The sequence below is a fragment of the Colossoma macropomum genome, unplaced genomic scaffold, assembly GCF_904425465.1.
Source record: "Colossoma macropomum unplaced genomic scaffold, Colossoma_macropomum, whole genome shotgun sequence".
Taxonomy (NCBI): Eukaryota; Metazoa; Chordata; class Actinopteri; order Characiformes; family Serrasalmidae; genus Colossoma; species Colossoma macropomum.
In genome coordinates this window covers 7,453,689-7,585,325 of record NW_023494787.1, presented here as the reverse complement: position 1 = coordinate 7,585,325, position 131,637 = coordinate 7,453,689, and the positions used below count along the sequence as shown (strand labels likewise).

Here is a 131,637-nt window from a genome sequence, read left to right as displayed (position 1 = left end):
CTCTCTCTCTCCTCTAGCTGTTTATAGCTCTCTTTCTGTCTTGGTGGTCTCTCTCTCTCTCATGCTGGGGGTCTGACGAGTCTCTCTGTGTCTCCACAGCGGACGAGAAGGTGTTGCAGTTCGGTCGTGTGGATGAAGATCGCTTTGTGCTGGACTACAGCTTCCCCTTGTGCGCTCTGCAAGCCTTCGCCATCGCCCTGTCCTACTTCGACGAATGACCTCAATGCCACCTACACGCGTGCCGTCCACACCTCTCTCTCCCCATTACGTCTTCAGCCTTCAATAAAAACAATAAAACTAGAGAAGTGTATTTCCTGATGGATATGATGAGTGTGCAGCTTTAGCAAGTCCAGGGTGGTTTCTAGGGTGTTGTCAGATGGTTACCCCTATATTTTAGGTGGTTTCTAGGGTGTTGCTAAGAGGTTCCTATGTTATTGTAAGTGGTTGTTACTGTAGGTGGTTGCAGTGGTATCCAAGGTGATTGCTTGGTTTTCAGGCAGCGTTCACATGAAGCACAAGGTGGGTGTTTCCAACAAAGTGGCCATTTAGTGGAAGCACAAGGTGTTTCTAATATAGTGGATGGGTGGTGGAAGTATCAGCTTGGTGTTTCTAATAAAGTGGCCAGTTAGTGGAAGCACAAGGTAGGTGTTTCCAAAAAAGTGGCCAGTTAGTGAAAGTACAGTGTAGGTGTTTCTAATATAGTGGCTGGTTGGTGGCTAAGATGGTCCCTCACAGAAAGTTATTACTGAAATGGTTATGAATTCACTGCCTGATGATCCAGACGTTGTTTTATGATAGTTGGTCTTAAAATCCGTTCATGGTGGAGGGATGCATAATATGCAGGGTGTTATGAGGCAAAATAGTCCCCATAGAAAACTTCTTTTTTTCAGATTTTCCACTATTTTACCTTCATCGACATTCTACATAAAACTCAGAAGACACGTGTAGATTCACTGGTTGTTTTGGATAGTAAATAAAATGTCTATATTTGTGTTGTAGTCATGGCGACCGCTGGTTCCTATCACCACCACTGTAAAGAGCTCTGAACCATTTCACACCAAACCACTCTGAATGACTCTGTTTGCATCTCAAACACTGAATTATTTAGAAGTTTACAAAAAAGTAGAAAAATGTTGTATATCTATTTAATAATATTGTTAATATGACAGTTTTTAAAGAATAACAGCTGCAGTTGTGCTGTCTGCGCTCTCTGTGGTGCTGATTGTGCAGCCTGGATCTTCAGCTACATTCTTCAGACCAGAAGAGGAAACGTAAGTACAGCAGTTTTATTTTTGTTGTTGTTATTATTTTTTAATCATACAATGGCAATTATTATTAGACATTTAAATATAGAATGTACATACTACATATAATAAATTATTAAAAACTAATATTTAACATTATTCAATTAAAATATATTCTTTGTAAAATGTGTTAGAATGGTAAAAATATTTTGTCACATTAATTTATCACTATATACTGTAATAATTATAATAATTAATGATTATTATTAATAGTAGTAGTAGTAGTTTTAGTAGTAGTAGTAGAAGTTTTAGTAGTAGTAGTTGTAATAGTTTTAGTTATAGTAGTTTTAGTAGTAGTAGTAGTAGTAGTTTCAGAAGTAGTAGTAGTAGTAATAATAGCTTTAGTAGTAGTAGTAGTAGTAGTTTTAGTAGTAGTAGTAATAGTTTTAATAGTTGTAGTAGTAGTTTTAGTAGTAGTAGTAGTTTTAGTAGTAGTAGTATTGTGTAACATAATGGCACAATAATGACAATAATACTATATCAAATAGGCGATAATAATAATTATAATTACTATTATTGTCACTATTATTATTATTTAATTAATCATGACATTTAAAAATATAATGTATACATTGTTACTTACTTACATACATTAAATTATTAAATTAAAAGCAGAAGAACCTGCCCGTACAGCACAATCTCATCCTTCACAAAGCTCCCGACCAACTACGTGGCTACGATTTGGACATGGGGGAAAACATCCACTCATGGTGATACAGATGGTTCATGATAGACCACCTCTACTCAAAACAAACAAAAATTTACCAAAGACAGTTATCGAACCTTAAAAAAAGCCAAGGAGCACAAATTGTAAGCATAGCACAAGTCATATTATACAAACCTGGGTTCAGGCTAGCATTATCTAACCATGTTCATTTCCTATGTCTTTACAGTGGTGCTTTTCTCAAACCAGAGCAGGAGATAAAAAGCAGGAGACAGTTCACTGGTTGATAAATGAATGCATTAGATCATAACACACAACATGGTGTCTGTTTACAGGGAAAGTACTGTTTTTTTAACAAAAGAGTCAGTTGGCTTGTGGCTAAAGGAGCGGGAAACACCGTCTCTCACTGTGGAGATGCACAGTTGCCAAAAAAAAGACAAAACACATTTTGTGTGATATTTGACTCTTTCTTGTGATTTTTTTCTTGGTGTGTGATTTGTGATTTTACCAGTGGTTTCAAATAACTTTTTTTAACATTAAGAGCCCTGCAGTGCTGAACACTCTCCTGCCATGGTGAAAGCCTCATCCAGAGGTCCAGTCCATCATCACACCTCTCATTAACCTCTGATAAATATGTAGCTCCATTAACTGCCAATCCAGACACATCCTAACCAGCTTCCGGGTGGTGTAATCTGCCTTACAGTCGAACACACCTCATTAACCTCAGTCAATGACTTCTGAAGACAATAGTTAGATGGATCTTGTGAGGACGGTTAGAGTTGGAGATGAAGAGTACTGGAGAGTAGAACCCCAGGAACGAAAGAAGGTTATAAAAAGCCTTACAAAGACACACAGCTCATAACATTAGAGTATACACTGATCAGGCATAACATTATGACCACCTCCTTGTTTCTACACTCATTGTCCATTTTATCAGCTCCACTTACTATATAGGTGCACTTTGTAGTTCTACAGTTACAGACTGTAGTCCATCTGTTCCTCTGCATACTTTGTTAGCCCACTTTTACCCAGTTCTTCAGTAGTCAGGACCCCCATGGACCCTCACAGAGCAGGTATTATTTGGGTGGTGGATCATTCTCAGCACTGCAGTAACACTGACATAGGTGGTGGTGTGTTACTGTGTGTTGCGCTGGTCTGAGTGGATCAGACACAGCAGTGCTGCTGGAGTTTTAAACACCTCAGTGTCACTGCTGGACTGAGAATAGTCCACCAACCAAAAACATCCAGCCAGCAGCGTCCTGTGGGCAGCGTCCTTTGACCACTGATGAAGGACTAGAGGATGACCAACACAAACTGTGCAGCAGCAGATGAGCTATCTACAAGGTGGACTGACAAGGTAGGAGTGTCTAATAGAGTGGACACAGTGTTTAAAAACTCCAGCAGCACTGCTGTGTCTGATCCACTCATACCAGCACAACACACACCACCACCACATCAGTGTTACTGCAGTGCTGAGAATGATCCACCACCCAAATAGTACCTGCTCTGTGAGGGTCCATGGGGTCCTGACCATTGAAGAACAGGGTAAAAGGGGGCTAACAAAGTATCGAGGAGAAACAGATGGGCTACAGTCTGTAACTGTAGAACTACAAAGCGCACCTATATAGTAAGTGGAGCTGATAAAATAGACAATGAGCGTAGAAACAAGGAGGTGGTCATAATGTAATGCCTGATTGGTGTAAATACAAAGAAAAAAGCAACTGACCATTAAGACCAACAGAGCACTTTAACATACATATTTAATTAACACCACACTAGTTTCAAACAGTTGACAAAGACCGGAGTTTATAGTGAACAGTAATGCGACAAAAAGCAATCAATGTCTACAAGTCATACATACATAATATGGATGTATTACATATTATCTACATAATAATAAGAATAATAAGTACCAAATCATTTGCATCAACAAATTGTAAAAAATATTTTTATAAAAAAAGTGAAATGTAAACAAGACATAACAGTACATAAATATTCCAAATATTCCAAGCTGCTGCCTGCCCAGAGCTGTGTGTGGTGCTAGAAGGCACATGCAGCAGTTTGATCGGTGTGGTTTAGCCTTGCACAAGGTCAAGGACAACAGACCAGTAGCTTCTGCACCCTCATAAATAAAGTGCTTATTGTAGAATCCTGCAACAGTCCTGTATGCAGCAGCATCCAGCAACACTACAAACAAGTGTAATAAACATTTATAAAAACCTGGGGCTGCCACTAACTACTATTTTTCTATTGATTAATCTATCAACTATTTTACCAATTAGTCCATTAGTCTAAATGATTAAATTTACTCCAAAAAAATAAATTGACCATTTAATGACCATTTAAAGTTCCTCTTATTTTGACAACAAGAAACTGAATCCTTACACAAAGAAATGCTCTTAAAATAATAGCATAAATAAAATAATTAGTCAAGGTAAATGTCCTGTCAAGCCCGACGTGCACGAACACACACACTGGAACGTCAATCAACATAGACTAAGCCCAGATTCGAACCTAAATATTTTCTCAATCACTTATTCAGTGGAAATTCTAAGGTAGCAGGCAGACTAATTTATGGCTTTAATAATGAGTATGTTTAGCAGCTACACTGACAACTGATTTTAAAAAGCTCTCCATACTAATAGTAATTTAATAAACATGAAGAGACAACATTTATTGTGGTTTTGCCTTTTCGGTGTTGCACCTGATCCAGCTGTCCCTCAAATTCACATCCCCCTTCACAAATCAACTTCTCAGGGATGCACAGAAATCAACTGAACAGAAATCAACGCCAATGCAAATTTCAGTGCTGTATATTCACTGCATGTTTCAGTATTGAATAAATTGATGCAGACTGATTAGTAGACGGCAATATAACTGCAGCTGCTTTGTTTGGCCTCAAGATGGTGCAATATAAAATTGCCATTTACTGAAATCTTCAACCCTGGGGCTACTATTGCACTGCTCATTACAAATCTGTTATATAAATATACAACCCTGTTTCCAAAAAAGTTGGGACACTGTGCAAAATGCAAATTTATCATTTAAATTCTATATTGAATTGAAAATATGAAAAAGACTAAAATTATTTCATTAAAAATATTAAAAATGTTAAAAATATTAAATGTTGAAACAAAGACAATTTTATTGTTTTTTTATATATGCCCATTTTGAATTTGATGCCAACAACACATTTCAAAAAAGTTGGGACGGGGGCAACAAAAGGCTGGTAAAGTTGTTTAATGCGAAAAAAACGCCTGGTGGTTGATTGGCAACAGGTCAGTAGTATGTTTGGGTATAAAAACGCATCTCAGAGAGGCTGAGTCTTTCAGTAGAAAAGATGAGGAGGGGTTCACCACTCTGTGAAAGACTGCATGATCAAATAGTACAACAATTCAAGAATAACGTTTCTTAACATAAAATAGTAAAGAACTTTTGCTTTTCATCATCTACGGTACATAATATCATTAAAAGATTCAGAGAATCTGGAGAAATTTCTGTATGTAAGGGACAAGGCCAAAAAACAGTATTTGCTGGCCATGATCTTTGGGCCCTCAGGCAGCACTGCATTAAAAACAGACTGTAGATTCTGTAGACCACTCAGCTTTTTATTAATGCACAGTTCAAAAGCCTGTATTCATGATGGTATAGGGGGGCATTAGTGCACATGGCATAAGTGACGTGCACATCTGTGAAGGCACAATTAATGCTGAACGATATATACATGTTTTGGCAAAACATGCTGCCATCGAGATGACATCTTTTTTAGGGAAGGCCTTGATTAGTTGAGCAAGTCAATGCCAAACCACATTCTGCATGTATTACAACAGCATGGCTCTGTATTAAAAGAGTCTGGGCGCTAAACTGGCCTGCCTGTAGTCCAGACCTGTCACCACTGCTAGCATTTGGCACATTATAAAATGGAAAGTATGACAAAAGGAGACTCTGAACTGTTCAGCAGCTGAAATCCTGTATCAGTAAGAACAGGAAAACATCTAACTTTCAGAGCTACGGCAGTGTCTCCTCAATTCACAAAGGCTTACAGAGTGTTGTTAAAAGCAGAGGTGATGAAACACAGTGGTAAACATGCCTCCGTCCCAACTTTTTTGGAACGTGTTGTTGGCATCAAATTCAAAATGGGCATATATTTTTCAAAAAACAATAAAATTTCTCAGTTTCAACATTTGATATGTGGTCTTTGTACTATTTTCCTTTAAAAAATATGGTTTACATGATTTGCATATCATTGCATCCTATTTTTATTCACATTCTGCACAGCGTCACAATTTTTTTGAAAATGGGGTTGTATTACACATATCAATCTTTCCCTGAGGCAGAAATTTCCCTCCATGTATTTTTTTTTTTTTGCAGTTTTCATTGAACAATTCCTCAGGACATAACTCTTCTTCCAGACAGTAATGTTGGTTAATCATTTCCGTCTGTTGGGTCCAATGTGCACTTTCCTTGGCTGAACCATTGAACCTGACATTCTGCCAATTCATAAAGAGTGAAGGTTCTGTTGTTGTGACTCACTCACAGTTTGACCCAGACTAAATAAAATTTCAGCTGCACACCAGAACCAATAATAAGAGAATAATAAGAGAAACAAGACCAAGACATATTAAACACTGACTGGTAGCATATTATTTATAAAATAAACTCCCAAAAAAATAGATTGTTAAAAAGGCATCTACATCAACATAGCTTTGAAAAAAACATCATTAACATATCACTATAAAGGGATCCTACAGCATATTCCTGTTGTTCTATATAGCACCAAAAAGGGTTATGCTTTTGTTACAATGTCAAGCTCATAACAATAGAAGAACCTATTTTGGTGCTATGTAGGACCCTTTTTGAAAAGGTTCTATATAGAGGCGTCTACAATACATTCTCCATCAATCTGAAGAACCATTTCATGATGCAAAGAACCCTTTGATCATGCAAAGGGTTCTTTGAGTGTTCATGGTTTAATATAGAACCATTTTCTTTACTAAAGAACCCTTGAAGAACCATCTTTTTTAAGTGTGTAGGTCTTTGCTGTGTTCACATGTTTGCGTTGGCGGTATGAAGCCATGCACGTTGCCATGGTGACAGCACAACCGGCAAAAACAGATGATTATCAGAGGAGAGCTTTAGCCTTGTGGACTGTTTATTTAAGGTGGAAATGATGCTCTGCACTCTTTTTGTTTGCTGTGTGTAATACTGGGGTCATCTGGAGCTCAACAACACTACGTCTGGCATCCATCACTCACAAAAAATCAACATCCGGTTTATTCCACCACTGGAATAGAACTTTTCACGGATTGTTCTGCTCCCCGATGCAGTCTGCAGGCCTTCGCCGCTTGCGGCACAACTGAAAACAATGGAATATCCGGTTTGCTGTTGTACACGTACACGTGTGGACACAGCATTAGGCCTAATCTGGGTCTAGGAATCCAGCCGTACATGTTATAAAGTCTAAATTAGTAGTAGAAATTAGCAGCCATGTTTCTCATCCTCTTGTCAACGCCAGTCCTACGTCCTTCGTCAGCGGAATCTGTCTCAACCAAAACATTCGCTGCTGCACCTATACTGCATAACTTAGGCCGTGGTGTCTCGTCTCTGTCCCCAAATCTCAAACTCGGGCAGTTGGGATGGAAATTCCAGTAGTAAAGCAGCTTTAAGAGGAGTCCAGTGATGTAAAGTGCAGGCAATGCACCAATCAATATGTAGGGATTAACTGGCAGAGGATTCAGACGAGCCGATTCCACAGATCTTTTCCAAAACCATAAGCCCAAAAGCAGCCCAATGTCGGCCCCCATGCACACATGGTAGATGATGCTCTTGACTTTAGTCTTTCCCTTTGATACGTTAAACCAGCTGAAGTACCAGATGAGTCCTACAGTGGCCCGATAGAGCCATTCACCTCCTTCAGTGTCCATGAAGTCCGTCTTCTGCCTCCAGGCACAGAGAAACAGCAGCACCCACCAGGACAGGAAGTGAGCAGCGATGTAGCAGGGCAGGATGGAGGCAAAGAGGGCAACAGCAAGCACCCGAGGGGTAATCAGGAACAGGTTCCACAGGAAGAAAACTGCAGAGGAGGACCATCCCATCTTCTGATCTTCAGGAACAAAGTCACGCATGTCACGATGGTAAAACAACACACTGATGGCGATGGACACTAGTGAACCAGCTATTTTAAAGGCTGAAAAGGAAAAACAAGCAAACAAGTAAATGATTATTACCTTTACAGTGTTTATGTTTATTTTTATATAATCAAATGTTTAGTTTTTTTACAGGCAAAAACACATTTAGTGCCAAGATGTACTTTTGAACAGATTTCAAGGCTAAAACTTCTGCACAGTCCTTCCTGGAGTGAGGCAGGTAGTGAACGCAGTTCTAACATCTACCTCCACTCTAGTGCTCTCTGTGGTGTTTTAGATGAATAAATGGTGAACACATGAAAATGTCCTGAATTTTTCTTGATTCCCAAAATAAGAACTGTCCACAGATGCATTCTTTCATAGCTCCTGTTGAGACTAGACAAACTTTACATTGAAATGTTGACAAAAAATCCATTCTACGTAATGAGAAATTGTACTGAATGACATAGTTTTTTTTTATCTAAATTCCTAAATTTACAGTGTGGCATTTGTTTCAAACAATATGCATTCTGTATGGATGTGAGAGGATAAACTGGGTGGAGTTCTATGCTGGGTAATAGAAAAAAGAAGGAAAAAAACCTACTGTACTTCTTAATGTAAGTCAATTGAACTTTGGGACTTTTTTCCCGAGTCATTTTAGGTCATTTCTTTTGGTCCTTTCATCATGAAATTTACATGCAATATAAAGGGAAACAAGTACTTTCAAATTATGTTAAAAACTGACAAATGTTAAAAATAGAGATACGAGTTTTTGTTCCGACAACAGCGCCATGCTTTATGCTTGACTTTACTAATGTACCTCAAGGCAACATAGCGCTTGCTGTTTTCCCATTACATGAAGTATGAAGTATGAAGAGGAGAATGTTGGCAAAGTAATGTCAGCTATGTACAGTAGCTGATGGTATAGGCTGTGATGTCACATTGGCTAGCCAGCCAGCTGAAGCCAATCAATCAGATGTTTACCCCTAAAACCTCCAAAAACTACACCCAATCTATCCTAATGGTGTGAATATTCACTTGTAAACAAAAAGAAATATTATTTGGAATTAATAACTTGTTAATAATACACTCATTTTCACATTTTGTTGTGTGCTACAATTTCTCCTTAGGTTGACTGGGACAGGAGCACAGTCACCAAAACTATTACTATGAAAACTAGGAGTTAAAAAAAATAATTAAAAAAATTAAAACTGTAATGTCAACTACAACATGAAAAAACTAAACAGAATTACCAAAGGAAAAAAACCCACTCTAGTTTATGTATTTTCTGTGCATTAAGTACAGTTTAGAAGTACATCTTTGTGAAAATGTCCTGCCACGTTTGAACCGGTTTCTGACGAAGGCAGACGTGTGCCTGTGGGCAGTGATGGAAAAAGGGAAGGGAGTAACGTAAAAGTAATGCTACAAGCTAAAAAGCTAAATGCTATAATGAAAATTGAAAAAAGCAACACACTCCCTGCGTAGAATTCGAACACAGCAAACTGCCTTCCAGCTTCCAATTACGCAAAAGCAGGTGCTGTGTGAATAGCTACACCTGAACATCACAAAGATGAAGACAATCATAGACGTGCACACGTTCACAGAGATGAGGAGCATCATGACTGCTTAAGTCTATTGCTTTGATGCATTAAATGCTTGTCAGTGTATCCAGCATATAATTAGTGTTTTGCTCGTCAATACCTATGATCACAGCTTTTATCATGATGCTAAAAACTAAAATACTGAATAAAAAACTAAATAAAAAGTAAACTAAAACTAAAACCACTGGGATCAGCATTCTGTAAAGCGTTCTGCTAGAGAAAGACTGCGTGTATGGATGGAACATGGACGTGCGAGTTCTTTAACAGGGAGGAATTTTAGAAGTTGATCTGACCTGTAAAAAGCTGCAGCTCCTGCTCGTGCATGGTGAACGTGATCATCAGAACAAGCTGTGGGACGCTTTCAGAAAATGTCTCAAACAGCCGCAGCACGCTGAGGTCGTGCTTCAGAAACACAGCTACTCCTTCCTGGAAGCGGTCGCTTCTTTGTATAATTTTGCGGATGGAGATTTCTATTAAACTGGCAAACCTACATGGAAATGAATGAATGAATGACAGAATGAATAAAAAAGAGACATACAATTAATATATTATATATAAATATATATACATATACATATATATATATATATATATATATATATATATATATATATATATATTATTATATTATATTATATATTATAACTATCTTCACATTTCTGCTTAAAGAAAGCCTCCCAGAAGAGTGGAAGCTGTTATAGCTGCAAAGAGGGATCAACTCCATATTAATGCCTATGGATTTAGAATGGGATGTCATAAAAGCACATGCAGGAGTCATGTGTAGGTGTCCCAATACTTTTGTTCATAAAGTGTGTGTGTGTGTGTATGATGTGTTTTTTTTGTCTAAGTATATTATTTTGCCAAAAAAGCAATTTTATAAATACATGACAAATATATCAAATTATTCACTAATATTTCTTATGTGAATTTTCAGTGCATCCCTATAAATTTAATTTTAGTTTCTTTTTTGTCTTTAATTTGGAATTAGTCTGAAAAGTCAGGTGGCACAACCAGATAGGTCAAATGATGCAACCAGCTGGGTTTTGTCAGATATATATATATACATATATATGACTTTTTACACAGTTGTGTAATGTGTCTTTATACATGACTCTGGGCCGACCATTTCATTGTTTCAAGGTTTCAATTTCAAGGAACTGCTTCACCCGTTTTGCTGTGTAACAGGGGGCATTGTTCTGCATGAAAATTGCTGGCTGATTGAGTGATGAACACAAGGAACAAACCACGTGTTGTTGAAGAAGGTTCTGATACACACTTGCATTCACTCTGCCAACTCCTGCTGCCGAAAACATTCCCCAAACCATGACACTTCCTCCTCCACCTTTCACTGACTTCTTTACACACTTTGGGTTCAGTCTTTCCCCAGTTTGTCGATGAGCATAATGTTTCTCATCAGACCCAAATAAATTGAACTTGCTTTCATCACTAAAGTGAACTCTGGACCACTTCTCCTCTGACCACACAACATGCTCCTCAGCAAAGGCTAGTCTAGCCTTTTGATTCTTTCTGCCAATGACAGGTTTGGTCACTGCAGAGTGGGCTTTCAGTCCAAATGCTCTTAAACGTTGAGCCACTGTATGACGAGACGGTTCCTTACCCTGTTTAGTGCTGAACTGGCGAGGAATTCCAGCTGCAGTGTTGAACCTTTTTCAATTATCTCATTTAAGTTTTTTATACTGTGCTTTAGAATATATACAACTCATGAAATAAGCTACTATAGTATAGTACTATAGTAAGCAGTAATACTGCATACTGCTCTTTTACTCCTGTTAGGACAAATTCACATAGGACTACACAGTGACCTTGACATTTAGGAAATTGTGTGTTGTTCTCTAATTTTGATATCCAGTGTGTGTATATATATATACATCGATTTTTGACGTTGATTTTTGACATCGATTTTTGACGTTGAATGAATCGGTTCAGAAATGTATATATATATATATATACACTGGATACGTGACGTGAACATTTCTGAACCGATTCATTCAACGTCAAAAATCGATTTTCTAAATATTTAATTTATACCGTAATGTTGACAAAACGCAAAAGGCTGAACTGGCAGTGCGGAAGTGCAGCGCCCGGACAGTCTGTGGCGGCACATAACAAAAACACAGCTGGATGAGTGAGAAATCCGACCGGCTCCCTCTGCATTAAAGCCAAGTTAGATAAGGAGTCACAACACAAATGTTCAGAAGAGCCATTTTGCCTTTCAACGAAGTCAAACCACCTCGGGAGCCACAACATTTAATGCCCAGTATGTCTCAGTATGTGTTAATGTCGTAGTATGGGCTAAAAATATAAACGAGAGCGCAGATCTACTTTGCTCTGCTTTAAGCTTCGCCTACAGCCGCTTTCCTCCCATCTCCGCCAGAAGACTTTTCTTCAAAACTAGAAGAGTTTCTTGTAAAATGTCTCAGCGTCCGGCTGTGTTGCGAGGCTGAAGTCGCTTCTCATTCGCCAGCTTCTCGTTCTAATTTTCCCGTTCCACCTTAAATTCTGCCTTAGGCGCCGAATGTTAATGCGGCACCATTTAAGGTGGAACGGGAAAATATGAAAGAGAAGCGAGTTCATTTTCGCAACTTTTTAGAGAAAGACAGTCTCTCAGCAGATTTAACCAACCGCGCTGCTTATAAATGCTATCTGCTGTCTGTTTTCAGTCGTTGAGAACCAGGGCTTTCGCGCTATGCTGCACACTTTGGAGCCGAGATTCAGCGTCCAGTCTCGAAAATACCCCCTCTCTACAACGAGACCAATCGTCGAATTGAATCGTGAGGTGCCTAAAGATTCCCACCCCTAATATATATATATATATATATATATATATATATATATATATATATATATATATATATATATATATTAGGGGTGGGAATCTTTTTTTAAATAGTCGTGTGATGTGTATGTATATATATATATATATATATATATATATATATATATATGTATATATATACATACACATTACACGACTATTTAAAAAGTCCCTCCAGTCACATTTGTATATTCGGTGTATGTTTTAAAAATAGTTTACCCAATACCAAAATAATAAAATTAAATTAAGTTGTTGTAAAAATTGAAATTTCAGTGCATTTAAATGTTTCTTTTCAGACTTTAATTTTACCTTTCAGTTATCTTTTACTTGCTTTTCCTTGAAACTGGGACTAAATAACAATAAGGTATTTCTTGGATCTCCACAGTGAGTAAAAACACTTCTGCTCTCTGTTATTATCAATATCAGATGTGATCCCTGTATCAGCACAGCTTCAGATTCTTTACAGACCAAACCAGTTTTACAACATACAGTCTCTCAGGGGTGTGTTAGACTTTCTAGTAAATTAAGCTAGATCCATTCTTCAGTACAGTGAGTAATGGAACCCACCCAGCTGCCCGACAATAGACCTTTTATACTTTTCATAACTTTTTAACTTCCCCAAAGTCAGTTGCATTATTAGATTTGGATTCAGCCGGTTACAGAAAGCCATTCACTCCACAGTTCTGACTGTCTGACTGTAAAAACTGCACAGACTCCAGATTTATACAGAATTAAAATCACTTCACAGCGATTCTGCCAGACTGTGAAAACTACAGGAAGCTACAAAATCTGTCCATACCTGAGGAACAGTCCCAGCTGAAAGACGTGCAGTGGTCCTATTAAACCGTACTCCCTCGCAAATTTGTCGGTGCTGGTTTCAGGCTCCGAGTACCAGATCCAGCTGAAAACATGAACTAAGATAGAGGAGCAGAGCAGCAGAGCTATCAACACTCCCATATAAACATACTCCCCGTCCTGATACAGCGACACGATGGCCCACACGTCCAGCGCCACGTCCAACAGGAAAAGCAGTGTACTGAGCAGAGAGAGCAGGCTGGATGATAATGGAAAATGGAAAGGAAAGGTTTCCTCCATGGTGTGAGCTTGTTTGAGGTCTCTGGTCTTTGTCTGTAATCCAGTGCTGCACTGAACTAAATACTTTCAGCACAAAACTGAAAGTAAATGCCCTCCTTCACTTTAACACACTCAAACCCTCCCACACATTCCTCTGTTACATCATTCATCATACCTTACGCCCACACAATATCAGTGTAACTTAGTGTGTGTGACCGGGGATACCCATTTCATGAGGAACAATGACAAAGCAAATCAAAATGAAACTGATAAGATGCACAGTATACACTGATCAGGCATAACATTATGACCACCTCCTTGTTTCTACGCTCATTGTCCATTTTATCAGCTCCACTTACTATATAGGTGCACTTTGTAGTTCTACAATTACAGACTGTAGTCCATCTGTTTCTCTGCATACTTTGTTAGCCCCCTTTTACCCTGTTCTTCAGTGGTCAGGACCCCCATGGACCCTCACAGAGCAGGTACTATTTGGGTGGTGGATCATTCTCAGCACTGCAGTAACACTGACGTGGTGGTGGTTTGTTAGTGTGTGTTGTGCTGGTCTGAGTGGATCAGACACAGCAGTGCTGCTGGAGTTTTTAAACACCTCAGTGTCGCTGCTGGACTGAGAATAGTCCACCAACCAAAAACATCCAGCCAACAGCGTCCTGTGGGCAGCGTCCTGTGACCACTGATGAAGGACTAGAGGATGACCAACACAAACTGTGCAGCAGCAGATGAGCTATTGTCTCTGACTTTACATCTACAAGGTGGACTGACAAGGTAGGAGTGTCTAATAGAGTGGACAGTGAGTGGACACAGTGTTTAAAAACTCCAGCAGCACTGCTGTGTCTGATCCACTCGTACCAGCACAACACACACTAACACACCACCACCAATGGCAATGACAATGAGTGTAGAAACAAGGACATAACGTTATGCCTGATTGGTGTATGTTATTTGTGAGTTGTGTTGCTACTGTAGGAGGGAGAGAGAGAGATTTTCTGTTCTGCACTCATTACTCGTTTTTAAAACACAGTTTAATTTAAACCACCAAAATAGGAAGTTTAAATTTAATCCCTGAAGAAAGTTTAAATTGAATCTAGATTTACTATAAAAGTGATCCCAGATTAAAACGGTGGTTTAAATGTAACACTGCCTCACAGTGCTTCAAATATGCAGATGGAAAAATGTCAGTTTAACCAACCTCAGTACACATCTCTTTTCGGATGACGACCTGTTTTAATCTGTTGATATATCTCTGGGAAAAAAAAAAAACAGCGAGAATAACAACTAGTACAAATAAACGATTCCCCTCTGTAGCTGTAGCAGGAGAAGCGACCTTAACCGCTGACTCAGAATCAGGCTGATCCGTTAAGTTTCTGTTTAATTTTGAAATTGAGAAAAGCAGAAAACATATTTAACAAAGGATTACACAAAACTAATAAAGTGGCCAGTGAGTGGAAGTATGAGGTAGGTGTTTCTAATAAAGTGGCCAGTGAGCGAAAGTATGAGGTAGGTGTTTCTAATAAAGTGGCCAGTGAGCACAAGTACAAGGCAGGTGTTTCTAATAAAGTGGCCAGTGAGTGGAAGTGTGATTATTTCTGAGTTTTAATGTGTCCAGTCTTTACCTTTATTACATCTTCCATTTTTTTCAGGAGAAAGTGCTGAAGGGGCCAGTTCTGGTGGTCTACCAGGTCTTGCACGGTTGTTAGGAGTGATATGTTTTCTGTAGCTTTTAATTACTTTTTTGGAAACTCCTTAATAATAATGAACAACTTGTACTCAATGGATGTCTTGACTGGAAATGAAGTTTGCACAGTACAGTATATATTTTTTTTCTATTTTTTAACATTTACTGGACGCTACATCCAGATTCTTATTTTCTTGTATGTTTCCCAAACTAAACGTTGAGTGTGTCAGCTTAGTTTTTGAGCTGTGGTCAGAGATGACTGTGCTGTACTGTGATGTAACCGTCATGAGACTCCAGTAATAAAGGAGTCATGTGTAACTGCTCTGTGTGTGTGATGATGCAACACTTCAGTAAAAAGATCAATGTAGAGGAAATCCTGAACTAAACAACACAACAGCATTTACTGTAGAATTCAGCATAAATCTTCACAGACGTGGAGATTCCAGGCTCAATTATACAGCTCTAATCAACACCCCTGACATTTCAGCTACATCATGTAATATTCTGAATATTATCTTTGGAAATGTAACCATTTTTATTGTCAGAATACTTTAATCAGATGTCTAAAGTTATACGACAAAAAGTGACGTCTTTGATTTACATGGGGTTTATTTTCCACATTAGAAAAAGAACATACGAGCTGGCCACTCTTGATAATGACCACAGCCTCAAAACATTTCTGGTAGCCACCTTTCTGTGAGACCGTCTGCAGGGTTTCTTTTATCTTTAGCAGATTTCAGTTCCTTTCAAAGGTTTTAATCAGATTGAGATCTGGACTCACTGCTGGTCAAGATGGTTTAAAAAAATGGTTTAATTAAAATGGTTTGTTACAGCCATGTTTTCCGTTTTAATCATTCTTTTGTGCTTTCGGCTATATGTTTTGGGTCATTGTCCTGCCAGAGGACCCCGTCCTCGACCCTGACCAGCACATTTTGCTCTAAAATGTCCCAATAATCCTCTGATTTCATGATCCTCTTAGTGCATTCAAGGCTGCAGGAACATTATAGAATCCCAATCATATGGAACTGTAGGTAGGCTGTTCATTAACATCCATTAATGTACAGAATGTGGTTCTAATCAAATTAACCTCCAGAATAAATTTGAATAAAATGAACCTCCAGAATGAAATTCTAATACGATTAATATTCAGATCTAAGTTCTAACAAAACTAATGTCCAGAATGAAGTTAATAAAGTTACACATGAAGAAATAAAGTTAGAAATGTTTCCTCCAATTTTATTTACACAGACAGTCACAAATCAGGTTTCCACATTTCCAGGAGCAGATATTAAATAACAAACTGATAGTGACTGAAAAATTTGTAACAGAAACCAGTAAAAAAGAGATACAGATTCCATGCTGGGCGGCACCAACTGCTGAGATTTACAGGCAGACAAAGACATGCTGTAGGTCTCTCAGTCACACCTCTGAAATTTCACTTCTACTTTTAGATCAGTTTTTACAGGAAATCAGACCAGCACTGACAGGAATGCAGCTCAGCCTGGCTTATACACTCAGAAATGAGTGGATATACATCGTCACAAGGTTGACAAACATCACAAACTTGTTTTAAATAAAAGTTTACAATCATTCATCCACATCCATGAGACGGTCCAGTCCGCCATAATTAGTTATTATATCGCTGCTGTCAGAACAAAACGTTGTATCTCCAAAATGGTAACTTTACAGGAAAAGGAAAAAACCTTCTTTACTTTTAATGCAGGTCAATGGAACCAGAAGTTTTTCCAAGCAATTTTCAGACATTTCTTTTGGTCCATTGATCATGAAATGTACACACAATGTAAAGGCCAAAAGGTACTGTGAAATTATGTGAAAAACTGAAAAATGACAAAAACGGAGATACGAGGTTCTGTTCCGACAGCAGCGATACATACAAATGTAGTAAAATGAACGCATCAAACATACAGTCACAGGCAAAGGTTTAAATGCCCCTCAATCAAATTACATTTTGTTGAGGTTTTAAGAGAAAATAAGTTAAAACATCTTCTACAGAGACTTGGATACAATTTATTCTGCAAATTTTAGGGCATAATTTCTATCTACTAGCTGAGTATAACATATAATACATAAAATATAAAATATGCTACATGATTTTTTCCCCCCAATGTGTTAAATTCAACAAATGAACAGTAACTGTGTATTAAAGTGTGCTGAAGAGTGTTCTCTGTAGAGGATGTGTAACTTCGTTCACACAGCAGGTAAAAGTGGCCCAAATCTGATTTTCTCACCAAACCAGATTCTTTTGTTTGGCTGTTCACCTTGTCTTTTAAATGTGATCGGTATGTGACATCAGTCTGAACAGATCAGCTCCTAAACTGAGCCACATGCACAAAAGAACAGAGCTGAACTGTGTTAGTGCAATTAAACTGTGAATGACACATCCTTATAAGGCACAGATCCTGTTTGGCACTGTTTGTTTCGTGTTCTCTCTTTTATCTAGTGTTACGTCTTACACACTTGGAAAAAAAAAATAGTTCTCCAAGGGTTCTTTAGTAAAGAAAATGGTTCTATTTAGAACCAATGAACACTCAAAGAACACTTTGCATGATTAAAGCGTTCTTTAGATTGCAGATTGCAGTGCTGTCGATGGTTCTATGTAGAATCTTTTGGAAGTGGGTCAAGTCTGTAACAATAGAAGAACCCTTTTTGATGCTATATAGAACCCTTTCCAAAAAGGTGCAATACAGAACCATATACAACACATTCTCCATTGATCTGAAGAACGCTTTCACAATGCAAAGCACGCTTTAAGCATGCAAAGCGTTTTTTGAGTGTTCAAGGTTCTATATAGAACCATTTTCTTTACTAAAGAACCCTTGAAGAACCATCTTTTTAACAGTGTACGGCAAAAAGTCAAAAGCAAAAAAATGACCTAAACATCAACATGTATCACTTTTCAACTTTACAAATAACAATTTATATATAAAAAATACAAAACTGTAACAATATAAATTGAGCTAATTATTAACAGCATGAATATATTTAAATACTGATATAATTTAAACAAACAAGGTTTTGGCTTTCGCCTTTCTTTCCTGCAGAATCCCTTACAGAGGCAGTTACAATGATATAAAAAAGAGGAAGAAGACTCTCATTAAAAATAGACATACTGTATTATGAGTGGTAATGCTCATTAAATATTCAACAGGGAAGTAGTGCTTCCACAAGCACTTGACCGCAAAGCCAAAAGCTCAGACAGCCTTGATGCAAAGGCAACAATATTGCCTGGATGAAAAGAGCCAATTCTACAGTTTATAAGACTCTAATTCTAACTTAACTGACCTGTTCCAGCCACAAATGCAATATTTTAGCAACTGTTGTTTGGTTGGACAGCTGGTGAAATCCCTTTTAACAAACTGAATTTAGGTTGCAGTTTAGAGACACAATGTAATGTTTTCAATTAAATGCTGACGAGCTGGACTAATCTTCAGTTTCTCATTAAGCTGAATGAATAACTGGCTCTAAATGTAGGTATTGTGATATAAACTGAGTCCGTTCTACAGTTTCTCATTAGGCTGAATGAATAACTGACTCTAAATGTAGGTATTGTGATATAGACTGAGTCCGTTCTACAGTTTCTAATTAGGCTGAATGAATAACTGGCTCTAAATGTAGGTATTGTGATATAGACTGAGTCCGTTCTACAGTTTCTAATTAGGCTGAATGAATAACTGACTCTAAATGTAGGTATTGTGATATAAACTGAGTCCGTTCTACAGTTTCTCATTAGGCTGAATGAATAACTGGCTCTAAATGTAGGTATTGTGATATAGACTGAGTCCGTTCTACAGTTTCTAATTAGGCTGAATGAATAACTGGCTCTAAATGTAGGTATTGTGATGTAAACTGAGTCCATTCTACAGTTTCTCATTAGGTACTGTGATGTAAACCTAGTTGCAAGCTTTCTCTCTTCTGAATGGAAATGATACAAACGTTCTGTAAAGCCAACCAAGCAACACTTGCTATAAAAGTCATCAGTGGGCGGAGCATGGACACGTCAATCATCTTCAAGCGTGCCAAATAAGCAAAGTTTAGTGTCCTCTTCCTCTCTGTTTACACAACCAGTTGTACTGATTTCTCCTCTGTTGTACAATGAAATTGCAACAACACCAGCATGTGATGTGCACACAAGCACACTGAAGCCATTTGATTTCTTCATGGCTTATTGAGCTTCGTGAAGTCATGATAGTCTACATTACCTGATTCACAATAGTGTATCACGAAATTTTTGGTGTTTATATGAAGGTAGGGGGACCCAGATGAGGTATAGTGTGTTATGCATCAGAAAGCTCAATATACAATTAACGACAAGTACCATTTGAACCCACTACAAAATCAAAGCCATAAATATGTAACATTCAATCTTAAAAAAAGATGAAAAACTGTAAACACATTTTTCTTAACACCTCAGATATGAATAATTACCAGTTATCTGCCCAGTAACTGCTCTGACAAAATCAGTCAGAGTGGTTTGGTGTGAAATGCGCCTTTCTAGAGAAATTCACAGTCATAATTGTTCGCCATTATATTACTAGGAACCAGACGTCCGTATATCTACACTACAAATATCACCATTTTATCTGCTATTAAAAAATGACCAGTGAACTGTGTGCCTTATAACGTTTTATATGTCATGCTGACAATAGTAAAACAGTGCTAAATTCAAAAAAATACATTTTTGAGTATTATTTTTTCCTTACAACGCCCCGCATGTACCTCTCCACCCTGGACGTTTGTGTTGTTTGGGTTGATGGTGTTGCGTTGAACAGTCAGCGAAACTCAGAGCTTATGTGAGTAACGTTATTCATCAGAGGAGCTGATATAGATCACAGTTGTGTTACATCTGAATCAGTTCCCCCTCAAATTCACATTCGCTCTGGGATCTCGGGCACGCATTCACTGAACAACGCCAAGCAACAGTGGAACTACGGAAAGCGAAAAGCGTTTAGGTTAAATGGCCGCATGTTTTCACCCAATCCCCAATATAAATTCACTCAAGATAACACGGCATAACTGAGATTCCGTAATAAATATTATTCTCAGTTCGAGTAAACAGTAAAAATCGTGCTGATAAATACTTTTTGTACTGTTCGTCGACAATTACATGAATGCAGCTGCCATACAAAGCTTTTTTGAAGATTTTCACTTTCCGTAATTCCAGTGTTGCTTGGCATCGTTATCTGTTCAGTGAATGCGGCGTCTGAGGACCTGATTCGTGAAAGGGAACATGAATTTGAGGGGAAACTGAATCGGACACAACATCAGCGTTAGCCAGGTTAAACAGCTGTAGCTACAGGCTAATAGCTACAAAAGCATGTTAGCTTGATCTCAGTTGAGACTGCGATTTTGACAGGAAACACAGAAATAATCCTGGAATAGTATTTTTTACTAAAAATACATTTTAGGCCAAAACTTTATAACAAAACCATCACGAAACTATGCCTCAGGTATCAAGCAATGCATTTCTAATCATTTTGTGTAAGAATTTAACAGGATGTAGCTTTTAGAGTCATTAAACGTGTCATACCTCTGGTTCCTAGTACTATAATAGTGAACAATTTTGACCTGATAAATTTCTCTAGAAAGGCACATTTCACACCAAACCACTCTGAATGGTTTTGTTCACATCTAAACCATTGAATGATTGAGTAATTTTGCAAAATCGGTGGAGTTCTCCTTTAAGGGGAGCACTCCAGCATTTTACAACTTAAAGGAACAGTGTGGCGAAAATCAAATCTACACAAGTTTCCTCTTGTTTCAGATGAATTTAAAATCAGCCAAGACAATTTTTTTTATCCAAAATTTTGATTATTAAGTTTAGCGCTGGATCTAAGAGTTCAACATTGCTAACAAACAACAAGTCAACAGTCACCCAAATCTGTTTCCCCAAAACTTCTCTCAACTTGCTCAAACCACTTTCAGCTCTTCATTAGTCTTGCGCTGACTTGTCTGTGTGGTTTGAGACACAGCATGACTTCCTGTGATCTCTAAACACAAACAAAACTTCACTGTGTTGCTGAACGCGGCGAGCAGCCACTTCAGACAACACACACAACACGCATGCATATGGACGTTAGACTACATTTGCAATTTTTATTGTTTCTTTTTGTAAATAAAAACTGTTCATCTTGTAACTGAAGGTATGTTTATAAACAGAAATAACAGAAATCTAATCTAATCTAATCTAATCTAATCTAGCTTCCGCATGCCTGTCTGACCTGCGTTCACAGGAAGGGGAGTCGGATTCTCTGTGGGCGTCAGAATTCAACACAACACTTCTCGTCTAAAGTGTCTGTCAGCGTTCAGCTACACGGTGAAGGTTTGTTTATTTTTGTATAGATCACAGTAAGTCATTTAACTGCATCGACAAGTCTGTGTGACCTTAATGAAGACCTGGATGTGGTCTGCGCAGGTTGAGAGAAGTTTTGAGGATGTTTTTAGACAAAAGATTTGGGTGACTATTGATTCTAGTGTTCAGCAGCATTAGCTCGTAGCTCCACTGCTAAACTAAAGAAGCAAAATTTGGACAGCAAACGTGTCTTGGCTGATGAAACACATCCGGGATAAGTGGAAAATTAGGTGAATTCAATTTTTCGCCAAGCTGTTCCTTCAGTTTCTATCAGCTGCATCTGCAGTGCACTTTACTTTCTACAAACAATAGTTTTCATGAACTTGAAAAATAATTAAAAAACAGAAAAAACCCTTACGACTCAAAAACACACTTATACTGGATGTCAATGGGCAGAGCAAGTCAGATGGTGCACATAGAGATTATGTGGAAAAACAATGGAGTACTACAGCTGCAGAGTTTAGTGTTTACCCTTCACTCATAAAAGGCTTTCTAATTAATTAATGAGTTCAGGGTGGGCTGATAAAAAAAGGTGGATCTGCCCTGAGCTGGGTTTTGGCAGCAGTGATTTACAATTATATGGAGGGAATTATCATTAACAATGCCATTTACTACAAAACTAGACTACAAAAGGATGGTCAGCTGTGTGAAACCCAGCCTGAGGGTCAGTATTCCAGATAATGATCATTCCTAGTCTTGGACTAAAAGACACTGCCAGGATGGACTTTTCAGTTGATCTATCAAACATGCTCTTTTGTAGCTTCTGTTGCTGGACAAGCAGAACGTTGGCAATTTTCCCATTCAATCTAATGAGAAACTGCAGCACTCAACTTTGTACTTAAATGTATAGTGCATTATTTAATTTTTCTTTTGTAGACAAGCAAAAAGGTCACAAGATTAGTGCAGTTTTTCCTGTTTTTGTACAGTCGACCTAATGATGCACTTTAGGTTTGTGCAGTAACTTTGGTATTAGGGACAGAGAAATTTCAGCCACCTAAAATTTTAGTCAAAAATGACACTTTTGGTACCCCAAAAACTCGAAGACTCAACAGGACCACTAAGTATTAAAATGGGACAAATACAAATAATTTTTTCGTAACAAAAATAAAAAAAAATGAAATATAGTGATTAATGGAGTGATTTTTATTCCTGTGCCTCACTATTTGGTGTATTTATAAATACACCGATCAGGCATAACATTATGACATTATCTGTTTCTCTGCATACTTTGTTAGCCCCCTTTGTTAGCCCACTTTTACCCAGTTCTTCAGTGGTCAGGACCCCCATGGACCCTCACAGAGCAGGTACTATTTGGGTGGTGGATCATTCTCAGCACTGCAGTAACACTGACGTGGTGGTGGTGTTTTAGTGTGTGTTGCGCTGGTCTGAGTGGATCAGACACAGCAGTAGTACAGACGGACTACAGTCTGTAATTGTAGAGCTACAAAGTGCACCTATATAGTAAGTGGAGCTGATAAAATGGACAATGAGAGGAGAAACAAGGAGGTGGTCATAATGTTAAGCCTGATCGGTGTATTTATACCAAATATGAGAGCAAAAATGCTTTAGCTTGTGGTGTAAGTGACTATGTTAACTTAGCAAGCTAGCAGTGCTGAATCTGGTGAGGTTTCTTTGCCTATCAATGAGATGTTCATTCATAAAAATATGATTTCACAACGAAAAACACACCCTGTCTATCCTAACAGTGCGACATTTCATACATACAAATATTTAATTAATAACACCCTCTAAATTAAGGTATTTCATTATCTCATTATGTTGAATGGGATTTTAGCCAGCTCTCTGAAAAGCTTGTGTAAGTCTAAGATGATAAGAGTGCAAATTTCAAATCGCAAGAGCTGCAAGTTTTATTATAGCCTGTATTTCAGCTTGTCAACTGACTGTAGATCAGTTAGACCAATCAAAAGCAGCCAGCCAATCAGAATACCCATGAGCTGTGACATCATAAACACAACTAACTGGCAATCTGGCACACTACATTCAGCCAGGAACTGTGGATATTTCTGGTCATCTCAGTCAAAAAACAGGCCTTAATTTATAGATAATAATCACAATTTAAATTGCAGTCACAATATTGGTCAGAAAAATGTGACCATGTCGTTCAGCCCTAGTGGAGCATGGATAGATCAAATGAAATACTATGTTTTAGTCAAGAATTAGACACAATCTGGATTAATTAACCTTGACTGTGGTTGACCTAATTTCGCTTTTCTCTCATCCTTAAACAACCCTGTTTTCTCCTTATCCATTCGTTTTAGTTGTAGGTAGAGTCCTTGTGCTGTAAAAGTTACTGACGTGTTTGGCCATTCTCTTGTTTACAAACTCCGGGACGGAAGAAACCGCTTGAACAAAAGCCGCATCTCCATCCGGCACATCGTCTGGAGCTTTGCCCGAGTCCACCGGCTGCCACAGCGTTGGATGAAAGCAGCAGTAATAAAGCGTTTTGACCAGGAGGCCCATGACATAAGACAGCGGAACGAGAATGAGAACTAACAGGGTGTACGACTGGGTTGTTTCCAGATCCCTGAGCCACCACCACGAGAAAAGCAAAACTCCACTGTCTGTTAAAGCAAAAGTGTGATAAATGATGCTCCTCCCTCTCGTCTTACCTTCTGCCACGTTAAACCAGCTGAAGTACCATATAAGCCCTATGGTGGCCCTGTAGAGCCACTCTCCTGCAGGACTGTCCATGAAGTTAGTGCCCTGCAGCCAGGCCCAGAGGACAAAGGCAAGCCAAAGGCACAGGAAGTGAGCAGCGATGTAGCAGGGCAGGACGGAGGTAAACAGAGCCACAGTGACCACTCTCGGGGCGATCAGGAGGAGGTTCCACAGGAAGTAAACCGCAGAAGAGAGCCATCCCTGTTTGCTCTTGTCCGGCAGGAAGGAGCGCAGTGAGCGGTGGTAGTCCACCACCATCCACGCTATTGACGTCGTGGAGGCTATCGCGCTCACGTCTGCAAGCAGAACACAACAGTTTCACTTTATACTCTCACGTCTGTTTGACACGGGCAGCCTCTACCTGCACTGAGTGATGCGGAAACTCTCGCTTCTCATTTCGCCATCCACGTTTACGGGGCTGCAACCAATATTTAATAATATTTGACAAATACAAATTAAAGTAGTGGGAGTAAGGCCAAATGACTGACAGTTTCTGTGTGTGTATATATATATATATATATATATATATATATATATATATATATATATATACACACACACACACACACACACACTAATGTAAATCAATGGAACCTTTTTTTGCAATTATTTGAAAATGCTTGCAAAAAAAGTCTGGTTCCACTGATTTACATTAAAAGTAAAGTATGTTTTTTCCTTCTCCTGTAAAGTTACCATTTTGGAGATACGAGGTTTTCTTCCGACAACAGCGATATGCATATACTTCTTATAAAATCATTTTATATACTGAACGAAATGTTTTTGCAGGTTAACAATGTTTTATTATTCTTGGATGTTTCTTTTTAAAAATAATAAAAAAAAAATAAAAAAAAACCATCTTTAACAATCAAAAAAAATCTGAAATATTTTTGTTGCACAATATAGTAAAAACAAAACTGAACAATTTCTATAAACCTATGTCAATATTGCTTTCTGCCAAAAAAGGTGCTGGCTGAACTTGGCTTCTTCTTGGCAGCTCTTTGTTTGAATTTTCCTATTTAACCTGGAACAGCAGTTGCATTCTTGCAGCTGTACAGGCTCCTAAATGTAAATGCAGCACCATTTCAGGCAGAACTAGAAATTCAAATAAGTTCAAATCAGTTTTTTCAGGTCATTTGTCTTGTGTGTGCATCCTACACTTGGCCACCCCGACTGTCAGACACTGCTGGAAATTGGAAAATATTACATTCACGCTTCAGTTGCATGATTTGCACTGTTTGTATGTCACGCTATCTGTGCTTATTTGTGGAGTACCGGTATAACAGGTATGACGAAACTCATACCTGAGGAAGAATTTCAACTGGTATACCACCCACTGCCAAATAAAAATATTAAAATAAATGACACACTCACCACTTCTATAAACCCACAATGTTTTCTGGCAGTGTCAGCCCTGCACACCTGACTCACTGGAAATTGTGGTTGGGCACAGCTTGCCAAAGTCGGGGCGACAGCATCAGTTTTACCTCTGTAGTTTCCTACTGCTCCAGATCATTGGCATGGTTTCTGTTGTACTTACTACTAAGAATGAATGAGAGAATACTGGCTAGCTAGCTGTCCAGAGCTGTAGGTAACTTATTCAGACTACACCAGGCAATGAAACTGATGGACAGTTTAGCCCGAGATCCAGTATAAAGCGGCTTTGTGGGGCTTAAAAACCTCAATCGCTGCCCTGTTCGCTGACAACAGTTCACTAAAAAGTTATTTTCTTTTTTACGCCGTTTCCTCTGTTCAGGTTGCTGCTGTTCTAAGCCAGCAACCTGTGAATTTTCAAATATTCAAGATAACATTTGATAGAATATTAAAAAACATTTAATAGTCACAGCCCTACAAAATACAAAATATTCTACAATTCATGGCCGTTACCAAACAAAATGATGGCCCAATAGTAGAGAAACTGCTAAGAATAAACAAATGCAAGGCACTCTTTTATTAAACAGCTGATTAGACTATTTATCCATTTGGAAAAATGATGTCTGTATATCGTGGTAAGAAGCTGGTGTTAGTCTGCTTTACAGTTCCGCACACAAATGCATGTATGAATGACCAGCGCTGCCACATCATTCAGCACACAGAGGCATGTGTGAAAGAGGTCTCACATATACACAGAGATATATATATATATATATATATATATATATATATATATATATATATATATATATATATATATATATATATGGTAAGTGTTGTTATGTACGGATCTACAGTTACAGATTGTATCTCATCTATATACATTGTGTATATACTGTATATTGTGTATATACTGTATGTATTTCGCTGTTGTCGGAAAACCTTGTATCTCCAAAATGGTACCTTTACAGGAGAAGGAAGAAACCTACCTTACTGTCAATGAGACCAGACTTTTTTCACAAGTCATTCTGGGCTGTTTCTTTTGGTCCATTCATCATAAAATTTAGACACAATGTAAAGGACAACAAGCTGTTTCAAATGATGTCAAAAACTGAAAAATGACGAAAATGGAGACTTTTCTTCTGACAGCAGTGATATACATGTGGCTATATACAGTGTAAAGTTAATATATACTGTTTAAAAATTGCTGTGCATCAAAAACATGGTCTGAAAACAACATATCCTCTTATTTGTAAGTTGTGTTGTCATTTTGGCCCCAAAGACAAAACATTTGGGCACCACTATTCTAAAGTCTCATTCTGAGCCCCACTGAAGCATATGGAGTTTTTTTGTCCCTGATTTACTTTAGAAAGATACATTTCAGTAAAGAAAAACAGTAATTTCTGTTAAGTATTGCATATTACATATTTGTTTGGACCTCTCCATTAATAACCCATCCAAAGAATATCTGGTCAGCACTGGTCCTTTGGTGGTCCCTTTCCATTGATGGATGAGTTAAAGGGGGGCTGATAAATTGCACAGCAACAGATGGGCTACAGACTGTAACCAAAACAGACTGTCGCCAAAAAGTCTACGTACAATAACCAGCATCTCTATGTAGGTGTACAGATGTTTGTGTCCAGTTTGTTTACAAACTGTTCATCACAATCTTGCCAATTAACTGTCCTCAACTCAAGCTCCTCAGTTGATGTTCCTCATATGAGCAACTTCTGATATTGGCTAACAACTTCCACACAGCACTACTGAAGCACCCCTCCTAAAGAGACCTTTCATATGATAAGTGAGCAGCTACTTGGTCTTAACCTCTTCAACTCCTTGAAACCACCAGTGGTTCCAAAACGCACTTCGTCATATTCTTCATAACCTTCATATTTCATAAGCTACATTCAAAAGGTGGGGGTCGTATGAGAGCTGTAACCGTCCTCTTACCAGTCAAACAGATGGGTGATGTAATTTTAAACCCTTATAATAAAAGAAGCTGAATTCACAATTTTTTTTCTACTGCAAGTCGACCCATTTTTCCACAAATCTGGGCTATAAACTATAAACAGGTGGCGTCTCTTCAGTGATCTGCTCTGTAAAAATTATTTTTATAAAATAATACAAAGAGCGTCTAAGATTTTTGGCTTTCAGCAGTAAATCGTAAGCATATAGCAATATGTGTGATCATAAAACACATGCTCTGTTAATTTGAGGGGAGCTTTTACAAAAAAAAATAAATAAAATAAAAATGTACATTTATTTCATGCAGCTACTGAATAATTTGCCTTATGATTTGGTCATATAAATTCAGATGGACAAACCAAAATATACCCTGGTCAATAAGAGGTGTTAAGTAACGATGTTCACACAAGCTGTCGTCCCTGAATTTCATCATTACATAATGCTTCCAAAGGACGTTTGACCACGTCACTAAGGAGCCCCATCCTTCTGAAAGACTGAAGGCAGAAGTGGTTACCCACACTGGATCGTCCGGGCCTGGCTGTTGTGGAGCATGATGTAGATCATGAGGGACAGCTGAGGAGCGCTCTCGCAGAACGTTTCGATGAGTCGCAGCATGCTCAGATCATGGGTCAGATACACCGCATACTCTGACCCCTTCTCTCCTCTCCACCACACGCAGAAGCCCAGCCAGACGGCTGATATGTGCCTGCGAATGAATAACAGAGCATGACCGCTCAGTTAACCTCCAATCACAAACACAAACAAATATTCTTTGGATAAAAGGTCATGCCATCAGTGAACAGTCCTAAATAAGTCAAAGTAATAGTCCCACACATTTCCTCAAAAATATTTCTTTTCAGTTTTCAGCATTTTTTAACAATTTGAGTGAAATGTGTACTTCAAAGGTGAGATATGGCATATTATACAACAGTTAGCTCCGGCCACGCCAGCTGATTTGTTGAGAGGCGTTCTAACTGTGCTGTTTTCGCCATAACATCACAGGTTTTTCACAAACACTATATCAGTCCGCTGAGACGCCGTTGCTAAGCAACAACTTTGACAGATGTAGGAGACGCTCAAGCCATTTGATCCTTATTTTCCCACAAACAGAAAATGGACACTTTTAAGATCACATTTGACCGACAGCCGATTTGGTCAGACTCTGAAGATGAGACGACACTAAATTCCCAAACTGTCATCACCACTGAGCAGCTGTTCAGTCGGCAGCTGTGACAGAAGAACAGCTAAACAACCTGGAATCAGCCAGAAATGAACCCAACACCATTCGCCAAACTAAATGGGCTGTAAGATGCTTTACAGACTGGCTGGAACAAAACAACATTAATACTGATCTGGCAAAAAATGACAAAACTGAGCTAAACTTGATATTGTGGCTTTATAGTAGTGATTTATGGCTCAGTCTGATTTGGTCAGACTCTGAAGATCAGACTACACGTTTAGCGAATGGTATTGGGTTTATTTCTGGCTGATTCCAGGCTGTTTAGCTGTTCTTCTGTCACAGCTGTCAGTGGTGATGACAGTTTGGGAATTTAGTGTAAGGAGCTGGAGAACGAACTGCCGGCTGTGCAGCGAGTGGGCGGAGTTCGTTACTCTGACGTAGCAACAAGCTGCTTGTTAAGGAACTATAATTAGGCAGAAGGAACTGCGAACATTAAAACATATTAAATCACAGCCGTGACGTTATTTCACGAAAAGACACTCCCTCTCGTCTTCTATTGCTTAAAAATAACTAGTGATGCATCAGTGCCGTTTTTTCAGACTGTGTATGAATACACTTTTCAGTACTCGCCAATACCAAATCTGATACCATAACCTACTTAGAATTAAGCAGTTGTAGGTGTAAATAAGCGTAATGCACCTTAACAGTTATTCATTCATTCTTGAAATCCAGCTGATTTTAAATGACGTACATTAGATAGGTATTTTATATTAGTTACGGGTCATTTTACAGAAACGTCCATTTTTGTGTCCCTGGCGTTTACAGATACATTACACATGAAAAACATGTTAGAGTTACAATTTATTTATATTTTACAATAAAACAAGTAGTTATTTTAATAATTACACCTTCTTGAGCCTCAATTCAGCAATATTGGTTTTTAAATCAATCATATAGAATTCCAGGCACCACAGAAGGGCTCGTCCTCACAGTCATGTGTGAAGGGTGAGGCCATATTTTGAGGTAAAAAACAAATTTTTCTGCAATTTTAACTACAATAATCTATACATGACTATGAAATATATATATTAAATGACAAAGAAAATAAATGCCAAATAAATATTATAAAATATATAATGAAAGTTCCCCAGGAGTCATGCCACTGGTGTTACTGCGTAACAAAAAAAACTCTTATTTTGAAATAAAAGTCACACTGATGACATCACTTGACTTCCTTTTACCTGTTTTCTGAGGATCTATGAAGAAAAGCACATGGTGAGTCCACTGTGTCTTTCAGTTATCAGAGATTTTCTCATTCAGCTCATGATTTCATATGAAGCTTTTAGCTGAAGTCACTGGAGTGACCAACTTTATTCTGAGGTCATTGTGAATAAATAGAATACAAAAGGATTAAACTGCATATTTTAGTGGATATTCCATGATTGACAACCTGTGGTTTGATGCTCTGTAGCAGTTATTTTGTAAAATGCATTTTTCATTAAAATGTCTCTGGTGTTATCTTTCTTATGTGAAACACCAATGACGATCAGTCACACCAGTGACTCCTATGGACAGATAAAGTGGACGTTTCTGTAGAATGACCCTTACCTTGAATTGAGTAGCGCTGCTGAAGAGCGGGTTTTGTCAGAAGCATTTCTGTACATCTGTAAGTAAAGTACGTTTCATAGTTTTGGTCCTCATCTGTCTCTTTCAACAACAGTCTCTGTAGCGCAGCGAGAGCAGGAATCATACCTGAGGCTAACGCATCAGAGGAGCTCACTTCAGGAGTTTTATGTTTGCAGGACAAAGCTTATGTGCTATGTGAAATACAGCCTCTACAGAGAGCTCTGTCTGAAAACAATTTTAAATAAAGCTTCACTCAAAATAACACGCTGCGCACCGAGTACTGAGCAAACACTCTGAGAAACTGAGCAGCGCTGCTAACACTGTGCACTGGAGCTAAAACCAGGGGATGATTTACACAGGTAAGAAATAAAACAGGCCTCTCTACGGCCTGTTTTATTTTAAAAAATAATAATAATTAAAAAAAATCACTGTAGTAATCTTTAGCCTATACCTCCCAATTCCACTCAGTCAAACAGAGTAAAGTCAGCATAGACCAGGGGTGTCAAACTCAACCACTAAAAGGGCCATATTAAAAAATCTCAGCAAAACTGAGCGCCAGCTGTGTTTTTATTTCATTTTTACTTACACTTAAAATTTTTCCATGACCTGAATGGGCCACTGTTTATTCAAAATATGCCAAAACTGCAACAGCAAAATAGACCTTGAATACTTATTCAAAAATAATTCTAAACAAAAATAAATTTTAACAATATTTTTTAAAATTTTTTATAATGGTGTATGCATGGTGTATGTGCACCATTCAGAAGAGGACAGAGTAATGCTGCTCCGTACAGCTTATAGGATTACACGTTCTGTTCTTTATCAGCTCTCGCTGTGGGACAAAGATGGTAGCACAGCTGTCATTAGCAGTGCATTAATGTTTCTATATTAGTACTACACAAAGTGGGCCTGTTTGATTTGGCTGCCAGAGAAGTTCCTCTAGCCCCATCCCCTCTCACCCAATGACAGAACAAACATATCTCTGGCGTTGGAAGAAAACCTTGTATCTCCATTTTTGTAAGTATAGTATGTTTTTTTCTTTTCCTGTAAAGGAAATACAAGGTTTTGTTCCAACAACAGCAATAAATATAAGTATACAACTGCTCCCCGGGTGCTGTGGATAGGGCTGCCCACCGCTCCAGGCAAGTGTGCTCACTGCCCCCTAGTGTGTGTGTTCACTAGTGTGTATGTGATGTTTCACTGAACAGATGGGTTAAATGTAGAGGTGAAATTTCCCTGTTGTGGGACTAATAAGGGTCGCTTAATCTTAATATACCCACCCATGCTTTAAACCAGCACCAACCTCGAAATCGCTGTCTCTTTAAAGGGGAATTCCATGAATGTTTTCAAATTTCCTGAATAATTCAGTCCTTAAGATGTAAATAGAGTCATTCAGAGTGGTTTGGTGTGAAATGGTTCAGATGTCTTTACAGTGGTGGTGATAGGAACCAGGGGTCATGACTACAACACAAATATAGACATTTTGTTGTCTATCAAAAACCACCAGTGACTCTACACGAGTCTTCTGAGTTTTTAAATGTAAAATAGTCATAAATCTGAAAATAAAATAAGTTTTTATCAGGGCTATTTTGCCTCACAACACCCTGCATGTATCCCTCCGCCATGAATGGAGCCAAAAACTATCACAGAACAATGTCTGTCATCAGTGCAGTGAATTCATAACCACTTCCATGTTAATAGTTTTCTGTGAGGGAGCTTTTAAAGGTGGACGTCTGGTTCCTATCAACACCTATTCTGACTTGGTAAGTTTCTCCATCTAGAACAGAGCGTTTCACACCAAACCACTCTGAATGACTTTACATCTCAACCATCTGAGTATCTGTGAAGTTCCCCTTCTAAGTGTGTGATTACCTGAGTAAGAAACCAAGCTGGCAGATATGAAGGAAGCCGGTGAGTCTGACCCGTTTGGGGCTCCCAAACAGGATGACTCTCCTGCATGCTGTCTCGAAGTCGTAGTTTTCCAGCTGGCTGTCGTACTGGATCCAGAACCAGCTGAACATCTGAACCACCGCGGAGGAAACCAGCATGAAGCCGAGCAGCGCCGCGAACCAGAAGAACTCTCCGTGCTGGTAGAACTCCTTGGCCAGCCACACGTCCGAACCAATGTCGAACAAAAACGTACAAACTCCGATTACAGCGAAGAGGAAATCCAGCCAGGAATATCTGGAAAAACACCCGAACGCCGGGTTCTCCATTTTCTACACTCCCCGCCACATTTTCATAAAGTTAAGCTAGCAAACAGGCTACGACACCAAACACAGCGGGAGGGGCAGCTACGAGCTAGTTTAGCGCTGTAAACAGGGTCGGTACGGTCATATTAACGGTCAGAAAAACCTCAAAATGAATAAACTGCACATTTTCACGCGTACTTGACATAACTTAACGGCCCAGGAACGTTATTTCCTAACCAAGAGCCCTAACTTGTTCCTCACTAGCACGACAAAGGCTGCGTCTCAAATGGCTCCCTACTACACTTATAGCGGGCTATCTGAGTGCGGAAGCCTACGTTGCGTGACCCCTGTAGGGCAGTACGGAGGGAGTGGGTGGCCATTTGGGACGCGGCCAAAACAGCAACGCTCCTCCCTCCCCACTCAAACTTCAGGAAAGTCAAATAAAACGGTTTGGGTGTTTATCTGATATAAAAACACCCCGTTTAAAGGTGTTTTATGAATATTTAAAAAAAAAACAAGAACAAGCCAAAACTAAACTCTTAAAAAGAAGGTTCTTTAAGGGTTCTTCAGTAAAGACAGTGATCATGAACCATGAGCACTCAAAGAACAATTTGCATATAGAACCTTTATTAAAATAGTTCAGCGTATAGCAACAAAAAGGGTTCTGCTATAGTTATGATGTCAAGCTTGTAACAACAGAGGAACCCTTTGTGGTGCTATATAGAACCGTGAGCACTCAAAGAACCATTCACATGCTTAAATGGTTCTTTGTACGGTAAAATGGTTCTTCAGTTTGATAAAAATGTGTGGTATATGGTTCTATGTAGCACCAAAAAGCGTTCTTCTATAGTTACATTCTCAAGCTTGTAACAAAAGAAGATACATTTTTGGTTCTATATAGAACCCTTTTCTAAAAGGTTCTATTTAGAACCATATACAACACATTCTCCTTCAATCTGAAGAGCCGTTTCACCATGCAAAGAACGTTTTAAGCATGTAAATGGTTCTTTGAGCGTTCATGGTTCTAAATAGATCTGCTGACAAATAATGAACGATTACATTAGAAGCAAATTGGTTCTCAATAAAAACACTATTTGGAACAATCTGGATCAGTGTCATTTGTTGTCCAGATTAATCTGATGGTTGAATACTGTATAATTTTCAGCAGAAATGTTCTCTCTACTACAGTAGCACACAGATTTTGGGAATCAAGTACAGCTATCTGTCCAAAAACGTGTCAGCTTCAAAAACTTTTCACTATAGAACATATTAATAGAATATTATTTGTACTGTGTAACAATATAAACAATGTAAATGTTCTCTCAACGGAACAACAGTGGTTTTAAGGTCCAATTGTGAACCTTAAATAGGCTTTTCCAGGTGAAAAGTACAGATTTGTAGCTTATAATAACCTAATATTTTAAAACAGAACAATAAAATAAAAGCCTGGAGACGAGATGGGGTGTGTGGAGTCAGTACAGCTTAGAACATATCATTTCAGTGGATTATGGTACAGTTATGTTCCCTGACTAAAGGTACTGAGATGTACCCTTGAGGGTACCACTCCAGTGACAAGAGGGGCACTGCCCCAGTGACAGTTTAGTACCTTTATTTCTAAGAGTGTAAGAAAGTGTCATACACTGTCCGTGGTAATGTGTTCCCTGACAAACTGTTGATTAACTTTTATCAATAATGCAAATAAATCAAGGATGTCACCATGCTCGTGCCTACACTGTTAGAAATGAAGGTTCTGTTCAGGTACATTTTCGTTCATCAAGGTACAAACAATGTGAATGTTCCCTCAAAGGTACAACAGTGGTTTTAAGGTCCAGTTGTTTGCCTTAAATGTTTTAACCAGGTGAAAAGTACATATTTGTACCTTTTCATAACTGAATGTTTTAAAACAGAACAATAAAATAAAAAGCCTGGAGACGAGACGGGGTGTGTGGAGTGAACACAACTTAGAACACATCATTTCAGTGGATTATGGTTCAGTTATGTTCCCTGACTAATGGTACTGAGATGTACCCTTGAGGGTACCACCCCAGTGATAACAGTGACCGTTTACTACCTTTATTTCTGAGAGTTTACATTTGTAGTGTTTCAGTAATTTAAAAGGGAATTCCACTGATTTAAACAGTCATTCAGAGTGTTCTGATTTGAAATAGTTAATCGTATTGATTTCTTTACAGTGGTGGTGATAGGAACCAGGGGTCACCATGCCTACAACACAAATATAGCTGTCGTAGCATTAGGCTGAGAAAGAGTCAGTGAAGGCTGTAATTTCTGTTCCAATTGTGCTCTTTTATTAAAGAACAAGGCAGAAAAACACTGCCTACAGCAAAACTCACAGGAGAGGTCACCCAAAGCCATTGGCTCTCACCTCACAGTGACCTCTCCCTCACATAAAACAACACACACCCCAGTTCCCCATCACACACGGAACACACACACACACACATGAACCACAGGCCAGACAACAACACTAATGTCCCATTCACAGGCTGCCTTGCACCTCCCATGAGATTCTTCCCTCTGTAGGGCCGCACCTGCAGCGCAGCCAGCATTTTATTTGCTATCCAAAATGAGCAGCGTGTCTTCTGAGCTTCAATGTGTGAAGGAATGTACTGCAAAAAATATGGTTCTTCAAGGGTGCTTTAGTAAAGAAAATGGTTCTATATAGAACCATAAACACTCAAAGAACCCTTTGCATTGTTAAATGGTTCTTTGCATGGTGAAATGGTTCTTCTGATTGATGAAAAATATGTTGTATATGGTTCTATTTAAAACCTTTTCCAAAAGCATTCTATTTTTTTAGGATTTTGTTCTGTTGTTACATTGCTTGACAACAACACCAGAACCATTTTTGGTGCTCTATGGAGCCTTTTTCAAAAAGGTTCTATATAGAACCATCTACAGCACTCTGAGGTCTGCAGTTTGAAGAATGCTTTCATGATGCAAAGAACCCTTTAATCATGCAAAGGGTTCTTTAAGCGTAAATGGTTCTATTTTAATTTAATTGAATTCAGAACCATTGGCCAACTGTGTTTGCAGACAGAGGAATTAGACCTCCGCATTTAACCCGTCTGTGCAGTGAAACACCCACATACATGCACACTAATGAACACACAAACTAGGGGGCAGTGAGCACACTTGCCTGAAGCGGTGGGCAGTGCTATCCACGGCGCCAGGGGAGCAGCTGGGGGTTAGGTGCCTTGCTCAAGGGCACTTCAGTCACATACTGTTAGCTGAGTGGATCGAACCGGCGACCTTCCGATCACAAGGCTGGTTCCCTAACCTCCAATTAAAGAACCACAGAAGAACCATTTTTACGTGTGTAGTGCTGTGTTATATGCTATTACATTCAATATTGTGTGTTGTGTCGTGTATGTGATGTGATTTTACCTAGAATATTCAGTTCCTGCCTATTTTTGTCTGTCTCCACATTGTCACATTGTCATATAGGCTGGGCCTAATTTTGGTATTAGTCCAGCCTATATAATAGTGACCGTCCATTGTTTAACGGGCTGGCTAAATGTCTGGGTTTTTGTACACAAGAAATAAAACTCAGATTCCCATACATAAGTCTGCTCCTGGTTTGGTGAGGGTTTGGATTCTTCATGTGTGATGCTGATAGTGGTAAACTAGTGATACATCTGAAAAAATTCATTTTCTTTGGGGACTACTTTGCTTCACGGCTCCTCGTATGTTACCCTCGGCCATGAATGGATTAAAAAATCCATCGTGAAACTGTTGTAAAACATATCTCAGGCATCAGGCAGCGTGTTCATAACCATTTCCTGTAATATCATACTGAAGGGAGCTTTTAGAGGCATTGAAAAAACATCCTCTAGGACGTCTGGTTCCTATCACCGCCACTGTGAGCGTTTCTGACTCAGTGGGTTTCCCAAGAGCAGAGAATTTCACAGCAACGAAATGTAAATTACTTCGTTTACATCTTACTTTTCTAATTACTGAAATTTTAAAAATCAGTGAGATTCTCCTTTAAGTCATCTAGATTTTATGGGACAGAACTGCATTTCAGTCCTTTCGGCCAGCAGAGGGCAGCACTAGCACACATAAACGTTCTCAATAGAGTATAGTAATGGATTGTCCTTTGGTTCTAACCAATTATGAAGGCCACAGAAAAACATACTGAATCCTCATGTCTTACAGCAGTGAGCTTTTCGAATGAAAAGACTGTAAAAGTCTGTAGCCAAGATTCACTTTGTGGACAATCTGTAATATTTATTGTACCTTGAATTGATTTGGGCAGATTATGTGATGCTTGTGGAGACTGGCATTGCTCGATTTGCTGCATTCAAATTGAATTTGGCTTGTAAAATATCCTCAACAAGAGCTCAAATTCAGGATTGTCTTCAGACTATAAGACTGTCCAGCCACAAATAGAGTAATTACTAGATAACATGTTCTTTGATCAGTTAAAATCCACTACATTTAATTTGTTTATTACTTCTCAATGTCTAGAATGTGTTAGTAGAACTTCACATGTCCTTTGAGCTGGGGTGGGCAATATGACAATATTGTATTGTTATCATGATAATTTATGTCACAATACACTTTTCTGAGCATATCATGGATATCGTCTGTACTGACTGACTACATGTTTCATTACAAAGTGAGCATAATTAGGCCTCTTTACTTGGATTTAGTGCAGTGCAGTTTGTAAAACGTTGAATAAAATTGTTGTAATTTAAATTTTATTTAATTATAAATTAATTTATAAATTAATTTAAACTTGTTCGTCTTATCTAAAATGTTATTTCAACTTATGTAAATTAGTCTTATTATTATAGTGTTTTTTGTGTGTGGCACTACAGCTTCTATTTTGATTGTTCCAACTTCTTAAATCTCAGAAAAACTAAATATTGTGATGCATATTGTGTATCGTGACAGTGTCCTGAAGTATCATGATAAAATTTTGTTGCCATATTACCCACACCTTCGATTCTATTATTATGACTAGCTCACAAAGCGATGCTCGTCATGATTACATTATCACCACTAGTTCACAACACATTAAATCATGATTGTCATGAGTTTAGTATTATTATTTTTTTTTAACATGTGGCTTTTTTTATTAAATCTCAGAAAAACTAAATATTGTGATGCATATCGTGTATCGTGAGAATTTATCGTGATATATATTTTTTTGCCGTCTCGCTCACCCCCACTTTTTGGTGTGGCTTCGACTATGCAATGATATCGCGAGATTCAGTGCTGGCGCTATTCACGAAATCCGCCCTACGCTTGTGTTTCCGTCAATGAATTTCGGAATTACGCTGAGTGCGTAGCGTAAGGGCCGTGGCGGAGCTGTTACCGAGAGATCGGACACGGAGACAGAATGGGTGAGTTTTACAGATTAAAACTCGTCGTTTACGCTTGAAGCATATCTTATAGCTCTAATATAGCCCTAAATTAGATGTCTGGTGTCTTTTTCATCGGTTATGTACGTCCAAAAAGATACCGTGTGGCTTAAAATTGAGCAAAGATGTGGGTTTCCTGTGCGGGTGTGTTTTTTTTCCTATCAAAGCTCGCTAATGCTAGTTAACGCAAGCTTAAATTCGTTAACTTCAAGCCTACTGAACTGGATTTAACGTTGAATTGTACGGAATTAATCGGGATTTAACTAAACTGGGCTGTATTTTCCTTGTCGGGCTTCCCAGCTGAACTAGTGCAACAGCTGCTGTATAGACTGCGCTATCGTAGCTAGTTGGCTAGGTTAACTTTGCTTGTTAATAACGTTAACGGAGCTGCATTTTTCAAATGTTTACATTTTTACTTTCGTCTTTTCTACTTCTTCAGCATGTTAGCACCTATAATCAAGTCGTCCTTTTTATTCTGAAGCTGTCAAAGACGAAACCTGAAGTTGGCTTTCTGTTCGCCAGCTTCTTGTTCGAATTTTCCCGTTCCACCTTAAATAGCGCAGCGGTCAGTGTTACATTCCGGCGCCCGAACGCAACTGCTGCGCCATTTAAGGTGGAACGGGAAAATACGAACAGCCGTCTGACTTAAGACTCTTCAGAGTGGCTTTAGGCTAGAACTAAGTTAGTCCAAGCAGAGACGACACTACGTGACTTAAGCTGTTTGAGGTTGATGATGATGAAACCACCCAGACAAAAAAAACAGGGATAGTTTGGTTTCATTAGTGTAGTTATTGATGAATCACGTATAGGACAAACTAGAGGTTCATCTCAGCCACTCAATCTTCGCCTTTTAACAGGAGCTCTGGATCAGTTAAGTCATCTGTCCCAACCTGTTAACCCAGATTGACTAAATGCCGACTGTCACAGAGCTGGGCTGTAAATACGGTTCACTCAGATTGAGCTTTAAGACAGAAGAAGTGCTGTACATTTTGTTCAAAACAGCCTTTTGCTTATTAAGGCTTGTATTAGCAGGTTGCATATCTGAATGAACTGCACTGGTGATGGTTAAAGGTGGAACATCACTGATCTTGTGTTGTACCAGTTTTTCATAGTTGAATAGCTAAGATATAAGCAAAGTCGTTCAGAGTGGTTTGATGTGACATATGCTGGTAAATGTGAGAATTGGTCACAGTGGTGGTGATAGGAACCAGATGTCTGAAGAGAGGAATGCCTCTAAAAACATTGTTGTACAGTGGGTTTGGCCTAAAATGTATTTTTTTAAGACCTGTTTTTGGCGGAAAGGTGAAAGGCAAAGCAATATTATTTAAGATTTACCACTGTTTCTCAGCACTTACATATTAAAAAAAACTCAGAAGACTTGTAGGTTCACTGGTGGTTTCACATAGTAAATAAAATGGCTATATTTGTGTTGTAGACATTGTGACACCTGGTTCCTATCACCACCACTGTAAACCACCACCATTTCACAGGAAGCCATTCTGAATGACTTGACAATGTTTTACATCTCAACGACTTGTGGCGATATTTTCAGTAACTAATTGTTCTCTCATTGGGCGGGCAGTGCTTATTCCTTTATGTAAAGAGTGTTTTGTTAAAGTAGCCTTTACGTGCATTTCTGTAAATTAGTTTATACTTACAAAGCAAGTACTGTAACAATAGATGCAACTCACTGTGGTGTGAAGGATCCTTTACATTCAGAAAACTGAGATCTAGTTGCTTGTAGCAGCTTGTTTTTGTATCTTTAGTATCTTTAACACAAGATATTTTGTGGTAATCATTATTCCAGTATTCGGCCTGTGCTGTACTGATATCGCAGAAAGCTGCAACAGATGTCTAACTGTCTAACACTTTTTCCAACTTCATTCGCTGTGAACTTCCTGACCGATGTGAGGTGCTACACGTACGTTTCTGTGAGTTTTTGGATGAATCGGTTCATTTACGTTATCCAACATTCATTATTATGGTCAAAATAATGTAGGTCAGTCAATCGGTAATCATTTCATGTTGTTATTCAACAGCGCGTTTAATATATTGCTGGGTATATGTAGCAATATTATCATAATATGGGATATTTGTCCATGTTATGCAGTAGGCGTGGGAAATATGACAATGTATTAGTTGCGATACATAGAAATTTTAGTCATCAAAACATGTGGGCTTAAATGGGCAGAAGTGTCATTTTCGGTTTTTGGCCGAAAGGGCGAAAAGGACAAAACGTTTGGCTGAAAAATGCAAACGATTTAAAAGGATTACTGCAAAATGTCAATATAAATATTGAATGATAAGGAAAATAAAAATTGTGGCTCCATATTTCCACAACAAAGACACACCGCTATTTCGTATAACAGAATGGATAAAGTCCCTTTATCTGTTAATACAGTTAAAACTAGAAATCAGTATTGTTTGGCCGAGTACCAAATGCTCCAGACACCAGCGCTGCACACTTTAGTGTGTTATGTTCTCTTATGGACCAGATTGAGATCAGCTGTTTCAGTTAAATTAGGTTGGTGCAAAGAGGTGCTAAACATGGTGCCGTACCCTGCATGACCAGGTTTGAGAAACAGCTGTAGGTTAATTAATTCAAATAAATTTTAATTTTCAAATCGCAAGAGCTACAGTTTTTTAAATTATAGTCTACATCAGAGGTCTTTAATTAAAATACAATAAGGTCCAGTTAAAGAAAATTTCCTCAAGCAAAGGTCCAGAACATCATGTCTAACTTGCATCATGACTCAGTGCCATATACTGTAAACTGAAGTAGCCTAGAAGGTAAATCAGCATCTTATGTAGTCGACAACTGAATGTCAGATCAAATCAGTGATATTTCAACAACATTTATTGTCAGTTTTCTCTTTTTAGAGTACACCATGTAAGATAATCTGGCTCACTTACTTCTCCAACTGCCTGTCTCGCCTCGTGCACATCGTAATGCACAGGTCTGGTTGGCTGAGTAGCGTCACGTGTGATATTTACAACGCATGCGATTGGTCTATGAGTCTTCCGGTCCGCCTGTTAGTGACCTCTGGTCTACATTCTCAACGACATATCTTAAGTTTGAAATGGGGAATGTTAACATACGAACACCAAGCTTTTGAGCTTCATGTCGATGAGTTAGACCAATCGGAGGCAACCAAACCTCCATGTGTTGTGACATTACAACCACATCTTGCTGGCAGTCTGGCACACTACAAGCAGGGCTCAAGCCCCAAGCTAGAAAAGTGGATATTCTGGTCTTCCTGGCCAAAAAAACAGGCCTGGACCTGGATTTATAGAAAATAATCATAACTTTAATTGCAGTCACAGTATTAGTCATAAAAATCGCAATTAGATATTTTTCCCAAATCGTTCAGCCCTAAGTTAATCACATTACAGTGCAGGGCACTGCTGGACAGGCCAGACATCACAGTTCACTAGATAGAAAGCAGGAATAGCCAATTCAGTCCATTTCAGTTGTGAGTGCCAAACAAAATGCGTGGTTATATTGCAGTGCAAACCTTTTTGCGGTTCTGTCATTTTATTACAGTTCTGTTGTTTTACAGCAGTGTGGGAAAAAGAAACAGACAGAAATCCTGTTTTATAACTATATCTTTGTTTGATATGACACTTGGTAACTGTGCACTGCTGCATGGTACACTAGAGTTAAATAAAACTTCTAGAGAAATTTTCCTGAGCACTGGTTTCACTTTCAAGCACACTGGGCTATCTGGGCTTGTAGTATTGTCTCACTGTCATATGAAAACTTTTTTTGATTTACTTATTTTTACTGACAATTAAATACAACTTGCAAATGTCGGCTCCCCTCTATACTGTCTGAATTTCATGATAAACCCATAGATCGTCATGATGGACCGATAGAAATGACCCAAAATGGCTTATTCATACTACAGATGCAAGCTCACTACATTACTGTGCATTAGTTAAGCCAAGAACTGCTATAACTCCATTTCCAAGAAACACGGCTTTGCTATGACAGTGATAAACTGTTTTTTGGAGCATTAGACAAATTGTGCGTCAAGGCAATCTGTAAGGAACTCATCTGCCTAATTGGGACAGTGCTTATGCAAGCCACTTTATATTTTTAATTATTTGAATCTCTTATCTCCTGATTAGAAGCTGACCCCTGGTCCCTGTTTTGGATGTTGGACAGCTCCCCTGCTGGGAGTGTATGTGAGCTGTTGTAGGAGTTTGTGTTTTTGACCCTGAGCTCCTCTCATTAAATGAAATTGGCGTTTTGTGATTTTAGCAGCGGTCTTAAACGGCACTAAACATCTTCCTGTCTCCAGTTTCTGCTCCTGCGGAATTCGAGTGATGAATTTGATTAAGTTGAGTCCCGTTCCAGCTGAAGAAGCAGATAGGACTGCAGTGAACTGCTTGTGGTTTAAACACAATTATATAATGTCCTGAACGCAAAGAGATTGTGTTTACAATGAAAACGAAATAGATGGTTTAAGCAAGATTTGACGTATTGAATTTAAAGGGTTTATATACTGCAAATTCTTGCATTTTATTTTTCCCCCGTGAAGCCCACTCATGACATTTATCTGGGTTTATGAATTGTAAACAGTCTTAATTCATTTTTGCATTTTGTTTTTACATTTTATTTACATTTTACATTTACTGCATTTGTCTTATCCAGAGCAACTTAAATTTGATCATTTTACACAGGTAGGCGAAGGCAGTGTTAGGAGTCTTGCCCAAGGACTCTTATTGGTATAGTATAGGGTTCTTACCCAGGCAGGGATTGAACCCCAGTCTACAGCGTGGAGCTAGAGGTGTTACCCACTACACTATACCAACCAACACTTTATCACTTTATTCTTTAAAACCAGGCTTTTTTGTTATTGTGCCTTTAGATGCAAAACAAGCATCCGACCGCTCCAAACTGTTAGCTAGCTAGCTGGATGTATTTCCAAGAAAGGGTGGAAGTGGTCTGGGTAGCACGCTGTTGGACAGCAGGAATTTGCAGGTGACTTTAAGATCAGTACTGTTGGATTTAGCATGTGCTCTGGTACAAAGCTTTAACATGTTGTTTTTATGTAATAGAATAACCCATCAGACAGTATTTAGTTTAACCGGCTAATCAAACTTTGCAGTCACCATCATTATACCTGTCACAATCATGAAATTTTAGCTATTGATTAGTTTTGCATAAATAATTGCAATTACCAGTTAAATTGTCTTCTTTTTTTGTTCGTTGTATACAACTAGTACAAGCCTGAAGTGGCAAAATTGTCTGATTGTCTAAACTAGCTGCCTTTGTCTAAGGCTGCGTTCACACAGCAGGTAAATCTGGCCCAAATCTGATTTTATCACCGAATCTGACTTTTTTTTTTGTTTGGCTGTTCACAAAATCTTTTGAATGTGATCTGTATGAGATATCAGTCTGAACAGATCAGCTCCTAAACTGACCCACATGCGCAAAAGAACAGAGCGTCACGCTGCTTCACGCGGCTCATCCAGAGGTAAACAATCACGACTGCCAACGAACACCAGTCGCTCCTGAAGGTTCAGCTTCATCTTCACCAGCATCACAGGAGCCGTCACGAAGCTTCCCTGACTGACAGCTGGGCTCATCACCCAGAATGTGTTCGAGCTCACCGTAAAAAGGGCACGTTATTCAGCCACGGTGACTTCTTTGGTTCGCGTCCTCGGATTCTTTAAACTTTGAACTTTAAACCTCGCTCTCCTACAGCCGCATTCGGTCATTTCTTTCGAAATCTCTTTGATAATAGAATTAAACACACTGAAAAGGCCGTGTAGTTCTGCGTTCATATGTTTGCATTAAAAAAGGTCGTTCTGCACCTCATAGCAGGACGTGACCAACGGCGTAAAAAATTAAACAAGCATTGGCATGGTGGGAGCGTTACTGGAGAAAATAGATGATTCTCAGAGAAGAGCTTTAGCAGTGTAGATTTTTTATTTAAGGGGCAGAAAGGCAAGAGGATGCTCTGTAGTCTTTTCCTTGTATATAGCTGTGTTCGTCTAGGATTCACCAATGGGACGTTTGGCATCCATGGCTCCCGCCCCCAAAAACAATCGGCATCAGTTTTTCATCCGGCCCCTTTTGGAAAACAAAGGATCCGTCATCCGTCTACTGCAAAGATGTAAACACAGCGTAAGGATTGAGCACCGTAAGCTATCAGTTTAAATGAAGTGTATATTTAATATGTGTCTTTTATCGTACGGTTTAACAGTAGAAGCAGTATCACCCACGATGGTTTATGTATTTTATTTACCACAGTCTGTCAGAAAACGTGAACCATATGAACATTCTGGAGTTATTTCTTAAGTAAGTGACCAATATGACGATATTAATGGTTGTCGTGATAATTTATAATAGATGTGGTCAGTATTTAAAGAACACTAACCAACTGGAGGTTTAATTACAAAGAGCACCTGTTGAATTAGATTTTCTGTAGTTCAGCATGAGAAGTGTTAAACAAAAATAGGTATAGTTCATAGTTATGAATGGTTGTGTATAGAAATAGTTATGTTCATAGTTGTTGATAGTACAGGGTGTCCCAAAAAATTTACATCATTTGAGATGTGAATATCTACATATCTGAGTAACTACATGTCCTGGCAAACGAAATTAAATAGGCTTCATGTTGAACAACACAAAGTTTATTTATCAAAATTCGAACAAGAAAGAGGGATGTAGATTTTATAACCGATTTCACAAAGCTTCACGAATGTAATATCTTCCGATACTGCTGGTTGTCCAGGTCCCTTCGCCCTGCACAGACAGCCTTCCCCTTTGAATTTTTTGTGCCGTGTCCAAATCTGCTTTCCAGTTGGTGCATTTTTTATTGAATTTTCTGGAAAATGCCGCTGCACACTCTTGTTTGACTGCGTTCGAGCATGTTCTAACACACAAAATGCCTTTTAATTTCTAGTGAACGCCATTCTTCAACCTGAAAAAAAACATTAAAAATTAAACTTGGTTAGTTTTTACACATTTTCTTAAAATTTGAGATCATTTGAGGGAGATTTGGCTGTTATTAGACTACAGAATGATGTCAATTTTTTTGGGACACCCTGTATTTATTTTTTTTTTTTTAAATGTGGCACTGCTGGTTCTGTTTGTCTTTTCCACCTTATGAACCCTCAAAACCTAAATATTGTGATGCATGTTGTATGTAATGAAAATGTCTCAAAGTATCCTAATGCCACATTTTCCACCATTAATGTTAACGATTAAGATCTACATTGACGTTTTCAGTGCCTAATCACTGCAGCCCTATTCAGAAGAGATGAAAAGGGAGTTTTGTTTAGTATAGTAATGTTTCTAAAGTGAGGAGGGCAGCTCTGCGGTGTCTCGGGCTGGACTCGCCACTAAAGTGTGCAATTTCTGTATTTTCTGGCTTAGCGGTTTTGCTGCAGTGCTCTGAGCTGAGGTCATGGGAAGGGTCATCTTCTCCAGCCAGAAATGTGGCGAAGAGCGCTGTCCAAAAATGTGTCACTGCTGGAAGCTGGAAGATGAATGTTGTCTCTTATTTTGATTCTTTCATACTCAACATCTTGTTTTCCGGCTATCTTTCTGTAGATTATTACAGTCTGTCAGAATGACTGTGTGGATTATATGAACATTATAGAGGCTTTTTAAATGAAACAGTAGAAGCCATATCGCCCCCTACACTTCCTGTAGTGTATTACAGTCTGTCAGAATGACTGTGTGGATCATGTGAACGTTATAGAGGCTTTTTAAATGAAACAGTAGAAGCCATATCGCCCCCTACACTTCCTGTAGTGTATTACAGTCTGTCAGAATGACTGTGTGGATCATATAAACATTATAGAGGCTTTTTAAATGAAACAGTAGAAGCCATATCGCCCCCTACACTTCCTGTAGTGTATTACAGTCTGTCAGAATGACTGTGTGGATCATATGAACATTATAGAGGCTTTTTAAATGAAACAGTAGAAGCCATATCGCCCCCTACACTTCCTGTAGCATATTACAGTGTGTCAGAATGACTGTGTGGATCATATGAACATTATAGAGCACTTTTTAAATGAAACTATAGAAGCCATATCGCCCCCTACACTTCCTGTAGTGTATTACAGTCTGTCAGAATGACCGTGTGGCTCATATGAACATTATAGAGGCTTTTTAAATGAAATAAGTAAAACGATATAAGTACTTAAATGACACTGACCAACTGCATGTTTTATTACAAATATGGAATAATTAGTCCTGTTTATTTAGATGTGGTGCAGCACCGTTTGAGAAATGCTGAATGAAACATTACTTAGTATTTATTAGTATTTAGTTAGTCTCTCTTTTGCCCTCGCTCTAACCACACACACGCGCACACACACACACACACACACACTCAGACACCTCTTTTCCGGCTGTTAAGCCACACAAAAAAACAAGCCCTTCCATCCGTACAGCTCTCTGTAGTCTGAACTGCTTCGTGGTCAGGTGAACTAGGTTTAAGGGCCTAAATGAAAGCTTCTCTCTGAAGTGGTGAAGTGATGATCTCTAGCTTAGATGAGGTTTTATCTTAACCTCGGCTGCATGATGTGGGTCAAATTCTGTATTGTGATTACTTTGCTACATATCACGACAACAATATGACTTATTAAAGTATGTTAAACCCACATTAGAGAACAAATGATGTTTAAAATTGGGCTGTTTTCATTCATCAACATGCCCCCCGAAACTCATCTGGATCTGTGCACACAGCACAAGAAAACTTTAAGGATTGGGTAAAAGGCTTATTTGTGTATTTTATGCTTCTTAAGTACATATCATTACGATATGTTGTCAGACAAAATGAAGAAAAGCCTCCACTTTTGCTATAAAACTCAGCCCTGATCCTGAATCAGTGGGTATTCCCCCCACCCCTGAGTGTGAAGATGAGACGCAGGTGTTTGACTCACTCTAACCTACTAACCCTGAAAAACCTTTGATGGTGGTTTGTCTACTAGCTTCACACACGGTGGACGATTTGTCGAAAAAGTAATGACACTTGAAGACATTTTCACAAGACGCACTGTGTATCATGATGTTTAGTTTTTCTGAGGTTCGAATGGACAAAATGCAACAGCAGAACCACATTTTAAAAAGGCTCTGAAAGTGCACCAGTAGAATGGGACACTCTGCAGCAGCTGCTAAGGTCACCATGTCCAATGTCAAGTGTAGGTTGGAGGGGTATAAAGCCCCCCAGCAATGGGCTGTGGAGCAGTGGAACTGTGTTCTCTGGAGTGATGGAGCTCAATCCAATACATTTGGGATGAGTTTGTAATCCAGAACTGATCATCCAGCATCTTTACCTCACCTCACTAATGCTCTTATGATTGACTGCAGTCAAATCTTCACAGCAATGTTCCAACAGAAGATTATTTTTTTAACCAATTTTTGTTAACCAATACATTTCATTTCCGCATATTCACCTTTCTCTCATCAATAGCTTTTGAACAGTGGACCAAAATGGTTAATACTGTGTGAATTAATGTTGTTGGCAACCAAGACAAGCAGCTTGATATCATCGGCATCTAAAATTCATGTGGAACGTGTCGATTTCTGTGGACTGATGCCGCTGTGAGAGCTTTTCTCTTGCTCTTGAGTTTTCACGTCTGACATCTAGTGTAGGAAAATGATGTGTAGCAGCCAGATTGAGTCACAGGGTCAGTCTTGATTTGTTTTAGGCTCTGCCGGATCAGCACAGGATGCTTACTGAAAACTGAAGTGAGGAGCTTGATGAACTGTTTTTCTTCCAGTTTCTTTCACTCAAGAGTGACAGGAGGAGCTGACTCATGCATGTCCAATGCAAAGCTGATTTTGTTTTTAGCCGGGAAGTTTGAGACACTAAATCTGTGTTTAATTATGCAAAACAGTTTCTCCTTTCTGAGCATTTTGTCTTTGTACTAGGAACGTTGAGTGCACTCTCTGTATTTGGCTCCCCCCTGTGTGTGTGTGTGTGTGTGTGTGTGTGTGTGTGTGTGTGTGTGTGTGTGTGTGTGTGTGTGTGTGTGTGCACGTGGGTGGATGCTTACACTTGCATGCTCTTTCACACCTGTCCTTTAGAGGAGCAGCCAGGTAGATTTATGTAAGATTGACCTTCTTGATTATTTGGCAGTCATTAGGATAGTTTGCATGTCCTGACTACAGTGTTTTTATTTGTTTACACAACCTCATTTCCAAAAAAGTTGGGACGCTGTGCAGAATGTCAATAAAAATAGGATGGAATGATGTGCAAATCATGTAAACCATATTTTTAAAGGACAGTACTACAAAGACTACATCAGATGTTGAAAAATATGTGCCCATTTTGAATTTAATGCCAACAACGTGTTCCAAAAAAGTTGGGACGGGTCATGTTTACCACTGAGTTTCATCACCTCTTCTTTTTATCAACACTCTGTAAGCGTTTGGGAACTGAGGAGACACTGCTGTAGTTTTGAAAGTGAAATGTTTTCCATTCTTGTTTGATACAGGATTTCAGCTGCTCATCAGTTCAGGGTCTCCTTTGTCGTATTTTTCATTTTATGATGCACCAAATGTTTTCAGTGGTGACAGGTCTGGACTGCAGGCAGGCCAGTTTAGCACCCGGACTCTTTTAATACGGAGCAATGCTGCTGTAATACATGCAGAATGTGGTTTGGCATTGACTTGCAGAACATAGCAAGGCTTTCCCTGAAAAAGACGTCGTCTGGATGGCTGCATGTTTTGCCAAAACATGTATATATCGTTCGGCACCCCTATACCATCATGAATACTGGCTTTTGAACTGTGCACTGGACACGGGACGCAGTGTTGAAGATTTCCAAAAAGACTTTCAAATGTTGATTCGTCAGACCAAAGGACACTTTTCCACTTCTCCTCAGTCCATTTTAAATGAGCTCAGGCCCAGAGAAGGTGGCAGTGTTTCTAGATCCTGTTTATGTACAGTTTATTATTTTCGTATTTGTGGATGCAGTGATGAACTGTTTTCACAGACAGTGGTGTTTCTGAGCCCATGCAGTGATTTCCACTACAGAATCATGTCTGTTTTTAATGCAGTGCACGATCACGACCGGCGAATACTGGTTTTCAGCTGTGTCCCTTGCATACAGAGATTTCTCCAGATTCTCTGAGTCTTTTAATGATATTATACACCGTAAATGATGAAAAGCAAAAGTTGCTATTTTATGTTGAGAAACGTTATTCTTGAATTGTTGCACTATTTGATCGTGTGGTCTTTCACAGAGTGATGAACCCTCCTCCTCTTTACTTCTGAAAGACTCAGCCTCTATGACAGACTCTCTTTTTTTTATATTTATTTATATATTTATTTATTTATTTTAAGCATTACACAATTTTTCCAGCCTTTTGTTGCTCTCGTTTCAACTTTTTTGGAACATGTTGTCAAACTGGGCGAACATTTTTCAAAAAAACAATAACATTTCTCAGTTTCACCATTTAATATGTTGTCTTTATACTACTTTCAATTTTTAATTGATTTGCACATCATTGCATTTTATTTTTATTTACATTTTGCACAATGTGCCAACTTTTTTGGAAATGGGATTGTATTATATAAAAGCTTTTAAAGGCTTAATAGTATATCTTTTTCATATTAATTTTTTTTGGAATCTTTGAAAGGCTCTGCATAACTTTTTATTGTTCGGTTACATGTATTTCTATTGTTTGCTCGTCTTGAAAACTCTTGTGATTAATTGTCAAAATAATTCATATTTATTTAGATATTTGAACATTAAGTGCACTCTCCTCCTCACTCTGTATTAGGCTTCACCCTGCGGGAGTGTATATGTGCTTACGCTCACATTCTCTTTCGCACCTGTCCTTCAGAGGAGCAACCAGATCGATAACATGGGCAGGAAGTGGTGCACTATCTGCAACAGACTTTCGTTTAGTTGCTGTATTTGGGCCTGTCTGTCTGTCTCTCTGTCTGTCTCTCTGTCTGTCTCTCTGTCTGTCTCTCTGTCTCTCTGTCTGTCTGTCTGCCTGTCTGTCTGTCTGTCTGTCTGTGGAAGTTTCGATTAAAAAATGTTCAAATGAAACCTCAGTGCGTGCATCTCTACCCTAAAGAGAATCAGCCTTTTTCTATTTTGATTATGTTGTCTTTCTGTGTAGACTGCACACTATAATAAACTATGGCTTACAGTGTGGCTCAGTCAATCAGGTTTCAGATCAGCCGTATTTCAGAAAGGTCTGAAATCTTTCATGTTTAGTCACCATGAAAACTTAAGACTAATATAAAGCTACTACAGGATAAAAGTTTCTGATCTTATCCTAAGTCCAGATAAGTGTTACAGAAACATCATAACTAGACAAAATTTCCTACATACTGTCCTTACTTAAGGACAACCAGAGCCCCGCGCTGCAGACACAATCTTCACCGTCCCCTCTTATTGCCTTCGTGTGTTAATGTTGATGAAAACTCGTTAGGTAAAATATTACAGTGATGGTGGTAAATAATGAGGAGACAGAGCTGAGCGAGTGTCTGTTTATAACGTTAGCGCGCTTGGCTAAATGTTTGGGAAATGGAAACTGAAACTGGGGGTGGCGACGCTTTGATAAACAGCAGGGGGCGCTCTCACAGATTATTGCACTTTAGTTTTGCTTTGACCTTTATTACGTCAGTAACGGCAGCTGTAACATTTTTTTCAACATTATTTTGATTTCAGCTGTGTGTGTATCTCTGGTTGCTAGATAACAGACATAACAGTTGATTGTCGACGTCTAAGTAGTTTAGGTTTATCTAACTTGAGAAAAGATCAGATAAATTCCTAAATTGAGACGTTTTGCTTCTGTAATACATATTTGCGAAAAATCTTATCTTGACGTCATGAGATCTTAACCTGGGACAAAATATGGGAAGTTTCTGCAGTTCGGCCCCAGAACTGTCCTCTTTTATAACATTGGTTTGATCATCATATTGAAATAACTACTTTTAGTCCCCCACTTCCCCATCTCTCTCTTTCTCTCTCCACTGGCTGAATTTTTTAGCATGTTTTCTTAGTCAAATTAGTCAGAGCTGCTTCTCAGAAATCACCTTTAACTGATGTGCCCTTTCAGCAGATGTGGATGTTATTCAAGGAAAAGCCTGCTGGTGCATTTTGTGGGCTGGATTTTAAAGTTGTGAGTTTGCTGGAACACGCAGTGCTGAGGGCAGAAGTTATGTTTTCTGCAGCCTCTCCAAAAAAAAGTCTTTCTGTGTGAGCAGAAATGATGAGTTTATTCAGTTAGGGTTGTAATGTTGGTCAACTAAACATGATTTTTAAAAAGTTCTTCTTGATGAATTGGCAGTCATAAGGATAGTTGGTAGTCTGCATGGTATTGGTTCATATTTTTGGTTCTCCTACCAATCTCTCCTAAACGTCACACTAACCATGTTTACCTTCAGCCTGATAACCCAATAATAATCCGACTAATAGCTCAGTTGGAATAGAGTACATCCATGTAAACACCTCAGTCAGAATAGACTAGTCTGATTGAGGCCATTTGGAATACAATTTCTATCCGACTGAGCGAGGTGGGTAATCCTGTAAATAATGTGTTAAATAGAAGAATAATAGCCGTGTAAACACCTGTATCCGATTACATTCCCAATCAGAAAGTTTAAGGCTACCTTTACACAGCAAGTAAAAGTGGCCCAAACCCGATCTTTTTCTTCATATGTGACACAGATGTGTCTCTGTTTGTCAGTGTGAACAGCAAAAACACGCTTTCATATGCGGTACTCAAATCCATATCCGATATGCGGCAGTTAGATTCGATTCTATAAAAGCCAGATCGAAATTCATGCAATTTTTACATCAATCCAACCCGACATTCATCATAATTTCGCACTGCTGAGACCTCAGACATTTAGGCTGATGTTTCTGTTCTGGAAAATTAGAAGAGACATCTCCAAAACCCTCAAAGAGATTTTGAGTGTTCAAAGAGATTTTGAAAGAAATGGCTGAACGAGGCTGCAGCTTCAAGAAAAAGTCTGAAAGCAAAGTTTAAAGAATCCGAGGACGCGAACCAAACCAACTGACCGTGTCTGAATAACGTGCCCTTTTTATGGCGAGCTCGAACACAATCTGGGTGATGAGCCCAGCTGTCAGTCAGGGAAGCTCCATGACTCCGGGAGCGACTGGTGTTCGTTGTCAGTCGTGATTGTTTACCTCTGGATGAGCCGCGAGAAGCAACGTGATGCACTGTTCTGTGGTGCATGTGGGTCAGTTTAGGAGCTGATCTGTTCAGACTGATGTCGCATACAGATCACATTTAAAAGATAATGTGAATAGCCAAACACAAAAATCGAATTTGGTGAGAAAATCAGATTTGGGCCTCTTTTACCTGCTGTGTGAACGTAGCCTAAGTATGTTCTGATCATGTGCATCGCATCATAGTGAAGGTTTGTAACGTTCAACATGGCGGAGCAGAAACTGGTCTGCAGAGGAGACGAAGTTTATGCTCTGATCTTTAAAAGACGGCGGTGGGACGGACGTCCAGCTTATGTGTCTCAGAACACGACGTCTTCCTCTCGGCCTTCTTTAATAAGGACACGTGAAGGACGTTTTCCTGAGTCTGACATCATTTTAAAGTAATTAAAAACACAAGCACTGCTCACTGCTGCGCGTCTCACTCTGACTGGACTCACGTGATGCTTGTTGTCATGGTAACATCTACACTAAGTGGTTCTCTACGTATGCTCGTAATTTTGAATCGGATTACTTGTAGTGAGCATGTAAACTGAGATTTCCATCAGATTGTTGAGTAGATGTAATTTGATTGGCAAAAATCTTTGCATGTAAACTCAGCCAGATTTTATTTTTATCACAGTGTTTTTATTTGTTCATTTAATTTATGAAATCTTTTAAAAGGCTTAATAGCTTATATTTTTCTGTTTAAGTGGTTTGCAGTCTTTGAACGGCTCCATATAGCTTGTTTTATTCAGTTAAATCCATTTTTGTTTCATATTCTTTAAAACTCTTTGCAGTTATTTGTCAAAATAATCCTTAGATTATTTGATTAATATCTCTAGAGTAAATATTACAGGTTGTTTTAGAGGACAGCATGATAGACAATACATACGTACATCTTACATTAGTTTTTAAAAGGTGTCTGAGTTGTATTGTCATGGTTTATGGTCAGAGAGGATGTCTAGCTAATTGGTTAGATCCTCTCTTTTGTACTTGGCACTGTTTTACTTTAGTGTAATATTCTTCGGGTCATGTTCTCACAGCTTTAATCAGATCATCAAACAAGCATTAAACAGTCAGTCTGGAGTGCGGCTGTAAGCAGGATGTTTTCTCACAGTTTGTGAATCAGCCTTAAAAGGCAGTGCAGCTCAGTTTCACATCACTCTGCAAAAGTAGGCTTTTGCTGTTTGTAATACTTTGAAATTCCTTCTAGCAGTTAATCATACAACAGTTAACTGTTAACAGCCCTTCATCATCAGACAGTGGTTTGGTCAGCTAAGAACTTCAGTTTCTTTTCTACTGCTCTCAACCAGTGTAAATTAAAACCAGTGTTAACTATGCAAGTTAAGACCAGGCCAAAAATTTTGAACCTAAAATGATATCAAAAAACAATTTCCTTGCCATGTTTGCCCCACCACAGCGCTAAATTTTCCAGGAGAAACTGACTATAACCTGACTGAATTCTGTCTGAATCTGACTGTAGCCTGACTGAATTCTGTCTGAATCTGACTGTAGCCTGACTGAATTCTGTCTGAACCTGACTGTAGCCCGACTGAGTTCTGTCCAAGTCCGACTGTAGCCCGACTGAATTCTGTGAGTTTTTGAGACCTGCTACGCCTCTGTATTTTTAGAGTCTTGAATGTGTGCAACACTGTCAACAGCAGCATTTTGTCATGAGTTTGGTTGACGTTGGAGGATGAGCTGTCAGCCTCAGGCATGACTAATCTCTCACAGAGCAACTGCCAAGACTCAAAAGCTTAATGCTTAATGTCTCTCTCTCTCTCTCTCTCTCTCTCTCGACTGGATCCTGGACTTTCGTCACTCTGTTCCTGCGTGTCCCTCTGCCATCCATCTGTGGAATAATGGTATCCTGATGATCTCCAAAGTAGCAGTAAGTATGAGGCTGAGGCCTGAGCTTTTTCAGCTTGTCATGCTGTCTTAACCCATACATCTGGTATTTTTACATAAATTGTTATGGCTGTATTGACTTAAGAAAAATAATGTGTTTGGTCAACCCGACCCCCTGGGTAACAAAACATCAACACCACACAAGGTTTAAAATGTTATCATCTGCATCTGAAGAACAATTGCACTCAACTTCATACATGTTGCGAAATACAGCAGTGATGAAATTACTGACTGTACTGCGCAACACCTGTTCAGCAAAGGTGTAAATTTCTTACCTCTGCTATTCAGTTAGGATTCTTTTAGGAAATTATGTAACCTCTTCTTCACCAGGGTATATTTCGGTTTGTCCATCTGAATTTACATGACCAAATCATAAGGAAACTCCCCTCAAATTAACAGAACATGTGTTTTATGATCACACATATTGCTATATGCTTACAATTTACTGTTGAAAGCTAAAAATCTTAGACGCTCTTTGTATAATTTTATAAAAATAATTTTTACAAAGCTGATCACTGAAGAGACGCCATCTGTTTATAGTTTATAGCCCAGATTTGTGGAAAAATGGGTCGACTTTCAGTAGAAAAAAAATTGTGAGTTCAGCTTTTTTTATTATAAGGGTTTAAAATTACATCACCCATCTATTTGACTGGAAAGAGGACAGTTACAGCTCTCATACGACCCCCACCTTTTGAATGTAGCTTATGAAATATGAAAGTTCTTAAAAATATGACGAAGTGTGTTTTGGAACCACCAGTGGTCTCAAGGAGATGAAAAGGTTAATGCGTTATGAAATGTAAAATGTCACCACGATTCAGTGCCAGTATTTTGGTACGATTTAGTCTTTCTTCAGCACAAATATCACTCACTTTAAAATTATTACAGTGAAACGAGTTAATTTTGGGATAAATATAATAGAAATCAATGTTATGTTATTACTTCATGTGGGTGATCATATATAGTTATGATTCTTTGGGATACAACTCTTAAATTTTCAGATTCAGTTTGATTTGTGCGATTTAGAATTATTTTTAATACAATAAATACACAAATGTGAATGAAGGAGCTATTATAGTCAACAGAACAGTCTACAGCTTTTTCAAAAATTAAAAGCCTGAGAATTTTATTTTGAACACAAAATGAGCACATCTTATGAAATACATATATAATTCATAATATAATCGATTGTAAAATTGCAAAACTGATGCAGTTGAATTACCACGTACATTTTAGCGCCTCTGCTGTTTAGAAACAAAGCCTCAACTGCCAAGCTCTTAAGTGTTTGAGTGTTTTTGGTTGACTCTGGAGCTCCAGTCGGGGGCCCTCAAGGGCAGCACTCTCATGTCATTTATAGCACTTTGTCAAACAGACCAGGCAGTTGCTAAAACCGTCGGCTGTGTTTGGTTTTGGTCCACAGCAACAGAAGAACCTGGAAGGATATGTGGGCTTCGCGAATCTCCCCAACCAAGTTTACAGAAAGTCTGTGAAGCGAGGCTTTGAGTTCACGCTCATGGTTGTGGGTGAGTGAATTGTCACTTTGAAAGTTACGTTATGTTTAGCGCACACACACACACACGCACTTACTGTGCACAAACCTTGTCTGGCTGCTGCTGAAGAAAAACAGCACCATTAATCTGTGAAACATCACTGGATCCTGAAGTAGCTCTAAAGAATTTTTCATTAAAGAAATTGAGCCACATCTGAAGAGACTAACCCTGAGGGTGGAATACAAAGCTGGAATCTCCGCCAGTTCATTTATTTAATCTTAGATAGTCTTGGTTCAGAAGAGTGTACAGTTTCCTCATTTACCCTCAGTCTCTTCAATCAGCCAAGACATGTTTGGTTCTGAAGTTTGCTTCTTTAGTTTAACTCTGGAGCTGTGAGACTCATGTAGTAAATAATACATCAACTAGCGTCATGCAAACTACCTGCCTGAATCATCACATACTCACCTCAAACTGTGGAGGTGTTCGGTATCTCTAATGGACTTGATCATGTGGTTTCTGACACCGTATGACACTGGCTGTGTTTACATGCAAAGATTTTTGCCGATCAGATTGAACACATTCCGATTACTGGTTAAGACTGAGGTGTTTATGCTCACTCTACTCAACACTCTGGAAAATCTTCATTTGTTTTAGCACACTTCTTTCTGAGCCCCTCTCTCCGTCCGCCTCCACACTACAAGTGATCAGATCCAAAATTACACACGCGTGTAGAGAACCACTTATTGTAGACGTTACCATGGCAACCAGCATCACGTGAGTCCAGTCAGAGTGAGATGAGCAGCAGTGAGCAGTGCTTGTGTTTTTAATTGCTTTAAAATGATGTCAGACTCAGGAAAACGTCCTTCACATGTCCTTATTAAAGAAGGCCGAGAGGAAGACGTCGCGTTCTGAGACACATAAACTGGACATCCGTCCCACCGCCGTCTTTTAAAGATCAGAGCATAAACTTCGTCTCCTCTGCAGACCAGTTTCTGCTCCGCCATGTTGAACGGTATAAACTTTCTCTATGACGCGACGAACATGCAGAACGGACTTAAACTTTCCGATTGGGAATGTAATCAGATACAGACGTTTACACGGATATTATTCTTCTATTTAATGGATTATTTACAGGATTACCCACCTCGATCAATCTGATAGAAATTGTATTCCGAATGGCCTCAATCGGACTAGACTATTCCAACTGAGGTGTACCCATGGTGGTATTCTAATCTGATTGAGCTATTATTTGGATTATTAACAGATTATTAGGCTGCATGTAAACGTGGCTACTGTTATCTAAAAAACATGGACAAAAGTACATAACAGCTAAAACAGTAGTAGTGACCTTGAAGTCTGAGTTTTGTCTGTTCTTTTTGCCTATTTTAATAGATAAAACTCGTAATGTCAGAAATTAATTGGTTTGAGGCAGTTTGCATGGTGCTTATTGGTTGTGTATAAGCTTTCATTGCATGTTAGCTACTTTAGCCTTGTACATTCAGTGCAAAACTAGAAGCAAACTTTAATTACCCAACATATATATGAGATTTTATTTTCCATCTTTTTTCTTATATGATGCTTGTTTGGATTTATATAGCAGAAACTACATTTGTTGTTACAATTTTTAACCTTTTTTATGCCTCAGAACTGCTGTAGGCTGATATCTAAAGGTCTAACATCACCAAAACCACACAGAGATTCAAATCGGCCTGATTTTTGCAGCTTAGCTAACTTTTTTGGACTATTTTAAAAACATACCAACACTTACATACTACATCAAAACCTTTTGTTTTCAAAAAGTGAGGGAATTTCAGGTTTTGATGATGTGGGCCTTTTAACTTTGTTGCTCAACGCTGTATCAAAGCTAGTGAGCTAGCTTCATAAATAAGAGTTTACAAGCTGAACAGATGCAACAGCAGCATTTTATTGTATCTGTAAACTCAAAAGCAGCAGAACCTGCTGTTGAAACATCTGCCCGAAAGCCTGTATGCAGGAGCCCCCACCGTCCGAGCTCATGTGTCCATCAGGAATCGCTTTCATGCAGGAGTTCGACGCCGCCGCGCCGGCAGCTGCTCGCTGAAACGCATTAGCGATGGTTTTCACAGAGGCGGATGGAGAGAGGGGCTCAGAGAGAAGTGTGCTAAAACAAATGTGCTTCTCATCCTGTACCACAGCCAGGGCTTTTCCCCCTTTCAGGAATGTGTGTCTGTAGTGGCTTGTGGGTGGGTAGTTTCCTGTAATTCCATTCATTCAGCCAGCACTGGAGGAGCAGCAGCTGAAAAGCCGTAGCTCATATCCATAGACACACCCTGTTCTACAGTGTGTTAAAATGTGTTACACCACTTTAAAGGCGTAGTTTGGCTTGAAATCAAATTTACATATTTACATATGTACTCCAGATGTAGCCAGGCAGGAAGAACATGCTTGTTTAATGAAGTTTGCTTCTTTAGTTTGTGCTGGAGCTGTGAGGCTAATGCAGCAATGGACGCTTGCTTGCTAGCACCAAACTGCATGCCTAATGCTGTGTTTACACCGAAGGTAAAAGTGGCCCAGATCCGATCTTTTTCTTCTTATCTGACAGATGTGTGTCTGTGTGTCAGTGTGAACAGTAAAACACACTGAATCTGATATTTTCAGATACGTATCCAATCCGTGGCAGTGCAACTCAGTCTGAGCAGCCACATCGGAATTCATGCGACTTTTACATCAATCCAGCTCCGCATGTGTCATAATTTCTCGCTGCTGAGACTCATAAACATTTAGGCTGATATTTCTGTACAAAAAATTATAAGGCTCTTATCCCAGCTGCTCCGTGTTTGAAGAGATTCTGAAAGAAATGTCTGAATGCGGCCGTAGGAGAGCGAGGCTGCAGTGTCAAAGAACAGTTTAAAAAGTCTGAAAGCAAAGTTAAAAGCATCCAGACATGAAGAAAGAAGAAGTGACCGCGCCCTTTTTTATGGTGAGCTCGATCACAGTCTGAGTGATGAGCCCAGCTGTCAGTCAGTGAAGTTTCATGATGGCTCCTGTGATGCTGGTGAAGTTGAAGCTGATCCTCCGGGAGTGACTGGCGTTCGTTGGCAGTCGTGATTGTTTACCTCTGGATGAGCCGTGAAGCAACGTGAAGCTCTGTTCTTTTGCGCATGTGGCTCAGTTTAGGAGCTGATCTGTTCAGACTGATATCGCGTACAGATCACATTTAAATATATTGTGAACAGCCAAACAAAAGAATCTGATTTGGTGAGAAAATCGAATTTGGGCCACTTTTACCTGCTGTGTGAACGTAGCCTAAATTATCCAACATTTGCCTCAAATTGTGGTGAGTTGTTAAGTAATCATAAAGAGACTTGATTGTGATTTCTGAAACTGAGTGCAGTCAAATAGGATGAGAAATAGACTTGTAATTGACTTGTAATTGACTTGTAAGATGGTAATCAAAAAGGTACAGAGGCCAGTTCTGACGCATGTTTGTGTAGGATCTCTTTCATCATAAGCCAGAGAGACTGGCTCTGCTGAAAACTTAGTAGTGAAAGTAAAAGCTTGTACTTGGTGCAGGTGGTTGCAATAGCTGTGCAGCAGTTTCACCCTAAATATTAGGTATTTTTTATCTTGCTATACAACGTTCGGAGTGTTAACTTTCAGAAAACGTTTGCCCTCTCAAGCAATTATTGCTTATTTCACATGAGAACGTGTTGTTGCCCATTAGCGTTATTCAGTTTATAAAGTATATCACCTCATTCAGAAAGACCAAGCTGCTAAAAACCTGTCTGATGTCTGCAGATATTCCTGTAGTATTTTAAAGTCCCATACAATTCTTATTAAAGTCAAAACAAATAGGTGTTGTGTTTGTTTATGGTCAGCAATAGCATGTTCTTTCCTCTGTTTGGCAGTCATCGTTTGGGATAATGTTAGTAACTAACTGGCCTGGAACATATAAGAGCTGCAGCAGAGGCTTTCATCATTTGAGTGGACGTTGTCTGCATTCTATTGTGCTTTTTATTTTCTTTGAATTCAGTTTTTCAAATTATTTTGACAACCCTCTATGAGATTGTATTTTTAATAAACATGGACCAAAGTGTAGACACGATTGTATTTGGCAAGTCTATAACAGTACGACATACTTAAGCAATAGAACACAAGAGGAAGTGTGTTCTATTGCTTTTATACAACAGTTAAATAAATAAAGTAATAAATAAATAAACTGGGTCGTGAACGCGGCGTTTAATATGTTTTAATGTTTGCAGTTCCTTCCGCCAAATTATAGTTCCTTAACAAGCGGCTCGTTGCCTCGCCTTTTGAAGTAAAAACTGAGCCATAAAACTGCCACAAAGTTTAGCTCAGTTTTGTTATTTTTTGCCAGATCAGTATTAATGTTGTTTTGTTCCAGCCAGTCTGTAAAGCATCTTACAGCCCATTTAGTTTGGCGAATGGTGTTGGGTTCATTTCTGGCTGATTCCAGGTTGTTTAGCTGTTCTTCTGTCACAGCTGCCGACTGAAAAGCTGCTCAGTGGTGATGACAGTTTGGGAATTTAGTGTCGTCTCATCTTCAGAGTCTGACGGTCAAATGTGATCTCAAAAGTGTCCATTTTCTGTTTGTGGCAAAGTAAGAAGTAAAAAACCTTCAAACGGCTTGAGCGTCTCCTACAGCGGTCAAAGTCGTTGCTCAGCAACGGTGTCTCAGTGGAGTGATATAGTGTTTGTGAAAAAATGCCATAACAGCACAGTTAGAACACTTCTCAACCAATCAGCTTGCGTGGCCGGAACTAACTGTTGTATACAGTGTCAGAAAGCACATAAGTAACGTTTCTAGAAAGCCTCTGTGTTGGGTTGGTAGGCTGCACCTGTTTAAGGTAGTTTTTCAGAGCAGTTAATTTAGTTCATTACTTTTGTTTTTTGCTTATTGTAAGTATAAAGAGAAATGTGGGTTTAGTGTAGTAAGAGCTACAGACACTTGCTGCTTTTTGGCTCACATTTGTAGACATTCTACTGCTGGAGAAAGTCAGAAGGACTAAAACAAACCATCACTGCGCAGTGACTCACTGGTTCTGCTGCTTAGCAGAGTTCAACACTGTATGACATTGTTATCTATAAACGTGGACAAAAGTACAGACCAAATTCAGGCTTTAAAAAATGGTTTGGTGACAAAAAGGCAATTTTTAACAGTTTTCCTCTGACCCCAGATGAAGTCGATCAGCCACAGCATGTTTGATGTCCACATTTTGCTTCTTTATGTTTAGCGCAGAAACTAAGAGGCTAACGTTGCTAATAAACACTAGAAGTCAATAGTCACCCAATTTTTTTCTGTAAATACATCCCCAGAACTTCTCTTAACCTGTTTACACCACATCCAGCTCCTCATGAAGGTCGCTCACACTTGTTGATGCGATTAATAGCACAGAATGACTTTCTGTGAACTATAAAATTAACAAAGCTCCAGCATGAAGCTGAACACTGCGACATTCACCACAGGGTCCAACTCCCCTTAACATGTCCGTATGTCACTCAGGCACATGGGCACTAAGTCACAGAAGTCCTAGACCATATCGACAAGTCTGCACTTTAGGTCATTGTCCGTCTCTCCTGCTCTCTGTGTAACCGTGCACTTAATCCGCTTGCGGGTTTGGGAATGTGTGGAATTTTAGTACTCCTGAATTCCAGAGCAGGGAGAGAGGAAAGCTCATGTGGTTATAGAAAACAACTGTTAGATGACAACTCAGTTTACAGAACATCATGAGAAAGTGGAGCCTGTCAGCGCGCTCTCTCTCTCTCTCTCTCTCTCTCTCTCTCTCTCTCTCTCTCTCAAGGGTGTAATGATTCAGGCATGCAGTGCTAACTGGTGGGATATAAGGTTCCATTACTTGTTAGCTACATTAGCCTCATAGCTCCAGTAGTAAGACTAAAGAAGCAGACTTTCTTGTACTGTAACAGTATAATGTATCGTATTGCTGTGTCATGGCTTGTGCATTAGCTTGAGGCTAACATATTAGCTCATGGCTGGTATGTTAGATTAGGACACTGTAAAACACAGCTCTTGTTTAGTGTTTATGTTGAGTAACCAGTCTTATTCCTGCACCTGATGATGCTTTGAGTGACTCATGGACCTCTGTTCTGCATAAACAGACAATGTTTAATCGATCAGTCGACCGACACTTTAACCTGCGTAAGAGAAACAGATCCTATTTGTAGCCTATACCAAATACTCCCGCTAATAAAGTTCTTTCATTCGAGGTTAAATACAGGTATTTTGAGCTTGTAACAGATATGCAAGTCATACTCTTTACTTTGTATGTCTCCATTAGACAAGTCCTTCTTTGAAGGCTTGAACTTGAAGTCTGTCTTTTGTTATTGTAGTCTTAGCCTGTTGGCTGGTTAGCTTTCTGTTGATCTGCTCTAGTGATGGCACAATATAACGAGTTATAAAGAGAATATAAAGTAGTGGTGGTTGCAAACTGTACATTGTCCCAGAAACATTTCAGAGGCATTTAATGGGACAAAATGACAACCTATAAGTAAGCATGCTAAAAATAGTAATAAACGTTATTTAACTTTGTTCCCTAACCAGATATTTCAGCCATAATCTTGAAGCACAGTGGTCACCTGGAAAATAAAGTGAATAGACATTTAACCAAACACAATTTTAAGTATAACAAATATTGTGGTGATAAATATTTGCAAATATAAATCATATGTATTTTAAGCTGATTGATTTTTCTGGCAAAATGATACAATGCTGGCTAGTTATGCTTATACCTTCAGTGCATCACTGTAAAATGAGGTATGCAATTTATCTTAAATCATAAATATGTAGTAACATATTATCATAAATATGTAGTAAAATCAGCGAAACAGCCACTGTATCTCAAACTGAGGAAACCAAAAATTAACCGAAACGTTGAAAATACAGCAGTGAGTGGCTTGTGCTGGACTTCTCGTGTGAGAACTGAAAAAGAGTAACTATCACTCTGTGCTATATGCTCAGAGGTTTTTTTCAAAAGAAGCTTTGAGGCCAAATAATTTACACCATCACCAAATAATTTACAGAATAAACATGGTGACATCAGCCTGACATCCAGCACTCGGTAGCTGCCTAACATCATCTGTCTCATTAACTGAATCACGAAAGAAAACAATCAGATTGGTTAAATCATCATCTGGGCCGCAGAAGCTTTTGTGGTCATCATGTTGGCCACAAGTTTCAAAATTTAGGAAAACCTCTGTTCTCATCAACTGAAAATGAGCAAGCATATTAACACAAGGAACATTTTTAGCCACTGTTTATGAATTTTGTGAATTGTTATGCCTCTACAAACGTCAGACGCCAAATATTTCTTGGCTACATTTTGGGAAATTATTTAAATTTGAGTTTTTGCCAAACTGTTTCTTTAAGACCTGCCTGCTGACTTGCAGGTTAACATGGGGAAAAGTAGTTTGACTGCAAGAAATGTCAATATTTGTGGCTAATTAACAGGTTTGCCAAAGCTTATGAGGATTGACCTTTTATTTTGTGCAGCTTTGCTGCAGCCCCGCCTGGTTTTCAGAGGGGTTTTAATGCGGTTGGGGTTTAGTATAACTTGCAGCGTTAAGGATTAGTAGCAGCTTTGTTTGTGTTGGCTTCGAGGAAGCTTTCCTGAGGCTTATTTTTCTTTGATTGCTGTAGGATGATGAATGGATCTGACTTATAAACCTTATAAATAGCCTCTGCTTTGCTTTGCTCTGGAGCATAATATTGGTCTTTTTTTTTTGGTGTAGATTTGCATGTAGAGGCTGAAATCCATCTTATAGTTTGTGTGAAACAATATGAATGGCAAAAAAAAAACAAAAAAAAAACATCCAGACTTTCTCTTTTCTCTAACAGGACCAGTTTCCATTCCAGCTGCTCGCTCTGCTCTCCCCTGTATCCGTGGAAGCAGCGCCAAATTAATTAGCAGAAATATCTCTCTCTCTCTCTCTCTCTCTCTCTCTCTCTCTCTCTGCCTCTGTCCCACTGCAGGCCCAAACTTTTCCCTCTTCCTGCCCCCCTCCCCACTTCTGTCATGCGATGGGGAGTTCCTCTAGCAGAAGCCTCTGCGGTTTACACAGCTGTGGGATATTTCCTTTAAAGGAAGTAAGCTGGACCTTCCCCTGCCAGCCACCATTGGTCAGTGCTGGACGCTGAAGCTAGGCATGACCTACATGATGAATAAAAGCCTGACAGGTTTAGAAAGTGTTGCAAGAATTAGATCCTTTTCTTCTGAATTCCCATCCAGCGTTTTCTGCTGATCAGCCCAATATTGATGAGCATTGATAATTTTACACCGTCTTTATTTAACATCAGTTATTATTTTAAAACAGTTTTTTTGCGCGCTAGTAGGGCTGCAGTGATATTTCATAATAGCCATCTGTTTGTCATCAACGACGTTAATTATGGAAAAAAGGTGACATGTTTAGTTAAACACCAACACTTTGTAATGCTTTGTTCGTTTCATATGATATGTGGTCATTGTGACCGATTGCTGTGCACTACTAGAAGATCAGGGCTGGTTATCAAAATGCAGTGCTTTTATTACTTAAATGCTACAAATGACTTCAGTACTATACTCACAAATACTACAGAGTATTGAAAAATGTCATCAATCATTACCAAATTTCAACACCAGAGTAGTCCACCCTTTTACCATCTGTGAGCCAATAAGCACGTCTGTTCCAACAACTGGAATGCTGATCTGACTGGCTGTCTGATGGAACAGATATAGTTCCAGTTTCATCTGTGTTTCTTTGAAATGAATAGAGAAACTAATACTGACAAAATGAATGAGTACTTGAGTATTCAAAGTATTCTTGCTTACTAAATTGTAGTACTATAATTAAGACTGGGCAGTGTGACCGTGTTTATCATTATCATGATTAATTACTTCACAACATGTCACATTTCTGAGCATATTGTGTGTCACCAGTACATAAACACTTCCCAACTACAGAACATAATTAGGCCCAATCCCATTTCTTCTTTTTACCCCTACCCCTTGTTTTCAAGTGTCACCCTAACTCCTTGGAACTGAGTTACAAGGGGTAGTGGTTGAAATCTTCCCCTGTGAATTGAGACCCTCAAATAAAAAAAGAGCATTGCTTCATTAACAGCTACTAGCGCTGCTCTGTAGGCGACCCTGCCAGTCTGCAGTGACCGCAGAGGAGGGTAAAGTTCAGCTCCTCACTGCTGGGCTTTAGATACATTTAGGCTTCTTGTTCGAATTTTCCCGTTCCACCTTAAATGGTGCAGCAGTTGCATTCTGGCGCTTCAGTCATCAATACTGCTGGACTATTTAAGGTGGAACGGGAAAGTTAGCTAGCTACCTACCGAGACATCGGCATGCTTTTAGTGATTTTTGGCTTGTTATGAAAAAAAGGACCGTAATACATTAAAATGACAAACTAAGATAAAACAATGGTTATCGTAACTTTTTAACAGAGATATGCTCACTTTTGTGGGTTTCTTTGGTCTTTTGTTCAGCCTTCTTGCCGGTTTTTCTTTTTTCCTCATAACACTCTGTCTGGAGTGCCTCTGAAAAACCTCCTTTTGGAGGGCCATGTAGCCCCAACGCTTCACCCTACCCCTCTATCTTAACAAAAATTGGAACACCCTACCCCATGACGTGAACGTGCCAAACAGAGGGCTACGGGCTAAGTGGTAGGGGCGAGGGGTGAAATGGGGTTGGGCCTTAGTCCTGGTTAATTAGATTTAGTGTAATGGGTATACAATTAATCAGATTCATAGTTTTTGATAGTTTATAATGTGGCACTACTTTGTCTGTTACAGCTTCCCAGACGTCAGAAAAAAAATACCATGACGTGGTGTATTGTGAAAACTTCTTGAATTATTGCGATGTTACATCTTTACTATATTGCTCAGTTCTAATTATAATATGATTTTACTTAGAACTGGGCGATATAGCAGAAATATTGTGTGGCTACATGTATGATCATTTCAATACAATATTGGAAAAGTGGAAAAATTAACATTCAGAACAGCTTTTAAAAACAAGCCTGTATGGTTGATACATCTTCGCTCTGTTCTCTAATATATCGTCTTTCGTGGTGTCCACTGTCAGTGATCAGAACGAGTCTGTGTGCCGCCTATCAGAGTGAAGTGGGCGAGGAGGAGGCGGGACTTACAGTATGCTATAGACACACCTTTACCCAAATGACTGGTCTTTATTCTGAACTCAGTTATGAATTGTAGGACATTTTTTGGGTTTATTTAAATGTGATGTCGAACATGATAATATGTATTTATCTCAGGATGAAGCCGTTTCAGTGGAGTCACATTCCTGTAGTGAGTGTTAGTCGAGCTGAAGCAGCCTGGTTTAGAGCTGTAATTCAGCGTTATGGCTGTGGGCTCTTTACTGCTGTCTGCTCTCCCTGTTCGGCTGGGTCAGTTCTGGCAGACGCTGAATAAGTTCATCCCACTGTGTCTGCCACTCACGCAGACTTTATTGTCCCACCAATTCAGAATGGCATTTTTAAGACAACTGTGTTTCACACGCCGCTTTCAGACCACATTCAGCGAGCAAAATAAATCCTCAAAGTCTTTTTTTTGTTTTTGTTTTAAGAAAGGAGCAAGTCTCTTTTTCAATTCTTCATTCTTTCCGTGAACAACTGAAAAGATTTCTGTGGAATGAGTGTGTGAGGTCAGCGTTGCTCTGCCCTTCGGAAAAATATTTATGATTTCAAGAAGTGGGAGAGTGTTTCTTTGTCTTGTGTGTGTGTGTGTGTGTGTGTGTGTGTGTGTGTGTGTGTGTGTGTGTGTGTGTCTCTCTCTGGTTGGTTGGCAGTGTGTTTATCTGTGCCGTGTTGGGCACTTGGTAAAGGTCAGTAGAGGGAGCAGATTGCTGTGCCAGTTTGTGCTTGTTCTCCTCACACTAGATTCTTTGTTTTAGCTCTGCAGAACCCGTACGACTGTGTAGTTCTGCACTGCTGGTGCATTTCATGTCTTTCACACATGGGCAGAGTGGAAATGTGTGGAAATCAACCAGTAGCCAAGCTGTTACAGTGCGAAGTGACAATATTTCTGTATTACATTTTATATATTTTACTGTTTGATATAGGCCTAGAATCCAATTCACACAATCAGTATGAACAATAATAAGGGAAGAAAAACATCTTTGCGTAGTTTCAGTTCAAGTTTGTGAAAATTTTTTTTTCAGTCTATTGCCATTTTATCGATCCACCTGTGTCTTTTTCCATGTGCTCTCTTACTGTGAGCCACTAAACACCTTGAAGTCAAGCTAAAATCAGAAAGGGCCTTTGTTGGCTCCTGTTCGTAGTCATAGTGAGCCTGTTTACACCTTTAAATTTTGGCCGGATTTCTTTCACACTTTTCGCTAAAATGTGTTAAGTGTGACCAGGTGAGATCTGATTTTACTTTCGCTTTATAAAGGCACATCAGCTCTTGGCATTTCTGTTTTACTTTGTTTACAATTTCTTCTATTACGATACGAGTCTCCAAGCTCAGCTCGGACACTTCCATTGGCTCAGAGTGCAAGAAGACTCTTCGTTTGAGGAGCTCCAACCTCGTGTGTCCTCCATCTTTTGGTTCACTGTTTATTCCCTCGCTTTAAGGATGCATTTCTGTTCATTAATGTGGTCAAGATCCATCTCTGACCACCTCCGAATGTGATTGAAGTGGTCCATAATCTGTTCAGTGCATCCTGTGAATGTTTACATTCGACTTACTATGTGCTCAGGTGTAATCTGAACGTGATCACCAAGGTGTAAACAGACATATTCAGAGTGATTCATCAAATCATGTAATTCAAGACTAAATTGTTTTTTTTGTTTTTTTTTCCTCCAGAATCTTACATCATAATGTTTAAGCAATAGAACGCGAGAGGTCATGTGTTATTGCGAAATAACATCACAGCTGTGATGTTATTCATGATAACAAATGACCTCTTGTGTTCTATTGCTTTTATACAACAGTTAAATAAATAAAATAAGAAATTATTAAATTGGGCCGTGAATGTGGCGTTTAATGTTTTATAATATGTCACTCACCGGCAGTTCGTTCTCCAGCTCCTTACACTAAATTCCCAAACGGTCATCACCACTGAGCAGCTTTTCAGTCGGCAGCTGTGACAGAAGAACACAAACAACCTGGAATAAGCCAGAAATGAACCCAACACCATTCGCCAAACTAAATGGGCTGTAAGATGCTTTACAGACTGGCTGGAACAAAACAACATTAATACTGATCTGGCAAAAACTGACAAAACTGAGCTAAACTTGATATTGTGGCAGTTTTATGGCTCAGTCTGATTTGGTCAGACTCTGAAGATCAGACTACACGTTTGGCGAATGGTGTTGGGTTAATTTCTGGCTTATTCCAGGTTGTTTAGCTGTTCTTCTGTCACAGCTGCCGACTGAAAAGCTGCTCAGTGGTGATGACAGTTTGGGAATTTAGTGTCGTCTCATCTTCAGAGTCTGACCAAATCAGCTGTCGGTCAAATGTGATCTTAAAAGTATTAATTTTCTGCTTGTGGCAAAGTAAGAAGTAAAAACGTTCAATTGAGCGTCTCCTACATCTGTCAAAGTTGTTGCTTAGCAACGGCATCTCAGCGGCGTGATTTATAGTGTTTGTGAAAAAAAACGTGATGTTATGGTGAAATATCCGCTTCTCAACCAATCCGCTTGCGTGGCCGGAGCTAACTGTTATATAAAATGACTTATCCAAATCTACCACGTCTTCTGATTTTTTATGATGTCATTGTGCACCAGAGGACGGGAAAAAATAATATTAACGAACTATAACATCTCCCCCTCCCACAACACCCACCTACCGTGGAGAGAAACACTCAGCTTGCTCAGAGACCCTCCCTGATCCTGTGCTTCACTCACCAGAACATCACAGTACAGAAACAGAATTATGATTATAAGTTATAGTTTCCTGTTTGCTTTGGCTTCAAGGTCTGACACCAGAAGTGAGAATGTTCCTGAGTTAAGAAAAAGCACACAGGTGGCAGCCTCCTTTAATTCTGGTTGAGGGAATGACCTTCTTTAATGTCACACTGTCATAAGGTATAGCAATATAATTGCAGCCCTGCTGTATATAGATAAGATGATTTTCTGAGGAAAATGGAGGGAAACATATTGAGAATTCCAGGCATTGTTCAATTTGCCTTGCTGGCCTAAATTGCTATGTATCTCTTGTTGGCATCAGGAACAACAAGACCAAACAGATAAAAGAACAAGCTTATCAAGGAGGAGCTCTAAGTGTCTCTCTCTATCTCTGTATTCTAGGTGAATCGGGCCTGGGGAAGTCTACACTCATCAACTCCCTATTCCTCACAGACCTGTATTCTTCAGAGTACCCTGGACCTTCTCACAGAATTAAGAAGACTGTGCAGGTAAGACCACGGTGTCCATATAAGACAGTCTTCTCAACCAGGGGCTTGACTGATATATCGTCAGTACTTTAAAACCACTCACCAACTGCATGTTTGATCAAAGAGAGATCATAATTAGTCCTGTTTAATTGGACTTAGTGTGATTAGATAAGTAATTAGATTCATAGGTTTTGCTCTGTCTCTTCTAACTTATCAGATCTTCAGAAAATGTCATGACATACACCGATCAGGCATAACATTATGACCACCTCCTTGTTTCTACGCTCATTGTCCATTTTATCAGCTCCACTTACTATATAGGTGCACTTTGTAGTTCTACAGTTACAGACTGTAGTCCATCTGTTTCTCTGATACTTTGTTACCCCCTTTTACCCTGTTCTTCAGTGGTCAGGACCCCCATGGACCCTCACAGAGCAGGTACTATTTGGGTGGTGGATCATTCTCAGCACTGCAGTAACACTGACGTGGTGGTGGTGTGTTAGTCTGTGTTGTGCTGGTCTGAGTGGATCAGACACAGCAGTGCTGCTGGAGTTTTTAAACACCTCAATGTCACTGCTGGACTGAGAATAGTCCTGTGGGCAGCGTCCTGTGACCACTGATGACGGACTGGAGGATAAGCCTGCTTAATAATATTTAGCACAATATTGAAAAATAAGTAAATATGAATATTTTGATAATTTATTTTAAACTTTAATAATCTGACAAAACTAGGCATGCAGCTGTAGCCCATCAGAGAAAACTAGACGCTTGGGAGTAGAGCTGATCAATTTGGGGAACATAAATTTGTTTTGTCAGACCACTGTTTAAATTATTTTCACTAAGTTAAGGTTCAGGCCAGTTTATTTGGTCAGGTACATCAAAATGTCCACATTTCTGACTTGAAAGTAGTGCACATAGTGGTTTATGTTATATGTGCCCTCAGTCAAATGGCTGGGCTTTTTTCCCCCAAAGGTCACTTAGAAATTAAAGGGGCTGTGGGTTTTGGGGTTTAGTTTACAAAAAATCGAACTGAATACTGAACTCAGAATTAAAAGCAGCATTGAACCTGAAAAAGAGTGTGTCGTTACAGCCCATAAGTGGTGTTAAACACAGGATGAAATTCTTTAACTGCAGTATTTTGTTAGAGGGACAAACTTCTGTTTGATATGCTCTAAATGGAAAAGCTTTCACTGAGTTTTAAGAGTTTCAAGACATAAAACGTCAAAAATCCTGCCCGCCAGAATCAAAAATCACATTAAACCCTAAAATATGTGTATTTTTACACCTCTGTCATTTAATATGTCGGTTGATATTTTCAGTTACTGCAATTTTTAGCTTGTTAAAGTATCTGTGACGTTTCCGTGATGGTCAGACATGTTTCCCCTCTTCAGACTTCAGCAGTTCCTTTTTCTTTTGGAAGTCGTCCAGTCTTTCACCAAAAAAAATACTTCTTGTATTTTTAAAAAATGTAAAAATGTTTCTTTCCTCTTTCTCGCTTTAGGCTGTTGTGGGTTGGATACTGTCTCCCTTTTCTGGCAGTTTAAAATTGTAGATTGGATTATAAACATTTCTTTCTGGCTCTTGTTATTCCTCTTTCACGCCAAGTCTGTGGTTTTGCAGTATTGAGCTGATATAAAACGGTTTATTCGGGAGTCCAATAAAATTCCCTCTCTGTTTCATGCTTAAGGTGTCCCTCGAGCTAGAGTGAATGCTTGCTTGGAGCCGGCCTCGCTGTTGAAATAACATTAACACTGACATTGGCTCACATGACTTTTATTGTGCAGTGCAGGTGTGGACCAGCTTCTGTTTCCAACATCGTGACCTGACCTGAAATGCTGTAATAGGCGTTTAAGTGTGCCTGAGGTAACCCTGTAACCCCTGGTTGTGCCTGACAGACATATGTAGTATAGATCATATGTGGGGCTCAATTCATCCATTTACCTCCATTTTAAAAACTTTGACTCAAAGTTTCCTTTTCAGTGAAACTGCAGTGATGCATGATGATGCACAAAACAGCCTGATGGACATGTGCTTTTATATTTTATGCTACGTAGTGTTTTAATATTTTTATATGGTACATCTGCTAAGAATTAAGTCAGGACAGTAGACATTTGTTGTAAACACATACAAGCATCCATATGTGCAAATACAGGGTGTTAATTCAATCAGCTATAAAATTCAATAATTCAAGAAACCCCTACAGTCAGTTTTGAGGTAGACATCTCCTAGCCGTGTGATCAGTCATGGATGAGCTCTGCAATATCAACTAAGGAAAAGTAGAATAGAAAAGAAAAATAACTAAAACTAAAGAAAATAAAATAAACCACTACAGCTGACAACCGTAGAAAAGAATTGTAGACGTCGCAAGTAATTGCACTCGTCTTAAATAATGGACCTTTTTCACAGTCACAGCATCGTCACATCCGGCTGTAAATGCTAGCGCTATCGAACTTCCGCCTGCACCGTTTAACAGAGCGGCCATAGAGGGTCTCCGGTTTTCAGCATCCCTCAAAAATCGTCACCCTCAGCGCGGTTAATAGAAGAGCAGTTTGCATGTCTGGTAGTTCACCACATCACACATCCCTAAACAGGTTTGCACTCACTGCGCTTTATTTTGGAGGCAAAAAACTGCATCAGGTTTAGTTTTTACTACTCAGTCCAGGTAAACATCAGCAACGTTAGCAAGTGCCCTGAACACCATAACCAGCACAGAGACATGGCGTCGTATTTCTACAGTTACAGTTACTAATCACCAAGTCACAGTGGAGAAGAGTCAGTTTCTCAAAGTTTTTAGTCAAACCTCTGTGACGACCATCTCCAGGATTTTAAACACACCAGTGAATGAATGTTTGTCTTCATATGTGAGTAAATCTGTCCTGCTGTATAGTCCGTATTCACTCTACAGCTGTTTTACTGTTTTTTTTTTTTGTTTTTTGTTTTTTTTGATCAGCTACCTCGTTAAATGTGACACATGATGAGCGGAGCTTTTCAGCTGAAGTTGAACATTGTTAAACTTAATCGAGTAGAAACTCAAGTGAGGCTGTTTAGTTGTATTACTGGTGCATTAGGAACGCAGCAATGATTTCTGGCAGTATCAGCCATTGTGTACAGTACGACCGGAAGCAGTTTAACGCTACTATTTACTCTTCCAACAAACTTCCAACAAACACGGAAGTGTGAAAATGGTCTATTGTGACCAGGTGATTATGTAAGAATTGTGACAGGCCTAACTGTCCATGCTTATAGAGTACTGAACAGCTGCATGTTTTATTACGAAGAGAATATGTAGTCATATTTAATAGGAATTAGTGCCCAACAGTGTGTGAAACATCGGGAAAAAAATCATTGTATTCGTAATTTTTAATAGACTGAATGTTGTATTCAAAAAAACACTATCATTCAGCCTACGTCCATGATCAGAACACATGCAGCAGTAGCATGTAGGTTAGGCTAGCACGCCCCCTCTTTCCAACTTCAACAATCAGTGCAGCCCACTATTAAAAATAGTTTACAGAAAATAGTGCAGTCCAACTTAGAAAACTCTACCTAATGTATGTGCAGCACAGAAACTAGAGCACGCGTCAGGCTCCAGTCCTTGCAGGTCACAACACTGCAGAATTCAGCTTACTGCCTCATTAAACACTCCAAATCAGCTCATCAGCTAATTAGAAATGCTTTCACGCACTGAATTCAGAGCGTTAGATGAGGGTAAATGTTGATCTTCGCAGTACTTTGGCCTGGAAGTTCCCCCTTTTTCATGGCTGCACTGGAGGAATCCATCTGTTCTGTGTGGTCATCCTTTAATGAGAATTAACCTTCCTGAGTGATGTCAGTCATGGGGTTGACCATTCCACTGCTGTAAACTGATTTTATTATACACTTACTCATGTTTGAATCCAGCCCAGCTCATTCCTCATGTCTGCTCTAATTGCTCCTGACATGAAGCACTTGGCCTCCTGGCTGCTGTAGTTTTTTTAACCTCCCTCCGGTAACTAATTGCACCTGACCGCAGCATGACCCGCTGCTGTTCAGCTATACCTCCAGCAACAGGATGTCATTTATCAAACCTAGAGTTTCGCCCTCCTGAAGTTTCTGAGCTCATTTATGTGCCCAGACATCAGCACAGCTGAGTTCACTCCAAACATATTAATGTGACTGGGGCTGCAAAAAACGACTGTTGTGATATTCAATCATTCATGTGAATTAATTGAATAATAATCAGTTAGTTGGCTTGTGACAGCATGAGCTGCCAAATATTCAGTAGATCTTTAGAGTAACTGCTAAAAACTTCCCATTAAGAGAAACTGATACGGCTTATAATATTCCAGTAACTAAAGCAAGTAAAATGACAAGATGAACTTTAGTGATGTTTGTAAGGGAAAGTTGGCTCTTTCTTGCAAAACACAGTCTGGTGCAGACTGTGCATCGAGAGGGAGTAGTTTGGTTTGTCAGAACCAGGGTTAGCATGTAACAAAGTATGAATATTGGGAATAAGTTTTCAGAATGCAAAAATATCTGCATTCAGTCCAAGTTGCATTTTGTAACTGGAGTATTCAGAATACAGTTACTTTTTACATTTTTAGGAGAATAACTTTAGAATACTTACCCACTGAATGTTAAAAAAATATACAATATTACAAAAAAAAACACTGTCAGTGTTTGATTATGAATTATTTTAGTATGACCGCACATGTAGCAAACATGTTTGTTAGAGGAATTCTAAAGAGAATCTCAATTAACAACCTGTTTACAAACACTGATGTTCCTGCTAAAGCCTGAGTAGACTGATAAATCAATGTGATCAGTTATTAATCTCAGTGTTACTGAGCTCTGCTAAAGCCTGAGTAGACTGATAAATCAATGTGATCAGTTATTAATCTCAGTGTTACTGAGCTCTGCTAAAGCCTGAGTAGACTGATAAATCAGTGTGATGATCAGTAATTAATAATGAATGAGCCCATTCACAGCCCATCCTCCCCTACTCAACCTGCTGCCTACTTCGGGTTAAACTGTTGACTGTAGGTTGAACTTAACAACGGAAGTATTTGTTGATTTTTGTTTATTTATTTAGTTTTTTATTGTCAGCTTTTATTGATAATGTCAAATAATTGTTTCAGCCCTAAATGTTAAAAGGTTGGCCTGCTTTGTTTTTTTGACCAAAATAATTGAATTTTGTTGGATTGCATGAACACTTTGGCTCATCAAAGCACTCACAGAATCACTAAGATCAATCAGGATACTCATTTGCTTATTGTGACCTTCTGTGATATCAGAATTGCAAGGCATATATTATGCAACCCTGGCTAAACGCATTAAAATGCTTTCGCTTCTGTGTATTGCTGATGCTAATGCTTTTCTGTTAGTGCCGCTGGCTGTGGTGTTATTGATTAGTGAAATATCTGGATTGCTTTAGCACAGATATACTAATGGGAACGTCCTATTGATGAAATACTGTCAGATCAGCAAGATGTACTGGCTGTGTTATTTGAAGCAGGTACTTGATGAGCTTGATATACAGAGACTAAACGATGTGTCTGCACAGGTTTTACAGATTGATCAGTCCGTGTGATTGTCTTCATGCCACTGCAACAGCTTCAGTGGAAAAAGTCAGAGAAGCTCTGAGATGGAGAATACAAACTGTTTGTAATACAGCTGAAAGAGCTTGAATCCACAGAATGAACCCCAGAAGCTCTTACAGGCCCATCACAGTGATTGATCTGTAAATAATTCATGATTGCTGGGCTCCTCTGGTGAACATAAAGCTTAAATGTTTTCAAACCACCAGTTTAGAGCGCCTCATCATCGTAACCTCTCAACTCCCTAATGCACCTACGCTTTTAAGTAGGGCTGGTCCAAATTAACCTTTTAGACCCCAAAAGAATTCTAGAGCACTCATGAAATTCACGTGAAGCCCAGCAAGTTATGAGACACTTGTTTGGCCACCACAGAGCTGAAAAACTGAGATCAACAGAGATAGCGTGCCTGTTAGTCAGTTTAGCTGATTCCTATGAAATATAAGCGACTATATGTACACATGTAGTAAAAAAACTGAATTAACTTGCCGAGTCATTAATCCTGTATGAAGTGTGTTCAACTATTATTGTACCTTTCATATTCACCTGTTATTTCACTCATGAGGGGATTGAACTTTCACTCGTTATCCCATGTGATTGATAAGGTGTTGCTATGGCATCTTATGTGGCTGATAAGGTGTTGCTATGGCATCCTATGTGGGTTGTTAAGGTGTTGCTATGGCATCCCACGTGGTTGATAAGGTGTTGCTATGGCATCTTATGTGGGTTGATAAGGTGTTGCTATGGCATCCTAGGTGGGTTGTTAAGGTGTTGCTATGGCATCTTATGTGGGTTGATAAGGTGTTGCTATGGCATCCTATGTGGGTTGTTAAGGTGTTGCTATGGCATCCCATGTGGTTGATAAGGTGTTGCTATGGCATCCTATGTGGGTTGTTAAGGTGTTGCTATGGCATCCCATGTGGTTGATAAGGTGTTGCTATGGCATCTTATGTGGGTTGCTAAGGTGTTGCTATGGCATCTTATGTGGCTGATAAGGTGTTGCTATGGCATCCTATGTGGGTTGTTAAGGTGTTGCTATGGCATCCCATGTGGTTGATAAGGTGTTGCTATGGCATCCTATGTGGGTTGTTAAGGTGTTGCTATGGCATCCCATGTGGTTGCTAAGGTGTTGCTATGGCATCTTATGTGGGTTGCTAAGGTGTTGCTATGGCATATTATGTGGCTGATAAGGTGTTGCTATGGCATCATACGTGGTTGATAAGATGTTGCTATGGCATCTTATGTGGGTTGATAAGGTGTTGCTATGGCATCCTATGTGGGTTGTTAAGGTGTTGCTATGGCATCCCACATGGTTGATAAGGTGTTACTATGGCATCTTATGTGGGTTGCTAAAGTGTTGCTATGGCATCTTATGTGGCTGATAAGGTGTTGCTATGGCATCTTATGTGGGTTGATAAGGTGTTACTATGGCGTCATACGTGGTTGATACGTGCTAATATGTGTGTGTGAGTATGTATGTCAGTCTGTATGTAATGTCTATGAGGGATGGTGTGTGAGTCCTTTGTGACTTATTTTTTGTGGCCATTCGCTCCACCATTCATTTCCTATGGAGAAAGAAATGGTCTAAACAAAGGCTGTACAGTTTGTCAAGCCAACTTAATTTTTTTAATAGTAGTGTTGAGAACAAGCATTCAAGTTTAAAGAGTATTCGAAGCACGTAAGCATGCAGTTCAGCCCAGCCCTTTTTTTTAAGTAGTGTATTTATTAGGAAAACTTCCGCAGTGAAGAGAAGATGGTCGCTTTAAGACCTCAGTGTTGGAGTATGTGGGATATTTGCATTGTCTGATTCTATGCCAGTTGATGCAGATCCATCCCCTGTAGTGTGCTAGAGCTGAAGGCTTTCGGCAGGCTGTGTGGAGGTGGTGGTATGGGAGAGAAGCGTGGTGGGAATGGCATTCACTCACCGCCCACACTGCGGCCTGGCACCAGTACACACTCCAGCAGGCAGGACTATTTCAGGACTTTAGCTGTGTGTGCGCAGTGGCATGCCTGTCTTTGTGCTCATTGAGAGCAGTAATTATGCTGTTTATGTGAGTCATTTAAAGGATTGGCACCTACTCTGATTGAAGCTGTGGGTGAATGAGTTGATGATGAAACTGGAAGAGAGATATGTTTGGAGTGGTAGTGAGTCACTTAATATCAACCTGAAACCAAAACAGACCTTGTTTATTCTTTTTTAGTTCATGTTTCTGGTCATGTGAAAAACTTCCGTCAAAATGTAATGACTTTCGCCCCACCTCTAAATAGGGATGGGCGATTAATCGAAAAGTAATCGAAACAGACATTCAGAACCTCTAACTGATGTAATCTCGCCCATGTCGGTTAGTTCAATGTTTTTTAAAATTCTGTTTATCCTTTCCCCCCTCTGTGTTCATGTACTGTCCCCTTAAAAACTTACTACCGCACGTGTCGTCATGTGACTCCGCCACGTCCACTCTGCGACATGGAAGCTAAGGCTACATTCACACAGCACGTAAAAGTGGCCCAAATCTGATTTTTGTCTGTTCACATTATATTTTAAATGTGATCTGTATGCGACATCAGTCTGAACAGATCAGCTCCTAAACTGACCCCACATGCGCAAAAGAACAATAATTCACGTGGCTCATCCTGAGGTAAACAGTCATTAGTATGAACGAACGCCAGTCGCTCCCAGAGTTTTCAGTGTCATCTTCGCCAGCATCACAGCAGCCATCATGCAGCTTCACTGACTGACAGCTGGGCTCCTCACCCAGAATGTGTTTGAGCCGTAAAAAGCACACGGCCACTTCTTTGGTTCGCGTCCTCGGATTCTTTAAACTTTGCTTTCAGACTTTTACCTGTTCTTTGACGCTGCAGCCTCATTCTCCTACGGCCGCGTTCGGTCATTTCTTTCAAAATCTCTTCAAACACGGAGGGTTTTAGATGAGTCTCTTATTTTTTTTTGTATAGAAACATCAGTCTAAATGTTTGTGAGGTCTCAGCAGCGCAAAATTATGACGGATGTGGAGTTGGATTGACGTTAAATTTGTGTGAATTCCGATCTAGCTGTTGAGACGATTTACATTAAGATATGCAGAGCATATTTACAGTACAAATCTTGTCAACTAATCTTGTGAACTAATGAAGGCAAAAAAACAAAAACAAAATAATCGTTCATTAATTGTATTTGAGGTAAAACATTCAATTAATCGTGATACCGATTTGAGGTCATATTGCCCAGCACTACCACTAAACGTCTCCTGGTAGTTGATCCTGTCATTGTACAGCGGACAGGGAAAAAATAATATTAACCAATAATATCAGCTAGCTGTGTATCTGTCAGGAAACCCTCACTGAGAAAAGGAGACGGACACATCAAACAAAGAAGCGGAACAATGGACTGACCACCCCAGAGTCCAGACCTCAACACCACTGAATGTGGCTGGGATTGCTTGGATCGTGAGAAGCAGAGTGACTGAACTGTTTTGTTTTCAGTTTTGTTTTCCTGATGCTGAAACATGAAAAACTTGCTGTTTTGACTGGAAGTTAAGTAAATGAATGGCGTTCTCTGACTCTGCAAAGTCCTGTTCATGTGTCAGGTATTTTAAAGTGACTTCACATGCGGCTCAGCCAGTGAGATTGAAGAACCAGAGCTCAGCCAAGGATGAGAAGTTTTTCATCACTGTTGTGACACACTGCACTGCAGCAGCCTGCAAAACATTGTGTGATACTACAGCACATTTATATAAAGGGAGTTCCTAAAAACATTGAGTTCAGAGATATACTGCCACAGAGCGCATTGTGGGATTGCTTTGTTTTCGCCAGTGTGTTGTTGAGAGAGAGAGAGAGAGAGAGAGAGAGAGAGAGAAAGAAAAAGAAACGTGCTTTATGGTTGTGTTGACAGCTGAGGGTTTGGCAGTCCAGTGACGGAGCCAAGTTTCATCAGAAGCCTCATGCCTTCAGGCAGACCGAAAAGTGCCAGGCTCTGCATGCAGAGAGTGGGATGGGATGATGTTTGTGGAGGATAATAAATGGAGAACGGAGCATTTTTTTTTTATCTTGCTGTCTAGATTAGCACCAGCTGTTAAGGATCTAATTAAATTGAATTATACTAAAAAAAAGTGTTCATAAGAGCTAATAAATTGATATTGGCTTAACCGCACAGAAGGTTCAAAAGGCTGTGGTGGCTGATGCTTGTTAGAATTACATTACAACTGTCTCATAATCACGATTACTACATCATGACTAACTCCCAGTACAATACGCATCACAATTACATGGGGGAGGGAAATATGACTGTTTTATTGTTAGTGTGATTATATCATAATACACTTTTCAGAGTGCATCATTGATATCGTCAGTACTTAAAGACACTGACGGGCTACTTTCATTAAAAACTGAGCATAATTATTGTTGGTAGTTTAACTGGATATTAACGCACTGTGGGTTGTGAAACACTGAATAAAAATAGGTTGTTGCTCTCGCTGTTTCTGCCCTGTAGGTTCTATTTTGTCTATTCCACTTTATGGAAGTCTGGAGGGGGCATGAGCTGTTGCTATAGTTTTCTGGTTTGTTATCTTGAGATAACGAGATGAGTAACTTGCTATTTCAAGATAAAAATTTTATCTCGAGATACGTAACTCGTTGTTGAACTTTATTTTGAAATAACTATCTTGAAAATACAAGATAAATAGCTTGCTATTTCAAGATAAAAATTTTATTTCAAGATAAGTAACTCATTGAACTTTATCTTGAAATAACAAGATAAATAACTCGTTATCTTGATTGCAACTTTGTTTTCTTATCGTCACAAGATAATTAACTCATTATCTCAAGATAACAACTGTGTTTTCTTGTCATCAAGATAATTAACTCGCTATTTTAAGATAACAAGGTAAGTAAATTATTTCAAGATAACTGTTTTAATAAAAAAAAAAGAATTCCGGTACCAACTTCCTAAAATTCAGAAAAACTAAATATTGTTGTATATCATGTATTGTGAAAATGCCTTGAAGTATTTTAATATTTTTGCCTTATCTCCCACACCTATGATTATATTATCATGACTAGCTCACGATACGATACTCTAGCTATAGATAAGTAAATATTAGAGATAAATAAACGTCAAAGCAAGAGTTCAAAGTAACAAAATTATGAAAAATAATCGTGATGCCATGATTAGCTGTAGTATCCGTAAAGCTGTCATTGAAATATTATGCACATACACTCACTGAGCTGCGTCCGGCCCCAGTGTTTGAGCCAAGTGGCTGAAGTGTTCAGGGATTCCCAGACAGATTAATTGAACTGAAGCTAATGAGCCTGTACTTTCTGCATGGCTACAGTTGCCTGTGTGAGTTTACTGACCAGAATGGGATGCCTGAGCGCTTCAGTTGGTCTTTTCAGGCTCTGGTCTGATGACTGAGGTTTTGGCCTCCTCCCTTTACTGTGGCATGGAGAGAGCAACAGACAGCCCGAGGAGTGCGTGTGTGTGTGTGCGCCTGCGGACTGGGCGTGTGTTGAGCCTCGAACACATAGTTTCCTGGCCCGATCAAGAAGGGGATAAAGAATCAGAGACTTCTCATGCTTCTCATATCAGCACCAGCATGGGCTTGGGATGTAAGGAAGTGATTCAGTGCCTCATAAAGTCTCAAATTATACCATAATTTGGTCTGATTATTTTGGTACAATTCATAAAAATACACAATGCACAGCTGTAGTTTACACAGCAGTGAAATATAGAAAATAAAAACAGTATAATACTCTCAAATTATTAACCGCTCACTTTGTATTAACTGCTTTTAATGCAGTTAGCATTAAAAGTAACACTTGTCTGTGCAATCATTTACTGTCTTTAAACCCTATATTTCATTGAAAACAGTACAAAGACAACATATCAAATGTTGAAACTTTTATTGTTTTTTGAAAAATATCTGCCCATTTTGAATTTGATGCCAACAGCACATTCTGAAAAAATTGGGATGGGGGCAACAAAAGGCTGATAAAGTCATGTAATGCTAAAAAAAAAAAACGTCTGGTGGTTAATTGGCAACAGGTCAGTAAAATGATTGGGTATAAAAAAGCATCTCAGAGAGGCTTTTCAGAGTCTTTCAGAAGTAAAGATGAGGAGGGTTCACCACTCTGTGAAAGACTGCACGATCAAATAGTGCAACAATTTAAGAATAGCGTTTCTCAACATAAAATAGCAAAAAACTTTTGCTTTTCATCATCTACGATATATAATAACATTAAAAGATTCAGAGAATCTGGAGAAATCTCTGTATATAAGGGACAAGGTCAAAAACCAGTATTTGCTGGCCGTGATCTTTGGGCCCTCAGGCAGCACTGCATTAAAAACATGATTCTGTAGTGGAAATCACTGCATGGGCTCGGAAACACTTCTGAAAACCACTGTCTTTGAAAACAGTTCGGTGCTGCATAAATAAATGCAAGTTAAAACACAAAGAAGAAACCATCTATAAACAGGATCCAGAAATGCTGCCACCTTCTCTGGGCCCGAGCTCATTTAAAATGGACTGAGATTAAGTGGAAAAGTGTCCTGTGGTCCGACAAATCAACATTTGAAATTCTTTGGAAATCATGGACACTGTGTCCTCCGGACTAAAGACCACTCAGCTTGTTATCAGTGCACAGTTCAAAAGCCAGTATTCATGATGGTGTAGGGGTGCATTAGTGCACATGGCATGGGTGACTGGCACATCTGTGAAGGCACAATTATTGCTGAACGATAGATACATGTTTTGGCAACATACGCTGCCATTCAGATGACGTCTTTTTCAGGGAAGGCCTTGATTATTTCAGCAAGACAATGATAAACCACACTCTGCATGTATTATAACAGCATTGCTCTGTAGTAAAAGAATCTAGGTGCTAAACCTGCCTACGGTCCAGACCTGTCACCACTGCTAGCATTTGGCACATTATAAAATGGAAAGTATGACAAAAGGAGACTCTGAACTGTTCAGCAGCTGAAATCCTGTATCAGTAAGAACAGGAAAACATTTAACTTTCAGAGCTACGGCAGTGTCTCCTCAATTCACAAAGGCTTACAGAGTGTTGTTAAAAGCAGAGGTGATGAAACACAGTGGTAAACATGCCCCCGTCCCAACTTTTTTGGAACGTGTTGTTGGCATCAAATTCAAAATGCGCATATATTTTTTTCAGAAAAACAATAAAATTTCTCAGTTTCAACATTTGATATGTTGCCTTTGTAGTATTTTCATTTAAAATATGGTTTACGTGATTTGCACATCGTTGCATCCTATTTTTATTTACATTCTGCACAGCGTCCCAACTTTTCTGGAAATGGGGTCGTAGTATAATAGACCATGAGTTTCTGATATTCTAAAATGGATACAGTAGAATCACCACCTTCATTTCAAAGCGTCATGATGCATTCTTTCACGCCTTTCGTGAGTTGTCCTCAGTTTTGTGGCGGTGTTATTGCATGTGTACATTTTTCTCTTGCACAGTTTATGTTGGCCGAGATGGGAGCTCAGTTACACAGTGACGAGAGTGGAATTATCGGTGTGATTATCATCATTATGTCATTGTGCAGACATTCCTATGTGAGAGAGTCATGTAGGCAGTGTGTGTGAGGCAATTTATGGGTTTGGTCACACACCCTCACTCCGCTATGCTGCAGAGTCAGTGAGTCACTGCACAGCGATGGTTCGTTTTTGGTCTTGTTGACTGACTTCAGCAGTAGAATGTCTACAGGTGTCTGCAGGTGTCTACAGGAAAAGCAGCAGGTGTCTTTAACTCTTACTCCACCAACCCTGCATTTCTCTCAACGCTCACAAAAAGAGGGGAAAAACTGACGAGCTAAATGAACTACGCTAAAAATGGATTTTGATGGGCTCAAATAGGTGCAGCCTATCAGCCCAACACAGGCACTTTAGAAGTGTTACTTACATGCCTCCTGACACTATATGGTATACTGTCATAGACATGTTCCCTAAGGAGGTGAATTTTGTCAAGTGAATTTCTTCAATGATTAATTTCGCCTGTACTTTTGTCCATTTTCATATATTTCGCAGTCTTTCATACAGTATCAGAAATAGGGTCGAAATGTTCAAGTTTTCCAAAAATTAGGAAAGTTTGACAAAAATTTTCTAGTAAATTGGAATTTTTGATAACCAATTTAGCTTCTATCTAATGTTTTACATCAGGGGTGTCCAGTCTTATCTGCAAAGGGCCGGTGTGGCTGCAGGTTTTCATTCTAAACAAGCTGAAGCTCACCTGATTCTACTTGCTTTAATCAGTTGGTCTTAGTCTTCAAACATTTCATCAGGTGACCTCCTGCTTTGTCACCTGCAGCCACTCCGGCCCTTTGCGGATAAGACTGGCTACCCGTTTTACATTGTCATGTTGAAGAACCATGATATGTCTGAACTCTGTCAGAGTTTATAACCTGTTTAAAAAATGAAGCATTGCGGAAATGGCAGGGTCAAGCTAATTGTACACTCGTGTAGAGTTAATGGAATAAAAATGTCAGCATCATTTATTGAATAGACCACTGTAGTCGTGTCGTCATTTTGTAGTCGGCGCCATGCTCTTATGGCCTTATTAGGAGCTCCGGGTCTAAGCCTGATTTCTCTATGGTTAGAATGAATAGGGTTTTTGACAAATCGCCTCTTTTGCACCCTGTGTTAAATAAAAAATGTTCAGAACCCGGTAAGTTTTGTCTTGTGTACATTCTTCTCTCGAATACTGGATCGTCTGAATTACGAGGTTGTTAAAGAGTTAAAATATGAATAGTGCTACATGTGAGCTAAAGCTACTGCGCACTTCACGTCATTAGACTGGCAGCCTCTCTAAGCAGGTTTTGTCAGTGTACATTTCCATGTACAGACTGAGGGCAGATGAAAAGAAGTCAGAACAAAACAAGCAGGTTTCCCTGCAGTTCTCTGTTCTTCATCTGATGCTCACTGAAACACGATAGATCTTTCCGTTCTGTTCATAGCCTGTACCTGCACTCAGGCTAATCCAGTACAGACTCAGGTTAATATTACTGCTGACCCCCAGATCAGCTGATCTAGGCTATCAGAATATCCCGCTTTTAGTTCGACTTTTTCTGTTCCACCTTAAATGGTGTGATAGTTACATTCTGAACTGCTGCACCATTTATGGTGGGACGGGGAAATTCGAACAAGCAGCCGGCGAAAAAGAAGCTGACTTCAGCTCCATGGAGGGTTTGAAAAGTTAGCACAGCTCGTCAGAGCACCGCCACAGCCCGCCTTAGTTTTGTGTATCTTAGTGACTTCAAATTGATGCGCAGTAGGTACAAACATGTACTTTTCACCTGGGAAAACTTATTTAAGGTGCACAATTGGACCTTAAAACCACTGTTGTACCTTTGAGGGAACGTTTACATTGTTTGTACCTTGATGAATGAAAAATGTACCTGCAGAGAACCTTTATTTCTAACAGTGTAGCATGTTTGGAGACTTTCCATCAAGTTGGAATTAACAAAATGCGGAAACCATTTTTAAAAAATAAATAAATAAAATTCTGTGTTTGCAAAAATCAGCAATTTAAAAAGGACCAGGTATGAAAATCAAACAGTTGGGAAAAAAAAAATCCATTCATATAATAAGGTAGCACAACTCATCAGAGCACCGGCATAGCCCACCTTAGTTTCATGTAGCTTAGTGACTTCAAATTGATGCACAGTAGCTTTAGCTTGCATGTAGCAATATTGGTATTATAGCTCTTTAACGACCTCGTAATTCGGAGGATCCAGTGGTATTTGGGAGAAAAGTATACACAGAACAGAACATATCGGGTTCTGACCATTTTTATTTAACACAGGGTGCGATAGAGGCGATTTTTCGAAAACCCTATTCATTCTGGCCATAGAGAAATGTAGCTCAGACACGGAGTTCCTAATATGGGCATAACGAGGACTACAGAATGGCGCACGACTACAGTGGTCTATTAATCATGTTTGGTATCTGCTAACTGACTCTTCAGCTCTCCAGCTAAAGGGTTCGAGGAGAAATAAGTTACGATGCGACTAGGATAGTAACATCAGCTGAGGTGAAGAGGACCTCATTTGTCTGTTTATGACTTTGGAGTAACACTTTTTCTGTATAATTCTCAAGTAAGATGTCATCTGTTTGTGGTCTGGATTCAATGTACTACAGTAATCCAGAGCAAACTCACTGCACCAAACAGTTGTTCTATAGATGCGTAGGCCATATAGAATCAAACAGAACATTGTTCAGAAAAAGCCCGCACACTTTAAAACAAAAAAAATAAAAAAATAGTTTGAGCACAATCTTTAATAGAGAAAAAATGATACAGAAATAATATACACAATTTTTGTAAATGTTTTGGTTGCAAAAAGAACTTCAGTATAAGCATCTTTAATATCGTACAGTAATGGTAAGTTGTGGAGTGGTGCTTTTTGTCGGACGCTGCAGCTTCACACTCTCAGTTCGGGGTTCGTTCACGCCAGTGGATAGTTTAAGTGCACAGTGGAAGTGCGAGGAGGAAGTTGTACTGTGTGTGCCCGTCCTGCGGTTTCAAGTGAAGTTGTGTTCTGACAGAACCTGGTAAACAGTGAGAGTGACTTTCTGCTTTATTTATAAGCTTTTCCAGCACGTCCAGTCTAGAGCGGTCACAGTCTCTTATATTAGTAAGTGAGTAATCAACTTCAAGCATGAATGATAAGACAGAAGTATAACATCATGATACTTCAATACAGTTTTACAAAACACTGTCAGAAATAAAGGTACTAAACTGTCACTGGGGCAGTGCCCCTCTTGTCACTGGGGTGGAACCCTCAAGGGTACATCTCAGTACCTTTAGTCAGGGAACATAACTGTACCATAATCCACTGAAATGATATTTTCTGAGGTGTACTGACTCCACACACCCCGTCTCGTCTCCAAGCTTTTATTTTTATTCTGTTTTAAAACATTCGGTTATGAAAAGGTGCAAATATGTACTTTTCCCCTGGAAAAAAAAAGTTTAACGTTCACAATTTGACCTAAAAAAACACTGTTGTACCTTTGAGGGAACATTTACATTGTTTGTACCTTGATGAACAAAAAATGTACCTGAACAGAACCTGTATTTCTAACAGTGTAGCATGTTTGAAGACTTTCCAGCAAGTTGGAATGAACAAAATGCAGAAACACATTTTTAAAAATGAATAAATAAATTTGGTGTTGGCAAAAATTTATTATATAAATGATTTATTAAAAAGTTACAGAAGTGTCTATTAGGTGGACACCAAATGAAAAAATTAAGCACGTCTAATTAAATGATCATGTTTTATTTGAGTAAACATAACATTCGTAATTCGGTCTGTAGGTGTCATGGAGCCAAAGTGTATAGAGAAAACTGCTCTTCTGGTTTCCCAACATAGTTTGCTAATAGTACAGCCTGCTGAGCTGCGTGCCTACACATGCAGTTTCTCTCCACACCTTGGTATGATGTAGAAACACAACCATATTTTGCTCAGCAGCTCCTCTTGGACTGTCCTCGGTGTGATTCTTGAAATGTCCTTCCAGTGTGTAAAAAGAAAGAACGAGCTTTAGTAATACCAGAATTTCCTAACTTAATGACACTCTGACTTATCTTCTCTTAGATTCCTTCATTTTGCTGAATGAGACTGGTTTGTTCAGTGGTTAAACAGAGGTTTTTGCTGTGTACACAGTCAGAAGTTTTATATGTCTTGCAATCTCTTGTAATTTTACTTTTCCCAGTTAGTTTTTTGATCAAGTTAGAAAAAAATCGAAGTTTAGTGATCATAAAGCAGCTCTGTGCTCCTGCTTTGTGAATATATATCTTCAACACTCAGCTTCATTTTCATCAAAGTGTCTTCCTTGGTATGAAGTAAAGAGCAGCTTTTCCATAACTAATGATTTGAAAGTTTTCTTTTCCAAACTTTTGCTAAAAGCACATATTCGCTGTGTTCCTGAAGCTCGGCTGCAGATGAGTGAGGCGGGTCCTCGGTAACACTGTCCTCTAAAGGCTCCTTGTTTGTATAACACTATCTGAAATGGAGCAGTCTACCCAGACCGCTCTGACACGTCAATGGAAAGGACTTGCTGAAAAAAATTTTGATTGGTGCTTTTGTAATTGAATTTTTTTTAACTATTTGCTGAAAGCAAAGGTTAGTTTTCCGTTGACACAGCGAAAATCCAAACAACATGCACTGTTTTAATAATTTAGGCTACGTTCACATTACAAGCCTCCTTGCTCAAATCTGATTTTTTGCTAAAATCCAATCTCTCTGACATGATGATTCACACTCGTTTAGGCACCTGATTTAAATCTGTCGTTTATGTGAACGAACTGCTGTCCTGAAATGACCCGCATGCATGCATACTACTCAGTAACGTCACGTGAATGAATCACGTGCATCATCAGCACAAACTAACGAGCAGAACGAGCTTCGCTGAGAAGATAATTAACTCTGATCAGCTCTCAGCTTCATTATTAGAGCGAGACGAAGGAGAAAAAGGTGAGATGAGCTGCTTTTCCACCGTTTACAGGCTTTAACTTCTGTTTGGCACTGCTGCCATGGTAACACTGAATGATAGCGCAGTGGAAAAAAGCACATGAATTCTGATCTGAGCGTCACATTAAGGTCACATGGCCACGAATCGGATACGTATCCACATGTGAAAGTGTGTCAGGTCGGATTTGAAAAGATCAGATTTGCGTGTCCACACAGCCCTGAAAACATCAGATCTGAGTCACATTAGGGCAAAAAATCAGATTTGTGCCACTTCAGTCTGGTAATGTGAACATAGCCTCCGTTTTCTGTTTTTTGTCAGGGACCATGCACAAAGTACAATAATCTCAAGAGATTTTCTGCACCAGAGTGAGCTAATAAGCTAATTTCCAGCCACAGTCCTAGTCCCATTCCCTAAATACTAATTTATCGCTTCTGACAGTCATTGTGATATCCAAACATTTTTGGATAGTGCCCACAAACCTTGGCAGGCAGTGTATGTGCTGTTGGGCCTTGTGGTGCTGCAGAATGTGGCTTACAGATGAGCTCATGATAAAGAAACGCTTTGTGCCTGAGTAGTGTGTGGCATGCTGGGAGTCATTGTTACACATGCACACTCCTCTCCCTCCCCATTTCCTGCCTGTGACTGTGATTCCTCTCCACGCTGAGAAATCTCCTCTAATCCTCTAAGTGCACAGTATGCCTCTGTTTTCATCCAACCACAATTTGTTACAAGCCCCCCCCCACCCCCTTAAAGTGGTTTACCTGCACATTAGGCATCTTAAGTCCTCAGTAAAAGTTTAAATGAGATTAGAGGTGTAGAGCTCCCCCCTCTGAAGTGTTTATGTCTGTTTACTGGGACTCAGGAAAGAAATGTCTGTTTTTGATAGATTCCAGATAAAGTCTGTTTGAAGCTGCTTTCAGGAGAAGTGATAATTTGGTGAAAACTACGACGTACTGCTAACTTTAAAGATGGATGAAGTGGCATGGAGCAGATTCCACCAATTTTTGGAAATGTCTGCAGAATGAGATTTAAGAAAAGTCGTCCGGAGTGGTTTGAAGTGAAATGGTTCATAGTAGAAAAACCTACAGGCTTACAGGTTTCACAGTGGTTTTGATAGGAACCCAGACCAGACTATCCAGACCACCAGTGAACTTACATGCATCTTCTGAGTTTTTGTATGTGATGATGATGATGGTAAAACAGTGGAAAATCTTATAAAAATAAGGCTTCTTTGCAGACTGTTTTGCCTCACAGTGCCCTGCAGGTACCTTTTCGCTCTGAATGGCTTTCGAAAAATACATTTTAGTCCAGAATCTTCTCAAAACTATCGTTTTAGCTCCAGTAAGAAATTAAGGATGCAAATTAAACTTTTCTTGGGAGATCGACTGCATTTGGGGAGATTTGCGTGGATTTAATTTTTTTTTTTTGCTTTAGTTAGCTGAATGTTTATCCTAGAGATGGAAAGAAGAACTGCCCTTTCTCAGTTTCACAGAGACCCAAATCTAATTAGATCTCAAATTATTGAGGACACGCTGGTGTCAAAGTTTCTGGGGTGAAAAAAAAAAGGTGACAAAGCGTAGCGGTATGAACTGAAACTAATGAGAACCAGCAAGTTCCACACACAGTAGAGCAATAGCAGCAGATGCGTTATGGAGACACCACATGGGCTAAATAAATTATTTCTGAAATGGGTTAATCTGATGACTAACTATTCTGCCTTCTTTGGTTCCTGTCTGTATGCCATCGCATCACTTTTTAATCTGTGAAACAAGCGGTTTCGTCTTTTATGGTGCAACAAAACAATAAAAGCCATATCATCCCCTGAACTTCCTGTGGTGTACAACAGTATGTCAGAGTGGCTGTATGTTTTGTATGAACATAACAGGGCAGTTTTGTTTTGTTATAAATTCCTTAAATAACCAGGATCCACCAAGATATTTGGTAAAAATCAATTCTGGCATTTCGGCCTGCAGCTAGAGTTTGTTATTCTTCATTTATACAACAGTTAGTTCCGGCTGCACAAGCTGATTGGTTGAGAAGTGTTCTAACCGTGCTGTTATTTCGCCATAACAACACTGTATCACTCCGCTGAGACGCCGTTGCTAAGCAACGACTTTGACAGCTGTAGGCCATTTGAACGTTTTTACTTCTTACTTTGCCACAAGCAGAAAATTAATACTTTTAAGATCACATTTGACCGACAGCCGATTTGGTCAGACTCTGAAGATGAGACGACACTAAATTCCCAAACTGTCATCACCACTGAGCAGCTTTTCAGTCGGCAGCTGTGACAGAAGAACAGCTAAACAACCTGGAATCAGCCAGAAATGAACCCAACACCATTCACCAAACTAAACGGGCTGTAAGATGCTTTACAGACTGGCTGGAACAAAACAACATTAATACTGATCTGGCAAAAAATGACAAAACTGAGCTAAACTTGATGTTGCGGCAGTTTTATGACTCATGAGCAGCGAGTGGGCGGAGTTCGTTACTCTGACGTAGCAACGAGCTGCTTGTTAAGGAACTATAATTTGGTAAAGGAACTGCAAACATTAAAACATATTAAACGCCGCCTTCACGGCCCAGTTTATTAATTTCTTACTTTATTTATTTAACTGTAGTATAAAAGCAATAGAACACTCGAGGTTGTGTGTTATCGCTGTAACGTCACGGCTGTGATGATCTACGGCGACCAAATCACAGCCGTGATGTTATTTCACGATGACACACTCCCTCTCGTCTTCTCTTGCTTAAATAGAATACAATAGAATAGAATTTGGAACCATTGGCCAACTGTGCTTTGCACACAGAGGAATTTGACCTCCGCAAGCCGTCCGTGCAGTGAAACACCCACATACATGCGCACTAGTGAACACACACACTTCACTCATGTCCTGTTGGCTCAGGGGACCTTCACAAGGCAGGTTCCCTAACCTCCAGCCCACGACTGCCCCGAACAGTTGTCAGAAATGTTATATATAGTGCAATATCAGTAGCACAGCGCTGTAGCTGTCAGTTTCATTAGTTTGACAGAGTTTACGATTTTGTATTGTTTTATATCGTTATATATTGCCAAGCTGCTGAGCTATAGGCTAATCAATACAAACAAACTAGCGCTAGAGTAGGTCTTAACAAACTGAGGTAAGGTACCAAGATACCTAGCTACTTTGCTAAATTAAACTTGTTCTCCTCATCTTCTGAGTCATTTCTGTCGTTTGAGTAATCCATTCTTGCCTTTGTGGTGAGGACTTGAAGGCAGATGCTACAGTTCTACCGCTGCAACCATTTATTCGGCTTTCTGGCAGTGTTAGCTTTCTGGCTTCCTGCTACGTTCACCAGCTAGTGGGGGGGAAAAAAAACAAAACAGTCGGCCCCAGAAATCTACCTAAAGTTCCTACAGTCTTCAAAATGCATCATCAGAAGGGGATTTTCTTAATTTTTCACCCTGAAAACCTCACGTTGAGACTCCACCGGTTCCACTGTTTACAACAGATATAGCAATGGTAAAGGTTTTTCATTGTGAAGAGAATGTGGTAAGTCTGGGAAATTAAGGGATTAAGTAAACATGTAGACCAAAGAAAAATCCACGCCTTTTTTTTTTTTTTTCTCATAATCAGCGTCATCAGCTTTGTCAGCTAATCATTTAGGTGTGTTTAGGTGTTAAACCACACTATTTGCTCTAACATGGTCTTCGGCTCTTGCAAAAATAAAGCCGCATGGTGTTAGTCAGCCCTTAAAAGCCACAGGACATTATAGTGTGGTTTTACCTCCACCAAAGCTTCGATGCCTGCACCTTACAAAAGTGTCTTAGTATCTGGGAGAGGCTGATTATCATTAAAACACGGTCTGAGAGTCACTCCTTTAGTTTCTGGACATGTAAATCCGGTCCCATGAAATTCAACCATGATGATTCAAAGTCAAAGCGATAGTTTGATGCAAATGAAGTTACGTATAATACATAAATGATACGTCACAGTAACACCTGATCGATCATAAACAATGAATGATATGTATTCAATATTTCACACACTGTGCTGCACTAAATCCAATAAAACAAGACTAATGACGCTCCCTTTGTAATCAAACATGCGGCTAGGAGGTGTTTTAAGTACTGATGATACCCGCAGTAAACTTAGAAAGCATACTGTGATACTAAGATATAATTTATCACGATAATAATATACATAAAATGAAAAAAAGGCTGGTCTCTGACTTCTTTTGTTGAGCTCCCACTTGCTGACCCCTACAGAAATGGTGTCAGATGAGTTTAGGTTTGGAAGTCTGAAGGGTCAGAGCAGTAGCTTGTGTCAGAGGTCGGTGATCTTCAAAGTGATGTATACAGAGTGATGTATGTCGTGAAATGCTGGTGAAGGTCACAGAAGTAATGTGAGAAATGCAGAATGGACGTTTGGCTATGATGGATTCAGGGTCACCTGCATTGGTCAAGCACGCACACATGCCTCAGCAGATCCTGCTGGCTGTCAGCACCAGGTGTGAGGCAGCATGTGTATGTCATCACACTGGCCTACAAAAGGATTCCTGCACTCGCTCCTGTCTGATTGAGCAATCCATATATTCACCACCTGGTTAGTTTTGTTTTTGCGCTCCTGCTCAGCCGTGTTTTTTTTTTTTTGGTTTTTTTTTTGGGAGCTGTGCTGTTGCTCTGTGCACTAGGCTCGGCCCCTTTCTGCAGGGCCTGGTGGAATAGGCTGGAGGCTGGAATAAGTTGGGAAAAAACGCCTTGTCGGGAAAGGAAAGCATGGCAACGTTGTTGTTGTCTCACATTACATCTCCGCTTCTCAACACTGTGCTCCATTGTGTAGTCACACGCTTTGAAGGGCCGGGTCTGTGATCAGCCCACAGGTTGTTTTTGGCTTGTGTTGTCCTGTAAGTAACAGCAGACATTATTTTTTTCTTCTGTGCGTGCTGCAGTTTTGCAATTGTACCCTTCAGTGAGGAAACCTCAGCTGTCTGCCGTGCAGTTCAGCCTAGAGCTCGCTAAATAAAACCTTTTGCTTCATACACACTTTACACCGATCAGGCATAACACTATGACCACCTCCTTGTTTCTACGCTCATTGTCCATTTTATCAGCTCCACTTACTATATAGGTGCACTTTGTAGTTCTACAGTTACAGACTGTAGTCCATCTGTTTCTCTGCATACTTTGTTAGCCCCCTTTTACCCTGTTCTTCAGTGGTCAGGACCCCCATGGACCCTCACAGAGCAGGTACTATTTGGGTGGTGGATCATTCTCAGCACAGCAGTAACACTGATGTGGTGGTGGTGTGTTAGTCTGTGTTGTGCTGGTCTGAGTGGATCAGACACAGCAGTGCTGCTGGAGTTTTTAAACACCTCAGTGTCCACTCACTGTCCACTCTATTAGACACTCCTTGTCAGTCCACCTTGTAGATGAAGGCAGAGACGTTAGCTCATCTGCTGCTGCACAGTTTGTGTTGGTCATCCTCTAGTCCTTCATCAGTGCCCACAGGACGCTGTTGGCTGGATATTTTTGGTTGGTGGACTATTCTCAGTCCAGCAGTGACACTGAGGTGTTTAAAAACTCCAGCAGCACTGCTGTGTCTGATCCACTCATAGCAGCGCAACACACACTAACACACCACCACCACGTCAGTGTTACTGCAGTGATGAAAATGATTCTTCTGCACAGGGTGTAGCTCCATCAGGCTGGGAAGAGCCCAGAGCCTCCGGTCATCTGTCTCCATGCATGTTTTAGCTGAGGTTAAACTCAAATGTGGCCTGACTGCAGATGCTGATCTCAGAGTATCTGAATATGTTGAGCGTTGAGCCTCATTTAAAGCTTATCCTTTCAAGAGCTTCAGCATTTTAGAAAGTTATTGTTACCGAAGAAGCTTATTTATAACTTAATAATTGAAACTCCTTAAGCTGAGTTCAGTATTTGCTCCTTAGATAGAGTTAAATTCCAATCTGGAATATTGTATATGGGTCCCTCCAACCATAAAGGTTGCAGGGCTTCAAAGGATGCTTAAAATATTAGGCACAGCTCCAGACGTCGGTACATACATTTACACTGTTGACCTAAGATTAAATAACACTTTTCCCTTATGATTATCTGATTTTTCTTTTTTTATGTTTCATAGTTGCTCTGCACCTGTAAAACAGCTCATCACAAAACCAGTTTTCAACATTTCAGAAATCATTTTTAATATAAAATGTTGACCGCATTCTCTCTGTGTGAGGTCAAAGGCAGGAATCAGAGGAAGAGGGCAGCTTCACTTCCACTCTTTACCCCTCACTTTTTTTCCTTTTGCTTTCAGGTTTTTATGTTTTCTCCAACATCCCAGTGCCAGTCTGGTTCGCTCATTTTACACTGCTGGCTTTCCTGTTGCATTTATTATTCATAGGATTGGTCGAAATGCCCAAAACTCTTATCACAATGTCTACATGCATCCTAATACAGTACCGGACAAATGTTATATGATGAGATAATGCTTAGTATCTGATTTCTCAAAAATAATTTTGCGCTCTAAGCCATTCAGTTGTACATGCAATGCAGATAAAGTGCAAAACATGATAATAAAAACATCACAAAGTTCATCCATTTGTTCTACATGGTTTCAAATACAAAATCAAAGGATTTGTGGCTCCTGTGCCACAATATTTTCTTCAGAGACATTTTCCATTTTCACTCTGTTATTTCCACAGTGAAAAAATTGTGTAGTTCTCATAACTCCTAATATTTTACTAAAAATACTTCAAACATGTTTTTCGATTTCACTAATTTTCTTTACCGTTTCTGCTGTTACCATATTATTTTACCGTTTTCTAATTGCCATCTTATTGTCCCATTTGGATAAAACATCTTAAATATGTATTTTATCTTAAGGCATACATTTAAAGTTAAAATTTGTCCAAATTTAAATTTGTCTGTTTGACTGTCAAACACTTCAGTGCTAGAACTCGATTTACAATCACACTTTTTGTTAATTACACTTTTTATTTTGTAAACTTCCCACTAAAACATTTCTCTGAAGATATTATATCTCAGGTAAGGTAAATGGGTATTTAAGTGAAAACCTGAGGCTAAAATCTCACCTCAGATATTTTATACAAGCACCAACAGGCCTTTAAGCTGGCAAAGTGTCTGTGGATTTTTTTCTAATCAGAGTTTTTTCTTGTCCTCCGATCAGGTTGAGCAGTCGAAGGTGTTGGTAAAAGAGGGCGGAGTGCAGCTGCTGCTGACCATCGTGGACACACCGGGGTTTGGAGATGCTGTAGACAACAGTAACTGGTAAGCAGTCAGCTTGCTGTATTGATGCTGTTCAGTAGAAACGGATTGTGGACCACAAACGGGCTAAATGTGTTCCGGAAACTAAACTGATGTCGATTTTTGTTGCAGCTGGCAGCCGGTGATCGATCACATCGACAGTAAGTTTGAGGATTATCTCAACGCAGAGTCGCGCGTCAACAGACGGCAGATGCCCGACAATAGAGTTCACTGCTGCTTGTACTTCATCGCCCCCTCTGGACACGGGTGGGTACTACACCTTTAGTCCACGTACGCACGCTCACAGTCACATACAGGGGTTTAAACGCCCCCTGGTTAAATTACATGGGTTTTGTGTTTTCTAAGTGAAGTTAAAACATCCTCTACAGTAAACATAGTTAAATTTGGCAGTTTAATTGGGGGGGGGTTTATTAGGGGGGGGATAAAACATACAAAAAATGAAACACAGTGTAAAATGTGCCAGAACTTTTACACAGGCTATGTTTTATGTTTTTTCCCAATATGTTAAATTCAGTAAATAAACAGAAGTGAGTTCTCTATAGACGGTGTATTAAATTATTTTCCACTTAGAAAATCAAGAGAAGCGTGGAATTTGACCAGAAGCATAGAAACGTTTGCATACACCTGTATACGCTGCAAGTCTAAAGTTTGCGGATACCTAACTTTTCATTTTCTTTGTTGATTTGCCACGAGTTAGCATGTTAAAGTTGCATTTTTAGCCAAAGTGATTCTAACTCAACTAAAACAAAGGGGAATTGCACAGATTTTTCAGAGTTTCCTCAAACTTAATCGTTCAGATGTAAACGCACTCATGTAGTTTGATATGAAAGGGGTAAACGCAAATATAGCTTTTTTATTTATTATGGAACACCACCAGTGAACCCACACATGTCATCTGAGGTTTTAGATGTGATATTCAATCTGAAAACATTTTTTTAAATACCTTCCATGTTCCTCTCCACTGTGAACAAATTAAAACTATCATAAAACAACGTCTCAGACATCAGGCTTCGTATTCATAACCATTTCATGTAATAGCTTTCTGTGAGGGAGCTTTTGGAGGTGGACATCTGGTTCCTATCACCACCATTGTGAACAGCTCGGTAAGAGAGTGGCTTTTTGTTTAAGTCTAAACAATTATGGTGAATTTTCTGTGTAAGAGATTAGATCAAAACACCTTGAGTTTTCCAAATTGTATTTTTTTTTAGTACTTTTCCACTTTTTAAGTCAGAACCGTAGTTTTTAGAGCACAGGACAGATTGTGGGCCGAGTCTGAAAGCTGAAGTTAAAGCACTTTGTCTTTGCTGAATGTCCTGCTTCAACCCCTCCAGGCCTCCCTGCTGTCTTCACTTGGCATCTGAGATAAACGTGAGACTGTGAATTATCCGATTTTAGACATCAGTCTAAATCTAAACCCCTGCGTGTGCCTAACAAGCCAAAACGCACCAGCTGAACCTCTTAAATCTGCAGCGCGCCTCCCTCACACAGACGCAGCAGAGGGGTTTACGAGCTTCAGGCCTCCACCCACACCCACCCCTCCCTCTGCTGGAAGACAGCTCAGTGTCTGTGTGCTCAGGGAGGGGCTCAGAGAAAGAGGAAAAACATTAGTGTAATCGTTCCGTTCTGCGTACGTGTGTGTGTGGGTCGAGAGGGGCTCAGGGAAGCAGGAAAAACATTAGTGTGTTTGTTCCGTTCTCTGTGCCATTCTGGCTTGTGTTGAGTGCTGGCTCAGTGCATCTCATTTCAGCTGGACACACAAACAGCTGGACACACACTGACCTCCTCTGTGCCCAGAGCAGATTTCGCCTGTGATTGGTGGAAAGACTCTGTATGTCTCCATTCACAGTACACTGTCAGAAATAAGGGTTCTGTGCTGGTACATCTGTCCAAAATGAGCTTGAAGCAGCTTCATAAGGTGATTTTTGGTGTGCAGTTTGATGCTGTTTGGTGGGTTAGAAGATTCCATTATTTATTAGCCTCTTAGCTCCAGTGCAGAACTAAAGAAGCAAACTTTAGACACCAAACATGTCACGACTGATCCACTACATTCAGGGTAACGTTTTAGCTTTTGGCTGAACCGTCTTTTTAATTAAAAACTCTTTCTCTGTCTCCCTCTTGCTGTCCTCCTCCTGCTCCCTCTTTAAAATTGTTTTAGGTGACTATTTTAAGTCGTCCTTTTAGATGAAACAAACACTTAAATGAGTGTCAGTAACACATCAGAAACATATGAGGGTTAGGGTTAGGATTAGGTTTTGGGTTGTGGTTAAGGTTAGGGTTAGGATTAGGGCCAGGGTAATGGTTAGGAGTGGGTTTTGGGTTGAGGTTAAGGTTAGGATTAGGGTCAGGGTGAGGGTTAGGTTTTGGGTGAGGTTGGTAAGGTTAGGTTTTGCGTAATGGAAGTAACGTATTAACAGAACATCTACAAGATATTAGTGTATTCAGATGCTTCACTACTGCTACTGCACTGATATGTTGATGTGTTACTGATAATCTGATGAGTTTATTAATCATCTACAAAGGACCACTCAGAATAAAGTGGGATTTTTTTTTCTTTCAGACTGAAGCCACTGGATATCGAGTTCATGAAACGGTTACATGAAAAAGTGAACATCATCCCTCTCATCGCCAAAGCCGACACACTGACTCCAGAGGAATGCCAACAGTTCAAGAAGCAGGTCTGAGTCTTTGTTCAATCTAAATTGAGGTTTTTCAGCAGGTCTGTAAGAAATGTCACAGTTTGCTGTAGCTAACCGAAGGCGCTCATTGCTCCACATTTGCTAAGTTTACTTCTCTGAACCAGAGTGTAATGTAATATTATATTATGTTAAGTCCAATAGAGCACAATGAGAGGAGGTCTGTTCCCCATCACAGATTAATAATGGGGGTATTTAAACCTGTTCCATACGTTTTAAGCTCTCAGCATTGTTCAAGTAGTGTAAAGTTAAGAGCTTGGACAATATAGGAAAATGTGATTGCTGAATTAAACATCCTCTGTGACTGATGGGAGGAATAAGCAAAAATAGGGAATAAAACAAGTTCATGTTAAGTTTATGTCCAGAGGTTTTTCTGATCTGGTGCACCAGTGCTTCTTGTCAAAAAGCTTAGTGAAACACTGGTTTGATTAAAACTATTTGAAAATAAAATTAAAATGTAAAACATAAAATTAAGATAAAATTATATCAGCCGTTATCAACCACAAGATGTTCGTATTGGTGCTGTCCGGTGCTAGTCTGCAAAGCTTTTGTGCAAACATAATTAAAGTCAGGTTGTTGTGTTGTAGTGGTCGTCAATGCTTGGAAGTGTTTGTGTGTGACTAAGCGCCCGATTTCCTCTCGGTGTGATATTGACTGGCCCGTTTGAGAGAGTGAGATTTGCCCTATATAAGAGTTCAAAATGGGACACTGAACCAAACAGAAAATCAGCTGGCGCACAAAATCATTACCAGCGTTTTTATGAATTGCCTTCAGCTCATGTTTGGTCTTTTGAAGTGTTTAGGACGAGTCAAATCTGCGATTTGTGTATTTAGAGGCAGCACTGCTGGAGTTGAAACTGATAACTTCACCGTTAACCTCTATTCCAAAGGAGAGATGTATCTGCAAGCTCACATAGTTTGGGTTAGTCTGTATGAAGCAACTGTGCTTTGAACTGTAGCCTAAAGTAGAAATTTACGTTCCATTGCAAAATAATCATAGCAAACCAAGAAGGTTATGCAGCAGTTTTTCCAAATAAGATAATCATCACAAGTATTTCCAGATTTCCATTTCTGCAGTATCTCATGCATTTTCTCTCGTTTTTAAGTCTTTCTCTTTGTGCTACCTCTGAAGTTTTCTACTGCTCTCCACAGATAATGCGAGAAATCCAGGAGCATAAAATAAAAATCTATGAATTTCCAGAAACGGACGATGAGGAGGAGAACAAGCTAGTGAAGAAGATTAAGGTTTGTATGTTCTCACTATAAAGGCTTTTACATACCAAGTGTGAATCATGAACAACATTAAATGAATTGGAGTGTTGGGTTTTGTGTTCTGGTTTTGGTAGCACGAAAATGGCACACTTCCAAAAAATCCCTTCACGTCTGTATAGATTTAATTGGGAAAAAAAAGCCTGGCCAACAATTTTGCTTTTTCATGTTGTTTATTTGTGTCTGGTTCTGCTTGCAACAACATTTAGGCCACATGGTATGGCAAATGTGTATCACAACACATCGTCATTTTCACAGTAAATGATATCTATCACAATATTTAGACAGAATTTTGACAGAGTGATTAAAAAAGATTCATAGAGGCCATATTTTTATAACTATGAGGCGCCTAGGAACCAATCACACACCAACTGAAAGAGGGGGACATAGAGTTTCTGACCGTCAGTGGAAGATGCCTCCCTTCAGTCTGAGAGGAGATGAGACCCCTGAGCAGAAAGCGTTCTGTGTTCACCACTCACTCAATAAGAGTGAATCCGTCATAATTGTGCAGCGTGATTTTCATCAGCAGTGAACCTCCAGCAGCTCAGAGCGTTCGTCGTTGGTTCCACAACACTGGATGACTGGATTCTCCGAAATCGCATTGAAAGAGCCATGAGTGCAGCGACACCCGACACGCTCAATCCAGTATGGGATGAATTTGACTATGGCGTTAATGTTGTCCGTAAAGCTGAAGGAGGTTCATATTGAACACTTGTAAAATTACATAATAAACTTCATGCTCATTTAAACCATTTACAGTTTACTGCATTGTTCTGTAATGATTTACAAGGGAAATAAATCATTTTAAAATCAGATTAATCTTTTTGAATCACCCTGTATATCAACAAAACTGTAGAGCCATGAACTCCTTTTTTTCACAACATTTGTAAAAGTAACTTATTTCGTAACAAACAGAAGGAAAAAGCCATTAATTGTTGAATTAACTTAGTAAGTACGTCTGTCAAACTATTGAAGCAATTAATTGCAATTAATCACAAATGTACATAGTTTATGTGGTCAATTAATCCTATTTGTATTATTTGCTCAACTGTGACCCTAAAGAAACCTCCCTCCATTTTAAAATCTGTGCATGTTGTTAGTTATAAGTGGACAAAATAAGTTTCATCACATGGTATTTTTTACTGTCAGTAATTCAGTAACATTATTTTTGTTGCGTGAACGCAGAACCTAAACAGGAAAGTCACTTCTACAGAGTTTCCAATTTTCATCACCGACATCCAGTGAGAGCAGCAGTGTTCCAATGAATGTATATATCATCTATACCCCATTTACGGTCAGTGGTTCATACAACTCGTGGATTCTTCCAACAGTGGAGGCTGTTGAAGGAAACTGGAGCTCCGCCAAGCTGTTAATCAATGGTTTGCTGCTTGTTGATTTTTCCATCGTTCTTCCGTGAGCACTGTCCAGTGTAGTCTGCTTAAGGTGCTGAAGGTTTTACTTTAAAAGCCATTTTAAAGATGCATTTGAGCAAGAGGTCTACAATCACAGGTTCTATCAGAGCAACAGACAGTGCCCTGCAGCTGAGCTTCAGCTTGGGCTACTACGGATGGGCTGAAGGGTCAAACTAAGAAAATGGTGAAATATTGCTGTTAATAATTTGTTGCAGGATTTGACAGCTCTAATAAAATAACGGCAGAATGGGCTGCAATATAATTTATCAGGTACTGTACACTGGTTATCGTTGTTTACAGACTCTAGAATTGATCTAAATCTCACTTTAAATCTGGCTTTACGCTAAATAAAGTAAGTGTGGCACTGCTTAAATCGATTTGTTCATTTCTGACCGCTGAAACGTGAAACGTGATTTGTCCTGTTTTAACTAAGCACAGGAAGCAGGCAATCGATGATGGTTCCCTTTAGTAACGCTTTGGAGAAGTAGGTCAAATAGACACTCTCCCTCTCGCTCAAACACCCACACATGTAGTACATATAGTATTTTAAAAGAGGACACACTGCATTTTGCGCTGTTATTTTGATATGAAGTAAGAAAATCCCAGTAAACACTCTGCATCATGTTAATCAAAGCGTCTCTCTTTGTACGAAGAGCAGGTTTTACATAATGTTTTCTTTTCCAAACTGTTGTTAAAAGCTTATAATGAAACTCTTTTGGCTTGAAGGTGGTTTAAACACCTGAAAAGTTTGACTGCTGATGAGCTCTGATATCACAGCCAGGGGATTGAATGTGTGGACATTGGCTTTATGCCTAAGCTACAACTTTGACAGCCGTTCCTTCAGTTTCGTGAAGAAAATTGGCAAATTCTCAACACATTTATTCAATGTGTTAAAGTCAACATGAAATCAAAATTCAGAATGTAATGACTTGTGTCACTGTGCACCAGTAAGCTGGGAAAAATATACACCTCCCACCCCCACTTATCATGGAGAGAAAAAGCTCAGCTAGCTCAGAGACTCTCCTGGATATCAGGATTCACTCACAAATAATTATAGTACAGAAGGAAGGTATTGACCATGAGTTAAGGGTGGGCGATATTGTGGTCGATATTGGGTGTGTGTGTGTGTGTGTGTGTGTGTGTGTGTATGTATGTATATATATGTAAAATATAATGATACTTAGACATTTTTATGAGACACAATGCATGTCAGAATATTTTGACACACAGACCAAATGTACCTACAGTGCCACATTTAAAAAATCAATCAAAAAAGTATAATCAGTTTTATTTGCTGTTTCACATAATTGCACTGCCCTAAATCCAGTTAAACGGGCTAAACTAATGATGCTGTCCTTGTAAGAACACATGCAGATGGTCAGTGTTCTTTTTTCAACCCCTTTCTGCAGGTTTCCTTGCGGCTTTTCTGCCAGCAGAATAGAAATCAACTCAGCTAATGTTTTTATCAATATAATCAAAATTATGGAACTAAATATAATTTGTGTTTTAAACATTTCTAATTTAATACAAAAAAAAAAATTAGAAAGCTGAGCTGAGGGCCCTCCGAAACAGGCTGAAATTGAATTTTATGGCAGCTGTAAAAAGGGATTAAGTATGATACCAATGACTATATCAATGATGTCAATAAAAACATGGTCATTTTGTCCAGCTCTACCATGAAGGTAGGTGCTTGTATAGATGTCTGAGTTTATATGGCTGAGCTTATTTTGGTGTTTATGAAAGTTTGTTTCTCTGCAGGATCGGCTGCCTCTGGCGGTTGTTGGCAGTAACACCATCATAGAGGTGAATGGGAAGCGTGTGAGAGGGAGGCAGTACCCCTGGGGCGTGGCTGAAGGTAACAGACCAAAAAGAGTCGCCTGTTTAAATATATCACAGTAATACAGGTTGGACCTAAATCATGCCAAATGTGTCCAAACCCAGCATATACCATGAGATTAATATGATAACGTAAAGAAAACTGTTTCTATGAGGAGAACTGATGCTCCACCCCCAGTTCTACAATGTTTATATTCTTTCAGCCTCTAAGTTTGTGTTTGTCTGTTCGAGTTTTTGAAGTGTGACAACTGATGGCTGACAGTCTGTCAATTAGTAAAGCACTGGTTAAAACTGTAAATATAAAAAATCTAAAATACAGATAGTAACATTTGTCGGCTGTGATTGGTCAGTGGGATTTTTAGTCTCTTAAAATTGGTATCAGTCACAGTATTTATACTGGTCAGGCCCTATTTTGTTTATTGTTAGATACTTGTTATGAGTGATCTTTCCGTTCCTGTTGATAACAACAGTGTAGTTTTGGCACACTTCCGCAGCAAAACGTAGCATTAGTGATATTACTGGACATTCACAACATTGGACACAGTCCAAAATGTTAACATTAGACAGGGGAAATTGGACACAGTACAGAATGTTAACATTAGACGGGGGAAATGGTTAAACTGTAAAGTCAAACCACATAATATGACCAAAAGACAGTGACGTATAACTGACCGTTAACTTTATCCCCACCCGCACTACACTGACTACGTTCTAGTAAACATTAGACAGCTAATTTGTCTGAGATCCTTAGCTTGCCTTCATAGTCATGCAGGTAACTGTCAAAGAAAAGGAAAATGCCATAAGAATGTAAAACTAGGCGAGTCGTCGTCATCAGAGGGATTATAAAAGAGAACTTTGTCTACATTCTCATTTGAAAATGCTGCCACTGCTGTAATGTTTTCCCTACTATGATGACGTCAGATACGGAAGTGTGAAAAGGGTTTATTGAAGCTTATTTGAGCAGTTAATCGGGCGTTGCTTCCTCCTCACACCGCACGTCAAACGATGACCAGCGAAGCTGAAATTTTGCCCCGTCCTGCTGAAATTCACTCATCTGCTACCAAATGGGGCTTAGAAGCAGGTTAAAATCGCGCAGTGTGTGCCTGGTTTTATGCACACTAATAAAGAGGAGAACTAGAAGGCATAATAGGAAGTGTAGCTTGTGATACAGAGCCTGAGATGCGGTGTTGAGTCAGTGTAAGGTGGGAGGATGCAGGCCGGTAGTGAAAATGAACAGAATCACACAGCAGGCAGGAAGTGAGAGTCTTCATATACTTCAGACAGGAAGCTCCTGTAGTTGTCACCTCACACGTTACTGGTCAATGACACTAACATATTGTATGAAGTATGCTTGACTGCGGTTGTAACCTTTGGAGACATTATGAATTGTCAGTCTAGTTTTATGTAATAGCGTGAGGGAGAAAACGTACAGAGCAATACTTTGAAAGGATTTTGATGTTAGAATGTTCAAGATAAAATTGCATATACTTGTATTTGGCAGCTCGTCCGTCTTCAACAAATTCCAAAATGTATTTTTCTTCCACTTATTTGCAGTACTGTGCAGAGTCATGAGAGAAAATGATCCATCCATTTATCTCAGCAGTAAGCATTTATTTGTTTGAAAAAGCACTAAAAATAAATACAAGTAAAACAAATAAACGATCCTCTGGGCTGATGATGGAGTTGAACAAATCCATGTGATGTGTGGAGAGCAGCGAGAAGTCAGGAACCAGACCTGTGTTCTTCTAACTGTATTCTTACCTACATACTCATAACGTCACTAAAAAAAAACTTAGGTTTTAATGTATTTTTATTTTATTTGTATTTGTTCCAATGTTACATTGAAAGAGGCCCTGAATATTCTGCTGTAACTCCCGTTAGGATGAAGCAATCTGAGCCTAAAAAATCTGCTACATACCTTGTTGTATGTGTAATCGATTGCATTACATGCAATGCTGGAAGTGATCTCCGTTTTCTGCCAGACACATGAAGGCGTACAGGGGTATGCACCTGGAAGTTGGAAATGGAGGTTAAATGTCGTGATGGCTGTCCGACGCCTACCTCATGGCTCGAACGCAGGAACATCCCGGCTTATTCGAAGCTCCATATACTGAGGAGCTCATTGCATGTTGTTTCGTTCAGATTGCTTCACCCCAGCGAGAGTTACTACAGAATATTCGGGGCCTCTTTCGAGTGAATCTCCCTGTATTTTTACAGGCAGGAACACAGTTGTCGCCGGACAGGTTTTAGACATTTTTCTTGGCTGCCTTTGACTTTTGCACAGTATTGTGTGTGTATGTTCTTATCCATATATGTATGGACACTGTCTAGACCTTTGCTGCAGTAACAGTCTCTACTCTGCAGGGAAGACGAGTAGAGACTGCACTCTTCTGCTCTAGAGGTTGCAACTTTGTTGTGAGGATTTGATTGCATTCAGCCAGTGAGGTCAGTTACTGACATCTGATGGATCACAGCTCATTCCAAAGGTACTGGATTGAGCTCCATCACTCCAGAGAATGCAGTTCCACTGCTCCACAGCCCAAAGCTGGGGGGCTTTATGGCCCTCTAGAGCACGCTTGGCATTGGGCAGCTTTTCCAAAGCGTCCCATTCTATTGGTCAGTGCTTTTCTTTGAAGATTATTTAAGCGGACTAAGATAAATCGCGCTCAAGTTTTTTGTTTTTTTTTAGTTTTTTCTAATGAAAGTGACAGTCTATTCTCAGATTGTGTCAGGCCTTTCTGTGATCATTTTGGATGAAGCGACTCTGTCAGAGTAAATGTCAGGGTGGGTTTTCCCCTCCTTTTCTTTCCCCCAATGACCCAGACTGAAATCTGAAGAGCTTCAGCTACGTCTTCTCAGCAACTTGAACTGATATCAGTGCTAATGCTCTGGAGTTCATTCTTCCAGAGGCTCGAGAAAAGCTGTTTAGATAAGAAAAGTGGGTCAAGATCATCACATGGCGTTGAAACTCTGCCTGCGAGAAATAGCTTGGCTCTATTAGTAAACAGTGGTCTGTGTTCTGTCACTGATACTGCTTCAGTGTGTGTTCATGTGGGTGTGTAAGTGGGTTTATGTGTCCAGTGCACCCTCAGAGCCAATACAGGCATTTCTGCAGCGATACTGATGCGTCCTCAGAAGGGGTTTCGAATGACTGAGATAGTTTTGACAGGCGGCATGTAAGCTTAAAATGGCATGTGGTCGTGAGGGGGAAGGTTTTGGCCGTCCATCAGCATTCACACAGTCAGCTGGCGCATTGAGATTATGGGGATTTCATACGCCATCTGCTGGATGTGTAGTGTATTACAGTAAAGTACTTATTGTGTGTGGTCGTAAATTATGTTTTTAATTCTGTCCTGTATTGTTCATAAATGGCAACCTGCTCAAGGGTGAAGAATCTAGCCTTATGTCTGGGGAATTGATTTTTTTTTTTCTTGCACAAAGGTACCCAGACATTTAGCCAGCCCGTTAAACAATGGACAATCACAAAAAGCACTACAACACATTGCACAGCAGTACATTCCTTCAAGGCCAGCAGATGAAAATGAGCTCTTTGGCTAAATCTGGCACATTTACATGTAAATTAATTATGTTGGTTAGTTTGTACAGGGCTCTACAGTATAAACAAAGCATTAAAAAAAAGTCACATAAACAGCCAACATCTGGCTTAGCTACGTATTTGCAGCATCTAATTAAAGCCAAGTATGTTGATTTTCCATGCAGGCATCTAGTGTTTAAACAGGCAGCCAATTCAGATGCTAAGCAAAACAACCAAGAAAAAAAAAGTTTAATTTTATTGCATTGGGAAGATAAAACTAGCAGGAAATGTGTCTCTGCAGAGTTTTGCTTAGTAACGATCGCGGCACCAGGGTTGTTTGAAGTTCAGATGCAGTGGAAAGCAGCTGCACATTCGCACAGCTGGTGATGGACATTATGGCTCTTTTCCGTGATCATTTGGCTCAGAACACCAATAAGAACCAATCCCAAAACGGCTCTTCATTCAGTAGAACTAACAATTTTTTAAATCAGTTAAACATATTATGTATCATCTAATTTTCAGCAAGTCTTAGTCCAGATTCTATTTAACAGTAAATTGCATTATATTATAAAAAAAAAAAACTTGAAACTTTGAAGATGTCACAGTAAGAGATGTTTGTCCAGCAAACAGGCTTCCAGGCCAAAGTAGTAAGATCTGCTGGTACAAAGACATGCTTAGTGTCGATTAGACAAAAGACGGAACAACTGATGAAATCGAAGAAACTGCAAGAACATAAATACTGAATGACTGAAAATAATAGTTCCACTGTTGTTCAGGCAGTGTGAAGTTCAGGGCTGGGACAATGGAGGAAAAATCTGATTGCTGGATTAAACGCCTCTCTTCATATTAAATTTGCTCTCGTAGATTTTTCTGATTGCTCCTTTTTATTTCAGATCAAGAACACCTGTGCTCCTTGGTAAAAAGTTCACCGCAGAACTCCCCTGATAATTTAACAAATAAATAAATTAAAGCTAACACTGTAACTTAAGGATGCTTTTTAGCTGAAATCTGTTCACTATAATTTAGTTCAATATGAAAATGAACAGTTTTGGATTATAGTTCTGTTAACTACAAGGTTTAAAGTATACAGTATAGTATTGCGCAACAGTCTTATAGCATTTTATCTGGGCATTAAAACATTAACAAAGTAAAAACAAGTACATAAACAATGCATTGTGATTTGATAGGTGGGTTATCTTAACCATTTTTAAAGCTCTCCTCAAAGTCCAGTATTTTATCTACTCAATACTACCAGAGTTTATCTAATCAGTACTATATTAAAGCCGTAGTGACTGTCGTTAGTTGTTTTTTTCTGTTTTTTTTTTTGTATTAAGAGTGAATGTGCTGGTAGCATCACAAACTGAGAGTTCAGTGTAAAGATGTCACTGGTAACCACACAGTCATTCCTGAATTGGGTATCACTGCAGAGGCACTAGTGGAATCCAGTTAGAGCGGTCTCAGTGGGGTGGAGCTGTCTGTGTTTCCCGGCTTCATTCACATTATTCACCCTCCGGCCATTTTCCTGATTCCGTCACACTCAGGGTGTGAACAGGGTAATCAGTCAGTCAGCAGCTGAGCTAAACTGGAGGAAAATTGTTCTGCCCCGCCCCCATTAGTGCTTTTGAAAGTATGGACAAATGGTCAAACTGGTCTGCAAAGATTCTTCTGACTAATATGGCACAGCTTTTAATGCAGCCTTTGCCTTTGTTTTATTGAAAACAGAAACTCATTAGTAAATTCTTAAATGTGGAAATTGACTTGGCACACTAGTAAAAATGAGGGGGGATTTGCTGGTGACAATGTTACATATAAATGCTCCGTGCTAAAATTTTATTCCTGCTAATAGAGTTTACATTTGTAACTTGAATGAATGACGTTTTTAGTTTTTTTTTTTTTTTAATTTCTGATAAAGACACTAGCCACATTTACATGCAACATAATAATCCGACTAATAGCTCAATCAGAATAGAATACGTCCATGTAAACACCTCAGTCGGAATAGGCTGGTCTGATTGAGGCCATTCGGAAAACAATTTCTATCTGATTGAACGAGGTGGGTAATCCTGTAAATAATCCGTTAAATAGAAGAACAATATCCATGTAAACGCCTGTATCTGATTACATTCCCTATCTGAAAGTTTAAGTCCGTTCTGATCATGTGCGTCGCGTCATAGTGTAAATTTATACCGTTCAACATGGCGGAGCAGAAACTGGTCTGCAGAGGAGACGAAGTTTATGCTCTGATCTTTAAAAGACGGCGGTGGGACGGACGTCCAGCTTATGTGTCTCAGAACACGACGTCTTCCTCTCGGCCTTCTTTAATAAGGACATGTGAAGGACGTTTTCCTGAGTCTGACATCATTTTAAAGCAATTACAATTACAAGCACTGCTCACTGCTGCTCATCTCACTCTGACTGGACTCACGTGATGCTTGTTGTCAAGGTAACGTTGACACTAAGTCACTCTGTGCAGACCCATGCAGTTCCTCCACACCAACCTCACCCAACTGTGTTATTAAGGACTTCGCTTTGTACACAGGACACAGTTTTCACTCTACTCAGTCTGTTCAGTCTGTCTGTAAGCACTGTGTTGCTCTTAGATGCAGGGGCAGATCTAGCAGGGCACAGACTGACTTATGCAAAGGTGGCATCCTATGACAGTGCCACATTGTCATTGAGCTCATCAGTATGACCCATTCAACTGCCAGTGTTTGTCTATGGAGACTGCAGTGTGCTTAATTTTAAACACCTGTTAGCAATGAGTGTGGCCAAAACACCTGACCTTGATAATTAGAAGGGGTGTCCACATACTTTTGGCCATATAGTGTAAAAGATGCAGTTGAATGTGGTCACTTTGTCAGTGGTTTTGCAGGCAGAACGGTGCAGCAGAGATCAAGTGTTGTCATCTTTCTCTTTGTCTTTTTTTCAGTTGAGAATGGAGAGCACTGTGACTTCACAATCCTACGAAACATGCTCATCAGGTATGTTCATGATTCTGAATAAGGTGTTTTGGTTAAGTGTATCATGATGCATTAAATGTTCTGCATGTTTTTATGGTAAATGGTAAACTATTCAAACAGTTCTTTAAACAATTCAGTGCTTTGTTCAAAGGAGGTAACACTACACTGATACTGTATTCTGCCTGTTGGTCAATCAATTTACACATGTAAAATTGGCTAAATTGGCCAAACATGTCATGTTTATTTTTTTTTCTTTTGTTTACACATTTGAAGAGATTTAATTGATTAACAAAATGGTAAATGATGAATAAATAGACGCATGTGACAGTAAAAGCCATTGATACACAATAAAACAGTGAAATGGGCCTTGAAGTGAAATAAAACAACCAAAAATGAAGAAAACAGTTCTTTGATTCGCAAAGAACAAAAACAAAACACTAAAAACAAACTAAAAAATATAAGGAAAAATTATTAGAAAGAAAAAAAAAATCCAACAGTAACAACATAACATCTGATTTTTGTTCACTTTAATTCACTTTAAATTCATATAAGGAAAAACTATTAGAAAGTAGAAGTTTAAAGTGAAATAAAGTGAACAAAAATCAGAGATGTTACACTGTTACTGTTGATTTTTTTTAGTGTTCAGTCCAGTAAACCTTTACTGTTCACAGTGGTTTTACTTTATCATAATACCTGTTTGGTTTTGAGCACTCTGAAACTACACTTGGCATCAGTGCTGAGGTGATTTTTTTTGCTGTTATGGCAACCTTATTCATCCATTCAGAAACAGGCTGGTGATCCTCCTTGTACTCCAACAACGGCAGATGGCTTATAAAGGACTTCTGCTTTTATCGTTTCTGTTCTCTTCGATTCTTTTGTGCAGGACCCACATGCAGGACCTGAAGGATGTGACTAATAACGTCCACTATGAGAACTACCGCAGCAGGAAGCTTGCTGCAGTCACCTACAACGGAGCTGACAACAATAAGAGCAAAGGCCAGCTCACCAAGTGAGTATGTGGGACCCTGACTGTGTGTCAGGGTGCACTGCATCACGGGTCACATACCCCGTACCTGCAGTCATTGACTGTGTTATCAGAAACGCCTACCATGCAGATTCACTTCGTAGGTTTACAGTTAAAGACTATAGCCCATCTGTTGCTATGCAACAGCAGCGCTGCAAGGGTTTATAAGCACTGTGTACACTTGCTGGCCACTTTATTAAAAAGACCTCTGTTGTAGCTCCACCGTGCTTGTGTACAGTCTGTACTTGTGTACAGACTCTTCAGGTCGACTGTTCAGATTTCAAGGTACAGTTGACCAAATTTGATTCGTAGTCACTTTTGCTTGCACGTCCACATCGGTTGACTCACATATGCATTAGCTGACCCGGTAGGGGGAAAAATGAGCAAATCTAAAGACGATAACTAGTTAATCAAAGGTATATTTAACAACACTTTATTTATTTACAGCATGACATTGGTGTGGGTTGACTCTAACAGGCTACAGGCTGTGTCTGTGATGTTAACAGACTTCAATTTCAAATCTTTAAATGAAGCAGTTGCAGTAAACTACAAGATACACAGTCTGATAAAAGCTCCTACTCTCTGTGTTTAAGCTGTAATATGTCCCGAAATGGCAAAAAGCACAGGAAACCTGTTGCTTTTCTCCTGATATTAATGTAGTATAAGGAAAACACTGTTCCCTGTTCACTGCCCCATAGATGTGCTAATGAGCTAAGGCTACCACTACAAATAACAGGTGCTTGATGAGGACTTGTATCCATTTAAAAATAAGAAAAATACAGTGTGAGAAATGTACAGTAGATCCATCCAAAGACGCCAGGAGAGAATCTACTGGAGAGCCTCGTTTGCAGCAAATCTGTCCTCAACGTACAGCACATCCCGGAAATACAGCCAGTAGAAAGTGAAGCACGCAAACCCACCTTTGTTATCGTGCATTGAAATTGTGCACATGGTTAGTGATGGGCCGATCCACATTTTTTTCAGTTCCGATTCGATTCCGATACACAACTGCCGATACAGATTCTGATAAGAGAGCTCTTTTTAAAATTAATATTATCATTATTATTGATGGTAATGTGTTTAAGGTTGTATTTAAGGTGTTTAATCCTCCAATCACTAAGCTTATGGGAGTTTATCACGTTTCTGGAAAGCATGAGCGACAGTCGCTGCCTGACAGTGTCTTCCTGTCTGTTAGCTAGCATGAACTCCTGGTACTCTTTCCGGTGAAACATCTGCAGGTGATTAAACTGGTTGTGTTGTACGACACAGACATACTTCTACCGCTCGGCACGATGGCTTTACACACATTACAAGTAACGGTCTTGCTTTGCGGCATTTCTAGACTAAAATATCTCCAAACAAACCACATTTTGGTCAAACAAACAGCTAATGTTATATGCTCAATCAGTTACAGACTGAAGTTGCTGCGGGTTCATGGTAAGATGTGGAATGAAATCTGGATTATGTTATGTTACGTTACGGCGGGTTCATGGTCCAGCGTAAGCTGCGGACTGGAAAATGGATCAGTAAGTGGATCGGCCCTGTCTGTCCGATATCCGATCAGTGAAGTGACGTCAATAGCGGACCCGATACCGATATATGATGGGCTCTGTCCCTCTACACATGGTAGGTGTTTCTGATAAAGTGGCCAGTGAGTGTAAATAAAAGATAGGTGCTCCAAATAAACAGGCAACAAAGCTGAACGATTGTATATGTACAGAATGAATCATGTGGTTTTTCATACTGAGGTCTCACCACAATGTGTTTGTCACCTTTATAATAATATTAGTGAAGTTCCCATCCAAAAGAGCCCAGTGAAGCTCAAGGCTGCAGTCTAATTTAACCCCACTACCAACACACCTAATGCACAGAGCAGTCTGCTGCCTTTACACAGTGCTGGAACAGCTAACTCTGCACCCTCACAGTCCAAACAGACCATGCTCCCACTAACTCCCTACTTATCCAGCCCTCAGAGCCACTCATGTATAATAAACCCAGCCAAACGTCCTCAAGTACGATCCAGAAGCACGAGCAGACAGGAGGACGTCGGCTGCATGCTAAAGTTTGTGTGTTTTCTGTTCTTGTTTTAGAGTTGACACAGTTGAAGGCATGTAAGTGGCTCGCTTCAGTTCACCGGTAGACGCTGTAATACACTCCTCTGCCGTCTTTTGCCCTCGTTTTCTGCCCTTTTCTCCCTGCTCGTCTCTATAGCAGGTGCCCAGCTTCAAGCAGCCTCAGTCTGTGGGATGGTAGCTGCAAAGAGTATATAAAGTTTAAAGATTATGCAGTTGTGTGCAAAAGTTTGGGCACAGCTGTTTAAATTACTTGTATTGAAGATTTTCTAAGTGAAAATAAGTTAACACATTCTCTACAGAGAAAAAACTTTATATTTTAACTTTATATAAACTTATTTATTATATATATATCAGGAAGAAAACAATGTGGCCCGTGCAAGAAATTGTGCACAAAAATTTGCACATATTTTAGTGCACAGTGTCATATTTGTGTGTTCTGTCTAGAGGACATGTTAGTGTTTTCACTTTAAAAATCAACAGAATGTGTAATTTGACGGTGGTGTTCAAACTTAGTTGCATACAACTGCATGTAGTAAATATAGTGAGATAATCGTAAGTCACATTGCATGGTTTTGATATCTGATGATGCTGACCAGCTCAGAAGATAACCAGACCAGGTCTTTAGTCTCTCCAATGTATATGTAGACTGTCCAGGCCCCGCCCACAAATGTGTTCTTTCATGGCTACTGTTGCTAAGTTCTTTCTCAGCTGTTGTTATTTTGTTTTGTTCATTAAACTAAATGCTAAATCACACTGCTAACATAGATCGGGTGCCGATTTTATGTCGTGTAACAGTTAATCTCACCCTCATTTAGAGCTACTGAGAGCTTCATAGCTGAATATTTTCAAGCTTTCTAGAGGTTTGAGGTCTAAAGATCTACTTTATTGATATTTCTCAGGACTTTATGTTGCTTTAGCTTTGTGTTTTTGATGTACTGTTTGTGTATTTGGCATGTATGACAGTGAAATGTCGTCAGCCAAGCTGCAGTAGTAACTACTGTTGGCTATGATGTTAAGCAGCTAACAACATTAAAACAGCTGTTGAGCTTTCTGCTTAACATATCAACCAAATTTTTATCCCTTAAATTCTTGAATACACTCAAAAGAATTATAAGTAACGCACATGATGTGTATATTTAGGTTAAATTGTATTTTTTTAAAGACCTGGATCATGGAAAACAAATTTTTTCTCAGTTTTTTTTTTAAACGGTTTGATGCAGTACGTAAACATTTTTAAAATTACTATTTACAGTCCATACAGTTCATACATGGAAACTAAGCTGCAAAAACGGCCTGTTTTAAATTCATTGTTTTTGTGATGTCACAAAATCTAACACATTTACATATATCTGTCTAGTTGGCCTGCAGCTATTTAGCTCCTCTCATTCAGGCTGAAGTTCTGTGGAGTGTTTTGGCCTGCTTTTGAATGAGAGACAATAAAGAGCAGCCAATCAGAACCAAGCTCATTTACATATTCCATTCTTAAGGGCACAGTAACAAAAACAGGCTGTTTAGTTGTAAGCAATGAAAGTTGTAAAATGATCATGTGAGAATAAAATGCGTACATTTTAGTACATAAACCGACACAAAGATTATAAGTGAGCCTCAGGGAAAGATATAAAATGTAAGGAAAGTGTAGTATATTGGCCCTTTAAAGCTACATGATTGTGGGCGTGGCCTGAATAGGTCAGTTCTTTAGACTGCCGAACAAACTTAGAACATAAACATGATTGTCATCCTTGTACTCTGAGAAACCTTTCATTCATTCATTCATTCATTCATTCATTCATTTTCCTGCTGCTCCTAAATGCTAAATGAAAACAATTCAAATTAAAATATTACCCCACATAATTCTGGAATAGATATTTGCTATCGACATCCTTGCTGACGTGCTGATGTCCGTGTGTTAAGCTTTCCTGCAGTTCACTAACCCTGCCGCAGCTTCGCTCACTAATGCAGGCTCTAAGGAAGCTCAGCCCTTTAGCTTCGGGTCCTAAAGCCTTCCCACGTTACGGGTTTTCCCTTTTTCCTTCTTTTTTCCTCTCCCCTCTACCCCACAGGTGGATGTTCACTGGGTGTTTGTTTTTGGGCTCTGTTTTTTGCTGGACCAGATCAAACTGATAACTGTGTGCATCTGCGCATCTGCCTGTGTGTTTTTCTGTTTGTGTGGTGTTTGTGAGCAGAAGTCCTCTGGCGCAGATGGAGGAGGAGAGGAGAGAGCACATGGCTAAGATGAAGAAGATGGAGATGGAGATGGAGCAGGTGTTTGAGATGAAGGTCAAGGAGAAGCTCCAGAAACTGAAAGATTCTGAGGCAGAGGTACAAAAACCGGCCTGTTCCTGTCACAGTTTGTTTTAGTAATCGAGTAATCTACTCTTCTATACAAAGGTTTGGGTGCCCCTGGACAAATGACATGTTTTGTTGATTTTCTAAGTGATAATAAGTGAACACACCCTCTGCAGAGAACACACTTCCGCACATTTTAATTTTAATTTGATGAATTTAATATACTGGGAAAAAACAAAAGATAAAGTGTTGCCTTTACAAAAATGATGGCACTCTTTGTTTTTGCCTTAATTCTTTTCAATATGTTAAAATCAGGAAATAAATAGAAATTCTGCTTAAAATTAGTAGAAACATGCCATATCTAAGAGTGCTCTCTGTAGAGCTCATGTGTCAAGCACAAGGCCCACGGGCCAGATCATGCCCATGACACAGTCCTATACGGCCCGCAGAAGTATTTTAATTTTCAGTTAATATTAGCCCGTTTCACAGTGCACTGCACTACAGTCCCCATCATGCACTGCAACATAATGTGCTCCAACTCTCCTATCCCAATAACAATCTATGGGACAGCGGTTACACCTCAGTTCTACACAATTTCACCAGTCATATCGCCAAATGCATTTCAGCTGCAGCTGAAACCAATATAAACAATTAACGTCAGATCAGCAGCTCAGAAATTGAGCCTGTCTTAATGAACTTGCTGCAAGGAAAGGATGCCAGGAGTCTAATTCAGGCAAATAGGTAGGTTTAAAAGACGGAGCTCCTTTGGACATTTACATTTTGAGTATTTCAAGTGTCCCTGTAATATTTCAAGGTTTACTACAACTGCCTATATTTTACTGTTGAAGTTTTTGCGTATTTTGAATAAACAATGGCCAGTTCAGGTTACAGCACATTAATTGACCTCTTATTGACCAGGGTATGTTTTGGTTTGTCCATCTGAATTTACATGACCAAATCATAAGGCAAATTATTCAGCAACTGCATGAAATAAATGCAATTTTTTATTTTATTGATCTATTTATTTATTTTAAAAGCTCCTCTTAAATTAACAGAACATGTGTTTTATGATCACACATTGCTATATGCTTACAATTTACTGCTGAAAGCCAAAAATCTTAGACGCTCTTTGTATTTTTTTTTATTAAAATCATTTTTACAGAGCAGATCACTGAAGAGACGCCATCTGTTTCTAGTTTATAGCCCAGATTTGTGGAAAAATGGGTCGACTTTCAGTAGACAAAAAAAAACAATTCAGCTTCTTTTATTATAAAGGTTTATAATTACAGCACCCATCTGTTTGACTGGAAAGAAGACAGTTACAGCTCTCATACGACCCCCACCTTTTGAATGTAGCTTATGAAATATGAAAGGATATGGAACCACTGGTGGTCTCAAGGAGTTGAAAAGGTGGTCTCAAGGAGTTTTTCTCTGGCCCACAGATTTGACACCCCTACTGTAGAGGGTGTGATTTTCACTTAGAAAATCAACAAAACATGCAGTTTGACTAGACATGTTTAAACTTTTTTTCGTGAAAATAAACAGGTTGAACACTTCTCAGCCAATCATATTGTGTCGTTTGAGCCAAGTGTGACTGAAGTCATTGTGGCCAAGATTTATAGCTTGCTTGCCCCGCTGTGTTTGTTCCTTTAGCTGCAGAGACGTCATGAGCAGATGAAAAAGAACCTGGAGGCGCAGCATAAGGAGCTGGAGGAGAAGAGGAGGCAGTATGAGGAGGAGAAGGCCAGCTGGGAGGCCCAGCAGTATCTGTTGGAGCAGCAGAAACTAGACGCCTCCAGGTACACGCTAGTACACACGCTAGCACAAACAGAAGCATTGCTATTACCTTTACGATTAGCATGATCATTTGCTTTATTATATTGGTGAAGACCAAGTAAGGACCACCTCAGTGTCTTACAGGGAGAGACGTCCAGAAAAGACCACAGCCTTTCTAAATGGAAAGAGCTCAAACAGCCCTATTTGGCAGGATCTCTAGCATAATGTTTCCAATGGAATAATAATAATAAATTAATTAATTAATTAATTAAATAAACAGAATTAAGATATGGGGAAGTTAGGGAAGCCTAAATTAAGTTGAGACATACATGTAATTACATGTGTTAAAAACAGATTTCTTATCAATAAATCCAAACTTGTCCAAAAAGGTTTTTTTGTATTATTTTTGAGTCAGGAAATGATAATTACATAAAGCGTTTGTATCACTAAAGCTAACGATACACTAGAAGACTTTGAAAAGACTTTTGAAAGACCAAAGTCTGACACTCTCTCACATCTAAAGACACTCATGGTTTTTAGTCACAGACTGTGATTTTCCAAAGACTAGGAATCTTGCAGTGTCACTATTTGCCAGACTGCAACTGGATTTTTGAGATCATTCCCCATCATGCACCTGGTAGAAATTTACAAGCAGATAAACACTTTTCTTTCCACTCTATAGTGGTACAGATGGGAAGATACATTGGCTGAGCATGTAAAGATGAGGGGCTCAGTTCAGTTCACTGTAGAGCTGTATACTCAGGCAGATCATGACCCAGAATTACTTTAATCAACCTGTAAAATGTGTAGTTACTTTTTAAATTTGATATAAAGATTTACACATCAACACAACATGCAGCGAGTCAGCATTGTTGATTGGGTGATATGAACTAAACCATAAAAAACAGTGTAACAAAGCAAAAAAAAAAAGGAAAAAAACATTGATGATTCTTAAATAATGCTATTCTTAAAGTCCTCTGCACATTTCCTAACATCACTGTTACACTCAGTGAATGTGAAATATTAGAACAGTCAGTTTACATTTTAAGTTAATATGATTATTGTATTAAAGTGGAGCAGATTTGCCTTTTTTACAGAGATTTCAGGCTCTCACGCATTCACCCCCCCCCCGCATGAGCCAGGACTTAAAACCTACGATAATATTAAACATGGTTGATTTTGTCATAGCATCAAGACTGCCATCTTGACCACCTCACACTAAACGATCGAGATGACAGTGAAATCGGTTGAAAAGTTGTTTGGTGTTGTTGGCATAAAAGTGATCAAAGATTGCAAGTTTTTACACATTTTCATTTTACCATTTAGAGTTTGTTGAGAAAGTTGATGGAAACAAAGTTAATGTTCAGAACACAGAGAATGTGTACAGAAAAAAGCATCCTCTGCATATGTGAGCTGAATTCAATGTAGGCGTCCTTGTCCAGTGAAAAACATGTATCTCCATTTAATGTGATTTTTCTGTTCTGCATCATTTGAGCTCAGCAGCCGTCCTTTACACTGTGGGAAAATTTTATGATTGGACCAATAGAAATGCTCCAAAATCGCTAAGAATAAAATCTCTTGCATTGAAAGTAAAGAACGTTTTTGCCCTCTCCTGTAAAGTTACTGTTTTGGAGATAATTTTTTTTCTTTGGACAGCGACGATATTATGTGAAGTGACCAGGAGCTAACACAAACACAATGTCTGGATTTATTAGATTTATTTTATTTACATGCAGAAGGTTTGTTTGGTTTTTATAGCCCTTGTTCTTGTCCTCCGCAGGACCTTGGAAAAAAACAAAAAGAAGAAGATCTTTTAAAGCGTTCGGACCACCACCTTGTACTAGTTGCCAATAAAGCCAGCCTGGACTGTCTGTCGGTCAACCAAAAAGAAAAATATCGCCCCTCCTTTTCACCTGGTGTCTGTCTGTGTGGTGAGGGGACAGCTGCAAGGTTAAGACAGGAGAGGGGAAGGGCGTCCTACTGAACTATTACAGGCCTGAAAGTCTATAATTACATTTACGTTATCTGACCAGTAGACGTGCATTAACCTCTCTGGACTCTGAGCTTGAACAATCATATTTCTTTGGTTCATAACTTACAAACGCCTTCCAGCTATAGAGAGAAATCAGAGCTATAGTGCTGTTTAGGGAAGGTACCTGTTCCCAGTAAATATGTTTACTATTCTTTAAAATTCCCCCGCCTCTTATTTAGTCACAGAGTTTTATAAAGCAGAGGGCCGCCCTCCTCCTCCAACACTGGCAGACTCCATCCGAAAAACCTAAAGGCTGAAATACACCTCAGGCGATTCATTTGTTAATTTTTTTTTTTAATAAAAAAATAATAATAAAAAAAAACTTTGCGGCTTTAATTTTTTTTCTCTCTCTCTCTCTCTCAAGAAATGTTAAGCTCTTCCATTTTGTGTAATTTAAGTTATCTAGCCTTGGACCGCATTGTATAACTTTTTTGTTTATCGTTAACGTTTTGTTCACCTTTGTTTTATGTCGTCTGTTAATTTTTGTCTTATTATATATCAGCCCTGCTACAGTTGTGTTGTTTGTGGAGACACTGTGTTAAAGTGATAGCGTAGCCATTCACAAAGCCTTTATAAATGTGTCATAATGTGGCCGAGACTTTTCCATATTAATTACTGACTGTACCTTTGTTTTAGTGTAGTTTCTTTTTTTTACCAGCATTAAAATGAACTGTCATTGTTTTTGTATAGACTGCATATAACATCGTTTGTGCTGGTGTGATATTGGACAAAACCTGTTGAAAGCAAAATGAGCTTTTTGCTAAATTTGAATAAAAAGAATAGAAACAGTGAGGGTTTTTTTTTCTTCTTTTTTTCCTTTCTTTGTTAAATTATGATGCATTTATAAATATGCTGCACCTGTCTGTCAATGACGGCCACCTACAGTGTCTCCTTTTCTCTCTGGTGTGTAAAATGGAGGGTGAGCTGCTTTTCTTGATCTGTTACTTTAATGCCTAAGTCAGAAATCGCCGCCACTTGGCGAACTATTTTTTTGGTACTGCTTTCTCAGAAACTTTTAAATAATATCTACAGTCCTACAGTCCGTCACCTTAAAACAGCCATGAAAGCTCTTCATAGACGTTTCGCCTGTTCTCAGTTGTCCTCCAAACTCACTGCCAGGTGGTGGCGCTGCTGCTTTAGCTGTTCCTGATTGGTTGTTTTAGTAACAGGTCTGTTCTGTTGGAGCTCTCACCCACAGCTGGTCATGCTCAAAAACCACATTTAGCTTTTGATTATATACGGCATCTATATTTTCTATTTTTTTTGTTCTTTTTTTTTGGTCATTTTTATTGTACAAAGTCACGTAATAAAACTGTGATGATGATACCACGTCATGTGTGCCGCGTTTTAAATTTGTCATTTTACATCTTATCCTTTATTGTTTTTCTAACCAACATTAACCAAACATTAGTTGTGTGTATAGAACAGAAATACAATTTTAAATGGAAATAATCATTTTATAGGATGTACACATTGAATTAAAATGTTGGTTCTCTTATCAGATGAGGGTTAGGTGAACTTTCTGGCAAACGAAATTAAACGTCCTATATTCTTTATTTTGCTTCTCCTTTTTTTCTTTGAGGTCCACTTAACATTTGTGTGAATTATACAGGGTGATTCAAAAAGATCCATCCGATTTCAAAGCGCCATATTTTTACAACCGTGAGGCGCCTAGGAACCAATCACAATCCAATTGAAAGAGGGGGTCATAGAGTGTCTGACTGTCAGTGGAAGATGGCTCCCTTCAGTCTGAGAGGAGATGCGACCCCTGAGCAGAAAGCGTTCTGCGTTCTCCACTTCAATAAGAGTGAATCCTTCATAACTGCAGTGTGATTTTCGTGGGCAGTGAACCTCCAACAGCTCAGAGCGTTCGGCGCTGGTTCCACAACACTGGATGGTCTCCGAAATCGCACTGAAAGAGCCGTGAGTGCAGCAACACCCGACATGCTCAATCCAGTATGGGATGAATTTGACTATGGTGGTGGTGTTGTCCGTAAAGCTGGAGGAGGTTCATACTGAGCACTTGTACAATTACATAAACTTTATGCTCATTTAAACCGTTTACAGTTCACTGCATTGATCTGTAATAATTTACAAGGGAAATAAATCATTTTGAAATCGGATGAATCTTTTTGAATCACACTGTGTAATAAAAAACAGCCAATTAGCAAAATTTGTCCTGTGGGCCACATCCTTGGTTTGTTCTGGCCCAGTATATGGCTGGGTCCTCAGCCCAGATCTGACCCACACATTGTAACATGCAGCGATTCATTTCTGACTGGGTGATATGATCTAAATCATAAAAACAAACAAAATGAGAGAGCACTGAGACATAAAGGAAAAAGAGCTTTTTTACAAGTTCTCTGGAGAGGCACAGAATCGTTGGTTGTATCCATAGATATGGGTCATTCTACAGAAACGTCCACTTCTCTGTCTCTCCATAGGAGTCACTGGTGTTGCTGATCCTCATTGTTACACATAAGAAAGGAAACACCAGAGACATTTTTAATGAAAAATGCATTTCACAAAACGGCTCCTACAGAGCATCAAACCACATGTTGTCAATCATGGAAGATCCACTAAAATATGGAATTAAATCCACTTGTATTCTATTTTTTCACAGTTACCTCAGAATAAAGTCGGTCACTCCAGTGACTTCAGCTAAAAGCTTCATATGAAATCATGAGCTAAATGAGAAAATGATAACTGAAAGACTCAGTGGGTTCACCATGTGCTTTTCTTCATAGATCCTCAGAAAACAGGTAAAAGGAAGTTAAGTGATGTCATCAGTGTGACTTTTATTTCAAAATAAGAGATATTTTTACACGGTAACACCAGTGACACGACTCCTGGGGAACTTTCATTATATATTTTATAATATTTACTTGGCATTTGTTTTCTGTATGTCATTTAAATCATATATTCCATAGCCATGTATAGATTATTGTAGTTAAATAATTAAATAAGAGCTCTTCTGTGGTGCTTGAAATTCTAGATAACTGGTTTAAAAACCAATATTTCTGCATTGAGACTCAAGAAGGTGTAATTGTTAAAATAACTTATTGCTTTATCATAAGATATAAATAAATTGTAACTCTAACATGTTTTTGAAGTGTAATATATCTGTAAACGCCAGGGACACAAAAATGGACGTTTCTGTAGAATGACCTTTATACATATGTATATCTATGGTTGTATCGATACAGTTCGCAGCAGGAAGTGTCGACACTGCTCTGATGCTCTGGTATCGAGTGTAACATCTCTAGAAATCGCTTGAAAGTTGTTTGCTGTAAGACCTGCATAAGATACCTTAACAGGAGTGCCATCACTGCCCAGCAGAGGGCAGTGTTTATGTACTTAGGAAGCTGTTCCCAACCCTGGATCCATATGAACTGGAGAAGAGCGCAGATCTACAATCAGTCTTATAGTATTAATGTGAACATCACAACTGACCAGTGGTGGACGAAGTACACAAACCATGTACTTGAGTTAAAGTAGAGAGACCCAAGGTAAAATATTACTCCAGTAAAAGTAGAAGTTCCTCCCTTTAGACCTCCACTTGAGTAAAAGTACAAAAGTATTTGCCTTCAAATGTACTTAAGTATCAAAAGTGAAAGTACTAAAAGGTTAATTATGGCTCTAATGTCCTATTATCATTTTTGTAAGAAGGTCATTTTGCTTTATCAACTCATTTTAGGTGTAAATACTCCAGTGTCTCTCTTGGTAAACCAGTCTTTTAATAGAATGTCATTAATTAGTGACGCTGATGTCTATTAAAATTATCATAAGCACAAAACACTGAAGGCAAACAGTTTACATTAGGTAGAACTGAGTGGCTCTGAAATCACTTTCTACAAACAAGCAAAGTTTCCATTTAAGATTTATTAGTTTAAGTTTAATAAAACCTGCTTTAATCTCAGATTCACAAATGAGTTTCCTTTACTAAACTGCATCTGTAGGTCTCTGTTCATAAACATAAACTAGACAAAACAAATTTACTATAAAATGAAATATTGTTTGTATAAATTCAGAAAAAAGAAACACGCCAGTCTCAACTGCATATGAGTACATATTTCTATATTGTGGTCTGTTTACACAAAGTTAGGTTAGTTCATCATTTATGTTGAATAGACTCTCCCAAAATTTTACACTGCTGCTCTGACGATGAACCGTGTGCTGCGCTGGGTCAGTATGACCAACAGGTCAAAACAAGCTCAAAACAAAGTGCGCTGTGCCCTGATTGGTGTTCTCACTTCTTTCATTTTGACATATTATGTTTTTATACACACATAAAACAAAAGGAACGACAGATTTCTCATAATGTAGTGGAGTAAAAAGTGAGATATTTGACTTTGAAATGTATAATTATAAACTGGTCTTCAGAAACACCTGCACTGCAAGATTTAGCATTTATGACAAAAACACATTATATTAAAAAAAACAGTAGGAGCAGCATCTTGAAGTCTGAATTTTAGTCTGTATATTTATCCATGTTTATAGATAACAGTGTGTCATACAGTGTCAGAAAGCATATAATTTAGGCTACATTCACACAGCAGGTAAAAGTGGCCCAAATCTGATTTTTTTTAGAGCTTCTCTCGTAGCGCTGTCGCCTCACAGCAAGGAGGGCCTGGGTTCCGTTCCCCGGCCGGGTGACCAGGGTCCTTTCTATGTGGAGTTTGCATGTTCTCCCCGTGTCTGCATGGGTTTCCTCCAGTTGGACACACTAAATTGCCCCAAGGCGTGAATGTATATGTCCGTGTGTCTGCCCTGCGATGGACTGGTGACCTGTCCCGGGTGTATCCTGCCTTCCACCCGATGACTGCTGGGATAGGCTCCAGCCTATTTTAAATGTGATCTGTATGCGACATCAGTCTGAACAGATCAGCTGCCAAACTGACCCACATGCACAAAAGCACAAAGCTTTAAGCGGCTCATCCAGAGGTAAACAATCATAACCGCCAACAAACCCCAGTCACTCCCAGAGGGTTCAGCTTCATCTTTGCCAGTGCCACAGCAGCAATCATGAAGTTCTGATGGCTGACAGCTGGGCTCATCACCCAGAATGTGTTCAAGTTTGCCATAAAAAAGGGCGTGGTCACTTCTTTGGTTCGTGTCCTTGGATTCTTTTAACTTTGCTTTCAGACTTGCTGCAGCCTCATTCTCCTACGGCCGCCTTCGGCTATTTCTTTCGAAATCTCTTCGAACACCGAGCGGCTGTGATAAGTGCCTTATTAGAAACATCAGCCTAAATGTTTGAGTCTCAGCAGTGCAAAATGATGGCGAATGTTGAGTTGTACTGACGTAAAAGTCGCATGAATTCAGATCTGTTCAGACTGAGTCGCACTGCCGCAGATCGGATACGTATCGGATTTCGGTACCACATTTGAAAGCGTCTCAAATCGGAATCAAAAATGTCAGATTCAGTGTGTTTATCTGTTCACACATCTGAGTCACATATGAGGAAAAAGATCGGATTTGGGCCACTTTTACCTGCTGTGTGAACGTAGAGATACTGAACACCTCCACATGGTTTGAGGTGATTTAGCCATGCAGTTAGCATAGTGCTAATCGCTGGAGTATAATCTTGTTAGCTACATTAGCCTCATCATCCAGTGCGTGTAGTTGCTATGGACCGACTTCCAGCCGGTTCTTTGTGATGTGTATGCATTTATTTCTCCACACCAAGCTAATTAAACACGGCATACAACTCATAAAGGCAGACAACATGAAATGAGCCAGAGGTTAACAGGAAGCTGTGCTGTGTCCTTCCTTAACAACAACGAGAGCAGATGGAAAGACAATGGAGACCGTAGCTGATGTTCCTCCTGCTGCTCAGATGTTTCTCCGATAGAAAAGAGCTCAGTGATCTCACACGTTTCTCCGCTTCAGTTTTAGTAGAGATCTTAATAAAGTCACACACTGTGCTCAGATATGAAGACACCAGCGCTCATGTTTATCTGCAGCTGAAATAAAGAGAGGAACTGTTCCTGATCCAAGACTAGCTTCTCAGTGTTTATGCCGTGAATGACTGTTATAATGTTTAGTGGTGTCAGAAGTATATCGGTTCTCATTTATGTCTCATGTATCTCACTTCCAACTTGTCGCTCCTTTATCTCTCCTCTATCTCATGTCTCTTTTATTGTTCCTGTATCATTTCTCTCCTTCATCTCTCCTGTATCTCATGTCTCTTTTGTCTCTCCTGTATCTTATGTCTCTTATATCTCTCTTGTATCTCATGTCTCATTTATCTCTTGTCTATCTCATGTCTCTTTTATTGTTCCTGTATCTTATGTCTCCTTTATCTCTCCTGTCTTGGCTCACCTTTATCTCTCCTGTATCTCATGTCTCCTTCATCTCATGTCTCTTCTATCATTCCTTTATCTTATCTCTGCTTTGTCTCTCCTGTGTCTTGTATCTCCTTTATCTCACCTTCATCTCATGTCTCTTCTATCATTCCTCTATCTTATCTCTGCTTTGTCTCTCCTGTGTCTTGTCTCTCCTTTATCTCTCCTGTGTCTCATGTCTCTTTTCTGTATCATATTTTCTGTATCATATCTCTCCTTTATCTCTCCTGTATCTTGTTTCTCCTTTACCTGTCCTGTATCTCATGTCGCTTTTATCTCTCCTTTATCTCATATCTCCTTTATCTCTCAAGTATCTCATGTCTCTTTTATCTCTCCTGTATTTTATCTCTCTTGTATCTCGTGTATTTTAACACTCCTTTATCTCATGTCTCTTTTGTCTCTCCAGTATCTAATGTCTCCTTTATCTCATGTCTCTTTGATCTCTACTGTATCTCATGGTTCCTTTATCTCAAGTCTCCTTTATCTCTCCTCTATTTCATGTCTTGTCTGCAGATCTTTTATCTAATTTCTCATTTTTGTTTATATATAGCCGTCAATGTTTGAGTAACATTTGAGCAAAAAGATTTTCCTCTGTGAACAACCAGACGGCCCAAAGAGTCGCTGCAGTCATGTAAATTGTTAATATACACCAATCAGGTAATATACATCCTTGTTTCTACGCTCATTGTCCATTTTATCAGCTCCACTTACTACATAGGTGCACTTTGTAGTTCTACAGTTACAGACTGTAGTCCATCTGTTTCTCTGCATACTTTGTTAGCCCCCTTTTACCCTGTTCTTCAGTGGTCAGGACCCCCATGGACCCTCACAGAGCAGGTACTATTTGGGTGGTGGATCGTTCTCAGCACTGCAGTAACACTGACGTGGTGGTGGTGGTGTGTTAGTGTGTGTTGCGCTGGTCTGAGTGGATCAGACACAGCAGTGTTGCTGGAGTTTTTAAACACCTCAGTGTCACTGCTGGACTGAGAATAGTCCACCAACCAAAAATATCCAGCCAACAGCGTCCTGTGACCACTGATGAAGGACTAGAGGATTACCAACACAAACTGTGCAGCAGTAGATGAGCTATCGTCTCTGACTTCACATCTACAAGGTGGACCAACAAGGTAGGAGTGTCTAATAGAGTGGACAGTGAGTGGACACAGTGTTTAAACACTCCAGCAGCACTGCTGTGTCTGATCCAGTCAGACCAGCACAACACACTAACACACCACCACCACGTCAGTGTTACTGCAGTGCTGAGAATGATCCACCACCCTAATAGTACCTGCTCTGTGAGGGTCCATGGGGGTCCTGACCACTGAAGAACAGGGTAAAAGGGGGCTAACAAAGTATGCAGAGAAACAGATGGACTACAGTCTGTAACTGTAGAACTACAAAGTGCACCTATATAGTAAGTGGAGCTGATAAAATGGACAATAAGTATAGAAACATAGAGGTGGTCATAATGTTATGCCTGATGTATATTAATGTGCAAGAGTCTTTATTCCAAGTACTTTTGGACCGTTTCTGTTGGTCTGTTTATTTATCTGTGAAATTTTCAATACAGGCTGAAACACAGCTGGAGTTTTCAGATAAGGTCAAAAAGTGAAGCATGACAAAAAGACAAATGAAGATAAAAGGTTTTGTTCCGACAGTGACAGTATAAAATGGAAAAGCTTGTGTGGTCAAAGCTGCTTCTGCGGTCAGTTTTAATTCAGTCTCATTCAGCTTCCGTCTCACTGATGTTCTTTAGCAGGTGACCTCTGGAGTTTTGAACTTTTTGAACAGCGGTGACACACACACACACACTCAGCAGGTGATGTGATTTCTCGCTCTGCTCTCTGATTGGCTCCCTGCTTTCCCTGGACATCGAGTTAGCCGCTGTCTCAGCCAATCAGATCTCACTCACTCTAATGTTTATACTGCGTGCTGTTGATTTACAGTCTGGATTGCAGGGGCCTTTTCACAAAACAGGACTTCTCAGTAGGCTCTGTAATTCAAGCCAAAGTTGAGGATTGTGCAGTAGGATTGTTCTTTAGCTCTTCTTCTTTTGGACAGGCTTGGTTTTTTTGGCTTATGTTATCAGGCTAGTAGGTTATAACACTGCTGTCTTAGTTTATTCTCACAATAAACTTCTCCCAAAAGCTTTTTAGTGTTAAAGGGGAACTCCACCGATTTTGCAAAATTACTTAAGGTAATTATTACTTAGATGTGAACAAAACCATTCCGAGTAGTTCGGTGTGAAATGCGCCTTTTCTAGAGAAATTTATCAAGTCAAAATTGTTCACCATTATAGTACTAGGAACCAGACGTCTGAGGCATTTAATGGTTCTAAAAGCTACACAAAAAGGTTATAAATGCGTGGCTTGATACCTGAGGCATAGTTTTGTGATAGTTTTGTTATAAAGTTTTGGCCTAAAACGTATTTTAAAACAAAATATTACTCCAGGTTTAGTTCCCTGTTTCCTGTCAAAAACCTCATTCTTAACTGAGATCAATTCAGCTAACGTGCTTTTGTAGTTACCAGCCTGTAGCTACAGACGTTTAACACGGAAAATGCCGGTGTTGTGTCCGAATCAGTTCCCCCTCACTTCTATGTTCCCTTTACGAATCAGGTCCTCAGGCGCCGCATTCACCGAACAGATAACACCTGCAGGGCGTTGTAAGGAAAAAATAGTACTCAAAAAATGTATTTTGTCAGATTTAGCACTATTTTACCATCATCAGAGTGACATATAAAACATTATAAGACACACAGTTCACTGGTCATTTTTTAATAGCAGATAAAATGGTGATATTTGTAGTGTAGACATACAGACGTCTGGTTCCTAGTAATATAATGGTGAACAATTTTGACTGAATTTCTTTAGAAAGGCGCATTTCACACCAAACCACTCTGACTGATTTTGTTTACCTCTTAATGGTTGAATGATTAAGTAATTTTGCAAAATCGGTGGAGTTCCCCTTTAAGATCATGTTAATTGGGAGAGAGAGAGAGTGTTCAGTGTGATGCTGGCTCTACCATTTAAGAATCATCTTTGTGCTAAGATCTTTTCGGGAAGCCCAGCCCTGATGAGTTCCTTCGCTTTTCATTTCATTTAGAGATATTTCTACTGTAAAGGCCTGAATAAATGCAGAATCTGTTACTGTATATATAAATGATTTATAACAACTTTGACCTTGATTAGATTAGATAACATTTCTTTAGGAAACTTTGTGTTGGTCTTTTGGAAAAAAAATGATTTGATTATATTTGTTATCATATTTATTATTCATTGATAAAAGTGAATAAAGAAATGTTACTGGATCATTTTACACAGTGATAAAATACAGACAATAGGCACATTATAAGCAATGCAGCGTGTTATTATTATTAGCAGTTGTAGTCAGGGGTGAAGTAATGGGTAGGTCTGGTGGATCTACCCAGATCTGACAGACACAGAGTATCTATTGTGCTGCATGTTTTACGATAATAATATTTGAATAGTTTTCTGTATATATGAATAGTGCTGTCACTGTATTATGGCCAATCAAATCATTGCACACCCAACTCCACCTCCAGTCAGTTTTAAGCAACTGTTTTTATCCACTGTTGCCTCAAGTCTTCGTTTTTTTCACTATGCCAGTGTTTGAATTTGAAGCTCTGAGATGTGCCTGAAGGAGCTGTAAAAGTGAGATCCTGTCCTCAGTAGAGGACGGTTCATCATTTTTTCCCCATCCAAAGCCAAAATCAAATTTAGAAAAGGTTGTAGTCGTCAGTTTTCTGGGAGTTTGGTACTTACAATGCTCTTTTACCACAAAAGCTGAAATAGCCTGTGTCAAAATGTCAAAGCAAATATTTACTACATCTCATCAAAGGTAAGACATAAATGGACCATAAATATTTTCGTGCTCACTGTGTCAGTATGCTTTAGCCTAGGATGATTAGGTTTCTTTTTTTTAAAGTTTGCAGTGTTGTTTTCGTCATTACATCTCAGCTGTCTGATCTTAACTCATTTATGTCGTCTTTGAACTTGGTTATATCATCTTTATTGGGCGGAAATTGTACCTGTGGTAAGCGGATGCATAGTTTACAGTGAAGGTGCTGCAGTGTTGGGTTTATATTCTGATCGATAGCTATTTTTTGTATCATTACAGTGCAGCAGTTATTATAGCGAACTACAACTGTAACCAAAACAAAAAATAGCAGTGAAAAAATGTGCTCATCAAAAATTAAAAATTACATTTTCAAAATCTACATCAAAACTATAACCTCCAGTACAAATAAAGAAATCAAACTTTTTGCAATGTACGGATAAGGGTTTGGAAGTGGGTCCCTGTGTTTGGCTGTGTTTAAGGAAAGCTGGAGCTGAGCTGAGCTCAGTCTACTGTTGTTTAAAGTTTTATTCTACCCTTATCAAATACCTACTATCACAGCGTTTATATCATTATACTACAAACTGAAACTAAAGCTAAATTAAAACTAAACAAAAACTTTTTTAAACTATTTTTGGAAAATAAAAACAAAAGTAAATATTTTACTGCACTCTAAAAAAAAAAAGAAAAGCTAAATAAAAATGAAACTCTAAATAAAAATAAAAACCTATACTAACCCCGTGCAGTGCGGAAGCGTTGGAATAAGTAGGGTGACTGATCACATTTACTTTTAAAAAGCATCATACTTTAATAAAAGTATACACAAATTTCAGTTTTTTGGTTGTACTATGCAGTCACGAGGTAATCACAGCTTGTCCTTTCTTGCCAAACCCAGCAGCCTCACCAGACTGGACAAGGGTCAGTTCCTGTAAGTAAAAACTGCTGCGTCACTGCTGAACTGTTTGTTTTCTACTCATACAGATACAGTTCTGTGTAAAAATCACAAGCAGCCATGAAAACTTGCTTAAACCGATGCAAACAGGCAGTAAGTGTGAGTTTTCCAGTAACTATATAACATTAGAATAAATAAAACTAGACATAAATACAGTAAACTGTAATAAGAATGAGCTGTTTTCAGCAAAGTTACGAATATGTAGGTTAGAAAAACACAGATTGCTGCACTCAGGCCATCATTTGAATTTATTCGGTTCCCACTGTTATCCATAATGATCTATTTACATTTTTAGTCCAGTGATCTACCTCAAAACTTGGTCACTACTTTTGAGATGATGAATTCTGGATCTTATCTTACAGAATTGTCAATGTTTTACAGTTTTCTCTGTCATTTTAGAAACTTCTATACATCTAGTCGTCATTCTGGACACATTTCTGCAATTTTATTTATTCCTACTAATTATCTGAATGCTAAGAAGTTGTTCAGGACAAACATGTTAGAATTATGTTGTACATTTTTCTGCAAACGAATTAGCTTTTCATTATAAAGCCCATATAATAAAAAAATAATTTTGTTCTCTTTTTTCTTTTTCTTTTTTGTGAATATAAGTCTAATTTAGTATGTAAAGGTTGTTAAAGTTACAAAACACACTGTTCACTCAGGCCACATACAGAAGCTAAGCTGCAGCCAGTTTTGAATACATTGTTTTTGTGATGTCACAAGAACCAACTCATTTACATATCCATCAATATAACCCACAGCAGTTTAGCCCCGCCCATTTGTGCTGAAGTTATAAGGAGTGCTTTAGCTCTGATTGCTTTTGAATGAGGCACAGCCAATCAGAACAGAGTTCATTTGCATACGTCAGTCTTAAAGGCACAGTAACAAAAGCAGCCTGTTTAATTCTAAGGGATAAAGAGGGGATGGAAAATAGTCATGTAGAAATGAATTATGATTGTTTTTGGTACATAAAACACAGAAATGATGGAGAATGTGTCGTATATGACATCGTAAGAATAGCAGAATCCTTTTTGGTTCTATATAGAACCATGTACAACTCAATGTCCATCAATCTGGAGCATTTAAGCATGCGAATGGTCCTTTGAGTGTTCATGGTTCTATATAGAACCACTGTCTTTACTGAAGAACCCTTTAAGAACCATCTTTTAGGAGTGTGGGCTTCACATACAATTATCAATCTTAAGACTTCTTATTCAGGAACTATTTAAACTGAGCCCAAAGTGAGCATTGTCCATTAAGAATGGACTCCTTTGCTGCAGTAACAGCCTCAGCTCTTCTGGGAGGGCTTTACACTAGATGTTGGAACATTGCTGTGAGGATTTGATTGAGCATTAGTGGGGTCAGGTACTGATGTTGGATGATCAGTTCTGGATCACTCCAGCTCATCCCAAAGATATTGGATGTACTCCAGTTCCACTGCTCCACAGCCCAATGCCAGGGGGCTTTATACCCCTCTAGCCCACGCTTGGCTTTGAGCATGATGACCTCAGGCTCGTGTGCGGCTTATTATACAAGCTGTGTCAGCAATGCACCCTAAAGTAGCCGAATTAACTCATTATAATTGGTGTCTGGACGTTGTCTGTAGTGGAGAAACTGTTTACACCCCCTCACACAGTCACAGAAGACCTGAACTCATTAACCAAAGCAGCTGATTGTCCACCGGTCAGACTGACCCTTGCTCTGAGGTCAGAGAAAACGAGGTCAGTGTAAAACAGGCTGTTAAGCAGCCTGAGAGAAAAGGAAAAAGGAGCTGAATTTGGCAGGGAGACACTGTTCCTTCAATAAAAAGTGTAGACCCTTATTTGGCAGGAACTGTGTGCGTGCTGGAGAGGAGGAAATATCAGCCCATTTGGTCAGTTACATAAGAAAGACTGGACTTCTGTTCCAAACAGGGCATGGCCTGATATGTTCAGCTCAATACTTTGTTACCACGCCAACCACAAGGTTACTAGGAATTTGCTATGTGTGCTTAAAAGAGAGCAAACAATGTTAAAAAAAATCAAAATTTCTGTATAATTAAATTTCAATTTAAAAGGGTCATTCAGAGAGCTTTGAAACGGTTAATTGTAAACTAACTTACAGACTCAGTTTTCTTTACAGTGGTGGTGATATACAGACATTTTATTTACTATCCAAAACTACCAGTGAACCTACATGTGTCTTCTGAGCTTTGTATGGAATATTGATGATGGTAAAATAGTGATAAATCTGAAAAAATAAGTTTTCACTGGGGACTGTTTTTCCTCACACAATATACATATTTAAATATTACATTTACCTCTCCACCATAAATGGATATTAAAATATGTTTTAAAACATGTTTTAAGGTGAAAACCTTTTCAAAACTACCATAAATCAATGTTTCAGAACATTCATAACCATTTCATGTAATAACTTTCTATGAGGGAGCTTTTAGAGGTGGACGTCTGGTTCCTATCACCACCACTGTGGACAATTCTGACTCGGTAAGTTTCTCTAGAACAGAGCATTTCACACCAAACCGCCCTGAACGACTCTGTTTACATTTTAATGAGTACATTATGCAGAAGTTCTAAAGAATCTGTGGAATTACCCTAAAAGTTATCCCACTTTACTGAGAAATCCCACATTGGCCTAAAACTGGTCTAAAATATGCACTCATGACATGATTTGACCACAAGAGTGAAGCTCTGCATCTCCAGGGGAGCTGATACTATCCTTTATCACACATTTCCATCAGAGATTTACACAATAAGCAGCAGAAGAAACCTTCAGAGGGCCCACACTGACATTTCAGAACCTCTCTCTCTCTCTTGCTCTCTCTCTCGCTCTCTCTCTCTCGCTCTCTCTCTCTCTCAGTCAGAAGGGAACAGAAAAGCAGTGAGAGAAAGGTAACTAAGTGATGCAATGGTATTCCTCCAGTTACAAAAGCACAGTGTCCATGGAAATAGACGAGATGGGGACAGACTGAGTGGTGAGGAGACCAAGCTTCAGACAGCCTGTTCCATTATGGGTGCATGTACCTGTATTTAGCCCTTTGTGAGGACCAAGTGTTCTCATAAGGATAGAAAAGCATGGCAAGTCTGTAAAAGTGACAGTATTTTGCTGTTAACATGCTGTTTCCCACCTACATAAGGTTAAGACTGGGGTTTAGGTGTACAGTGGGGTCCGATACTCTGAGACTACAATAAGAATCTGCAACTTTGTCATGTAAACCTTGATGTAAACAGTGGAAAGTTTTAGAATTTTAAATCTGAAATAGGGAAAAGTTA

General features: G+C 39.2%; 3 protein-coding genes across 5 annotated transcripts; 1 reads left to right on the top strand and 2 right to left on the bottom strand.

Moving 5' to 3' along the window:
* Positions 1 to 6,931: 6,931 nt before the first annotated feature.
* LOC118805299 (XK-related protein 8-like) lies at positions 6,932 to 13,739 on the bottom strand. The gene is made up of 3 exons (XM_036566009.1): positions 13,330 to 13,739; positions 9,988 to 10,181; positions 6,932 to 8,155 (listed from the first exon to the last, which is right to left on the bottom strand). Exons 1-3 carry the CDS (start codon positions 13,623 to 13,625, stop codon positions 7,434 to 7,436), a joined length of 1,212 nt encoding a protein of 403 aa, XP_036421902.1. The 5' UTR covers positions 13,626 to 13,739; the 3' UTR covers positions 6,932 to 7,433.
* A 9,377-nt stretch (positions 13,740 to 23,116) lies between these two features.
* Positions 23,117 to 32,979, bottom strand: xkr8.3 (XK, Kell blood group complex subunit-related family, member 8, tandem duplicate 3). Its single transcript, XM_036566007.1, has 3 exons — positions 32,364 to 32,979; positions 28,204 to 28,391; positions 23,117 to 24,645 (listed from the first exon to the last, which is right to left on the bottom strand). Exons 1-3 carry the CDS (start codon positions 32,705 to 32,707, stop codon positions 23,933 to 23,935), a joined length of 1,245 nt encoding a protein of 414 aa, XP_036421900.1. The 5' UTR covers positions 32,708 to 32,979; the 3' UTR covers positions 23,117 to 23,932.
* Positions 32,980 to 37,943: 4,964 nt separating this feature from the next.
* Positions 37,944 to 118,534, top strand: sept7a (septin 7a). 3 transcript variants are annotated; one of them, XM_036566004.1, is made up of 15 exons: positions 37,944 to 38,052; positions 54,123 to 54,127; positions 55,562 to 55,664; positions 68,901 to 69,007; positions 94,211 to 94,311; positions 94,420 to 94,554; positions 96,866 to 96,983; positions 98,153 to 98,245; positions 101,440 to 101,536; positions 107,982 to 108,033; positions 108,896 to 109,021; positions 111,127 to 111,147; positions 113,295 to 113,430; positions 115,051 to 115,196; positions 116,954 to 118,534. In XM_036566004.1, exons 1-15 carry the CDS (start codon positions 38,049 to 38,051, stop codon positions 116,988 to 116,990), a joined length of 1,281 nt encoding a protein of 426 aa, XP_036421897.1. In that variant the 5' UTR covers positions 37,944 to 38,048; the 3' UTR covers positions 116,991 to 118,534. The 3 variants fall into 3 exon arrangements, with proteins under 3 accessions (XP_036421897.1, XP_036421899.1, XP_036421898.1); XM_036566005.1 differs by lacking the exon at positions 54,123 to 54,127 and adding an exon at positions 41,631 to 41,632 and having other exon boundaries at positions 37,947 to 38,052; XM_036566006.1 differs by lacking the exon at positions 111,127 to 111,147.
* The last annotated feature ends 13,103 nt before the right edge of the window (positions 118,535 to 131,637 follow it).

Coding starts and splice junctions, on each gene's coding strand:
- sept7a (XM_036566004.1), top strand. Junction 96,984..98,152: donor GCCAACAGTTCAAGAAGCAG/GTCTGAGTCTTT, acceptor TGCTCTCCACAG/ATAATGCGAGAAATCCAGGA. Junction 115,197..116,953: donor CAGAAACTAGACGCCTCCAG/GTACACGCTAGT, acceptor TGTCCTCCGCAG/GACCTTGGAAAAAAACAAAA.
- LOC118805299 (XM_036566009.1), bottom strand. CDS start 13,625: ATGGAGGAAACCTTTCCTTTCCATTTTCCATTATCATCCAGCCTGCTC. Junction 10,182..13,329: donor CAGCTGGGACTGTTCCTCAG/GTATGGACAGAT, acceptor ATTTCCATGTAG/GTTTGCCAGTTTAATAGAAA. Junction 8,156..9,987: donor GGAGCTGCAGCTTTTTACAG/GTCAGATCAACT, acceptor TTTCCTTTTCAG/CCTTTAAAATAGCTGGTTCA.
- xkr8.3 (XM_036566007.1), bottom strand. CDS start 32,707: ATGGAGAACCCGGCGTTCGGGTGTTTTTCCAGATATTCCTGGCTGGAT. Junction 28,392..32,363: donor CAGCTTGGTTTCTTACTCAG/GTAATCACACAC, acceptor ATTCATTCGCAG/GCACATATCAGCCGTCTGGC. Junction 24,646..28,203: donor CCAGGCCCGGACGATCCAGT/GTGGGTAACCAC, acceptor TTCTGCTTGCAG/ACGTGAGCGCGATAGCCTCC.